Here is a 144,179-nt window from a genome sequence, read left to right as displayed (position 1 = left end):
TCAAACGTTTTCTAGCTTTCATCAATGAAATGATTCCAGAATTCACTCTGCATTTATCTCCATACACCATAAACGAATCTTTCCCAGGCGGGTTTACTTTGACTATTTTCTTCTTGCATAAAATTTCGGCATCGTTGGTGCTAAGCCAATCCATTCCCAATACGATGTCGAAACCATTAAGTTCGATAGGCTATAATTCCTTGTGGAACTTATTCCCATTCAGATCAATTAAGATGTTTTTCATGCGATAGCTAACAGGTACAAACTTGCCACTAGCAACTTCGACTAATAAGGCATTATCTAGTCTAACAACAGGCAAAGCTAGCTTTCTACCAAATCCATGCGATATAAAGGAGTAGTTGGCTCCAGAATCAAATAAAATTTAAGCAGGCAATTCGTTAACGAGAAAGGTACCTGAAGCGACATCAGCTTCATCTTTAGCAGCTTCCAGTGTCATCTGGAATGCTCTCGCCTTTGGCTTTGGCGGAATGTTGGGTCTAGCTGCCTCCTTCTTCTTCGGGCAGTCCCTTGACATATGTCCCTCCTCATTCTTAGCTGCACGAACAGCCGTTTTCAGAGTGGTTGCCATTTTGACTGTCGGACCAAAGTCGGCAGGCAATCCATTAGCAAACCTCTCAATCTTGGAGAGTTCCGTTGGCACTAGGTACGGAAATAACTTCATTTTCTCAGTGAATGTAGTAGCATAGTCATCTATGCTCATCCTACCCTTCTTCAAGTTTTGGAACTCATTGTTCAGATCAATCAGATCTATCTCTGAACAATACTGCACCTTTAACTGTTCCAAGAACTCCTCCTATGACATTTTCAGGGCTTCTCCTCGTGGCATAGCATCTGCCAACAACTTCCACCAACTTAAGACTCCAGTCTTCAGTTGTCTAACCGCAAAGACGGTCTTCTGTTTGTTGCTACAGTCGCAACTTTCAAATACCATCTCCATTTTGGAGATCCAATCCATTATCTCAACAGGCTTTGGGCTTCCAGAAAGACTTGGCGGTTTAGCGCCCAAGAAGTTCTTATATATTCGCCCATCCTTGTTGTTTCTCCTTTCTGGATTGTTCCTTCGTTCTCCTTGAGTCCCAACTTGACTCATCATGCGACTATTGTTCCCTTCCTCCGATTGCTCGGGAATCAGTTCAGGTTCCTCAATAGGATTGATAGGTTCATCCCTATTATCATGCAACATCCGTCGCATCTCCTCCCTTTGTTCGGCTAACATAGCTCGAATCATGGCTTGCACCGCAGCCATTGTTATTGGTTCTGGTGCTGCTGCTACAACAGGTACTTGCTCAATAACTGGCGGTTGATTCCTGTTTTCATCCGCGTTTCCAACGCCACTCCTTGTTCTCACCATTTTGATCTATACACCGAATAAGGTGAAATTAGATCCTTATTCACGATAGATATTCAAATCATCCTTCTTACTCCGAAACATTTACATGCTAGTTCTAATAACGTAGACGCACGTTTAGAATCCTACACACATAAGGTTTCTAGATCCGGTCGGCAACAGACCATAGATCCGAACAAATAATATCATATATGGCAACATATAACATTTAGCACATAAAGCATTCTAGGCAACTTTCCTAAAATAAACTAGTGCTCGTGTCTAAAATCCAACAGACACACATCTCAAAATTCCACTTAGCATTCTAAGTTTAAGTCTAGAAATCCTACAAATTCCTAGTTCGCTTAAACTAATGCTCTGATACCAACTGTGACATCCACAAAATCACGGCCAGAAAAGACCGATTTTCATTTATGATTTTAAATAATTTCAGAGTAAATCCTTTTGATTTGAAAGAGTTGCGGAATTTGTTCCCAAAACAAAACATGATAAAATAATATTTATCAAAGCATTTCAACAAGAGATGCATTTCATTATATAATCAAAACTCGGGATGTCATGTTCCGATACAGACCATAAAGCATAAACGATAACATTACAAGTCATTCAACAAATATATACATATACAGACTTGTAAACAAAACAACAAGATCTTCCATCCATCTTACTCCCTTGTGCCACTTCCTGTAATACAAATAAAACTAAGTGGGTCAGGCTTGGGAGCCTGGTGAGCATATAGGGTTTTCAACCCACAATAAATAAGTTATATTTAATTTCACCAACCAATCACTATCCCGATTACCCATTCCCGTTATCCTTACTTTACGTCCCTAAAACAACAACTATCTCAAGGGACCTAATCTAGGATTTTCATCGGGACGGACATCACTGCGAAGGGGTTTCCTCAACAATAGATATCCTAAAGGCAACCATGAGGGGGATAGAGTACACCGGTGAACACATCGTTCACAACACCTACAGGTTATGAACCTGCTAGCATTCCACTGGACTGTCTAGAAGGAGTCCGTGGTCGTTATCCATACTCCGCTGAATAACTAGATCAACAACAACAACAACATCGAGGCCTCTCATCTGTTTATAACACACCAACTATCTACCCATGTTCTACCCAACATATTAGTAGATAAGGATATATATTTTCATACATAGTTAATAACCTGTATATCATTTTCATTCAATATATATATTCCACGTACAGATGAGGCATACCACATAACACGTATTTCATAGAAAGCAATTCAGATCTATGAGATGGAATAAAGTGAATATCCATTGACGCATACAATCACAAAATATACACATAACAAGTATATCGCATAAAATACTTCATAGTTACTTGTTAGAAGGAAGTAACTGCACCCTCACACATATAAACCACAATTTACTTAATACACTCAAACCGCACTTGTATTATTATCGTGTTTATGAAAGGTAGTATACACTCACTTGATCAGAAGATGATCAGACAGCACTACGACTTGCAGAAGTAGTAATCCACAGCAGATCTGGAAGATCTCCACAAAAATCGAACTTCTCGCGGGCAGAGCTTCGACTTGGGAACCGCACTTCTCGGGATCTTCGGGATCTCGGGACTTGCCTCGGGGCTAGAGTATGATACCGGGGCTTCGGGGTATTTTTGGCACGCAAAACGATGCAAAACGGGAGAGAGAAGAGAAGAAATTGGCAAAATAACCGGCTGCCCTCGCATCCTATTTATAGGAGGCTGGAGCCTCGGAGTACGCGGGGCGTACTGGTCCGAGAAACGTCACTGCTTACGTATCCGAAGCCACTTGTTGCGATGTTGACACCTTCGGAGTACGCGGGGCATACTCGAGTACGCGGCGCGTACCTCGGATCAGATCGGTGACTCGCCTTCGGATAATGCTTCCGAATTAATGATTTAATTTAAATACAAAATAATTAATAAACTTCGGAAATTCATATCTTCTTCATACGAACTCCGTTTTCGACGTTCTTTATATCCACGGAAAGGTGAGACTACGCTCTACAACTTTCGTTTAGACTCCGTCGGCTAATTTTGACTTTATTTTTATTATTTATTTTTAATAGGCCGCGACAGAAAAACTTCGTTATAAATTCATAACTTCTTCGTTTGACGTCCGTTCTCGCCTAACTTTTTATCGCTTCGATACCAACAATGAGATCTTCGATTCTCATTTAGATTGTTTCGGCTAAAAACCGCTCGATCTCAAATCGAGTATTTCAGGCTGAATACCGCTAAGTCGAAACTTCGATAAATCATAACTTCCTCATACGAAGTCAGATTTGGGCGTTCTATATATATTCGGAAACCTCGTTTCAACTACTACAACATTAACCAAAGATATTAAGTTTATTTTACACTTAAATTTTGACGCTTATTTTTATTCTTAATTAATCAAACCACATAATTAATCAATTAAGCACAAAACACATAATACTCAAATAATACATTCTTATTATTTCAAAACGGGTTACAAAGGTTAACCTAGACTATTACATTGCTAAAAATGGCAAGCCCGGAAACACAGGCGTTACATCCAACAATCTTAATACTTTTGTACTGTTCTAGTGCGATACTGACTTCTGTATTTTATAGAGATGTATATATATACTTAGTTAAATATTTTAGTACTTAAAAGTATATATTCTTGGTCAGAGTGTTTTATTCCCGAAGTGTTTATAGTTCGTATATCTTTTATAGGTTGATATACTTGATTCACTATAAACAATGCTCTGATACCAATCTGTCACACCCCAAACCGATGATGGCGGAATACGTTCCGGGGTGGAGGACGTCATGTACAGTATCATCACAATTGCATAATAGTAAAAGCAAGAAAACAACAACCATTTCATTTACATAGTGAGTTTAATTACAAGCGTGTTCTGTAAAGTTTCAATAGACACCAAAAATATAACAAAAATAAGAGATGGATCTTGTATGCTCCATCTTCTCCAAAATGTTGCACCTGTAATTGTCTATCTTTGACCTGAGGATACAAGTTATTTTGAAAACGAGTATCAGCATAAAGCTGGTGAGTTCATAAGAATTTAGTGTGGTTGATGTATAAAATGTTTTAAAACTTATAGTATGAAAGCTGCAATTTATATTTATAAGTAATAGAAAAACCTAGAAAATCCTATATTTTCCAGAAAGTACATCGTAAGTGAAATTCCTCGAGTTGCGTGTAAGTATTATCCTTGAAAACCTTTTTATTGTAAAAGTATAGTAGTAAATCTCAAGTATGTAATGTAGATAAGGAAAAGTTATGCCTGTTGACAGTAGTAGTGGTGCAAACTTCTATTAGTAATAGATACTTACTTACTTCGGTATGTTAGCTTAGACTTTAGTCTTAGTGTATTAATGTGGATATACGTGTATTCCTTTATGTGACCAATAGTGTGAGAAATATAGAGACCGATGACCTTTCCGGTCATACGTAGTGTAGTGAAGTAGTGCCACCCCTGAGCCTGGTCGGCTTGAACTGTAGTTAACAGTCGGGATATAATAGTGTCTACCCCGTATAGATATATACATGTAGTGTCGCCTTCCTTCCGAAAAGCCCTGGTCACAAGGTGTAAGCGTGGAATAGTATCTTGTAGTGGGATAGTGTGTTATACTACGGATTAGTGTTTTCTCTTGTATTATAGATTAGTAGTCTTTTTTATAGTTCATAGTGTGTTATCTTATACATGTATCAACTTGTAATAATAATAGTTATCGTGAGTATAGTAGTAGAAGTAACGAGCAGTAGTCTTAACTATACCTATTATTGTTAACTTAGTGTGTATGGTTCCCGGCATTTGTATAACAAAGGTATGGAATAATATGAAGACTTTTATATCTGACACCAATATACATGATATATAATTAAGAAATCAACGACAGTTGGACGGATAACAAATACCCTAAGACCACATCAAACAAGAACAAGAAATAAGGCGAGCTCTCGGTCCTAGGTCCTTCAAGTCTTACTTATATAAATATATTAATGTAGATATATTTAATAAAAGTAATTTAAACATAGTTTGAAAATGATTTAAAAACAATTTAACTTTGTAAATGCATTTAATAAGTATTTAAAACCTTTATAAGTATTGAAAAATTCCTTCTTAATGGTAAGTTGTCAATCACATATGATTTGATAATAAAACTTGCATTATTGTACTTGTGTCCCCCACCCACTAAAAACATGTAAAAACAGTTGAAATGGTTCATTAAGGGGTATGAACTCACCTGAAATGAGTAAATCGGATGGATGTGTCGGATGAGCGTTTGGTGTCAAGTAAGGACTTGTACACCTTTTATGACCCTAGTAACATATGAGATATATGTTTTACAAGTAATTAGTGACTTAAACTCTTATTTAAACATATAGACATTCTAATGTGATTAAAGGTCTTATGGTTGAGTGTTAGAAGGTTAGTGGGTTGTAGGGAAGGAGTGTATGACCTCACCTTGGAGTTTACTCTCCTAAAACCCACTCTAAGTGAGTTCACGGTTGGGAGGCCACATCCCCCATGAGTTTACGGCCGTAAACTCATGGGAGGAGTGTTTTTGAATGATTTCAAGTTTCATGTGGATTTAGAAGTGGTTCTAAGGAATTATACAAGGCTATAGGGGTGTTTAAGGGTCTAAGAGTATACTCCCTTGGAGTTTACAAAACAAAGGCCACTCCTTGGGAGTTTACAGCTGTAAACCCTAGGGTTTATGGTAGTAAACTCTTGTACACCCCATTCCTTGATTTCCAGGCCTTTGGTTTAATTCTAACAAATTCTAGTAAAGGTTATAAGGCTTTTTAGGGGTTTAATGGGTGCTTTGGCATGATTTAGGGGAGTTTACAGTCTAAGCACATGCTTGGGCCATAAACTCTATTTTACCCCTCAAATGTATGTGTTTAAACGTTCCAAGTCCGAAATGGCAAGCCCCTAAGCCATATCTTAAGTCTAAGGGTGGTTTGGAAGTGTTTTTGGACTTGTTTTACATGGTTAGAGGGTGTTTACGGCCTAAGCATGTGCTTGGGCCGTAAACCCTCTTTTATGCCCTAAAAATTGTTGTTTTGAGGTTCAAACACTTCTAGGTTAAATCCACAACTACTTTCTAAGCTCAAATGAAGAATAATTGGGACTTTGGGCACCATTTTAGGTGTTTACAGCCTAAGGAGGTTCTTAGGCCGTGAACTCCTCTTTGATGGCCATTTTGTGTGATTTTTGAGCTATTGCAACAAGAAATGATATTTAGAACAAGTTAGGGTAGAAGATCTTACGTTTTGGAGGCGGAAACTTACGGTTTTGAGTCGAAAACGAGCTAGAGAGAGAGTAGAGAGAGAGAGAGAGAGAGAGTGGATCTAGAGTGGTAAAAAGCTTCTATGAAGTGTTCAAACTCCTTTATATATGTCTCGGGTGTTGCACCCGGTATACGACTACCCGATGCTAAAGCTTAACGAGGTTTAAACTTTTTAGCCGGGTTAAATGGTCGTAATAAAATAACTTTATCCCATTAAGTGGAAATGAATTTTACGATTTGTATCTATTTTTTTATGACAATAACCACATAAAATATAATTAAATAAATAAACATTTATTTATTTGACGACCCCAAATTAATGGAACTTTAAAAATGACATATTCCGTTAGCAGAAAAAGGTTTAATTTAACGGAACAAACTTTGGGTTGTCACAGCAAATGAATTGGCTTAAACACTCTTAGTTTTGTTGGTTTTAAACTTGAGAACTCTAGCAGTATAAGTGTTAATCCGATTTGATGAATATTAAGTGGAGACCTTAATATATGGCGGAGTTCAGTCATTTCAGTTAGCTTATCACTGTGTTCTCCTTTTGTATGTTTGGAACCCACTTCTTGAGTATTAATTTACTCAAACATCCACAGTCGGTCATACTCTTGGAAGTAAGTAGTGATTGAAGATTGTCATGAGTATTAGTGGATTGTCCATAATGATTAGGCAAAGCATAAATATTGCACTAAAACTCATGAGTACTTAAAAGAGACGTAAGTATTGAACTATCTCACACTTAGAGAATACTTCATGGATACAGTCACGAGTAATTCTAAGACGATAATATATTTTATTCTTCAAACCTAGATACATGCAAGATTTTGCTCTATCATTCTATTATGCATTGGTCTACTCCAATGTTATCTATAATGGGTAGAAATAAAGGGTATGTCCATATGTGACATGATGAAGTAGACAAAAACTATGTAGTTGACGTTTATTTGTTCCTTCTACCTTAACAAGAGAAGCGGTATCCATGGGCCCCTTGATGATTTGGTGTTGACATCTAAAGTTCTTATACAAGCCCTGACTGGAATTGATGTGTTCAATTTAGTAGTCAAATGCATTCGTCACAAATCTATATCGAGAAACATAATATTGAATTTTGATATTGACCATTGTCCATGTCTCGAGTTCATACAAATATCTAGAACAAACAAATAGTTGATCACTTATCTAAGGATTGAATCTTGATTAGATCAAGAATTTGGTAGTTGCATTGGATGGCTAACTCTCTATTGATTATTAGAGAAGTATTGGTCCTTGTATAGTTGATGACTTGTCCAAGTGGGACTGTTGAAAATAGTGTCAAAGGTTATTAACTATTGGTAATATTTCTAATAATAACAAGGTCGTTTTGGGTTGCCCTCAAGACCCAATTTGAGTAGAATAAATAAAAGAGAATTTAGTTTATTAATTATTATGGTTAATAATTAAATAGAAAATAATTTGAAACCATTTTGGGAATTAATTAAAGGGTTGAATATTTATTAATCGATAGTTGGTTAATCAGGAATGTTCCAGAACCCTTATAGAATTAGGGTTGGACGAAAATCATTACCTCCCGCATGGGAAAAGGACTGAATTTCGTTGTTGACCTCTTATCCCACATAGGAAGGAGTACTAAAAATAGGAAGGGATACAGGGCTATAAATAGGGCCTTAGGGATTCCATTCTTCCCTGCACCTTCACTTGATGTTTCACCAACCCTTCCCCCCACCCTATAGGGACGATTTCTAACCCTCTTAGGGTTTATGAAATTGACCCTTCTCCTAGCTAATCTTTGGTGTCATTTGGTGTGATACCATTAGATGGATTCTAGTTTGGGTCATTTCATCCACACAACTTCATGGAGGACAAGATCTTAAGCATGGAGATCAAGGGCTACGTAAGAGGTATATTTTTCTTCCTTATGTTTTATGTTTTCTTAGGCTAGCTATAATTAGTATGAACCCATAGATCCTAGGCTGCATGTACACTTAGGTATCTCATAGTTTGATTTTTTTGCTTCCTATTTTAAGTCTATTTGTTGCATAGAAAGTCCAAAACTTCCATGTTGTGGACATAAGACTTCCATGCCATGGGATCTTCTTTTATGCACGTTTTCTCCTCTTCTTTCTTCTTGATGCATGCTCCAACCTCCATGTTTCTAGATTTGTCCATTTTTAGTCATTTTCCTTGAAAATGTCTTTCTTTGGCTACAAAATGGATTTTAGATTAATTAAGCGCCAAATATTTTTGTAATTAATGAAAATAAAGATAAAATGTACTTAAATAATGCATAAATATATTTATAAATATATCAATATCGTTATCTCCTGTAGTTGGATCAATGAATATGTTTAGTATGATGTCATGATAAGTGGTTTATAATCCGGGGGCGATTGAGCAATCAATAGATATTGGGTGTTCGGGTTTTACGTCGATTTCAAAATTGAAGAATTGATTTCAAGCATATGAAAAAAATTGATTTCAAAGAATCGATTTTATAGAAAGATGGGACTTGAAAACCTGTTAATTAGGTCAAAACAAAAAAAAAATACCATTTTTGTAGGAGGAGCGAGGTAGGAGACCGAAAGGAACGATGTGGGAGGCTAAATGAAGATAGGGATGGCAAGTGAAATACAAGGGAAAATAAAAGAAATAAGATTTATGTCTTGGTCAGCCTTTTATGTTTGAAGGTCCCAGTCAGCTTTCCCATTAGCCATTCACTGACCGAGTAACAACATAAACCTCATTTTCAAATGGCCTAACTCGGATCGAGTTGGATAAAAGCTTTGACCAAACCCAGTCAGAGTCAAATCAAACAACCCCTTAGATGGAAAAAAAAAAGTTTTGAATAAAATATTGTATGCCTTCCACATAGCTTTCCTTTTCATCGGTGATGCTTTAGAGATTCATTTCCTTATGGGTACACGTAATCAAAGTTATTTATGAAACATAATGCATGTTGGATTCTATTGATTTTTGTGGTTCTTACTCCGGTCCTTGGACCGAGGTAATGCTATTATAGTAATGCACGGAAGAACAACATACTACATAAATATTAAGACATGTGTTTAACACATTGTCCTTAAAACAAATTTGTCATCAACGACACATTTATTTTCTAGTATAACCGAACTAAGTGTAGATGTTTCCTTTATAAAAGTGAGAAAATGTAAACTATAGAGAGAAGGAGAGATAAATCACTTGCATACTAATGTGCATAGATTACTCTTACCAGTTTTAAATTTATAACCTAACAAAGCTTAACTAACTAATGCATGTAGGCAGTGTACCTATTCGGGATATAGAATAGAAAGGTAAGTTGGTTGTCGATCATAGGGAATGATATTTAACTAATAAAATAAGTACTAGAAGTAAAATAAGAAAATGCAAGTAAAAGAGCGGGGGGGGGGGGGGGGGGGGGGTTTACTGATTTTGCAAGATCAACAACTAGCAATTAAACAACTAAAAATGTGAAAAGAAAATGATTTAAATTCAAATGTCCAACTTTCGTCAATTTCATATCCTTTTCCTTGATAATGTCTTTTTTTTGCTGCAAAATTCAATTTAACATTATAAGTACCAAATATCTGTGAATTTCACCAAAATAATTCCTAAATAAGTGTATAAATATGGATATATCAAAATACCCCACACTTTCCTTTTGCTTTCCCTCAATCAAAACTTATTTTAATACATCAGTAACTACACATCACCTCAATGCATGTATTTATGTCTAAAACCTAACTACTTCCCAAGTCCTAAATACTTACGATCCTCATACACGCTTCCACTTATTTTGAATAACATTCATTTTATACATCCATTTGAATCCATACCCAGAAAACTTTCTTAACCTCAAGGTAATTTTTGGTAAGTTCCCAAGAATACATATGGTAAAATAACCTACAAAGAAAAACTACAACTTTGAATAATACGCCTTTGACTTTTGGCAATTTTGCCTTATTCTTCACTTTCTTCAAGTTGAATCTTCAATATTTGAAACTTTTGAACTTTTCTTCATGATTCTTGATCCTCATACTTTGTAAGCTCTTATTCACTCAACAAACTTTTTCAAGTATTGTTTCTATTTTTTTCTTTTTTTCACAACTTGCTTTTTTCACTCAATATAAAAACCTAAAAAGAAAAACACATCCTTAAGCAGGGGAACTTTATCTCAACCCTTATTGGTTAAAGGTATTAGTCTAGAGTGAAATGACTACATAAGCTTTCCTGGATAAATTTCTGGTACACGATGCTAAACTTTTTATGTCCCTCAAATTACATAAGGTTGCATTTTTGTCTCAAGATTTCACTAAGACTGGGAAGCCACAAATACACTATAACATATTGGCCTAACTAAATCTTAGAGTTCGCATCTAATCATCCCGCATAACACTAGAAAACTAGTCAAAATGTAATAATATCAAAATTTTAAAAATGACTAGATTTATTTGACTATTTTTGCAAGCATATACAATTAATTTTTAATTTTCTATAATTTTTTAACTTTTATGCTTCAACATCCTTTTTCGACCCCCTAACCCACACTTATTTTATACAATGCCTTCATTGTATGCATAACACAATTAAAAGCACATAAAAAGCAATAAAAGGTAGAAAAAGGAACAGACCCTGTAGAGTAGTAATGGTGAGATCGAATCATATTGTGGTGGGAAAGCTTGAACATCTCTAATAGTAAGTTAGAAATTGGATTTCAGTTCTAGCTCATGATTAGGTCGAATAAATAAACCAAAGACTTTAACTTTGAAAAATTTGGTGCGAAAATCTTCAAAATAAGGCAATGAACTTTAATCACGATGTGAAAAAGTAACAGTCACGTTGTGAGGTTGAATGTGAGAAATGATGAATCCTGATCATCTAGTGCTTCACGAAATGAAAAAGGAGTGGTCATGATGTGAGAAAATCAGGTTCAAAATATGGAATCGCGTTGGAAGTAACATCACAACGTGAGATGTGAAAATCGGGCCTTCACAGAATGCCTTTTTGCGAAAATGCAATGTATGGATTTTCTTCTCTTCACTTCATAATGGCTTAAGACCCATTCTCGACCTTTTTTTCTATAATGTTCTCTCTTAAACTCTTCTTCACTCGATACTCACCCCATACTTATCAAAAGTTGTGGTCTTCAATTTCTTTAAACTCTCACGAGTTTTTCTAGATAGTTAAATAATTTTTGCGATCAACAAAAATAAATAGAAATCCTAAGGTTGAAACAAGGAAGTAAAAACAAACATTATTCAGTTACAAGTTTTGAACAAATTAAACATACCAAAATAAAACAAACCAAAATAAAAATAAATCTAACCAAATATAAAATTAAAAGGATAGTCATTCATTATCCTCATCACCATGTGCTCCGCTAGTCCCTGCTCCAAAAATTTTGGGTGCCCATAGTTCTTCCCAAGTAGGTATATAAGGCAATTGAGGCGGCATGTTGGGTGAGTGCTCCATGTGTAAATGTGAGTATATCACATCCATGGATTTTCGAATTTAGTTCACACCCCTATGAAGATTATCTAAATAAGTACCAACATGGTTTTGAAACGGGTCAGTTGGGACTCCACCCATGGGTATTTATGGAGGGGGATGGTGCTCTTCCTCCTTGTGTTCTCACTTTCTGTAACAATTGGTAAAAATTAGTCAGTGTTCAATGGTCAAAATACCATGAACCGCTATATATTAAGGATCAATTGTGTGTAATTTTATGTTTATAATGTATATTAAAGATTGTGTATTCATAATTACCTTTAGAACATCACAAACTACTCAACCAACCGTCTATCGTTAAGGACTGAAGCAAAAAATCATCAAAATTTAATCGTATTTGTGACATTAAAAATAATTTTTTGCATCGAGTATATCTAGGACTAGTTTATGATCAATTTGAAAAGATTATGCTCTCCTGATTCCGTGGATATAAAGAATGTCAAAAACGGAGATCGTATGAGGAAGTTACGACTCTATGAGGTTATAAAATCCGTATTTATCTAATTTTCCTTAAACAAACCTTGCACTACTTCATTTGGAATAGATACGAACCTTGTAAATTACTTTTAAGCACATTTTTGAACTCAGCCTACAATCTGTTATTTGATTTCATTTTTATGATATTTTTAATCTCGAGCAAAATCAGATTCGTAAAATCTGTCGAATCGGATCCAATTAATTGCAAAACTTTAAACGCCATTTCAAAGAGTTCTTTATATCAAAAATATAATTTCGTATAAATTTTTGAAATCGCAATGATCGGGAAAATAGGCAGGCATAATTAGAAACAAAATACATGTTAGAATCTATTAACACAAGAATCGAGAATAAGGAATTTCACCACAAAAGGACATTTCATTTGATTGATTTCCTAAAATATCTGCTAAAAGTCAACATAATATTTGCTTCAAAAGAAAGCTACATCTCCCAGTTTATCACTACACGTCTCTCTCTACTCTCACAATCCCTTTCTCACTTTCACTCGAATGGAAGGAACCTCCTTTCGAGGTTGTTTTTATGGACAAGAGGAGGCAGAAGAGTCCCTCATTCTCCCCCTTTTCCCATCGTACATCAGCAGACAAACACCCACCGTTCGAGCTTTGCTGTCGAACTAGAAAAGGAAACAACAAGGAGCTTCTGAAGCAACCCCTATCACCACCGTTGTAGGCAATCACAACCCTCTTCTTCCCTCTCCAACTTTTCTTGTCGAGTACAACCCCAAGCACCCCCTTTCGCTATTGTTGTTGTTTGCTTGCTTTCCTCAGATCTGTTGTCTCCTTCCCTTCACGGTCCACTATCAAAACTGAAGCAAGCAGTCGAGAAGCTACTTGAGCATTCCCTCGTTGCACCCATAAAGCCATCAGCAGCTCCTCTGCCTTTGTATCTCTTTTCTTTCTGCTTTCGTTCTTCTTTTTCCTTTTCTCGATAAATCGAACATCACCAGACCATTTTCCAGTCAACAAGGAACCGAAGTCCTTTCCCCCTCCCTTGTTCTATTGCAGCTTCCGATCGATCATCTTCTCTATCAGACGAAACTGATGCCCCATCGTCAGATATTCTATTCGTGTTTCTTTTTTTTCCTTTCCGGATCCGATGAAGACTGTGACATCCCCATTTTCACGGCTAGAAAAGACCGATTTGTGTATGCTTATTTAAAACCAGAGTATCCGTTTTGAAGAATAAGGTTGCGGAATTTGTTCCCAAAATATGATAAATGTATTATCAAAGCACTTCCGTAGAAATGTATTTTATTTATATTAAAATATTGGTATTTCATCCTCAATATAGAAACATAAGCATAACGAAATATTACCAGTCTTACAGTAATTAAACTAGTGGCTTAATACTCCTTGAATCTCTTAGCAGAATGTACCTTTCGTATAGATACCTGTGATACAATAGATTGAGTGGGTCATGTTGGGAAACCTGGTGAGTACGTAGGGATTTCAATCCCACAATGTGATAACAATGTATATCTCAAACCTGAAAATCCAACTATTATCATTAATATATATATATATATATATATATATATATATATATATATATATACACACACACATATACACATGTACATATATATCATATCTCTAAAACAATTTATCCCATCCCGTCAATTCCCACGTATAGATCCTATACAACGATCTTACAAGATCTAGCCTAAAGCATCATTATGAACAACAAACTGACGAAATTGCTTCAAAAATTCCCTGGTAGCAAACAAGGATCAATAAATACATCAAATAAGGGGAATGGAATAAGTTTTACCATGAACCTTTGTTCGTAAAAACAACAAGACAGTTAAGTCAGGGGTGGTTATCTATATAATTATGCCTAGCAGTGGTTTGACACCGTGAGGTATTTTACCCCCAGACTCACCCTATTCGGCAATACAGCATCAAACATACCTGGTAGTGGTGTATTACTAACACACTCTATTAGGCAGCCTATGAATTTCCCTCAATTACCTCGTGAAAGAAGACACTGACACACAAAGCTCATCAAAAGAAAAAGTATGGAGAAATACTAATAAAGTACTCTCATACGTTCCCGTACCCCGATGCACAAAAGTATCAAAAAAAAGAAATGATAATACTTTTGGCACATTATAGTACCCTGGTATGAGTAGGACTCATACCCTAGAACATAATAATACCTAGCACATGCCGCACCTAAGACACATAGCTTTGAAAAAGACCTGGTACATAGAAAGTACTTTTGTATGTAGTACATACTCCATCGATCATCACTTTCCTTGAACAGAGTTTCAATTCTCTATTCTGATCACACACGTACCCTTAATAAGATATTACCCAATATCCAAACGTATTTGAACTAAGCATCTCTTCTAAGTCTTATTTCATCACTAAGAAAGCCTACAATGCTTATAATCAACATTCAATACTAACTCTGTTTCGGCAACACTATCCTAATTTAGTGTAATATTTGATACAAAGTATTAAGTATTAATGTAAATTTATCTTCTCATTTATAATATTTCTATTATTATTATCATGTAAATACATCTTAACACATATAGAACAATGTCCGGTTCACATTATGTATATCACCAAATATACATACAACACATATTTCCAGATAATAAGCATTTAACTCACATATAAACTTTCAACGTATATTTTGTAACGCCCGCAAATCCGGGCTAGTCAAATTAGAGGCAATAGGGGTCAAAAACGGATTTTCGACGAAAGATTATTTAGAATAAATAATCTTAACCAAGTTGTAGTATATGTCAAGAGGTTTCCGTACATATAAAGAACGCCAAAATCCGAGTTATAACGAAGAAGTTATGACCCGTCGAAGTTTTGCGACAGAATCGGCACGGCACCAGGAAGCATATATAGTGAATTTACGATAGAGCAAGATTTAGCCCTAGCAATCTAAACGAAAGTCGTAGAATATGTTTAACTAAGAATATCGATAAAAAGAACGCCCAAATCTGACTTCGTATGAAGAAGTTATGATTTTTCGAAGTTTCGGACTAGCAGTGTACAGCCCGAAATTCGAATATTAGATCGAGCGGTTTTTAGCCGACACGACTTAAACGAGAATCAAAGATCCTGTTGAGAGTAGAGTAACGAGAAAAAGATGGGCGAAAACGGATGTCGGATGAAGAAGTTATGAAGATTCAACAGACCAATCGTGTCCCGGCCCGTTAATAATTTAAAATTTAAAATCGAGCCAAAATTAGCCAACAATGTCTAAACGAAAGTTGTAGAGTACGTTCCCACCTTCGCGTGGATATAAAGAACGTCGAAAACGGAGCTCGTATGCGAAAGTTATGATTTTTAGAAGTCGGGAGTGGAAATTGCGAAATCTGATGCGAGATGGATGACGTGGCTGCATCTGGGCCATCGCTTGTTGATCAAGGCTTCGCTTCGGATTGTGACACGCCACCCTCGTAGTACGCCTCGCATCCGAAGAGGTTACGCCCCGCATAGGTCCGATCTGATCCATCCGATGGGTGCAAGACAGCTGGGTCCGAGCTGGTGATCCTATCCGAGGAGTACGCCCAGCGTACCCTCGGTACGCCCAGCGTAAATCCGAGCTTCGATCCCTATAAATACCATGCGAATTCTTCCGGATTTTTCACACATTTCACTTCTCTCTCTAGCCCTTTTGGAGTCCCCTAAGCCCTAGTTAAACCCTTAGCACCCTAGGGAAGCCCCGAGGCTCCCGGAGTCCCGAGAAAAAGGAGTTTTTCGATTTCGAAACGCTGCTCCAATTAAGTCCCGGTTTTCGATAAAATTCTATGTAAGTGTGCTACGCTTACGCAATTTTTAATATAGCTTTCAAATAATTATAGGAATGTTATTAGTTCCTTAAAATAATTATTTGGGCTATTATTATGAGTTATATTGAGCGTTATTAACGCTTAATAATAGTCAGACTAATTAATTTGTCGCGGTTATCGTTAAACTAAACCCTAGTGGTATCGGTACTAGGTTTTATCGAAGGAATATCGTTTTGAGAGTATCGAAGCGCTGTCCGAGTGCTGAGTCACCACCTACTCAGGTGAGTGCATAGTTACTTTCAGCTTACACATAGATATGAAGTATTTTATATAAATTACGTGCTGTGTGTGTATATTATCTGTATACTTGCTATCTATGCTGGATAAACGTTTTATACATGTTTTCAATGATTTAAATTGTATATGTATTTTATATCTACAAAATGTGTTGGGTAAAACATGGGTAGATGTATTAGTTGCTGTGTGATAAAATGAAATAATGAGATGCCTCGTTGTAGCTGTTCTTGATGATCTAGTCATCTAGCGGAGTATAGATGACGACCACGGACTATTCTAGACAGTCCAGTGGAACACTAGCAGGCTCGCAACCTGTAGGTGTTTATTTGAACTGTGTGTTTATTCGAACTATGTGATTATTCGAACTGTGTGTTTATTCGAACTATGTGAACTTTGTGCTCACCAGATATACTCCATCCCAATGATAGTCCTTTGACTAGGTCCCTTGTGTTAGATGTTTTAGGGACGTAATGTGAGGATAACGGGAATGGGTAATTGGGTTGATTGTTTGATGTTTAAAAATAATAATTATATTATTGTGGGTTGAAAACCCTATGTGCTCACCAGGTTTCCCAACCTGACCCACTCAGTTTATTTATATCACATGTGTTGATATGAAGTCACAATACACTGAGAGATTTAAAGAGATGTAGATCACTAGTGTAAATAATTGTAAGTTCTGTTTATGCTTATGTTTCTATATTAACGATGACATCCCAAACGTTTTAAAATGAAATAAATACGTTTCTTCGAAAATGTTTTAATAATGTATTTACCATGTTTTTCTGGGAACAAATTCCGCAACATTTTTATGAAATGAAGTACTCTGATTTTTATAAAGCATAAACAAACCGGTCTTTTCTGGCCGTGATTTTGGGGATGTCACATATTTAATACTTTTATTAATAGTTTTACTAAAATCACGTTCATGAAATGGACTATGCACTCACTTATTAAAGTGACGACTTGAAATTTGGGCAGCGCTTCGCTTCTAGCAACTGTCTTTTCCTTTGACGTAACCTAGAATTATTATCGTTAAGTTTTAGTCTAATATTTATTGTGACTAATTATTATTTCAGATTCATCATCAGCTCAAATTCTACTTCAAGATCTATCAAGTAAGGAACAACCAGGTAGGATCATATCTGAGGTAGGGTCCACTTGGTATACGAAGTATACTGTTTGGAAATCCTACTTAAAACACCTCACTAAATCGCATCATAGACATCATCCCCGTAAGTAGATCAATCAGTATAACGAATTGGAATCACTGATAATTTTTTTTATATTTTCATAATAACGATAATGAACTTAAACATAAGTTATACTTAAAGTATGGTAAGCATAACTCACTTACAAAGGAGTTTAGTGAGGAACCGAGCTCTGTGCGGGCAGAACTATTGAGCCGCAAGCTCTTCTTCTTGGGGCTTTCCGGCGCTCTCGGGCTCGCTTCTAACACCTAGGAGGAGCTAGGGAAAGGCTTAGAGGGTTTGGGCGTGTTTGGGGGAGAATGGGTTAGAATGGTGTGAGAAATGAAGTGATTTGTGCCTCTATTTATAAGCTGTAATGTGGCCATACGTTGGACGTAATGTTGCCACATGTCATCATCTGGTGTCCAGCCGTAGGGAAGAAGCAGTGGCTCAGATCATGCCACATTTTGCTCGCTGGTTTAACCCAAAAATTAATTATCTTCTAAAATCCGTAACTTTTGCATACGAGCTCCGTTTTTGACGTTATTTTTATCCGCATGTAGGTATTGACAGGATCTATAACTTTCATTTAGACTCCGTTAGCTAATTTTGACTTTATTTTTAAAGTTATATTTTAACAGACTTAGATAGTTAAAGTCCGTTAAAAATTCATAAGTTTATCATCCGACGTCCCTTTTCGACTGTCTTTATATCGTTGTGCTCCTATTAATGAGATTTTAACCTCTCATTTAGGTTGTGTTGGCTAAAAATCGATTGATCTAATATTTGATTTCCGGGTTGTGCACTGCTGCACTAAATCTTAGAAAAATCATAACTTCCTCAAATAAATTCAGATTTGGATGTTCTTTCATGTACATTCTGGGTTTAACGTATACTATGACTTTTGCTTAGATTACTAAGGCTAAAAAGTAGCTTATCAAAAATTCACTTTTTACGATATGCGGTGTCGTGCCGGTTTTGTCGCAAAACTTCGACGGGTCATAACTTCTTCGTTATAAGTCGGATTTTAGTGTTTTGTATATGCGCGGAATCCTTGTGACATATACTATAACTTTGGTTAAGATTATTTTACTCTAAATCATCTTCTATCAAAAACTCATTTTTAACACTTATTGTCTTTAAATTTGTTAACCCGAATATGCAGGCGTTACAAAGACGATGAGTCTTCCACCTTTTTGTTTGTATGGTTTTGCCCAAAAACAAACTCTATATTTTTGTTCAAGATTAAAAACAACCCATTATTGTACTACTTGACTAGATCAACCCCTTATTTATTAAATGATCAAAAACAACCTCTCCTTTGATAAGTTATTACAAATCAGCCCCTCTTTTGTGTTAATGTGACTAAACAACCTTTATTTGTATATTTAAATCAAAACAACCCCTTTTGGTTTGTTAAATTACTAATCAGCCCTACATTTGTTTTACAAGATTTAAAATAAACTTTTTTTAATTAAATCATCACAAAGAACATCCCTTTAGTTTAAAATATTACAAAACGGTCTTGGGGGTTTGTCTTAACTCAAAAAGGTGTTGATTGCAGCTTTTCACGAAAAGCTTCACAAAAACGAACCTAGATCAAGATCACGCATCAAATGTGACTTTCTACGACCGCTCTTTTACGATTTTCATATTTGGGAGAGAACACATGCGTATCAATTAAATTTTATGATTTTCAAGTTGTATGCACAAGATAGCATCATACTTTATAATTGTTCAAAAAATTTTGAAATAACAATCTCAAATGTATAAATCATCAAGTAATCACATAAGGCGTAGTAGAATGTTATGAATGACATAGTTACACCTTGTTGTGATATATTAATTAATATTAATGAAAATCATAAGATTTTAAGTGGATTGCTATAAAGATACAAGTTTATTTGATGAATCATAAATTGTTAATCCTTGTCATATATATGTACAGATATGTTGAGAAAGCATGAAAAACCATTATACATATAACTAAATATGTTATTCTACATAATTATGGACAAAAGAAATGTATATTACCATAAACGGTTGATAAACGAAGATTGAACAATTACATAATAATTAATTGAAAATATACCAAAATCAGTTACTATTATTATACTCTTTGTCATTATGTAAAAATGATCCTAAAAATATTTTAATATGTTTTTATAATCATTTAATAAAAATATAAATCATTTTTACTTAATTGTGAAGTTATCATATATGATAGTATATGTGATTTTCAGATTTTAAAAGTCGTTACCTAATAAATTATGTATTGTATCAATTGTGCAACTTAATGAACATTATGTGAATTGTTGGTTTCACATTGGTTGAAACTTGGAAAATGTTATAAAAATAGTCGTTATGTTGTCCAATTTTCATCATATCAGACAATAGAAATTTGGAAATCCTTTATGTCTTAAAAATCTCAAATAGATAAGACTTCAATCGATAATTATGCCTAAACAACAAAAAATTATAAGTATTTGATAATCTTATAATGGAAAGGCTTAGACTAATTCTTAGGATCTAACACTCTCGGGTCTCTCTGCAGGAGCTACGTCTGTTTCCAAAGCCATATGAGTTAGGTTCGTTTCCCAAGCCATTTGAGCCATGTTGATGTATACATCAAGACTGCGTGTCTTGATAAAATCTCTTTGCATCATAATCGTTACTCTATATGGAATGAGGAATGACATGTATAGTATTCATTTTTATGGACTTATATAGTGTGAGAACCCGCCCACAATTGCTAGCTACAACTATCGCCTGATGAGACGAATGTGGCGTTGTCGTTCAATTTGTATTTACTCCACGACCTTGATAAAGCGTTGGTGTGGAACTTTTAGCATGCCCATGCTAGTGTTGTGTAACTTTTAGCACGTCTACTTTTTTGTGCTGGTATAGAGGTATCACAATTCGGTTATGAGCTCATTATAGATCCAATATTTATTTCGTTACCATATAGAATCAATAGTGAGTTTATTTGAGGTTTTTGTTCACTTATACTAGTTGAAAGAGGCTGTATGTAGTGGGATAGTTTGTGACTCAAAACAGTAAGTTTCAATACCATAAATTAATTCATATAACACTTAGTTAATATCACAACATGACCGAACACGGTTTATTAAGTTACATAAAACAAGTTATTTATATAAACCCCTTTGCTTTTGTACGAAAACACTATATTTATATGGGAGGAGTTTGCCCCACTGTTTAAGTATCGGTTCTAAAAATAAGTAAGATAACACTTAATAACATCTATGACACAACCTTACAAGTTTTTTAAACTCAAAATCTATGAGTTTACCTATAGACTAGAAAATTTCTTGCACAAAAATCCAAGAGTAAAGTTGGTTATTTTATTGTTTCAGAAAGAGTAACGTGTGCTATTTTTATATGATTTGGTATTTAAAATTTTTATATAAAATGCATTTTTGTCATGAGAAAAGTAAAAATTTGATATAAGTTTGATTTACTTATATATTCACCAAGTTTTGTACTTTCGGATTTGAACAAACGATATTTCTAAATGAGTCCAAATACACTTTTACAACTCGTGTATTTTTATACTCTTGATAGAAAAATACATATTTATGAAAGTTTGTTCACCAAATAAACTTTTATAAAACACTTTTATTTATAAAAGTAATTTGTATTAAAACCTATAGAACTCGCCACAATTTTTGTTGACATATCTTAATGCGTGTATTCTTTGGTTATGTAGCAGGCCATAAATGTTCGCACAAAAAACTTTCTGATATTTTTATTATATATTTGTAAACGTCATTTAGTTAGGTGTGTGTTGTGATTTAGCAATACTTATTGTCAATGTAATTTCTATTTCAATAATAATATAAGATTATATATGTACAGTTCAATGTATGTTCAATAACTATGATCACTTATTTACATTGCGTGCCTTGGTGTTTCCGTCGGCGGCCGGGGGTATGACATGTTCCTTTTTCCTCTTGGCCTTGGCTGCTCCACTTGCTCAATTGGTATTTCCTTGTTGCCATTTGGGGTTATTCCATAAATTCCCCATATGTTTACCACCACCCTCATTGACTCTAAGAAGTTCATGGTAAGATCGCTACCCGCAATGCATGTCAATGCACAAACCATACTTGGGATTAAATACACCATATGATTTCGCCAAGCGGGTCACAAAATGTCCTCCTGTAATTAGGCTTCCCGGTCTTGAATTAACTGCATTCTCCCCTAAAAATTTAGCAAGAAAGTAGGGGATATTGAAGAAAATTCTTGATGCCATGATGCTACATAGATAAAATAAACTGAGGCTAGTAACCTTATCGACATACTTCTTATGATTGATACGAAAAGTAACAATTCGGTGGATAAGGTTGTGAATTGGAGACCGAATCTGTCTCTTTTGAGATATCCCCAAGTTATAGTTATCATTTGTAATTGTTGACTAAAACCCATAGTTATTAACCCCATTGGAATAATCTATAGTCACAACCCATAAGAACATATCAAACGGTGACAAAGCTATATGTTGTTCGTATAAACTTATCATCCAAGCCAAATCAACCAAGCTACACTCCCAGTATTGACCTCCAAGCCAGAACATAAGTGCTTTTTCATATTAACGATATGTTGTATTTCCCTCAAAACACATTGTAGCAAAGAATTCGACACATAGCTCCTTATAGACTGGTTGTTTGATGGAAAATAAGTTTATCCAACCATTGCAAGTAATTTAAATGCCATTCCCAACATATAACTTTGTAAGGTATTGGTCGAGACTTTCTAAGTGTAACGTCTCGAAAATGGTAATGAAATTTTTTCATTCAAAATTCTATCAAATCTCATTAAATGTTTGAAATCAACACCAAGTCATAATATTCAAAACATTCGAGTACAATTATTTCAAATGCGGAAATCATAAGGGGAGGATGTTGTGCCATCATGTCGGGCCCTTCCCTTTTGAACCGAAAGTACCTGAAACCATAAACATAAACTATAAGCACAAAGCTTAGTGAGTTCCCCAAAATACCACATACCAATCATACATCTAGGCTTAACCTTGTAGTATAATCCAACCCAATAAACACATATGGGCCCCACACTGGGGTCTATTTCAATCCGAACAACAGGTATTGGCCCCGCTCTGGGGTCTATTTCAACCCGAACATACCATAGGGGGACCTGTCCTCGGTATATTTCAACCCAACATGCAATCACATATAAACCACATAGTAAATATCATTATGAGTAACACAATAATAGGTTGGCATTGGTGCCTTTTACCCATGGATACAATGAGAAAACTCATGTCACAGACAGATGAGTAAACTAAATAGCACGCCGCTCCGAGATCAACTCTACCAATCACCTTAAAAAATTCAGTGACACTAACTCAACATATAGATCAAAATACCTAAAGTACCCCTAGGTTAAATACGGGTCAACGTCAACTGAGTTAACTTAGTGAGTACGTTGGGCGTACTCCATATGTATGAGGGGTATACTGCATGGTAGACCAAAAATTGGGTAGCTGACGACGTATGCGCAACGTACCCCTTGGTACGCCCAAGGTACGTGGTTGCTCACCACATTAACCATTATATGCTTAATTCTTAAGCACTTGCATCCAAAATCCAGATCTAGACCCCAAAATATGTCCTTAACCATAAAGTTTCCAACTTTATGGTTTAGCATGGCTATTAATACCTTAGCTCCAAAAACCCTAGCTTCTTTACCCATTAAGACAATCTTGCTCATGCATAGAGAAAAAACAATTACCAAGAACACATTTTTACGACTTAAGATCTAGACACCCTCAAACCTCTAAAATGATAACTCACACATTTTGGAGTATCTCCTACTCAATCAAGTTTGGGACAAAAATGTGACAACTTTGAGATAAAATAGATCCATAAGAAATATAAATCAAGGTTGAAGCTTTTTACCTCCATAAGATGCAAAATGACGAGAAAATGTTTGATCTAAAGTCTATAGAGCAAAGCTACTTCCTTGATGATCTGCCTTCATAACCAAGAAAGCCCACAATTCACTCTGAAAGCACAAAATCTAAAAATAGATTAGGGATTGCAAGGAGGGTCGATTTGGAGATGGAGGCTGATAAAAGGAAGGGTTTTGGGACTATAACGGTGCTTATATAGTATAGAAACCCCTAACATTAGGGTTTGGTCCAAAATGTGTATGCCCTGCATACCAGTGTACACTCAGCATACAAGTACGGGGCCAGGTACGCCCAACTTACTCATGATGCACCCACAAGTACAAAAATGCCATCGAGGACCAATCTTGCAAACAAATCTCAACTCAAGGGTAAAAAGAGAATACCTGAGAAAATAGATGTTACAACTCTCCCCCACTTGAAATAGACTTCGTCCTCGAAGTCTGCTGCCGCGAATAAATCAGGGTAGTGCTCTAGCATCTCTGTATCCGGCTCCCATGTCCATTCGGAACCATTCCGATGTTTCCATTGGACCTTGACCAGTGGCACTTCTTTGTTACGCTAGGCCTTCATCTTCCATTTTAAGATCGTCATCGATTTCTCCATATAATTCAGGTGATCATCAATCTTAATATATTCCAGAGGAACAACTCTTGACTCATTGGCCACACACTTCCGAAGCTGAGACACATAGAAGGTGTTATGGATCTGGCTGAGATCATAAAACAAATCCATCTAGTATGCAGCCTTTCCCATCTAGGCCAAAATCCTGAAAGATCCAATGAATCGGGGGCCCAACTTGCCCCGCTTCCGAAATCGTATGAAACCTTTTTAAGGTGACACCTTCAAAAGCACCAAGTCACCTACTTGAAACTCAAGGTATGAACATCGCCGATCTGCATAACTCTTCTGTCGGCTTTGCACGACTCGCAAACTATCGTGCACCTACTGAATCAACTCAGTAGTCTTGAGTACAACCTCTGTAATCCCCATGACCCGATGCACGATCCCCCCCCCAACAAACTGGGGTCCTGCACCTTATTCCATACAACATCTCAAATGGCGGTCAGTTAATAGTAGCGTGATAGCTGTTGTTGTAGGAGAACTCCATCAGTGGAAGGTAGGTATCTGAACTCCCTCCAAAATCTAGCATACAAGCCCGAAGCATATCATCTGAATCATTCGCTCGCTTTCGCCATCAATCTTGGGATGGTATGCTATACTAAAATGTAGTTGAGTACTTAACTCTTTAAGAAATTTCCTCCAAAAATTGGAGGTGAAACGAACATCCCAGTCCGAAACCACCAAAATTGGCACCACGTGCCGAACTACCACGTCCCGGACATAGATGTCAGCTAACTTCTTTGTAGATATGCTCTCAGTAATCGATATGAAATGCACACTCTTGTTCAATCTATAAACAATGACCTAAATAGAATCAACACCACGTGTCGTCCTTGGCAACTTTGTGATGAAATCCATGGTAATCTTTTCCCACTTCCACATCGGGAATAGGTAAGGATTGCATCTTTCCATGGGGTCTTTGATGCTCAGCCTTAACTTTCTTGCAAGTTAGGCACCACTCAACAAACCAAGTTATATCCTTCTTCATACAAGGCCACCAATAGCTCAACCTCATACCCCTGTACATCTTCGTGGCCCCCCAAATGGATAGAAAACTTTGCCTTATGCACCTCATCCAGAAATTTCTGTCTCACCCCACCTGATTCCAGAACCCAAACTCTACCACACTGAGTCAAAAACCATCGACTGTCTCTGATGAATAAGGGAATATATCCCCTGATCCGCTCGGCCTTCCAATTCTTTTTTTTTTAATCCCTCTACTTGAGCGTTCTTGATAAAATCCAACAAAGGTGATGTAACAACCACCCTCATGAAGATATCTCTGATACATGAACTCACGACCTTGCGACTCAAAGCATCGGCTACCACATTGGCCTTCCCAGGGTGGTACAAGATCTCGCAATCATAATCTTTTACCACATCCAACCATCTCCGTTGTTGTATATTCAGATTAGGTTGGTCCAAGAGGTACCTCAAACTCTTGTGGTCGGTGTAGATAACACACTGAACCCCATATAGATAGCGTCTCCAAATCTTGAGGGAAAAAACAATGGCCCCCAACTCTACATCATGCGTAGGATAGTTCACCTCATGAGGCTTCAGCTGCCTTGAAGCGTAAGCAATCACGTGACCCCTATTCATAAGAACGGCTCCCAAACCTGAAATAGAGGCGTCACAATAAACCACAAAATCATCCAAACCCTCAGGAAGTGTGAGAATCCGGCCCCCACCAAAAATTCACATTTTTCTATGTCAAACGGGTCAAAGGCACTTCAATCTTGGAGAAATCTCTGATAAATTTATGAGAATACCCTGCGAGCCCTAAGAAACTTCGAATCTCAGATGTGGTCCTCTGAATCTCCCATCACATCATGGCCTCGATCTTGGCGGGGTCAACCCAGATACCCTTTTGGTTGACAATGTGTCCCAGGAACTGCACCTCGCACAACCATAACTCACATTTGGAGAATATGGCATAAAGCCTCTCCCTCACTAGGTCTCCAATACCTCTCGAAAATGTTCCTCGTGCTGCTCCTTGTTCTTGGAGTAGAAAAAAAATATCAACAATATATACAATCACCGGCCGATCCAGCATCGGCCTGCAGACTCGGTTCATGAGATCCATGAACGCTGCTGGTGCATTGGTGAGCCCAAATGGCTGTCTTCTACACATCTTCATCCATGACCCTCATATGTTGGTAGCCCAGTCGCAAATCAATCTTGGAAAATTAAGATGCACCCTAAAGCTGATTAAACAAATCATTAATCCTCGGAAGTGGGTAACGGTTCCTCACCGTTAGGTTATTCAACTCCAGGTAGTCAATGCACATTCTGTGTGAGCCTTCCTTCTTCTTTCCAGATGGAATTGATGCTCCTCACGGAGAGCTTCTTGGGAGAATAAAATCCTTGTCTAGCACTTCTTGAAGCTCAACCTGCCTCTCGAGAAGCATTCCTTGTAAGTCATTAGGAAACACATCGGGGAAATCCTGAACAATGGGCACCCCACTCAACTCTGTCGTGCCCTCAACTCTAGTGTCAACAACATAAGCTAGGAACCCAGAACAACCTTGCTGCATATATCTCCTAGCTCTCGCAACTGAACAAAGAGTCGGTCCATGAATAACTCTATCGTCTAGAATAACCAGTTCTCCCCCGCTTAGGGTTTGAACTCTCATCAACTACCGCTCTCAATCAATCATGGCACCATTGGGGCCCAACCATTCCATCCCGATGATAACCATCGATCCTCTCAAGGGAATCGACACTAAGTCAATATAGTATCTCTCACTAAACAGATTCAGGACACACCCGTGATGAATCCTCGAAGCACTCACAGTACGGTCATCCGCAATGTCAACCTCCAGAGGGAAATCAAGAGTCCCATGAACATCACAAATCTTCTTGATAAGGTCAAGAGATACAAAGGATTGGGTAGCACCCGAATTGAATAGGACATGGGCGGTCATACCATTGACCAAAATGGTCCCTATAAAAGATCAAAATAAACATAAGGATAAATAAGGAAAGCAATAAAAGATAGAGATAAGTCACATACCAATAACCGCATCTGGCGCTGCATGAACCTCATCGGTGGTCAGCTGAAACGCATTGCTCTTCAACACTGGAGCCTCTGCTTTGCCCTGACGGCCATCAGTAATCCTCAATGTCGCTAGCGTAGGCGCCGCCACTACTCCACCTAACAATCTCAGACAATAGGCCTTTTATGGTCGATGTGATTGCAATGAAAGAAAATCAAAGCACTCATGGGGAAATCCTTAGTCTTGTGGCCCGACTGGCCATAGCTAAAACATGTTGAACCCGATACTCGGCACGCCCTACCATGCGGCTTGCCGCACTTACCGCAGTGGCTACCACCATGCGACCCTCTTGAAAGATCTAGTATGCTCGGGAATCATATTAAAGTGATATTTCTAATTAGCATATGAAACTAATTGGTCACACAAACAATAACTTGATATAATTGATTATTTATTAGAAATTGATTCTAATTAATAAGTCATGCACAACATTTTGGACTAGATAAATCCTTTTGTCTTTTACCAAAAAGTTAAAGTTTATATTTTATAAATTTGGTTTATAAAATATAAATGTTTTTGTCTTCTTCCTTTTATTAGTTTTTTAAATTAAGAAGTCAAAAGAAGGGTATGGCTTTTAAGTTTGTTTATTCAAAAGTAATGGGCATGTCTTAAAGTATGGGGGAACACTTAGGTGTAGGTAAATGATGGACTCAAAGCATTGTGACTTTTAGGTAATGTTTTAACTTTAAGAAATGCTTCCATCTATTTATTTGTTACACTTGTTAAAAACATAAGTGGCATAAAGAATGCCCTCTCTCTCACTTTTGGTTCATGCACGAAGATTACATGGAAATTCTTATACTCTCTTGAAGTTCATATTGGTTATGAACTTTAAGCTTAAGAGTTAGGAGTTTTAGACTAGCATCTACATCAAGTTTGCTTCTTATTGGTATCTCTAAAGTTCATCATTCTTCATCAACTTTCAATACTCCCAAGATGATCCAAAGAAATACAAATGTTGTTATTTGTTCTTCTTCTTCGTTGGTTTTGTTTGTTTTCTTTCTAAAATTTGCAAGAAGATCTTTGGTGGGTTTAACTTGTTTATGTTATTCAAAATGATCAAGTCTTCCATTGCCAAATATCATGTTTTTGAAACTAATTTTTGACTAAAAAACTAACACCTTTGTCACACGAATCGGATGACTTAGACCTCTTAGCCTGGCCCACCACTGTCTGAACCTGCTCCAGCTTCCGCTTCTTCTGAATCTCCAACTCAATCTCTTGTTCATGTGCCTTTTCGATCATATCATGCAGGATCTTGCACCCCGAAAAACTCATGAAATCTTTGATATCCTCTCTCGGCATTTCATGATATCTTGTCTTCCTCATCTCCTCATCCACAACATACTTTAGGACCAACAAATCCCTCTCCTTGAATTTGGAAGTAATCTATGCCACAGTCTCAATCGTCTAGCGAAGGTCCTGGAACTACCTCACCAGCTGCTGCACCTCAATAGTTGGTGCAAAATCCCTCCGATATCTCTGGAAAAATCCTCTAATGTCATGATTGCCACTGTCGCTGACCCTGCTACTCGGCTAACCTCCTCCCACCAGTCTCGTGCTTGGTCCCTTAGCAGGCAGGATGCAAATCCCACTTTTTCCCCCTCAGGGAAAAAATCGTCCGCTGAGCATTCCCCATGTCAACGATCCAACGTTGACTAATGATGGGGTCCTTATCCCCAAAGAACTCAGGAGCTCCATAGGCTTTGAACTCCTGGAATGAGGGAGCTCGAGCTCCTATCTAACCACAACAATCTCAGCTTGAAAGGTCTTGAGTCTCTCATCCATCAGCTCCATAATCCCCTCTTTGATGGTGCCAAATAACATGGGGGTAGCATCCAAAATATCGCAAGTAACCTAAACTAGAACCAGAACCAGAGCCAAAATCTGTACCAGAACCGAAGCCAGAACCTGAACCAGAACCAGAGCCAGAATCTCCTCGAGTAATCATCACCATCCTCCAAACTGAAACACAACATATAAACAATCAACATAGGAATATAGGGGATTCCTCTACATAGGCCTCCTTAGATGTTCCAGGCATGCTCTTGTCTCAGGTACAAATCATGTGCTTCTAGTAATACGAGCCCAATACTATCTTTCACACCTACCTATACCTTCCTCGAGATCGGTCTTGATCCATCTAAGTCACCACACTAAAGTCATATACCAATCATATGCTATACAACATACATATCCTAAACTCTCCTAGGAAGCCTCAACTCTCACAACTCGCAATACCAAGAACCTCAATCAACATTGTTGGTTTCTTCTGCATGCAGGCTATACACAAAACAAGATCACAAAGACTGTCAAATGATGATTCTTCCCTAAGTCCACAACCAAACAAGGAATGGGAAATGAGGAAAAATCGATCATTCTAGGGCTATATAATCCTAATCGTATACAACTTTGAAAGCATACACTTAGCAATTAACTTAGCCGATATCAATTCCAAGTAATACATAGAATCAAGTTCTACTAGGCTATAAGGAATCATTCAAATAAAGAAATTCATGTTGGATAAGGTTTCTAAGTCCATAACTTTATTTGGTAGATACTTGACCCGACCCGGCATGGTCTATTTGGGTTGCACTTCACCCGAACTATTTATGGTTAAACCTTTGAGAATTGTATGTTTATGATTTGTTAATATATTATAAGTTATAATATATTAATATGAAATCATATTATTTAATTAGTATTGATCATAAATTAATTTAGAATTTATTTGGTGATAAAAAGGTGACTAATTAAATATGGGCTCTAGTATTTATATAAGTGTGGGCTAATACTCATTTGGAATGGGCTTGGCATGCATGGGAGTCCATGGATAGTCCATGAAGCTTTTAGTCCATGGATCCTTGGAAAGGAAGAGTCATGGGTATTAGGTTTTACATGGATGTAACCCTCATCCTCCACACTATATAAAGGAGGTTGTGATGCTTGAAATGGCACTAGTTGTGTGTGTAAAAAGTGGTTGCCGATTTCCATAATCAAGTATATACTCTCATAAGGTTTTTCCAAGTTTGTGGTGATTTGTGATTTCGATTTGAGGCATCCGCATTATTAGTGCTAGGCTCTCAAACTCCAAGGAATCAACTCACAATTAAAAGGTATGTAATTCTTCTAGCCATTATGTTTAATGTTCCCCATGCCATGCTAGATAGGTTATGAACCTTGGAAAAATCAAAGTTGCAAGTATTCATAGTAAAACATAGATCCAAGGTTTTAGGGTTGCATGAACACCTTAGGAGTGTTAGATTGCTCCAAACCCAACAAGTCAGGCGGTCCACAATAACCCAAATCGCGTCGACCTTAACCATCTTAGGCAACTTGGGGATGAAATTCATAGTGATATGTTCCCACTTCCACATGGGAACTTCCAATGGCTGCATCTTCCCATGCGGCCTCTGATGCTCAACCTTAACCATCTAACAGGTCAAGCACCTCTTTACCACACTTTCTCTCCATTCATACACGGTCACCAATAACTAAGCCTCAAATCCCTATACATCTTGGTGGATTCAGGGTGTATTGAAAACCTGGACTTGTGCGCTTCCTCCAGCACAGTCTTCCTAACCCCACCAAAGTCTAGCACCCAAACCCATCCATACCGGGTAAATAATCCCCAACTATCAGTGGCGAACCTGTCAGTTCACCCCTGAGTCTCTCTTGCTTCCAATTGTCCTTCTTGACTCTCTCAGCTTGAGCCTCCCTAACCAAATCAAGAAGCGGAGAAGCAAACCATATTCTCATACACAGACTCTATCACACCCCCAAAACCGGTGAACGGCGGAAACGTTCTGGGGTGGAGGACGTCATGTACAGTATCACAACAATGTAAAGTAGTAAACAAGCAACAACATCATCCATTGCATTAATAGTATAATTTCATACAACTGTGTTCTGTCAAGTTATAGAGACATCAAAAATTATATACATCAAAATAATAGAGGAGTCTTGAAAACGCTCCTTCTTCTCAAAATCCGGCACCTATACCTGTCTACTGGTGACCTAAGAATACAAGTTATTTTGAAAGCGAGTATCAACTTTAAAGCTAGTAAGATCATAAGTATATTATTGTCTGCGTTTGTATGAAATCATTTGTAAGATGTTTTGTAATGTATAAGTTCTGTTACGTTTTGTATTGTTTGTATTTGTTTGAACTCTCCGAGAATACCCTATGTTTTCTACTAAAAGTAGCCTTCTCCCAAGGCATCTAGTATCTGTGTGTGTGTCTCATGTAAGAGTGTGTATTTTCCCATCTCCGACTATCGTTAACTAAAAATATAGTTTTTTCATCACCGTGCATCGTGTGCATGATCACGAAGTGAATACAATGGGGAAATATTATAGTACTGTAGTGTTGTACTAAGTAACTCCTATTATACTAAATACCTTGAGCAATTGTAATCATTAAGGTAACATGTGATCGGCTTGTATCTTCCTACCGACTCAATAGTAAAACGACAATGTAAGATGTCGTAAAAATGACGTTTGGCACCCGTAGACTTGCAAGTCCCACTGTAGCGAGCAGGAAGGTGTAGGATAGTCAATCTAGTATAGATCTATACATAAACTCATACGCTCCCTAAGGAAGGAGATTTGGATACAAAAACAGTCATGGTAGGTAGTGCCATGCCCTGTTTAATGGCTCACATAACTGTGTTAATGTATATGTAATGTATATGAGTGCTAGTTGTATTGTGCGTTCTTTCTCTGTCTAGCCTGTATTTTTGTTTCTCGTCATAGTGTCTGTTGTTTGTTTCTCCTCACTCTGTTTCATGTTTGATTCTCATCATAGTATGTACTGACTCATGGATGAACTGACTCTTTGTATGTTTCATTGTTCTAGTAATAGTATCTTCCTAAACTACCCCTATGGTAGCTTACTAGTAAAGCATGAACATGACTGTATTCCCTTGCTACCCAAGATATACATATACATAATATATGACTAGGATTCAAACGACCTTCGGACAACTAACCTTGATACCCTAAGACCACATCAAACAAGAACAGGAAGCAGGGTAGACTAGCAGCCCCAAGTCCTTTCAATCCTACTTATATAACCATATTTATACAGATACACAGAATATAAGTTTAAAAGAGTTTAAGTAAAAGTATTCGGCCATTGAAGGAGTTTGTAAGACAATTTATGGTAAAACAGTTTGATAAATAGTTTGGAAAGTAAGAAAACCATTTGCTTGGTAGTCATTAATCACATGTGATTGATATATAATAACTATAATTGTTCAACTTGTATTCCCCCCCCCCCCACCCCCATAAAAGCCTTTAAAATCATTTCAAAGGTTAATTTAGGGGTATGAACTCACCTGTAGTGAGTGGTTCTGATGACAATGTTGGATCTGTTGCTAAGTATCAAGTGGTGACTTGAGTACACACGTGAATCCTATTTAGCATATATTGGCACATATATGAATATAATTAGTGTTATGAACAACTAATTAATGAATTGGAACCACCTTAGGGACTAGTAAGCACTTCTTTTGAAGTGTTACAACCATAAATGATTGTACGGAGGGTTAAAAGGTTATACAAGAGAGTGTATGGCCAAAATACACACTATATGTGTGTGTGCGGCCATGTGTGCGGCTAGGTGTGCTGCCAGCACATGTGTGCTGCCAGAAGCGCGTGTTGCCAGAAAACATGGTGTTCTTGGTGTTCTTGGTGAAAGATGTTACCTTTTCGGATGATACTTGAGAGGATTTTCGAGTCCTAGCTTTGCAAGAGTGTAAGAAATGATCAAAATGACCAAGTATAGTACTTATAGGAGGGTGTGTGCGGCTAGAGGTGTGTGTGGTTGGCCTGTGTGCGGCTGGATGGCCGCACACACTAGTGTGCGGACGCACACACTAGTTTTGGTGTGTTTGGCTCGTTTTTCCAATGCTACAACCAAACTAACCCATCCTCCGACACGTATCTTAATTATACTAAACTTGAAGCACTCTTTTAGACCCAAAACTTCATTATAACATAGCAAAAAGAAGCTAACTTTGATATAAAAGAAGAATGTAAGCTAGAAATTTCGAGTTGTCACATCATCCCCTCCTTAGAAGGAATTTCGTCCCGAAATTAGAATTTAAGCAAATAAGTAATTACAAGCAATTAAGTAAAAAAGATGAGGGTATTTCAATTTCATCTGATCCTCTTATTCCCAAGTGAATTCGGGTCCTCGCTTGGCGTTCCAACGAACCTTCACTATTGGGATACGACTTTGTTTCGTTTGCTTGACCTCTCGGTCCATGATCTCTACTGGTTCTTCCATGAAATTGAGGCTCTCATTGATCTCGATATAGTCGAGTGGGATTACAAGAGTCTTGTCGGACAAACACTTTTTCAAGTTTGATACGTAGAAGGTAGAATGTACGTTACTAAGTTCGTTTGGTAGTTTGAGTTTGTAAGCTACTGGGCCGATTCTAGCAAGAATCTCGAAAGGCCCAATGTACCTTAGATTTAGCTTCCCACGCTTTCCAAAGCGTATCAAGCCCTTCTAGGGTGAGACCTTCAATAGAACATGGTCGCCCACCTGGAATTCTAACGGTTTTCTACGTTTATCAGCGTAGCTTTTCTGTCGGTCTCTGGAGGCTTTCAATCATTCACGGATCTGAACGATCTTCTCCGTCGTTTCTCGTATGATCTCCGGACCTGTGAGAGTGCTTTCAGGAACTCGTCCTTTAGCTAACTGGGTATCACCCACCTCAGCCCAACACAGAGGGGATCTGCACTTGCGGCCATAGAGGGCCTCGAAGGGAGCAGCCTTTATGCTTGTGTGATAACTGTTGTTGTAGGAAAATTTGACATGGGGTAAATGAGTATCCCATGCTTTCCCAAAGTCGATCACACAGGCTTGCAACATATCTTCTAAGGTTTGAATAGTCCTCTCAATTTGTCCGTCTGTCTGCGGATGGTAGGCTGTACTCATGTCCAGCCTCGTTCCTAGGGAATTTTGTAGCGACTGCCAGAACCTAGAAGTGAACCTACTATCTCTGTCCGAGATAATGGATATGGGAACACCGTGCAGTCGTACTATCTCCCTAATGTAAGTTCTTGTAAGTTTCTCCATCTTGTCTGATTCTTTGATCGGAAGGAAGTGTGCATACTTGGTCAATCTGTCGACGATGACCCATATGGTATCAAGTCCACCCGTTGTCTTGGGCAACTTGGTAATGAAATCCATAGTGATCCGCTCCCACTTCCATTCTGGGATCTCCGGCTATTGTAGGAGGCCTGAGGGTTTCTGGTATTCGACCTTGACCTTGGCGCAAGTAAGGCATTTACTTACGAAGGTAACAATCTATGCTTTCATGTTAGACCACCAGTATAACTTTTTAAGATCCAGATACATCTTATCTAAACCTGGGTGGACGGAATAATGAGTGTTGTGCGCCTCGTTCATGACCAAGTCTCTGAAACCACCTAGTTTCGGGGTCCAGATCTGGTCCATGAAATAATAAGCTCCGCCACCCTTAACCTCCAAGTTCTTATCCATTCCTCTCAGGGATTCACTCGCCACGTTTTCAGGCTTCAAAGCGTCGAGTTGGGACGCCTGTATTTGTGTGGATAAGCGTGAATGGATAGTCATAGTCAATGATTTGACCCTACGACCATAATATTCTTTCCGACTTAGGACGTCAGCTACTACATTGGCCTTGCCGGGATGATAAAGAATTTCTCATTCGTAGTCACTGAGTAGCTCAACCCACCGTCGTTGTCTCATGTTGAGCTCCTTCTGGCCGAATATGTGTTGTAGGCTCTTGTGGTCTGTAAAGATTGTGCTCTTCGTACCGTACATGTAGTGTCTCCAGATCTTCAGAGCAAACACAACTGCTCCTAGTTCAAGATCATGGGTCATATAGTTGACCTCATGTGTCTTCAGCTATCTCGAGGCATAGGCAATGACCTTACCTCGCTGCATCAGAACATATCCGAGCCCTTGATTTGACGCATCGCAATAGACAACGACGTCTTCTATTCCTTCGGGAAGGGATAGTATTGGTGCGGTGCACAAGGCACGCTTGAGCGTTTGAAACGCTCTTTCCTGATTCTCTTCCCAGTCAAAGGCCACGCCCTTCTAGGTCAGTGTTGTAAGAGGTTTAGCTATGCGGGAGAAGTTCTGAATAAACCTGTGATAGTAGCCAGCTAGGCCTAGAAATTGACGAATTTTTGTAGGCATCTTCGGTGCTGACCAGCTCTCAATGGCTTTAATTTTGGAAGGGTCCACGTGTATTCCCTCTTTGCTAACCACGTTCCCTAAGAATTCGACTCGTCGAATCCAAAATTCGCATTTCGAGAACTTTGCGCAGAGCTTCTCCGAACGTAATGTTTCGAGGACTTGTCGCAAATGTTGACTATGCTCCTCCTTACGACGAGAGTAGATAAGTAGGTCATCGATGAAGACGATGACGAACTGATCTAAGTACGGACGACATACCCTATTCATTAAGTCCATGAATACTGCGGGCGTGTTTGTTAATCCGAACGGCATCACTACGAATCCGTAGTGCCCATAACGAGTCCGGAAGGCTGTCTTCGGAACATCCTCCCCTAGTACTCGTAGGTGATGGTGTCCGGATCTTAAGTCAATGTTTGAAAAGAAGTTCGCCCCTTGAAGTTGATCGAATAAATCGTCTATCCTTGGCAAAGGAAAACGATTCTTGATAGTCAGCTTGTTGAGCTCCATGTAGTCGATGCACATGCAAAACGATCCATCTTTCTTTTTGACGAACAAGACTGGAGCTCCCAAGGGTGAGAAGCTTGGTCTTATAAAGCCCTTGCTGAGCATTTCGTTAAGTAGATCAGACAGCTCTTGCATCTTTGCATGTGCTAGACGATAGGGCGTTTTGGCTACTGGGGTAGCCCCCGGAACTAAGTCGATTCAGAACTCGACTTGACGTTGCGGAGGTAATCCTGGGAGTTCTTCTGGAAAGATGTCGGGAAAGTCGCGTACTACTGGGATGCTCTGAAGGTCCTTCGTTTCTTGGCTTACATTGACCACATGAGCGAGGAAGGTTGTACATTCCTTTCGCAAGCATTTCTGAGCTTGAATGCTTGAGATTATACGAAGGTTTGTGTCGGGTTTGTCTCCATAAATTACTAATGTTTCGCCAGACAGAAGATTAAGGCGAACAACCTTTTCGTAACAAATGATATCGGCACGATGACGACTCAACCAATCCATGCCGATAATGACGTCGAAACTTTTAATTGAGACCGGCATGAGATCAATCAAAAATGAATGGCTATCTAAAGTTAGGGTACACCCTATGAATATGTTGCTAGTGCTTTCTGTCTTTCTATTTGCCATTTCTATAGTGAACGGTTCAATAAGTGCTCATAATTTTTGTTTAAGTAAATGAGCAAGTTTTTGTTTCACGAAACTCCTCTCCGCTCAACTATCAAATAGAATGCATGCATAAGAGTTATCGAGGAGGAACATACCAGTGACCACTGTGGGGTCGACAACCGCTTCCTCATGACCTATGGCCAGAACTCTTGCCGGTCCACCGGCAAACCCTGCCTTCGGGCAGTTTCTTTTGAAGTGGCCTACATCGCCACATCCGTAGCAAGTTTGGCCCACTCCATCGCCGGGGACTTGGGTGATTGGCCTCGCCGGAGCTTTGCAGAAACGGGCAGTGTGCCCCTTCCTGTTGCAGTTTACACACTGCATTTCCCGACAGGCTCCCACATGGTGGTAGTTATATTTGTTGTAGAGCAATAGACTTCCAGAATACTGCTTTATCCAAGTAGCAGCAGTGGCAGGTGCTGTCGCCGCATGTACTGCCACGACTTGCCTCTTCTTGGCAGCCTTATTCTTTTTCTTGTCATCCCAGAATTTCCGGTTGGACTCACCGGTTCTTGCAGGCTCTGAGATGGCCAGAGTAGTTGTTGTTGTTGCAGCCGGGGTACGAGCCCCATGGTCAATTAGCCACTGTGACAATCGCTTGGCACTATCACATGTAGCTGGATGTGAAGCCAATACATTTCCCTGGTATGGGGGCACCAGTCCCCATATGTATCTCTTGATCTTCTTTCCCGCTGAAGGAATCATGTTGGGACAGAGGGCCACCAGTTCACAGAACCTGGTGGTGTAGGCGACTACGTTGGAGCCCTTCATGGTTAGGCCCCATAGTTCTTCCTCCAGCTTTTGGATCTCGCCTCTCGGGCAGTACTCCTCTATTATGAGGTCTTTTAAAGATCCCCAGCCCATATCATTTGCCATTATTAGAGATAGTGACTTAACATGGCTATTCCACCATGTTAGGGCTTTAGTTTCGAAGGTGCAAGAAGCGTACTTCACCTTGCTATCCTGGGAACAAGAGCAGATTTTGAAAACTGATTCAGTTTTCTCGAACCATTGTGAGAGGGCAATGACTCTGCCCGTCCCATTGAAGGACAACGGTTTGCAGTTCGTGAAGTCCTTATAGGAGTACTCTCTCGAGCGCACTGGGGCTTCAACTTGAACAGACTGAACAGGGGTTCCTCCTCCAGTGGAACCTAATGAATGGTATTAAGCCATGGCTGTAGCCACAGCTGCAGCTACAGCAACATTCAAGGCCGTCGTGTCGAACTGAGGAGTAGGTGGTTGAGGAGGTGGTGTTTCGTTATTAGGGTTTCTCCTTGGATTTCTGCGAGGCGGCATCTTTGATCTATAAGTTTATGAAGATGCAAACATTGATAAGAATTTAACGGAAGATTTTATGAATATGACTCGTGGACTAACTCTACATAGCCCAACAATACGATTTAATGTAGGTCTAGAACTAATAGATGATGACATTTGGATAATAATTCCCATAAGATTAGGTATCTGTCAATATTACTGGAATTGTAGATGTAACAAGTTTGGGAAAAACGGCCAACATAAAGAGGCCTTACATCAACCATAATGGAAAATTTTGACAGACTACGACCTAATCAAGACCTATCGGGTCCATGATTTACAAGGATAGGAAATTAGCCTAAAGTTTTTACATAACTAGGTTATATCCAAAAGAAAAGTTAATAAGATTCTATCGGCGATGAGAACTAATAGAGTGAGTCCTCGAATCCGACAGAAGACGTTCGATGTCCCTTATACGCCTACCCGATCTTGCTTGTTGAGTTCGAAGTTCCCTGACTTCTGCTTGGGTTTCAGCAAGCTCCCTCTGAAGCATTGCTTTGCTGACCTAAGCCCTTTCCTGTGCAGACTCTAGTTGGCGAATGTGTACAGTGTTAACACCAATGTTGGCATCAATCTCCAAGATTCGATTGATAGATGATTGCCCCAGTATCGTGTTCTGAAACATCCTTCTAACCATGATGGGTAGAACTCTGTCAGCAGAGCCTCCATCAGTGAGGTTGTAGAAACTTCTATCTCCATTGTAGGGAATAGGTTGACCCTGTTCATGGCTCCAAGTATTCAAGTTGGTTGCCCACAGAGGTGTGGGTGCATGAAATGCAGGTCGGGGATTGTTATTCGGGGCTTGGCCTACTTGAGGTAGGTTGTTGACTTCCGGTTCCAAGTCAGAACCATCACAAAAGCCTTCAGCTTCATGATCATCCAAAGGAATCGGGTGATCATCTTCCGGTTCCTCTTCTAGCCATCCTGCATTGCCATGGCTGGGGAAGTACGGGTCTCCGGGGATATGGAATCCAGGCATTTAATCTATGCGAGAATAGGGATAAGGAAATAAGTAATAGACAAACTAACTCGATAATTATTAGATGAACTTTATCTGTTACTCCAATACTTGTTTAGTGCATACCATCTATATATACTCATGACAGGATAGCCCTTCGAATAAGTGAATTCTAACTTTAAGCCCACAATCAGGCAAGAACAGGAAGTAAAGAAAAGATTTACAGATTCTTAGGCTATGACATCCTAGGCAAATATACTCGTAATGTATCCACTAAGCAACTATTGACAAACAAATAAAGATCTTTAATTCTCAAATAAGTGATTATTGTAACACAAAATACTCCTATAGTATTTTAAGTTTAGTTTTCTGTTCTACTGTTCTCGTTATAGTAGTGTTGGTAAGTTTTTAGACTTGTTGCAACTTCACAACCATACTTAGGCACATGCTAATCACTCCTCGGATAATGTAGTTGATAAGGTTACATCTTCCCAGGGTTGACCATATGTCTCTAAGTCTACTTGTGCAGTCCAACAATCGTAATACTTTTGTGTTGTCCTAGTGACACTGATTTTAGTATGAATGCAAGCACGTATACTTAATTAAATATTTTATTATTAAAAGTATAAACTCTTTATCAGAGTATTTTAATCCCGCTTGTGTTTATAGTTCGTATATCTTTTATGGGTTGATACACTCGATTCACTATAAACAATGCTCTGATACCAATCTGTCACACCCCCAAAACCGGTGAACGGCGGAAACGTACTGCGGTGGAGGACGTCATGTACAGTATCACAACAATGTAAAGTAGTAAACAAGCAACAACATCATCCATTGCATTAATAGTATAATTTCATACAAGTGTGTTCTGTCAAGTTATATATACACCAAAAATTATATACATCAAAATAATAGAGGAGTCTTGAAAACGCTCCTTCTTCTCAAAATCCGGCACCTGTACCTGTCTACTGGTGACCTGAGAATACAAGTTATTTTGAAAGCGATTATCAGTTTTAAAGCTGGTGAGATCATAAGTATATTAGTTTCTGCGTTTGTATGAAATCATTTGTAAGATGTTTTGTAATGTATAAGTTCTGTTACGTTTTGTATTGTTTGTATTTGTTTGAACTCTCCTAGAAAACCTTATGTTTTCTACTAAAAGTATCCTTCTACCAAGGCATCTAGTATATGTGTGTGTGTGTCTCATGTAAGAGTGTGTATTTTCCCAACTCTGACTATCGTTAACCAAAAATATAGTTTTTGCATCACCGTGCATCGTGTGCATGATCACGAAGTGAATACAATGGGGAAATATTATAGTATTGTAGTGTTGTACTAAGTAACTACTATTGTACTAAATACCTTGAGCAATTGTAATTTTTAAGGTAACATGTGATCGGCCTGTATCTTGCTACCGACTCAATAGTAAAACGACAATGTAAGATGTCGTAAAAATGACGTTTGGCACCTGTAGACTTGCAAGTCCCACTGTAGCGAGCAGCAAGGTGTAGGATAGTCAATCCAATATAGATCTATACACAAACTCATACGCTCCCCAATGAAGGAGATTTGGATACAAAAACAGTCATGGCAGGTAGTGTCATGCCTTGTTTAATGGCTCACATAACTGTGTTAATGTATATGTATTGTATATAAGTGCTAGTTGTATTGTGTGTTCTTTCTCTGTCTAGCTTGTATGTTTGTTTCTCGTCATAGTGTCTATTGTTTGTTTCTCCTCACTCTGTTTCATGTTTGATTCTCATCATAGTATGTACTGACTCATGGATGAACTGACTCTTTGTATGTTTCATTGTTCTAGTAATAGTATCTTCCTAAACTACCCCTATGGTAGCTTACTAGTAAAGTATGAACATGACTTTATACCCTTGCTACCCAAGGGCATGGAATTGAATGAAGGAAATAACCATTTATATCTATATACATATACATAATATATAACTAGGATTCAAACGACCTTCGGACAACTAACCTTGATACCCTAAGGCCACATCAAACAAGAACAGGAAGCAGGGTAGACTAGCAGTCCTAAGTCCTTTCAATCCTACTTATATAACTATATTTATACAGATACACAGAATATAAGTTTAAAAGAGTTTAAGTAAAAGTATTCGACCATTGAAGGAGTTTGTAAGACAGTTTAAGGTAAAACAGTTTGATAAATATTTTGGAAAGTAAGAAAACCATTTGCTTGGTAGTCATTAATCACATGTGATTGATATAATAACTATAATTGTTCAACTTATATCCCCCCCCCCCCATAAAAGCATTTAAAATCATTTCAAAGGTTAATTTAGGGGTATGAACTCACCTGTAGTGAGTGGTTCTGATGACAATGTTGGATCTGTTGCTAAGTATCAAGTGGTGACTTGAGTACACACGTGAATCCTATTTAGCATATATTGGTACATATATGAATATAATTAGTGTTATGAACAACTAATTAACGAATTGGGACCACCTTAGGGACTATTAAGCACTTCTTTTGAAGTGTTACAACCATAAATGATTGTACGAAGGGTTAAAAGGCTATACAAGAGAGTGTATGGCCAAAATACACACTATATGTGTGTGTGTGGCCAGGTGTGCTGCCAGCACATGTGTGCGGCCATGTGTGCTGACAAAAGTGTTTGTTGCCAGAAAACATGTTGTTCTTGGTGTTCTGGGTGAAAGATGTTACCTTTCCGGATGATACTTGAGAGGATTTTCAAGTCCTAGCTTTGCAAGAGTGTAAGAAATGAACAAAATGACCAAGGATAGTACTTATAGGAGGGTGTGTACGGCTGGAGGTGTGTGTGGTTGGCCTGTGTAACACCGTAAATTTTAAAACAATTTTTTGCATTTTATACAAAACACAATTCATTCATTATTCATAAAAACATCATTGTTTGAAACTCAAATTCATAGCATATAAAAATCCCAAGATCTCATGACATAAAAATTCCGAGTGTGTACTGATCAGGCCGGCGCCTTCCCGCGATCCTCACTAGTACCTGAAACAAATAACACCAAACACTGTAAGCACAAAGCTTAGTGAGTTCCCCAAAATACCACATATAACACATATTAGCCACTCGAGGCTATAACTTTGTGGGTCCGTGGACCCTACTCTGTGAACCCTCTGGTTCTAACTCTGTGAACCTTCCAGTTCTAACTCTATAAACATGCACAGCATAAATCACATAGAAATAATGCAGTACGACACATAACATATAGCATACAAATACTCTGTCACATAACTCTGGTTACCTACTCAAGGTAAAGTATAGTGAGAAGACTCACCTCGCGTATCTCGGTAACTCGCAAATCCCTGAAATCACTAGTGCTCGATCTCTCGAGCTATAGTCCTCCTATAACACAAATACATCTCTAATTAACACTTTCCCACTAGGGTTGACTAACCCTATTAAGTCAACATCGGTCAACTCTGGTCAATGGTCAATGGTCAACCCAACTTGCCGAGTCTGGCGTGGACTCACCGAGTCCTTACGGGGACCCGATTCCTCTGAATCCCTTCCGACTCACCGAGTCACTCACCCAACTCGGTTACTCAACCCCTGGTTCGAAAACACAAAACAACCTGCTCCAACTCGTCGAGTCTGCCAATGGACTCGATGAGTGCATTCCATGCACAACCCCAAACGACCTTCTAAGGTCAGATCTATTCCACTAACTCATAGATCCAGTCTTTCCAATCTTATTTACCACGTAAAGTCTATGTCTTGGCGTTCATATCACCTTTATTGACTCATAAATGGTGTTTTAATCTCAAACACAAAGATCCCAACCCAAAACCTCCATAGACTCATATAAAGCTTGGACAAAGAGGCACTCTGGACCTCCAAGGGTCCAGATCCAGAACCTAACACGCTTAAGGGACCAAGGGAGCACTAGATCTAGTCACAAAAGGGCTCAATAAGCCCTAAATCAACATGAACATCACCTCAACAAGAAATGGTTCGAAAATAGTACCTCAAACGTGATGTCCTGGTCCTCAGATCTTCAGGAAGTTAACCCTCTTGCTTCCCCTTGGCTATAGCTTCCTTTCCCTTGCTAGACAACACCTCCAAGGTCAACAATGGCTCCTTCTCTCACTCCAAACACTCAAGATCACTAGGGTTTCGCTCTGGAGACTGGTGAGCACAAATGGCGGCCATAAGGCCCTTTAAATAGGCCCCAAACCCGAGAAATTAGGGTTTCATTAAACAGCGCGGACTCGCCGAGTCTTCCACAAAACTCAAAATAAAAAAATGAAGAAATATAATACCTGAAATTCCGGATGTTACAACTCTCCCCCACTTGAATCTAACTTCGCCCTCGAAGTCACATTCCTGAAATAGCTCCGGATGCTGCTTTCGCATCTCATGCTCTGGCTCCCAGGTCAACTCGAATCCCTTCCGATGTTGCCACTGAACCTATACCAGAGGCACCTCCTTGTTCCTCAGAACCTTGATCTTCCGATCCATAATCGCAATTAGTCTCTCCACGTAGTTCAGGCTCGCATCCACCTGAATGTCCTCTAACGGCACTACCGCTGACTCGTCGGCTATACACTTCCTCAACTGAGACACATGGAAGGTATTATGAATCCGCTCCAATTCCGCAAGTAGCTCCAAGCGATACGTTACCCTGCCCACCCTCACGATCACTCTGAACGGCCCAATATATCGGGGCCCTAGCTTGCCCCTCTTCCTGAATCGAATCACTCCTTTCCAAGGAGATACCTTCAGGAGAACATAATCACCGACCTGGAATTCGAGCTCGGATTGTCGTCTATCCGCATAACTCTTCTGGCGGCTCTGAGCGGTCAACAATCTCTGTCTGACCTGTTGTATCTGCTCTGTCGTCTGAAGCACAATCTCTGTGCTACCCATCACTCGTTGCCCCACCTCTCCCCAACAAATAGGAGTCCAACACCTCCTCCCATACAACAGCTCAAAGGGTGGCATACCAATGCTCGAATGATGGTAGTTGTTGTAAGAAAACTCTTCCAAGGGCAAATATGTGTCCCAACTCCCCCCGAAGTCCAACACACATGCCCGGAGCATGTACTCGAGCATCTGAATCATCCGCTCACTTTGTCCGTCAGTCTGGGGGTGATATGCGGTACTAAAATTCAGTCGAGTACCCAACTCCTCGTGAAACTTCTTCCAGAATCTGAAAGTGAGACGCACATATCGGTCTGAGATAATCGAGATCGGCACTCCATGCCGTGATACCACTTCCCTCACGTACATCTCTGCTAATTTCTCTATGGAAAAACTCTCACTGATAGCAAGGAAGTGGGCGCTCTTTGTCAACCTGTCCACAATCACCCAAATTGCATCGAATCCCCTAGTAGTCCTTGGAAATTTGGTGATAAAATCCATGGTAATCTGTTCCCACTTCCATTCAGGAACCTCCAACGGCTGCAACTTGCCATGCGGTCTCTGGTGCTCAGCCTTAACCCTACGGCAGGTTAAGCACCTTTCAACAAACCACGCAACATCCCTCTTCATACAGGGCCACCAATACTCTCTCCTAAGGTCGAAATACATCTTAGTGGCCCTAGGATGGATCGAGAATTTCGACCGATGAGCCTCTTCCATCAAAATGGTACGCGTCCCTCCCACGAACGGTACCCAAATACGACCCTAAAATGGCATAAGCCCCCGGCTGTCAGTAACAAACTCCGATACTATCCCGACAACTCACTCTCACTTTTGGTTCTCCGATCTCACGGCCTCAGCCTGTGCTCCACAAATGGTGTCCAACACCGAAGCCATCACGGTCAATCGCAAACATATATCTCACAATGGGGTGCTCTCCGCCCTGCAACTCAGTGCATCGGCTACGACATTAGCCTTGCCCGGATGGTACATGTCACACCCCCAAACCTGAACGGCGGAAACGTTCAGGGGCGGATGACTTCATGTGGTAATGTAACAAATGAATACATAGTAAAGAAAGCAATACAACCATCATATATAAAATTGAAAGTTTACATTTGTCAAAAGTTACATGTTCAAAACCAATTACAATATGATGCCAAAATATGAAATTAAACTGGCGTCGCAGTGTCCCTTCTTCAAAAGCATATTGTTACCTGTAATTACTGAATCCCTGGGACATACAAGTAATTTTGAAAGAGTAGATCAACATTTAAGCTGGTGAGTTTCATAAGTATTAAATGACAATGTTTGTATGAAATGAAATGTTTTGTCCTTGTTTGTTTGTTTCTAAAAAATCCTATATTTTCTACTAGTATAAAAGTAGCCTTCTCTCAAGACCAATGTTTGATTCTAAAAATGTATGTAAGTATAAAATTTCCAATACTTCTGAAAAACCCCGTAAATCAATGTGTTTTCAATACTCCATGTGAGTTTTATAACCATGCTATTGACTAGAAATGCCTATACACAACGTTCTTCAGGCGTTGGAATGTTCTGACGTTTGTCACCCCAAATGGTGGACTGTAGCTAACAGTCAGGGCGCAGGTTGTCAAGCCCATATAGATCTATACACAAACAACATGCTCCCCCTCCACGGGATTCTGGTATATAATACAGGACTTGAAATGCGTACTCGAACGTACGTGAAGTGAATGTCTCACAAAATTTAGTATAAAACTAATTTAGGTATGAAAATGTTCATTAGTTCTTGTATGTGAAAGTAAACTTCTCGAAATAGTGTTTCTAGTATGTAAAGGTTTGTAATGTTCTCGTAAAACTATACCTATTATAGTTTTCTAAAAGTGTGTCTCGTTTGTATAGTAATCCTTAGTAAGAATGCTCACTTGCTATGAAAAAGTTATAAGTTATATAGTACCAATATAAACATATATACATATATAACCACATTTTTCATTTCCAAGAATATGATGTTATCGTGATATATTTTGCATACAAAAGTTTCCCTATAATAGTTATAAATCACATATGATTTCCGTTGATAAAATGTATAATGAAACTTTATATATATAACACACGATAATAATCATGTGTTTTACTTGTATTCCCCCCTTAAAAGCATATAAAAGTATTTATAAAACATTTAAAAGTGTGAATTGTAAGGGTATGAACTCACTTGAAAGTTTGCAGAAAACGAGAGGAAAACCAGGCAGAATTTCTTCTCGGGAAACAGATTTTTCTCGGGAATCTCGGCAGTAAAAACGACCTTCAGGACTTGAGCAAAATGACCAGGGCTTCGCGTTAGCACGGGCACGGAAAACGAGGCAAGAACGCAAGAGAAATGAGAGAGAATAGGCCTTTTCTTCAGAACCCTCGCATCCCTTTTATAGGGGCTGGGAACTGCCTCGGTACGCGGGGCGTACGAGGGTACGTAGGGCGTACGCGTACGTCACACATGACCGAATCCTCGACTGCCTCAGACTTCGGATGGGACAGGGCTAGCTTCGCATAGACCGAGACATGGACGATCCGAGGCCTAGGCCTTGAGTACGCGGGGTGTACGAGCTTACGCAGGGGGTAACTTGGCCTTATCTGATGACTCCTCTTCGGATATTACCAAGAATTAATAATTAAATTTATATTTAATTTAATTAATAAAATTCTAAAATTCATATCTTCTTCATACGAATTCCGTTTTCAATGATCTTTATATCCACGCGTAGGTGAGACTACGCTCTACAACTTTCGTTTAGATTCCGTCGGCAAATTTCGAAATTATTTTTATTATTTATTTTTATAATGACGTGTTTAAGAGAATTTCGTTAGAAATTCATAACTTCTTTATCTGACGTCAGTTTTTGCCAGACTTTTTACCGCTGAAATACCATTGTCGAGACCTTCGATTCTCGTTTAGGTCATTCCGGCCAAAAGTCGCTCGATCTCCGATTCGAGTTTTTAGCTGTCTGTTGCTAAGCCAAACTTGGAAAAATCATAACTTCAATATACGAAGCCGGATTTGGGCATTCTTTTTACGTACGAACACGGTTTAATGACATCAAACATAGTAGGTAATTAAATAGAAACTTTTTGGACATTTTATTATCAAAGTTAATTTCATTAACTCAAAAGTGGTTACAATACTTGACTTTTTAGGTCATTACAAAGAGTTGAAATATCGGGTTGTGACATCATCCCCCCGTTAGAGGGAATTTCGTCCCGAAATTTAAAGCAGTAAAGATACTAGTGGATCAGAGAAAAAGATGAGGGTGCTTTTGTTTCATCTGATCTTCGCATTCCCATGTGAATTCAGGTCCCCGCTTGGCATTCCAGCGAACCTTCACGATGGGTATGCGACTCTGTTTCGTTTGTTTGACCTCTCGGTCCATGATTTCTACCGGTTCTTCCACAAAGTTGAGACTCTCGTTGATCTCGATCTCGTCGAGTGGAATAACAAGAGTCTCATCGGACAGACAATTTTTCAAGTTCGAGACATGGAAGGTTGGATGTATGTTACTAAGTTCACGCGGTAGGTTAAGTTTGTAAGCCACAGGGCCGATTCTGGCAAGAATCTCGAAAGGCCCTACGTATCTTGGATTTAGTTTCCCACGCTTTCCAAAGCGTATTAAACCCTTCCATGGTGAGACCTTCAATAAAACGTGGTCTCCTACCTGGAATTCCAAAGGTTTCCTCCTTTGGTCAGCGTAGCTTTTCTGTCGGTCTCTAGAGGCTTTCAATCGTTCACGAATTTGAACGGTCTTCTCTATCGTTTCTCGTATGATTTCCGGACCGGTGAGAGTGCTTTCAGGAACTCGTCCTTTAGCTAACTGGGTGTCGCCAACTTCAGTCCAGCACAGAGGGGACCTACACTTTTGACCATAGAGGGCTTCGAACGGAGCAGCCTTTATGCTTGTATGATAACTATTGTTGTATGAAAATTTGACAAGGGGTAAATGGATATCCCATGCCTTTCCAAAGTAGATCACACAGGCTCTCAACATATCTTCTAAAGTTTGTATCGTTCTCTCACTTTGCCCGTCTGTTTGTGGGTGGTAGGTTGTACTCATGTCTAGCCTAGTCCCCTGGGAACTTTGTAGTGACTGCCAGAATCTTGAAGTGAATCTACTATCTCTATCGGAGATAATGGATATCGGAACACCATGCAGTCGCACTACTTCCCTTATGTAAGTTCTTGTAATCTTTTCCATTTTGTCAGTCTCCTTGATGGGTAGGAAATGCGTGGATTTGGTCAATCTGTCGACGATGACCCATATGGTATCGAGTCCACCCGTCGTCTTGGGTAACTTGGTTATGAAGTACATAGTAATCCGTTCCCATTTCCATTCTGGTATCTTCGGTTGTTGTAGTAATCCTGACGGTTTCTGATACTCGACCTTAACCTTAGTGCAAGTAAGGCATTTACTTACAAAGGTAGCAATTTCTGCTTTCATGTTAGGCCACCAGTACAACTTCTTAAGATCCAGATACATTTTATCTGAACCTGGGTGAACGGAATACCTCGTGTTGTGTGCTTCAGTCATGACTACGTCTCTGAAACCACCCTATTTCGGTGTCCAGATTCGGTCCAAGAGATAATAAGCTCCGCCACCCTTGATTTCTAGATTCTTTTCCATTCCTCTCAAGGATTCACCCGCCACATTTTCAGGTTGCAAAGCTTCTATTTGTGCCTCCTTGATTTGTGTGGATAAGTGGGAATGGATAGTCATAGTCAGAGATTTGACCCTTCGACCGGTGTATTCTTTTCGACTGAGGGCGTCAGCTACCACGTTGGCCTTGCCAGAATGATAACGAATTTCACATTCGTAGTCATTTAGTAACTCAACCCATCGTCGTTGTCGCATGTTGAGTTCCTTCTGATCAAAAATGTGTTGAAGGCTCTTGTGATCGGTGAAAATAGTACTCTTTGTTCCGTATAAGTAGTGTCTCCAGATCTTCAGAGCAAATACCACGGCTCCTAACTCCAGATCGTGTGTCGTATAGTTCACTTCGTGTGTCTTAAGTTGTCGGGAGGCATAAGCAATAACTTTCCCTCTCTGCATAAGTACACAACCAAGTCCTTGGTTTGATGCATCGCAATACACTACGAAATCTTCTATCCCTTTGGGGAGGGATAGTATCGGTGCGGTGCACAAGGCCTGTTTCAGTGTTTGGAACGCCTTCTCTTGTTTCGTTTCCCAGTCAAAGGCCACACCTTTCTGGGTTAATGTAGTAAGAGGTTTTGCAATGCTAGAGAAGTTCTTTATGAATCTGCGATAGAAGCCAGCGAGACCTAGAAATTGACGAATTTATGTAGGTGTCTTTGTTGTCAACCAGTTCTCAATGGCCTTAATTTTGGAGGGGTCCACGTGTATCCCCTTCTTGCTAACAACATGGCCCAAAAATTCAAATCTTCGAATCCAAAATTCGCATTTAGAGAACTTCGCATAGAGCTTCTCCGATCGCAAGGTTTCGAAGACTTTTCGTAGGTGCTGACTATGCTCTTCCTTACTTCGGGAGTAGATAAGTATATCATCGATGAAGACGATGACGAAGTGATCCAAGTAAGGACGGCACACCTTATTCATTAGGTCCATGAATACTGCTGGAGCATTGGTTAATCTGAACGGCATTACGACAAACTCATAGTGTCCGTAACGGGTTCGGAAAGTTGTCTTGGGAATATCCTCCTCTAGTACTCGTAATTGGTGATATCCGGATCGTAGGTCTATCTTTGAGAAGTAGTTTGCTCCTTGAAGTTGATCAAATAGGTCGTCAATGCGGGGTAGAGGATAACGATTTTTGACAGTAAGTTTGTTCAGTTCTCTATAGTCAATGCACATACGGAACGATCCGTCTTTCTTCTTTACGAACAAGACCGGTGCTCCCCAAGGTGAGAAACATGGTCTAATAAATCCTTTTTGATGGAGTTCATTAAGCTGACTGGAAAGTTCTTGCATCTCTGCTGGTGCCAGACGATAAGGCGATTTCGCTACGGGGGTAGTCCCTGGAACTAAGTTGATTCTGAACTCGACTTGGCGTTGTGGTGGTAATCCCGGTAGTTCTTCTGGGAAGATATCGGGAAAGTCACGTACTTCTGGGATGTTCTTGATGTCTTTCTGTTCCTGACTTGTATCGACGATGTGAGCAAGGAATGCTTGACACTCCTTCCGTAAACACTTTCGAGCCTGGATGCACGAAATGATACGAAAGTTTGTACTTGATTTGTCGCCGTAAATCACTAATGCCTCGCCGTTAGGGAGATTAAGACGAATTGCTTTCTCAAAGCACATGATGTCGGTGTGAAGAAGACTTAACCAATCCATGCCGACTATGACATCGAAACTTTTAATTTGGACTGGCATGAGGTTGATTGGGAAAAAATGACTGTCTAAAGTTAATGTACAGCCCATGTATATGTAGTTAGTGTTTTTCGTTAAACCGTTTGCCATTTCTATAGTGAATGATTTTTCTAACTTGCTAGGTGTACGTTTAAGTAAGTGAATAAAGTTCTGACTCACGAAGCTTCTCTCCGCTCCACTATCGAATAGTATGCATGCATATGAATTATCGAGAAGGAACGTACCAGCAACTACAGTTGGATCAGCTACAGCTTCATCGTGGCCTATAGCCAAAACTCGTCCCACACCGCCGGTGCCTGCTGCCTTTGGGCAATTCCTCTTGTAGTGGCCCGCCTCGCCACAACCGTAGCAAGTCTGGCCTACACCAGCATTGGGAACTTGAGTGATCGGCTTTGCGGGATCCTTGCAGAAACGGACAGTGTGTCCCTTTCTGTTGCAGTTGGTGTTGGATTAATGTCTGAGGCTGCAACTATATTGGGCAAGTATTTGACCCGGTTGTGCATGGTCCTTTTGCGTTGCCTTCACCATAGCAACTTGATAGGATGATTTATTAAGAGAGAGTAAATATTATTATAAAGAATAATAATATTGTTAATATAAGTCAAAGAATTAATTAGAATTAATTTGATGACTTAAAGAGATTAATTAAATAAGAGGGTATAAACTGTCAATTGTTTGATAGTTAAACTTTAGACTGTAAATCCATATAGATATATGTTGGACGAATTCTAGAAGCTAAAGGATAGCTAAAATCGTCCAAGGAGTTATCTAAGGAATGGATTTGGATAGCCTTAAGAGAAGATTATCCAATAGGGTTTAGGTTGTAACCCTTAAGGAGTCTACAAGTATAAATAGACCCCAAGGCTGAGGGAATTCGGTACTTCACCTAAAGTAGAGAAGCTCTGGCCGAATTCCTCCCCTCTCCTCTCTCCCAAATCATCCTCCTTGCTATTTGGTGTTTGTAAGCCATTAGACGAGTGACAATTGTGACTCTAGAAGCTCCAAAACAACAAGATCAACAAGGAATTCAAAGGTACGGTTCTAGATCTGTTTCAATGTTGTTATTTAACCTAATTAGCTATTAGAGGTCTTGGGTTGAAAGCATGTTTAATTAGAAAGCCTAGATCCGAGCATTAGGGTTTTGCATGCGCACATAGGAAAGGTCTTATGGCTAAAACCCATCAGTGGTATCAAAGCCTTGCTTGGTTTTCATTAAATTGTTGCTTAATTATATGAAACAAACCTATAAAATTTGATTTTTTGGTTTCTGATTCATGGACTCGGCGAGTTCCAAAGTGGACTCGGCGAGTTGGCTTGACTCGGCGAGTCCCTTTGTGCACTCGGCGAGTCCAAGCGTCAGGAATGGCCAGATTCGGGATTTTTTCATAATTAACTTATGGAAACTTTCCTTAATCATATTAGATCAAACCTAATCCGATTTTTTGATATATATGACTATAATCTTGATCTAATTAAAGGTAATTATCAACTAATAAAATATCTAATTTCCTTATATGATAATTAATTAATTATTTTGATTATTTTGGTATTTATCTTAAAAAGAAATCTTGAATAAATCAAATATAGATAATTAGGAAATTAATTGTTAATTGTAATTATTTGTTATTTGATCCTCCATGTTTTAAATGTTTAAAACTTGTCCTCAAGTTTTGAAACTTATATTTGTGATTAAATGTTTAATTTAGACAACTTAAATTTCAAACCCTAGATTTTAAAAGTTTAAAATACAACCCTATACTAATATAATATTACTAGAATAGTATATATATATATATATATATATATATATATATATATATATATATATATATATATATATATATATATATATGTATGTATGTATAACTAAAATGCTAGTCTTACCGTTAGTAGGCGTCATTCACGAAGCCGATCTATAATGTGGGTATAAGGTTGCGGCCTATAAAATGGCGCTTAATGGGTGTACACTCACACCCACCGCTTGCTTGATCGGTGGAGGGTCATTAGCCGAACGGGTAGGATAGGGCAACCTCATTAAAAGTATAATAAGTAATACAAAGTAACTACACATTTTTTAAAAAATTTCCCAATCTTAGTTACTTTAGGAAAAGTGAATTGATGCAATCCCATGAAGTTACACTTTGCACCCTTGCTAAGAAGTTAGTGGAGCGTGTGTGGTTTACCGGCACACTAATTGGTTCTAAGCAAAGGTGACAAAGGGTGATTCATTGTTTATCATAGTTCGATGGAGCGTGCGTGGTTTACCGGCACATCGAATAGGTGATTGTTACAATGAAGGCACCATGTGAATTTGCATGGTAATTCACACCCTGTTAGGGTGCAAAGTCACTCTTGGATGTAGTGTTTTAGGCTTACTCTCTTGTATGTGTAAATGGGTTGAGTCTTTCCTATAAATAGGAAGTGAGTGACTCCCATTATAAAAAAAAAGGAATCATTTGGAGTGTTAGACTAGAGAGAGAAATTGTATACAAACCCATTTGTATAATCTTTCTAGATCTAATAAGAGCTTACAAAGATTTATTTACTCCTTGTGTTCTTGAATTTGTATGATGATTCACTAGATCTTTCTAATTCCGCACATGCCATCATAATCAACACCACTACAATTGGTATCAGAGCGGGTGTTCTTGATTTTCATCAAGAATTGATCCTTGATGGCTATTTTGATTTGGTGATTCTTATTGTTTATTGATCTTCGTGTTTAGAGAGTCTTTTTGTGTTCTAGAAGTCGAATTTTTCCTTGATTTGATTCATAATTCGACTTTCTCTCTCTAGAATACTTGTTTGTACCACTTTCTCTCACTAGAATTTAGTTCATATTCACTTTCTCTCTCTAGAGATCTACTTGATTTACACTTTCTCTCTCTAGAAAACTCAAGTTCATAACATTTGATTCAAAAGAAAAGAAGCAATTATGGAGCAATGGTTGGTTTGAAATGAAAGTTTTCTATACGTATACACTTCTTTTGAATGCATTCTTTATCAACTGACTGTTGGATCGCAAAGTGAAGATGCACTTATGTCAAATGGAGAAAGGGATAGAAAGGGAGATTTCATTGGTTATCCACTTTATCAAAACAAAGATTTGTTTGATCGATTGATTACAACATATCAAGAAAGACGAAGAAATAAGAGGAATGGTGAAGTCATAAAAGGAATTCCTCTTGCTAATTGTAAACCGGGAAGAAATAGACTTGAATATTACGCAAATTGTCGTGAAGCTCAACAACATGTTCTTGATGATGTTCACCATGTTCATGATGTTCAAGGAAAAGAAGTTCAAAACAATGGAGTTCAATGTGATGTTCTTGATGTTCAAGAAAAAGGAGTTCAAGTTGATTCTCAAGATGAAAAAGTTTTCTGCTCAATTGGAGTTCAAACCGATGATATTTTGTGTTCTTGTGATTTGTTTGAAGGAATGATTCCTTATCGGAAGCCGGTGATTCAAGAAATTCACAAATATCAAACTCCAAAAGATTTGATTCAAACTCAAAATGTTCATGTTGTTGAAAGTGGGTTTGTTCATGAAGTCAAGTCTTCAAGATGCAAAAAGATGAGAAAGAAAAAGAAGAAGAAGATGAATCGGAAGAATAAGCGGGTTTACTCACAAAAATCGTCATATGTTGTGAAGCCAAAATCCGTGAAGCAAATTTGGGTTCCAAAGCAACAATCTCCAAAGGTTGAATTGAATTTGAAGTCAAAACCCAAAAGTGTTGGTGATTCTTTTGACGATGTTCTTGGATCGTTGAAGAACACGAAGAACACGAAGAACATGAAGAACGAGTTGTACATCTCGCATGGTAGGTGGTACAATGTTCGATTTGGAGATTTTCTCATTCCGACAAAAGAACCAAGATCTTCCAAATTTGATTCGTTCGTTGAAAATGGATCTTGATTCACCAAAAAGGTATCACAAATTCTCAAATGGATTCCAAAACGTCCATGATTTTGATTCGTATTTTGCGTTTTTCATTTTTGATTGCCTTGATTCGTTGGATCTATTTCGTTTCAAACCCCATTGTTGATCCAATTATTTTAGTTTAGATCAAAACCAAATTCTCGTTTAATCTTGAATTATACTGTTCATCAAATTCGAGTATTATTCAAAACCCAATCCTAAACACTTGTTTAAATTCACTGTTCATAAATACAAATGTTGAGCCCAAATCAAAGTAAAAACCCAATTCAATTCAGATTTCATTATATACTGAGCCCAATGCTTTCTAATTTTACTGGTCAGATAATTCGATCCATTACTGTTCGTTCATTGATCATGGAGCCCAATCGTATATTTAGAAGATCTGAAAGAATTAAGATTCACTTGGAAATCTTGTTCGTCAATCGACTCATACACACGCATATCCCACTTGTACCTTAAACTCATCTGTTGTGATGGCTTGTGATTCTTGAACATCGTTGTCTTAATGGTTGTTAATCGGTTGATTAACTGAAAATCGAAATCGATTTCTTGATTTTAAGTCCCGATAGTAGTCATCGTACTAATTGACAAGTTTGTTCGGTGGATGCTAGTTGTTCGAGATGATTGATTTCAAAATCGGTTGAGATTAATTATCTCATTTGTTGAAATCGACAATCTTTTGATTTGATTTCAGTTCTAAAGTCGAATTTGATTTGGAGATTATCGTCTGATGAACAGAAAGCCAAACATGAACATAAGTCAAAATCGAATTCTTGGTTCTAGATCTGTGAATTTTTTATTTTTATTTTTGAGAACAGTTGAAGTCGATTTCGACTATTACCTGTAATCATTTGGTAACATTGGATTTGAGTGTTCAAAGTCAAAATCGAATCGAATAGGAAGATAGATTTGATAATCAGTGCTTGGGATCGAACGCTTTGAGGTTGAGCGTATCATGTTTGAAGTCACAATCGAAAGCTTTAATAATCGAATGTGAGGTGTTTGAAAGCTGATTTGTTGCTAGGTGGGTGTATCGCATCTAATTTCGATGGTATCATTTAGAATCAAGCCTTAATTCAAGATGATTGAAGTTTTAATTGATGTAGTTGCTTGGAGTTGCAATCGAATGTCTTGAGATTGAAGATCCTTTACTGGTAGTCGAAGGTTTGAAGGCTTGATTGTTGAGTAATGAAAGTTTGATTTTGAGAAATTGATTTGGGAGTTCAATCGGTGAACGATTTGTTTATGAATCGTTGAAATGTTGTTGTCGATGATTGATGATGAACATGTTTTGCTTTAAGAATGAAATACAGTTTAATAACAAACTGGAAAACGAAGTTCTTGATTTTGGATGTTGATAATCGGGTTTGAGATGATATCGATTTGTGATGTTGACGTCGTTTTTGATCGATTGTCAAGGATCAATGTTCGATTTTTTATTATTGGAGCCGATTTTCGAATGTGTGAAGACGATTTTGATCGATGCTAGTCTAATTTCGCATGTTTGAGAATCGCTTATTTGTGAAATCGAGTTCGCATATGGAGTCGATGATCTGTAAAAGAAAATTTTGATTTGGGTTAAACTGTGGAAAGCGAATCAGGGTATTTGTTGTTGTTGAATGAACGAATGAAGCCTTGGTTTTAGATCGATGATTTGGTTTCGCATGAACATTTGAATCTCCAATCGTAATTTGGGTTTCAGTTCGCATATGAAATAACCTGAATTCCCATATGGATTTTTTTGTTCGCATATGGGTTTGCATTTCATTCGCATCTGCCATGATTGTTCAATTCGCATTTGTGTGAATGAAGTTTGCATATGAGATCAAAACAATTATGTTCGCATCTGTGATATGGGATAAAGATGCGAAGTGTGCGAAGAGTTAAAAATGCGAAGAATTTTACGTGCGAAGTCTTTTACTTGATTTGGGGAAGAACACAAAGAGTTTCAGTTTGCACCCCTGATTTTTCCACGAAATGACAAAAGTAGCCCAACTTCGCAAGTTTGAAGAACATGCAGAAATTTTCAAAACGAGTACCTGCAGTTTCGCATTTTTGGCAACAAATACCCAACTTCACAAAATGGGTAATATAAGCTGAGAAATTGAAGAATTTACAGTTCTGGTCCCTGCAGTTTGTGCGAACTTACGCTTTATGCCCGGTTTCGCAAATGGGCTAGAGTTTCGCATATTTGACTGTTTTTGGCGCAACGGGTCCCTGCAAGTTTCAGAAAATGACAATATCTACCCGGATTTTGAAAAATCTTGCAACTTTCACTCAAAAAGTCAAAAAATTTCATAAATTGGAAATTTTTTGTGGCTTTTTCGTGATTGTTTTTCCGTGCAAGATTTTTGGTGATTCATTTTTGGTACACATCAAGGGGGAGTATTGTGAAGATTATTCCTCGGGCGCTTCTCATCCTTAGTGGGTTTTATTATCATTTTTTGATTATAAAAAGGGGGAAAATGATGGGTATTCGAAGCTTCTCGGGTTTTTCGAATATTCATTCGCGGATTTGAAGACCGGTGTTACTTCGAGGGGGAGTTTGGTCTTGATCGCGCTAGCTCGTTGGAGATTGAAGTCGGACATCCAATCCTAACTTTGAGGGGGAGAATGTTAGGGTGCAAAGTCACTCTTGGATGTAGTGTTTTAGGCTTACTCTCTTGTATTTGTAAATGGGTTGAGTCTTTCCTATAAATAGGAAGTGAGTGACTCCCATTATAAAAAAAAAAAAAGGAATCATTTGGAGTGTTAGACTAGAGAGAGAAATTGTATACAAACCCATTTGTATAATCTTTCTAGATCTAATAAGAGCTTACACAGATTTATTTACTCCTTGTGTTCTTGAATTTGTATGATAATTAATTAGATCTTTCTAATTCCGCACATGCCATCATAATCAACACCACTACACACCCGCTTTGTGATCCTCGGTATCCCAGTCACAAACATGAGGGGCATATCGAGATTTAAACATGCCATTGAATAGTTTCAATGAATCTCATCCGAACCTAGGAATTCTCAATACACTTAGGACTAATAGTTTAAGTTTTCGTGATGGAGAACTAGTGAATCGTCATTCACTTACCTTCAATTTATTTGCATGTTAGATTACGACATCCCTTTTCTAGTATGTAAATGTTATTGTTGGATCCTAGCCCTAATTTTTCTTATTGGGTGATAATTAGGAATTCTTATTCTAATCTATCTTCGTCCTTTCTATTTGTAGATGTCAAACACTAACAACGCTGCTGCTAGTTCTTTCACGTTGATGACCCTTTGCCAAAAGGTCACCTTCGATGGAACGAACTTTAGCGAATGGATAAGATACATTCGCACCATTGCTCGCTATGAGGATAAGGAGTATGTCCTCGATGAGAAGCTCAAGAAAATCAACCCCGAAATCGCTACGCCGGCTGAAATTACCGCTTTTGAAAATCATGAGCGAGATGCAACGAAGGTACATTGCATCATGATAGCCACCATGAACTCCGAACTCCAAAATTCCTACGAGGACATGTATCTGTACGAAATGCACCAAGACTTATTGGAGAGATACCACCAGAATGCGAGACAAGAGCATTATGAGATTTTCACCAACATGATTTCCGCTAAGATGGGTCATGGAGAATCTCTTACCATGACACCTGCAAAAGATGCAAAGGTATGTCGACCGCCTTCGCAAGTTAAATGTTGACTTTGGAGAAGACTTGGCGATCGACATGGTGCTTCACTCTTTGCCTCCGATGTACAATCAATTTAGGATGACCTACCACATGAACAAAGAGGAGGTCACCCTAAGCAAACTCCAAGGTCTCTTGAGGGTCGCTGAGAGCAACTTCAAAGACAAGTCTGTTCCACCAACTCCCAATCCGCCTGCTGCTCCTGTCTTGGCTATTCGTCAAGGGAAGGGAAAGAAGAGGAAGGCTTCATCTAAGAACCATCGCAAGGTTAAAGCCCGAGATGATGCCTCTTCTAGTGGGACCAAAGTTAATCCCACTAAGCCCTGCCCTAACCCGAAGGAGGCAGAATGCCACCACTGCCACAAGATAGGACATTGGAAGAGAAGCTGCTCAGAGTACCTGCAAGCCATCAAGGAAGGAAAGATCAAGCCATCTTTAGCAGGTATATACACAATTAAATCTAACGATTCTAATCATGCTATTTCTTGGGTTCTTGATACCGGTTGTGGTTACCACATTTGTTCTAATGTGCAGGGACTAAGAAGAAGTAGGGATGTGGAGCAAGGAAGGATCAATCTAATCATGGGGAACAGAAGATCGTCGCCTGTGACCAAGATTGGAGTGTATTCTTTAGTGCTTAGGAATAATTTATGTTTAGATTTGAAAAATTGTTGCTATTCGCCAGAAATGGCTAGAAACATCATTTCATTTCATGGTTTGTATAGACAATGTTTTAGATTTTCTTTTAATAATGAGAATGGTTCTATTTTGGCTTATCTAAATGGTGTCTTTTACTTTGAAGCTATAGCATGTAATGGAATTTATGAAACTGTTATGATTGTTGATAACTTAGGAAATGATGTTTTGAATATAGATTCTTCCACTAGTATGGATAAAGCATCCTCTTGGCACTGTCATCTTGGACATGTCAACAAGAAACGCATAGCCCAACTCCAAAAGGATGGAGTTTTGGAGTTATTCGGCCTTAGGGAAGATGACACATGCGAGTCTTGTTTACTTGGAAAGATGACTAAGTCACCCTTCACGAGTACGTGTGAAAGGGGTGAAGGTCTATTGGACTTAATACATACCGATGTATGTGGACCGTTTAGATCAACCACGAAGGATGGGAACCGCTTCTACGTGACTTTTACCGATGATTATAGTAGATATGGGTATATCTATCTAATCAAGCAAAAGTCAGAAACCTTTGAAAAGTTCAAAGAGTTCAAGAATGAAGTGGAGAATCAATTGGGCAGGAAAATCAAGATGCTTCGATCCGATCGAGGAGGAGAGTACCTAAGTCTTGAATTCCACGATTATCTCAAGGAGTGTGGAATAGTTTCGCAATTGACGCCTCCTAGAGAGTACCGCCCATATCCTTAACCGAATCCCTACTAAGAAGGTTGCCAAAACACCTCATGAGATGTGGACAGGGAAAGCTCCCTCGTTGGCACATATCAAAGTTTGGGGTTGCGAGGCTTTCGTAATACGAGATACTAACGACAAGCTCGAACCTCGAAGTGAGCGATGTATTTTCATCGGCTACCCGCAGACATCCTTTGGATATCTCTTCTATAGACCGAAGGACAATGTTGTCTTTGTTGCGAGGAGAGGAGTTTTCCGAGAGCGAGAACTCATAGGCCAAGGAGACAGTGGGAGGCAAATCGAGCTTGAAGAGATTCAAGAAACGATGGATGAAGGAACCTCTACCGCTGGCGCTCAACCCGAGGAGGAAACTCCGGTTGAACCGATTGACGAGTCCTTACCTCTTAGTCGTTCCGATAGAGTTAGAGTTCATCCCCAGTTTTATGGTTTTCATATTACTACCGAAGGGGACACATATATTAGTGATGGTACACTAGTAAACCTTGATGAACCTAATGGCTATAAGGAAGCCATGGCAGGCCCGGAGTCTGCGAAATGGAAAGAGGCAATGGATAACGAGATCCAATCCATGTATGATAACCAAGTTTGGAATTTGGTTGATTATGTGCCCGGACGTAAGACCGTTGGGTGCAAATGGATCTTCAAGAAGAAGACCGACGTGGATGGTAAAGTACACACATATAAAGCGCGATTGGTTGCGAAGGGCTTTACTCAAACTCCCGGAGTTGACTATGATGAGACCTTCTCACCAATTGCGAAGATTAAATCTATTAGAGTGATGCTAGCTATTGCCGCATTTTATGATTATGAGATTTGGCAAATGGATGTCAAGACCGCTTTCCTTAACGGAAAGTTGGCTGAGGATGTTTACATGGCTCAGCCAGAGGGGTTTGTGAATCCGAAGCATCCGAATAGAGTGTGTAAGCTTGAGAAGTCCATTTATGGACTTAAGCAAGAGTCTCGCAGATGGAATCTTTGCTTCAATGAGAAATTCAAAGAGTTTGGATTTGTACGAAGCGAAGACGAATCATGTGTATATGTCAAAGCCAGTGGGAGTATAGTAAGCTTCCTTGTTCTATATGTCGATGACATATTACTCATAGGAAACGACATCCCGACCCTGCAAGAGGTTAAATCCTGGCTCGGGAAGTGCTTTGCTATGAAGGACCTCGGAGAAGCTTCTTACATTTTGGGAATAAGGATAGTAAGAGAAAGAAGTAAGAGACTAATTGGACTTAGTCAGAATACTTACTTGGAGAAGGTACTAAAACGTTTTAGTATGGAAAACTCAAAGAAGGGAGAATTACTGATACAAAGTAATGCCAAATTGAGTAAGACTCAAAGTCCGAGTACTGAAGCTGAGATAGCAGAAATGAGCCGAGTACCATACGCTTCCGCAGTTGGCTCAATCATGTACGCTATGACTTGTACTCGCCCTGATGTAGCCTTCGCTTTGAGCATGGTTAGCAGATAACAAGGGAATCCTGGCAGAGCACATTGGATTGCGGTGAAAAATATCCTTAAGTACCTTCGGAGGACGAAGGAATGGTTCTTAGTCCTCGGAGGGAGTGATGACTTGAAGGTGCGAGGGTATAGTGACGCCAGTTTCCAAACCGACAGGGACAACTACCGTTCGCAGTTGGGCTGGGTCTTTACCCTAAATGGAGGAGCAGTGACATGGAAGAGTTCCAAGCAGGAAACTGTAGCTGATTCAACTTGCGAATCAGAGTACATTGCAGCGAGCGAAGCGTCGAAGGAGGCAATATGGCTAAAGAACTTCATCGGTGATCTTGGAGTTGTACCTGCCATAAAGGAGCCCATGGAGATTTTCTGTGATAACGAAGGAGCGGTTGCCTTGACCAAGGAACTGAGGGATCATGGTAGATCACAACATATCGATAGAAAATATCACTTCATCAGACATCGTGTAGAAGAAGGACAACTCATAGTGAAGAGGATATCATCAGAAGATAACCCAGCAGATCCGCTTACGAAGGGACTGAGTAGGGTTAAGCACTTGCAGCATGCTAGGAGTATTGGGCTAAAGGATGATATTAGCATAGATTAGATAGTATTAGAAACATGTAATAGATAAAGGTAATTAACATTTGATGATTAAATAAAGGAGTTTTATTTATGAGTAATGTTATTGTCTTATGTTAATTGTTTAACTATTGTTTCACTTTGCATGTTTTGACTTCCAGAATAATTGAGTTTATTAAGAATAATCGAATTGTTCAAATTGTCCACAATCGTTCATATGTTGGAAGTAGATATGAATGAAGATTGTCATGAATTGGTGTGTAGATTGTCTAAATGGTCTTAGACATAGCAAAGGGTTGCTGCAATGTTCATGAGTGCTTATGAACTGGTTTTGAGCATTGGAACAAACCCGCGCTTGCTGGAATCACCTTATGGAATATGATATAGAAGGGTGATCGCAAGACGATAATATCATATAGTCTTAAAACCTAGATATATGGTTTGTTATTTGTTAATTGATTGTACATTGATAATCCGAAAACGTATCAGTAACTCGGTGTTATAAAACGCATTGTTGTGTATAGTTAGTTAATGAATAAGTAAATGCATATAAGTCGAAGTTTATCTGTAACTTTTATCTAAGAAAGTAAAAGTGATATCTCGGTCACTCGATGATTTGATTTGACTTATGTGTCGGGCCCGGTCAGAACTGAATTGATGTGTTCGATTAAGTTCTATGTCAAATAAATCAGAGATCGAGAAACCTAAATGCTTGACTAACCATTCCATAGGATTGTCAGCATGATATCTAACAGAGGACTGTACGATCCCTTATCTAAAGGACAAGATTGATTAGATCAGAGTTTGACAGTGTCTCTGAGAGCTACAATTGCAAACTGAATTGTACTTGTGCATATAGTTACTAGACTTATCCAAGTGGGAGACTGTTGGACTAATGTCTAAGGCTGCAACTATATTGGGCAAGTATTTGACCCGGTTGTGCATGGTCCTTTTGGGTTGCCTTCACCATAGCAACTTGATAGGATGATTTATTAAGAGAGAGTAAATATTATTATATAGAATAATAATATTGTTAATATAAGTCATAGAATTAATTAGAATTAATTTGGTGACTTAAAGAGATTAATTAAATAAGAGGGTATAAACTGTCAATTGTTTGATAGTTAAACTTTAGACTGTAAATCCATATAGATATATGTTGGACGAATTCTAGAAGCTAAAGGATAGCTAAAATTGTCCAAGGAGTTATCTAAGGAATGGATTTGGATAGCCTTAAGAGAAGTTTATCCAATAGGGTTTAGGTTGTAACCCTTAAGGAGTCTACAAGTATAAATAGACCCCAAGGCTGAGGGAATTCGATACTTCACCTAAAGTAGAGAAGTTATGGCCGAATTCCTCCCCTCTCCTCTCTCCCAAATCATCCTCCTTGCTATTTGGTGTTTGTAAGCCATTAGAGGAGTGACAATTGTGACTCTAGAAGCTCCAAGACAACAAGGTCAACAAGGAATTCAAAGGTATGGTTCTAGATCTGTTTCAATATTGTTATTTAACCTAATTAGCTATTAGAAGTCTTGGATTCAAAGCATGTTTAATTAGAAGGCCTAGATCCGAGCATTAGGGTTTTGCATGCGCACATAGGAAAGTTCTTATGGCTAAAACCCATTAGTAGGCGCACTGCATTTCCCGACATGGTCCATGGTGGTGGTAAGTGCATTTAGTGCACTTTGGAAGGTTACCTACATAAGGCTTTGTTGGGTAGGTATTTGTAGGAACGGTAGTAGGTACAGTGGCAGCATTTACTAAAACTAGTTGTTTCTTTGCGGATTCTTGGGAAGACCCACCCTTCCCTTTATTCCATACTCTCTTCCTGTTGTTGTTGTTGTTGTTGTTGTTGTTTCCCTTCTGTGGTTCTGGTGCAGAAACGGTTGAGTTTTGATGACCTCCGTAGTCAACAAGAGATTGTGCCAGTTCCTTAGCACTTTCAAAGGTCTCAGGTTTGGAAGCTAACACGCTTGACCGTATTTGGGGCGTCAGTCCCCAGATGTACCTCTCTATTTTCTTGCTCTCGGGAGCAATCATATCTGGGCAAAGGATTGCCAGATCGCAAAATCGGTTGGTGTAGGTTGCTATGTCAGTACCAACCATTCCTAGAGTCCAGAGTTGGTTTTCAAGTTTTTGAATCTCTCCTCGTGGACCGTATTCTCTCATCAGCATGATTTTTAAGCTTTCCCAGCTTATGGAATTTGCCACTATCAGAGTAAGTACCTTAACATGGCCATTCCACCATGTCAGAGCTCTGTCAGTAAGTGTGAAGGTGGCAAACTTGACTTTGTTGTGTTCGGGACAGGAGCAGATTTCGAAGACGGACTCTGTCCTTTCAATCCACTGCCTCAATATCATCACACCACCGGTTCCATTAAACATCTGGGGTTTGGCATTCGTAAAGTCTTTATAGGTGCACACCCAGGGTTGTCCATGACTTTCTCCATGGTTGGAAGGAGGCGTGCCAATCCCCGAACCTGTAGAAATAGGGGTACTGATTTGCGACATGGCAGCCGCCACAGCTGTTGTGACTGCTTCTTGGAACATGGCAGCATCAAATTAAGGAGGTGGAGGTGGTGGTGGTATAGGTGCTTCCCCACCGTTGTTTCGTCTCGGGTTCCTACACGGAGGCATCCTTCAACTATAGGTTGAAAAGATAAAGATAAGAATTCCATGGCATAGAAAATGTATGTGTCTCATGAACTAGATTGCTATAGTTCAACATCAAATGATAGTATGAGTCTTAAAATAGAAGAATGAAAGTTATTTGTAAGACCGAAAATATGAAACAAACATTTGGTTTCTTGATGACTTTTCAAGGTTTGAACGAAATACTCAACGTAGTAATAATAGTGCCACTTATATTAATATAATAGTTGATACAACGATCATGAAAATTTGACCCCTATAAGGGTCTCCGGTTACAAAGTTCAAGAAATTTAAAGACTTTTAGCCGAGGTCCTAACTTATAACAAAATTTGAGATTTTGACAAGCACTACTTGCGACGTAGGTTGCGCTTGGAGCTTGACTCCGCATCCGATTGCTTTGACTCCATTAGACGCCTATCAAAGGCGGCTTGCTATTCCCTCAATTCGGCGACGGCTGCAATCATTTGCGCTTGGAATGCCTCAGTTTGGACTTGAGCATTGTCTTTGCATTTTATCCAGCCTACGGATGTCGGAAGTGTGAACCTGTACTTCCACGTTGACATCCCGAATCCGGCTAGCTTGAACTCCGGATTGATAGGACTGATTGGCAAGTTTGCCCACCATTACTGGGAGTGCCCGATCAGCCGAACCTCCTCCACGGACATCGTAGAAGTACCGGCACATGTCGTAGGGAGGGCATAGGTTTTGTTGTTGGCTCCAATGGTGGAGGTGACTTCCCCAGACGGGAGTCGGTCCTTGAAAGTTCCTTACGAAGACAGGAGGTTGTATGGGTGGTGGGTTGATCACTTCCGGCTCTGAGTCGGTACCGGAGTCATCATCCACTTCTATGGGTTCCTCGTCCTCCTCAGGATCATCTTCGACCCACTACTAGAAAAACAGCCGTTTACGACGTTCATTTCACGTCGTAAAATGCTCAGACGCACAAATGCGCGTCAAGGAAGGCCCTGTCATAAAGAGAGACGACGCGTTTTTACGCGTCGTCTATAGACGACACGCATTTACGACGCTCTTTTACGACACGCATTTACGACGCGCAATTATGACACGCAATGCGTATCAAGGAAGGCCGTGTCATAAAGGAAAATGACACGCATTTGCATGTCGTAACCTTACGACGGGCGTGTTTATGACACGCAATGCGTATCAAGGAAGCCCCTGTCATAAATGAAGATGACACGCATTTGCGTGTCATAAACTTCAGCAACCATTTACGATGTGCATATATGACGTGCTTTTATGATACTCTTTTACGCATAATACAAAAATATAGAAACAAATATATACCAAAACAATCAATTTCATCTAATAACATCATGTCAAAAATTTGTAATACATTGATATTAAAGGGATATGATTGTACATTGTTACTAAGAGGTTTTCCCTAACTATATAACCTAATCCTACATTGCTATAAAGGGGCACGTTCTTGTTTAAGTAACTCATCATTAAGTTGTCCTAAGAAGCTCTGAAACCCTTCATGTATCCAACCAATCATCATGTCTCTTAGCTTCAATATCAATCCCAACTCTTGATCAAGAACAACTTTTGTCCACCAAGAAACAGGTTACATGTGAGAGCCTGTAAGACACATGAAACAAATATATTACCAACTGAACTTTAAAAATATCTATCATAGTTATACATAGATATGTATATATTAAATATTTACATCTATGAATATAAGGGAAACTTGCATGAAAGACTAAAAGGTTAGTGAACAATGTGTAAAGATACCTATAAATCAGTTTCTCCAGGATATGAAATGAGTGTTCTAAGTGGTATTCGCACAATAATCTTGAGCAAGGCTTTTCCCTGAGTATGCTCTGCAGAAAATCTAAGCAATGCTTCCCTGGAACGTTGCATCAGAAGCAGTGTAACCTCATCAATGGAGTTTCTCATTTTCCTTCTTCTGCCAATACATGACCAATTATCAACAAAGGTGAATACAACTCCTCCATTGTTGTAGTTGGATCATTTATTCCACTTCCTTGAAAAGGTGCAAAGATTGTCATCGAAAAACAGCATAACCGGAAAAGTTAATATTGTTAGATGAATGATTTCATATAAAATTGGTAAATGAGTTTCAAAAGATTCTACATTTACCTTTCGGTTGAACGGATGATTATGTTGGAGCAGATACAGTAGAAGTTGCTGGATCAGAAGTAACACTCTCACTGCCAATCACTAGCTGAATTGGTACAGACCCTTCTTGTTGTTTCATTTTGATTTTCTTCTTCTCTTTCATTTTAAATAACTCCAACTACAACTATTAGCAAACCTCTACTCGGGTAGCCCTACTGGCTACAAGCCTTTCTTTAAGTTCTGCTATTTCAGGATTAAGTTAACCTAGGAGAACACGAGATTTTTATATCATTAAAGATATGATAACTTGAATCAAAGATGCTGAGAACCTGTATGATGTGGAAAAAAACAAATGTAGCACTTAGAAAGGAATAAATTGATAAATATGAATCAACGATTATACCTTCAATGCTCCTTCAGCATGGATAGATATTAACAACCTCCTCTCAGGTTTCTGCCAAAAGGAATATCATGAAAGAGATGTACACATTTTTGTATTAGTTAGAAAATTTATCTCAGAAGTTGAAGGTAAAAGAAAAAATGCCCTCAAAATTTTAAAGAAATGAAACTTACCACCAGACACGAGCAACACTGAAGATCCCCTTACCATCATAAACAACAACTCCATCTTTGTTTTCAATACCAAGAGCAGAAACTGCAGCAGCAAATGCTTCTTCAGATGGCAACATGTGTGGCAGCTGAATTAAAGGTTCCATATTTTCAGTTTTACTTCAAAAGAAAACATAGAAAGGATTGAATGATAAGTGTCTCACATAAGTAGTGCGATCAGATATCCCATATACATCAAAGAAAAGAGCACCATGAATGTATGCAACCTGTTAATACCATGTGTGAATAATATCAGCAAGTGATCATACAGGTGTTCGATAAAATGCCACATACAGAAGTTCAGAAAGAAAAAATATGCACTTGATACTCTTGAAGTGGATTTCTTTGTTCATCAGGTATGTACCAGGATGCATCCAGTACCTTCATATCAGGTTCACGAAGATTGGCATGAAGCCAGTCAAGAGTATATGTGGCATTCCTCTGCTATGGAACCTTGAGGATACTGCTTTAAACAACTTAGACAGACTTAAAATCACATCTTGCTCAAGCTCAAGATGAAAGTCTGTGATTCTAAAACAAAGAAAACTGTTAGTAGTTCATAAACAATTAAGGGTATTCATTTACATGTTTATAAAGTAGTGGTACCTATGGTTGAGAGCTCATAACAGAAATTCCAATGAAGGGTACGGAAACTAATAACCTTTCTTTGTAAAGAACACATATTTCTTGCTTTTGGTCATATTCTCTTTTATCGGTTAACCGTGGAGAACGTGAGATTTTTATATCATCAAATATATGATAACTGGAATCAATGATGCAGAGGACCTGTATGATAAGGAGCACTTAGAAAAAGAATAAAATGATAAATAGGAATGGTTGCATCTGAAATACAACAATTATACTTTCAATGCTCCTTCAGCATGGACAAATATTTGGTAGTTAAAACCATATGATGGTGATTCACCAAACAAAAGTCTACAATTCAAGGTATATGAAACATTACCAGTTCCATCCTTACCCATCTTACCACCTCCATCTTTACACAGCCAAAAGATGAAAGAAATTATTGTCTACACTCACTCGAGCATTTCATCAAACACCTCATGTGCACTTGATCAGTTCACCTTAAATTAAAATTGAAACTGATAGAAATCCCACCAACAAGTAGATAACATAATCTAGATCAATAAGGAAGATGTAAGTAAGGAAAAATAGTTTTGTTACTCTTGTTAGTGTGTGTCTTAAGCTGTTGAGAAGTAAAAAGAAGAAGAAAATCAAATGATAATTACCTTCTATTTTGTTCACAGAAGCTCTCTCTCTCTCTCTCTCTCTCTCTCTCTCTCTCTCTCTCTCTCTCTGTCTCTCGATCGAATTCCTACCACTTGCTTCACTGCTTCATATCAACATGAATAGCCAACATCATGATAGATTATATATAGTTAACCAACTAGTGTGTTTGTCGTTTTACCTGCAACAAAAGATGTGTGCCAAATCTATTAAGAACATATGTTTTTCCAAATCAGTGATCATCATTTCCAATCTTTCACCTGTAACTTTCTAGATGGGAGTATGTAGGACATATCAAAGTTCTAAAATAAGCTAAAAATACCTTTTTTAGTTTAATTTCAAAAGTACAACAAAATACCTAATCACCATTCTTGATCCCAAAATATGTTACAAAATGAAGGTCAGGAAACAGGTTCTTATTCTCAAAGCATAAGAAGAAGCCGATGATGTAAGCCAAAAATAAAAATAACTTTAAATGTATAAAAAATTAGAGTTCTTAAATTACCTCAAATAATCGTCCTCTTAAGTGATTTTGCTTTGTATTCTTCTCACCAAATATTAATTTAAGTATTCATCTCTCATGAAAATATAGTAGGGATCCAATAAGCAAAATGAGGTGAGCCAAGATAGATATACCCTGTAATTGCACAGACAAAAAATGAGAAAATTATCATTTTACCCTTTTTTCTAGAAGTGTTACTGAAAAATACTTTATTGTTAGTTTTCGGATTAGATCACATTAGTGATACCCATGGCAAGTTCAACGCCTATTAAGAATACCCACTTGAGTTTAGATCAAAGTAATGATGATCGTAAGAAATTGAGCTCAAATTATTGCTACCCATGTGAAATTGAGATCAATAACTGAAAGATATTGGTGGATTAATTTGAGACTTACAGTTCCTAAGGCCAGTGTTAACTTCGTGTATACGAGATCGAATGTTGTTGACGATACATGAACTCCAAAGAATGTTCCCCAATTGTGGAAATTGAATTTGATTGTAGTATTTGTAATCACCATTTCTGTAGCAACTCATTGCATCAATTCTAGCATTGACCATAAATTGACCAGAAAAAATACTCTACTAATAAGGCAAAAAAGGGGTATTAATACTAACCAGCCCACCTCACTCATCATCATCAAAACACCACAATTTACACCCATTTCTTGCATTCCATATTCAATAGTAATGACAAACACCTATATTCCTAGTGACAATACGGTTAGACAGAATTAGTGGATTGTTAATAGTGTTTAAAACAGTTTTATAAAAAATGAGTTATTGACATAAGATTTGGCGATTTAGGTAATAAAATACATGATAAATGATTTAGCTATGGAAATTAGTTATATACCTTAAGTAATGACCATCAACACTTGCAAGTATGACCGTTTTCCATCATTATTATCACCTTTACAACAAAAATAATACAAATCATCAAAGAACTGTTGTTCATGGATTCCAATAACATCCAACTACAAAACCCACAAAAGATATGAGGATCTAAAAAAGAAATATGTCTCAATGATGTAAACAATTTTTAGGAACTACTAAAGAGGAGTAAAAATATGTAAATGCTTTACCAAAAACTTAAGTGTGGAGATAGGATCGTTGATACTTATCTTGGTGGTGGACTGTGGCACGACCGACGACGTCATACAAATCAGCAACTCCTGTTGCTTTCGTCCAAGTGAGTCTCCAACGAACATCACCACCCTCGACTTCGTTCACTGTCGCCGCCCTCAACTAAATAAGCTATCAGAGGCAAGGGATTCGACCAAAATAGGGTGAGGACGCAGTCTCCGAGATGGTGACGCTGATGAGTCGCAATCGCCGATGAAGTGAGGCGAGCCTGATGAGGTCGCAGGCCGGTGAGATGAAGTGTTGCAGTCGTACTCTAGCTCGATCGTCTGGAGAATGTTGACATGAAAAAACCCTAGTTATCGTGTGGGGGGCTTTAGGGTTGTTTTGGGATGCTAAGGGTTTGGTTAGAGGTATCAGTAGAGGGAACAAGGGATACTGAGAGAGGATCGATCGAAAAGGGGTTTTAATTTTTTTGGACAAAATTTTTCTTACCAATTAACAAACCCAAAATGATTCTTAACAATTATATTGTCGGAAAGTAGGGTAGAAGGGAAGAGGAGAGGATGAGGAACACTATATCTCCGGCTGTAAGCATGAGGATTCGCAGAACCCTAATTACTAGCTCTGCGACGTTCGTCTTTGGGAGCACGTACAAAATCCCTAGTTGCTGGTCTCCATTTTGTGATCTTCAGGAATGAAAGCGAGTTTTTAAGAAAAAAATTATATAACAATTATATGAGTTGTCGAGGTTTATAGCAGAGATGGTATTGTGACTAGGGTTTGCTGAGAGAATGGAAGAAGAGAACGAAGGGAGATCTGAAGCGGGGTATTTAAAAATTTTAGAATTTCAAGAGGATCTCCTCAAGAATGCGCATTTTAAGTAGAAAACATAAAGCGACATTCACAGTGGACGCACGTTTTAAATAAAGTGCCCTCCGTGTTTTTGAGTTTTTTTACATGAGACGCTAATTTAAGGGCACACAATAATGCGTGATGTAAATCCTTAAATTTTTTGAAGAGATGACACTTTTTTAATGTTACTCTCTTTTGTGTAACATAAATCAATGAGCGTCGTGGTTTGCACGTCATTAAAGGGTCTTTTTCTTGTAGTGACCCATCCTCCGTTGCCTTGGTTGGGAAAGTAGGGGTCGCCGGGGTGGTGAAATCCAGCCATTTGACTGTACGAGAAATAGGATCATAAGAATTGAATAAAGTTGAAACATGCAAGGTTAAACATGTAAGTTAAACTACTTTATGTAGCAAATACTCCTATAGTATTTAAATTCTTGTGTTTGATCCTCATGATGTTTTTGGTAAGTTTTAACTTGTTGCTTACTACGAGCATTTCTCGATATACATTGGTCCGATCTTGGGCAAATATAGTTGATCACGCTATATTCGTCCCAAATCTGATTACATATATCGAGTCTTAATCGTAGTGTCAACTTGTCTAAATACTTGTTGTATAGTTAGATATCATGAAAATAATTTGTTGTATGCATGTATTTGTACTTAAATGAACTACAATTTAAGTTAAACATTACGCTGCTTAAGCGTAAAAAAAAAAAAGAAAATTGTTTTGTCAGAGAGTATTAGTCCCTTAAGCATTTATAGTTTGTATATCTTATGTGGTTCGATATACTTAGTTCACCATAAACATTGCTTTGATACCAATCTGTCACACCCCCAAACCTGAACGGCGGAAACGTTCGGGGGCTGATGACTTCATGTGGTAACGTAACAAATGAATACATAGTAAAGAAAGCAATAAAACCATCATATATATAATTGAAAGTTTACATTTGTCAAAAGTTACAAGTTCAAAACCAATTACAATATGATGCCAAAATATGAAATTAAATTGGCGCCGCAGCGTCCCTTCTTCAAAAGCATATTGTTACCTGTAATTACTGAATCCATGGGACATACAAGTAATTTTGAAAGAGTAGATCAGCATTTAAGCGGGTGAGTTTCATAAGTATTAAATGACAATGTTTGTATGAAATGAAATGTTTTGTCCTTGTTTGTTTGTTTCTAGAAAATCCTATATTTTCTACTAGTATAAAAGTAGCCTTCTCTCAAGACCAATGTTTGATTCTAAAAATGTATGTAAGTATAAAATTTCCAGTACTTCTGAAAAACCCAGTAAATCAATGTGTTTTCAATACTCCATGTGAGTTTTATAACCATGCTATTGACTAGAAATGCCTATACACAACATTCTTCAAGCGTTGGAATGTTCTGACGTTTGTCACCCCAAATGGTGGACTGTAGCTAACAGTCAGGGTGCGGGTTGTCAAGCCCGTATAGATCTATACACAAACAACATGCTCCCCCTCCAAGGGATTCTGGTATATAATACAGGACTTGAAATGTGTACTCGAACGTACGTGAAGTTAATGTCTCACAAAATTTAGTATAAAACTTATTTACGTATGAAAATGTTCATTAGTTCTTGTATGTGAAAGTAAACTTCTCGAAATAGTGTTTCTAGTATGTAAAAGTTCGTAATGTTCTCGTAAAACTATACCTATTATAGTTTTCTAAAACTGTGTCTCGTTTGTATAGTAATCCTTAGTAAGAATGCTCACTTGCTATGAAAAAGTTATAAGTTATATAGTACCAATATAAACATATATACATATATAACCACATTTTTCATTTCCAAGAATATGATGTTATCGTGATATATTTTGCATACAAAAGTTTCCCTATAATAGTTATAAATCACATATGATTTCCGTTGATAAAATGTATAATGAAACTTTATATATATAACACACGATAATAATCGTGTGTTTTACTTGTATTCCCCCCTTAAAAGCATATAGAAGTATTTATAAAACATTTAAAAGTGTGAATTATAAGGGTATGAACTCACTTGAAAGTTTGCAGAAAACGAGAGGAAAACCGGGCAGAATTTCTTCTCGGGAAACGGATTTTTCTCGGGATTCTCGGGAATCTCGGGAGTAAAAACGACCTTCAGGACTTGAGCAAAATGACCGTGGCTTCGGGTTAGCACGGGCACAGAAAACAAGGCAAGAACGCAAGAGAAATGAGAGAGAATGGGCCTTTTCTTTGGAACCCTCGCATCCCTTTTATAGGGGCTGGGAACCGCCTCGGTACGCAGGGCGTACGCGTACGTCATGCATGACCGAATCCTCGACTGCCTCGGACTTCGGATGGGACAGGGCTAGCTTTGCATAGACCAAGACGTGGACGATCCGAGGCCTAGGGCTTGAGTACGCGGGGCGTATGAGCTTACGCAGGGCGTAACTCGGCCTTATCTGATGACTCCTCTTTGGATATTACCAAGAATTAATAATTAAATTTATATTTAATTTAATTAATAAACTTCTAAAATTCATATCTTCTTCATACGAATTCCGTTTTCAATGATTTTTATATCCACGCGTAGGTGAGACTACACTCTACAACTTTCGTTTAGATTCCGTCGGCAAATTTCGAAATTATTTTTATTATTTATTTTTAAAATGAAGTGTTTAAGAGAATTTTGTTAGAAATTCATAACTTCTTTATCTGACGTCAGTTTTTGCCAGACTTTTTACCGCTGAAATACCATTGTCAAGACCTTCGATTCTCGTTTAGGTCATTCCGGCCAAAAGTCGCTCGATCTCCGATTCGAGTTTTTAGCTGGCTGTTGCTAAGCCGAACTTGGAAAAATCATAACTTCAATATACGAACCTGGATTTGGGCATTCTTTTTACGTACGAACACGGTTTAATGACATCAAACATAGTAGGTAATTAAATAGAAACTTTTTGGACATTTTATTATCAAAGTTAATTTCATTAACTCAAAAGTGGTTACAATACTTGACTTTTTAGGTCATTACAAAGAGTTGAAATATCGGGTTGTCACAGTACAGGATCTCACAATCATAATCCTTGACCACATCCAACCACCTCCTTTGCCGTGTATTTAGGTTAGGCTGATCCATCAAATACTTCAGGCTCTTATGGTCCGTGTATATCGTACACCGAACCCCATACAGATAGCGACGCCAAATTTTGAGGGTGAACACCACGGCCCCCAACTCTAGATCGTGGGTGGCATACCTCATCTCATAAAGCTTCAGCTGCCTCGATGCATATGATATCACATGCCCTCTCTGCATCAGCACCGCTCCCAACCCCAAGATCAACGCATCACAGTATACCACAAAGTCCTCCATTCCCACCGGGAGGGCTAACACCGGGGCTTCGCATAACCTTTGGCAAAGCATCTCAAAGGAGTTCTGCTGCTCGGGGCCCCATGAAAAAGCGACACCCTTCCGGGTCAACCTGGTGAGTGGCACTTCGATCTTAGAGAAATCCCTGATAAATCTCCGATAATAACCTGCCAACCCTAAGAAACTCCTGATCTTGGAGGGTGACCTCGGCACCTCCCAACTCATCACTACCTCAACTTTGGCCAGGTCAACCAATATCCCTTTCTGGTTAACGAGATGCCCTAGGAACTGGACCTCTCGCAACCAGAAATCACACTTGGAGAATTTGGCATAAAGCCTCTCCGATCTCAGAACTCCAAGGATCTCCCTCAAATGCTCCTCATGTTGCTCTCTAGATCTCGAATATACCAAAATGTCGTCGATGAATACAATCACCGACCGATCCAACATCAGCCTGCACACTCGGTTCATGAGATCCATGAACATTGCTGGGGCATTGGTGAGCCCGAAAGGCATCACCACAAACTCGTAATGCCCATAACGCGTCCTGAACGCAGTCTTCTAGATGTCCTCATCTCGCACCCTCACCTGATGATATCCAGACCTCAAATCGATCTTGGAGAACCAAGATGCTCCCTGTAACTGATCGAACAAATCGTCTACCCTCGGCAACAAGTAACGGTTCTTGACCGTCAGCTTGTTCAACTCCCGGTAATCAATGCACATCCGGTGTGAACCATCCTTCTTCTTGACAAAAAGGATAGGCGCTCCCCATGGCGAGCTGCTCGGCCGAATAAACCCCTTTCCCAGCAGCTCCTGAAGCTGCGAGGATAACTTTTGCATCTCTAGAGGTGCAAGGCGATAGGGCACCTTGGCGATAGGCGCGGCCCCTGGAACCAAATCGATCGGGAACTCAACACCGAAAATCTCGAATACGTACCCATAGATCACCTCCGTGGCATATATCACCCTCTCGTCAGCTATGGAAACTCTCAGAGGCCGACTCAACGCCTCACGACTAACACTGATATGCTGACTAAAAGCCAAAGATACAAAAGACCGACTCGCACCCGAGTCAAATAACACCAAGGTAGGTACAGAATTCACAAGAAAAGTACCTACACATAACATAATATAATCACAAAATCTCAACATCAAAATAAATATATGAAAGAATACATACCAGCCACGATATCGGGCGCTGCGTGAACCTCCTCCGCGGTCAACTGGAAAGCTTTCCCTCGTGCCCTCGGTGCCTCGGCCTTCACTGGCCGACTCTCGGTAGCTCTGATGGAAGTAGGGGCAGATCCCTGAGGTGCTCCCTGTGCTGATCCCCGCAACTGCGGACACTCTGCCTTCCAGTGTCTGGTCTGGTTGTAGTGAAAACATATTGCAAACCCCTTGGGGCAGTCCTTGGCCATATGCCCCTCCTTGCCACATTTGTAGCAAGACCCCGCTCTGCACACTCCATCGTGGCTCTTGCCGCACTTGCCACAAGTGCGGCCCCTCTGGCTCCATGATCTTGAATCGGCGGGCTTGGCCCGCTTGGCTACCGGCTGAGACTGTACTGGTCGCTGATCCCTCCCCTAAGACTCAGCCTCCTCCCTAGCCTGAGTCTCCAGCTCTATCTCCCTCTTCCGGGCATTCGCCTGAAGCTCGGCAAATGTCCGGTACGTCGAGTTCGCCACGAACTCACGTATATCCCTCCTCAGAATGCTCAAATATTGACTCATACGTTCCTGCTCGAAGGACACGTACTCTGGGCAGAACATTGCCCGCTCAAGAAACATCTTCATAATCACAATAACGGACTCAGTACCCTACTTGAGGGTCAAGAACTCCTGTGCCAAACGCTCCCTCTCCACCTGGGGAACGTACTCATCTCGGAACATGGCAGTGAACCTCTCCCAGGTCACTGCCGCAAGCTCAACAGGCGTATGGTGTGCCGTCACAAACTTCCACCAGTCCTTCGCTCCCAAGCGAAGCTGGTTCAGCGCGAACCGGACTCTCAAATGCTCAGGAGATGAGCAAGTAAAGAAACACCCCTCTATGTCTGAAATCCATCTCATAGCCGCAACCGGGTCCTGGGTCCCGTCAAACTCCGGCGGTTTTGTGTTGCTGAACTCTCGGAACAGCAACACATCACCACCCTGCGGCCTCGCAGCAGCAACAGCTGCGGTGGCCTCTGCAACAGCATCCTCAGAAAGAGCAGCATAACGCTCGTCAAAAGTCTCAATCAACGTGGTCTTAATAGACCCGAACATCTCTGGTATCTCTGCCCTGATGGCCGCAACCACCTCCTCATGGATGATCTGGCGGATCTCCTCATCACTAGCCCCACTGCTTTCTGGCATAAGACATGTCCTCACCATGATCTACCTCTGAAATACAACATACGATAAATTATAACCCATTCGAGCATACTCATACTCGGCAACTCATCCCTCCTTGATCCCTGGCATCCCGAAGATTCTTACTTGGACTGTATACCGCCCCGGTGTTTTCAGTAGTACGGGCCCAATACTACTGTCCGCACCGTATCAGTATACACCCCAAGTCCTCCTCTTCGGATCCCAAGTCCCAAGTACTCTATTATGCATAATCCACTCTCTAACAGATCTCTCATAAGCTCCTCGCTGCTACCTACTCACTCTGAAGCATCTCATAGCAGCTCACCTCTCCCTAGGCTAAGGCATCACAAATCAGACCACTCTAGTCCTAATAGGAGTACCTAGCCCACTCTAGCATGAGAATACATCATATCAATATCATAACATATAATATAAGGGTATCTTGGGAAATCACCGTTTGGCCGCTGACTGATCGTACACACGACTCTGCTCTGCATTTTTTTTTCCAAAAAAAATCTTTTACTCTTTTTTATTAAATTATTTCTCAAATCCTCAGTTTGAGTTCAAATACGCCCGAAGGTGTACTCAAATCCCTCAAACCAAGGCTCTGATACCAATTTGTAACACCGTAAATTTCAAAACAATTTTTCGCATTTTATACAAAACACAATTCATTCATTATTCATAAAAACATCATTGTTCGAAACTCAAATTCATAGCATATAAAAATCCCAAGATCTCATGACATAAAAATCCCGTGTGTGTACTGATCAGGCCGGCGCCTTCCCGCGATCCTCACTAGTACCTGAAAAAAATAACACCAAACATTGTAAGCACAAAGCTTAGTGAGTTCCCCAAAATACCACACATAACACATATTAGCCACTCGAGGCTATAACTCTATGGGTCCGTGGACCCTACTCTGTGAACCCTCTGGTTCTAACTCTGTGAACCTTCCGGTTCTAACTCTATAAACATGTACAACATAAATCACATAGAAATAATGCAGTACAACACATAACATATAGCATACAAATACTCTGTCACATAACTTTGGTTACCTACTCAAGGTAAAGTATAGTGAGAAGACTCACCTCGCGTATCTCGATAACTCGCAAATCCATGAAATCACTAGTGCTCGATCTCCCGAGCTATAGTCCTCCTATAACGCAAATACATCTCAACCCCTGGTTCGAGAACACGAAACAACCCGCTCCAACTCGTCGAGTCTGCCAATGGACTCGATGAGTGCATTCCATGCACAACCCCAAACGACCTTCTGAGGTCAGATATGTTCCACTAACTCATAGATCCAGTCTTTCCAAGCTGATTTACCACGTAAAGTCTATGTCTTGGCGTTCATATCACCTCTATTGACTCATAAATGGTGTTTTAACCTCAAACACAAAGATCCCAACCCAAAACCTCCATAGACTCATATAAATCTTGGACAAAGAGGCACTCTGGACCTCCAAGGGTCCAGATCCAGAACCTAACTCGCTTAAGGGACCAAGGGAGCACTAGATCTAGTCACAAAAGGGCTCAATAAGCCCTAAATCAACATGAACATCACCTCAACAAGAAATGGTTCGAAAATAGTACCTCAAATGTGATGTCATGGTCCTCAGATCTTCAGGAAGTTAACCCTCTTGCTTCCCCTTGGCTATAGCTTCCTTTCCCTTGCTAGACAACACCTCCAAGGTCAACAATGGCTCCTTCTCTCACTCCAAACGCTCAAGCTCACTAGGGTTTCGCTCTGGGGAATGGTGAGCACAAATGGCGGTCATAAGGCCCTTTAAATAGGCCCCAAACCCGAGAAATTAGGGTTTCATTAAACAGCACGGACTCGCCGAGTCCACCAATGCGACTCGTCGAGTCCGGTCATTAATCCGGGTGAGAAATCGCGTCTCTACTCGGCGAGTCTACGCACCAACACGCCGAGTCTTCCACAAAACTAAAAATAAAAAAAATGAATAAATATAATACCTAAAATTCCGGATGTTACAGCCTGTGTGCGGCTGGATGGCCGCACACACCAGTTTTGGTGTGTTTGGCTCGTTTTTCCAATGCTACAACCAAACTAGCCCATCCTCCGACACGTATCTAAATTATACTAAGATTTAAGCACTCTTTTAGACCCAAAACTTCATTATAACATAGCAAAACGAAGCTAACTTTGATATAAAAGAAGAATGTAAGCTAGAAATTTCGGGTTGTCACAGACTCTCAATAGATGAACTAGTCATCTTGCGACTCAATAGCATCAGAGACCACATTCGCTTTCCTGGGATGATACAGAATCTCGCAGTCATAATCCTTGGCCACGTTAATCCACCTATGCTCTCTAGTATTCAAATTTGGCTGATCCATGAGATATCACAAACTCTTATGAATCTGTGTAGATAGTACATCGGACCCCATACAAATAATGCCGCCAAATCTTGAGAGAAAACACCACTGCTCCCAATTCCAGATCATGAGTCGGATAGCGTACCTCATGCAGATTCAGCTACCGAGATGCATAAGCGATAAACCTCCCACATTGCATAAGTATCGCTCCTAGACCGGTGATGGATGAATCACAAAATACCACAAATTCCTCAACATCGATGCCTCACATAACTTCTGTCTTAGTGTCTCAAATGCAACCTGCTGCTCAGGTCCCCAACGAAAATCCACGCCCTTCCTCGTTAGACAAGTGAAGGGTACTATAATCTTGGAGAAGTCATGAATAAATCTTTGATAATAACTTGCTAATCCAAAGAAACTTCTGATCTCTGAAGCAGACCTTGGGACCTCCCACTGTATAACTGCCTTGATTTTAGTCGGATCAACCAAAATCCCATCTTGATTAACAAGGTGCCCCAAGAAATGGACCTCTCGTAACCAAAACTCACACTTCGAGCACTTGAAATATAGCTATTCTCGTCTCAAGACCCTAAGCAGCTCTCGAAGGTGCTCTTCGTGTTGCTCCCTAGTCTTGGAATACACCAAGATATCATCAATGAACACAATAACTGATCGATCGAGCATCGACCTGCACACCCGATTCATCAAATCCATAAATACCAAAGGCGCATTCGTCAGCCCAAATGGAATCACCACGAACTCGTAATGACCATAACGAGTCCGAAAGGCGGTCTTCTCCACATCCTTCTCTCTAACCCTCACCTAATGATACCCTGGCCTCAAATTAATCTTGGAGATCCAAGACGCACCCTGGAACTGAGCAAAGAGGTCATTAATCCGCGGAAGGGGATAACAGTTCATCACCATCAACTTGTTCAACTCCCGGTAATCAATGCACATCCGGTATGAACCATCCTTCTTCTTGACGAACAAAATCGGGGGTCCCCATGGAGAACTACTCGGTCTGATGAAATGTTTGTCTAACAGCTCTTGAAGCTAAGAGGACAACTCCTATATCTCAGGCGGTGCCAAATTGTACGATGCCTTGGCAATCAGAACCGCACATGGCACCATTTCAATCTCGAACTCAACCTGCCTCTTGGGAGGCACACCGAGTAACTCCTCCAGAAACACATCAACAAATTCCCTGACAACAGGCACATCCAAAACCGATGTCTGCTCCAAAACCCATGTATCAACCACATAGGCAAGATAACCCATATACCCATGTTGAATATACTGTCTATCCCTGGTTGCTAAACAAAACCCTTATCCAACCATGGTACCCTCTCCGTAGATGACCAGTTCTCCCCCACTTGGGATTCGAACCACTACTCGCTGCCCCTCATAGTGTATCATAGCACCAAACCTGCTCATCCAATCCATACTTACTATCACACATAAATCCCCCATGAGGATAGAAATCAAATCAATCGGATAAGGTACCCCAAAAATCTCCAAATATACAACCCTGATAAACCCTAGATGCAGAAACCCGGTGTTCGTTGGAGATAGAAACTGGCAACAGACACTCTAACTCTCCACTATGCATATTAAAGCCCCTACTGAACGTATGGAATACAAAAGATCGAGTCACACCTTAGTTAAAAAGGATAAGAGCAGGTAAAGAGTTTATTAGGAAGGTACCAGTAACGATGTATGGTGTTGCCCTGGCCTCCTCGACACCAAGTTGAAAAGCACGACCTTCACCCCTCGAGGGATCTGTCTTACCCTGGTGCCCATCGGTGATCCTCAAAGTGGCAGGCACCAGGACCTGTGTCGTCTTGGCAGCGAGCAATGGACAGTTTACCTTCACATGGAAAACCTGATCACAATGGTAGCAAATCCTAATGCTCGGTATTGGGGCCAGCTGACGACAATCCCTCCCAAAGTGCCCCTCCTTGTGACATTTGTGGCATCCAGTAGATAATCAGTAAGGACCCTCATAAACCTTGCCTCACTTCCCATAAGTGCGGCCCCACTGTTCTTGAGACCTCGAATCAGTGGGATTGAATCGCTTCACCGCAGGTAGCGACTGCATAGGGGCATGTCTCAGCTCCCTTGTTTGGAGCTCCATCTTAATTTCCCGCCTCCTCGTGGCCTCTTGTAACTCAATGAGTGAACCGTATCATTGGGTAGACACAAACTGGAAGATATCCGTATTGATCATGCTCACGTACCGGGTCATCTGATCCCGCTTAGAAGCAGCAAAATTAGGGCAGAAAAGAGTCCTCTCCATAAACATCTTGGTGATATCGGTCACCGTCTTCATCCCCATCCTCATATCTAAGTACTCCTGGGCTAATCTCTCTCTCTGTCTCTCTCTCTCAACCAAAGGGACGTATCTCGAGCGGAATATATCAAAAATCTACTCCCAAGATACAACACCTCTTTGTTTTGGAGTATATAAACCAGTGACTAGTCCCCACTAATCCTTCGCTCCAGAAATACCGCTCAACATTAGACAACCACCTCATGGCAATGATTGGATCCTGAACCCCATCAAAAACTATGGACTTTGTATTATCGAAGTCCTGGTACTAGAAGGATCTCCCCCTCCAATCCCTGCAGCAGCAAGAGTCGCGGTGCCTGCAACAGCTGCAACCTATGAAAATCCAGTGTATCGGTCATCAAAGAACTCCATCATGACGGTCTTGATAGACCCAAACAACTTCGGTATCTGCCCCCGGAATATAGAAACAACCTCAGCATGAATCATCTGCCTGACCTGATCCTTAGTCAACTCGGGCCTATCTTGTCCACTCACTCCTACTCTTGATCCGAATTCCCATGTGAACACCATACTGAAATAAACCAAAAACTATCATATAAAGCACAATTCATATAATAGGAGATATTATAAATAACAAAACCCTAGGGGTTGTGACCTCCCTGCTACGTGTACGGGTATTGTTGTCACAAAAGGTTAACATATTGTTTTACATATTGTATTTGTTCTTCGAGTTACACAATAGATACATAAGTAGAAAAGCTTCAAACTACAGCTAAAGGATCTTGCGTCAACGCCCCTTGTGACCTGCTTACTAGATCGCTGAGAATACAAGTCGTTTTGAAAAGCATCAACTAAAAAGTTGGTGAGTTCATAGGCATTTTTGTATAAAATCATTTACACTTGTTTAGAATCGTTCTCGTTGTACTTTCAGAAAAATCAGCTATTTTCTATAAAATCGTTTGAAGTCTTGCTTTGGAAATTATGAATATATGTGTGTATGACATTACTTTTGTTCATCATTATAAGGAGTGATTTTGAAAAGTAGTGTGATTTGTAAAAGCGATTTGTGTCCGAGAATAGTTCCTTTGAATAGCAACAATCAACTGTCTCATGAAAAATCCCTTATTTTCAAAAAGGAAATATGGTTGAAAATCCTGTTCCTTTTATCGAGTAAAATTCAGTGTGTGCTCTAGTTTATCATTATCGAAATCATAGGAAAATCGTTGTCCCCTGAAAATCCTATATTTTCTGCTATAAGATAATCGTAAGTTCTGGTTTATCGTTATTGAAATCGTAGAAAATCATTTTCTCTAGAAAATCCTATATTTTCTGTTATAAAATATTCGCAAGTTCTATTTATCGTTATTGAAAATCGTAGAAAATCATTTTCCATAGAGTCCTACGCTTTTTACTTTGTAAAATAGCAGTATTTCGACTCTATGCTTGTTAGGAGAAAGAATCATGGCAATTGTGGACATTCTACACGGTGAAAAGAAAGGACAGTCGACGCAACAAATGCGGACCATCACCTATCACGTATAGGACAGTCAACACAACGTGCCAAAATTTATTTATGAGGCTTTTCCTTACATAAATTTCTAGTTAATATAACATATTCTAGTGAGTTGTTATAACCATACTAACCATGACGAAGTGCCTGTTTTGGCGTTTCTCAGGCGCCCTCGGTTTGGAAAAGACATTTGTCACCCTAGACTGGCTTGTCTAGCTGTAGCGAATAGTGAAGGTGCGAGGTGTCAACCCCGTATAGATCTATACACAAATTCCCGCTCTCCCTCCAGGAGACTCTGGCTATAACTCCTTACAGGACTTAGACCTACACTAATATTTTTATATTTAGGTACTTTTGAGATTTGTCTGACTAGAATATTAACAACCTTTTGGACAATCATTAGAGATTCATTATTTGTTAGATAAATAATGAAAATCGTACTTATTGAATAGAAATATCATTCTCGTTCCATATCGTTGATTGTGCTCGTTAACTAGGTGCTTGTGTTCATTCATTTTCGTTTATTGGAAAATGAGTCATTTTAGTCAAAAGAAAAAAAGTGTCAAGTTATAATTTGTATAAATTTATAACTATCGCTTATGACACGCATTTTCTGTTTTATGACATATAGAACATTACTTGTGTTCTTGGAGGTTTTATGACAGCAATTTATGACATGCAAATATTTATGTCATAAAGGCTCCACTTGTATATTTTCTTGATGCAAACTTGTATGTTGAATATTTATAAAATACACCCTGATAGTTTGCAAAATAGTCACAAAGTTTCTATTTTTGAAAAATCACTAGAAATGGTGTCCACTTAGTAATATCCCTTTTATAACTTTTTATCTTTAGACATGAAAGCATAGATGACACACTCAATAGTTGGGAAGCTCTTTTGTTCAAAGTATCCTCTGTTCTTTGTGAAATTTAGAAATCCTTCATTCATGAGTATACTACTAAATAATAATTTAATAATATTTCACACACATACAAACATACGTATATATGTAATCATTTAAGAGTTTAGGCAAGATTTGACTTGTACTCTCCCCCAAAAACATTAAAACATGGAAAAAGGTGGGGTATGAAGCTCACCTTGAGTTGGTTAAGGAGTTGTTTGGAGTTATGAAGTGAAGATCTCAAGCTTTAAATCTTGGCTGAGATGAGGAACTTCCCTGGGAGGGATGCTTTCCAAAGGATGATCATCACATATTATTATGAATAAAATAATATGGATTCATCTTGAAATATAATAAAATATTAGATGAGTGGAAGAATTTACCTTAAAATTTCTCAGGAAGAAGTTGAGAAATTTCCTTTCAGGAAGATCCTTTTTTCTTGCTTGAAGATGAGTTTTTGAGAGAAAATAGGGAAAAGTAAGAGAGAAAGTGGAGTCTAAACTCCCTCACTGTCGTTGCTTTGGAGTACAAGGGAAAGGGAGGAATCATTGGTACATGGGTATCTGGTGGTCCATGCATGGATATTTGGTGGGTAAAGCATGGAGTACTGTGATTTGCATGGGAAATGAGGAATTTCATCAAATCACAAAGTCAATCCTTTTGTCCTTTTCTTGATTTAGGATAAGGTTTTCCTAAATCCCAACCATTTGTTTTTATGAAGAATATGCTTAAAATAATTAATTTTAGCATAAAATAGGGTCTAAGGGGGTTACGATAGGAAAAATACAAGTTTGGTGTAATTTCCGGCGTCAAAATGTCTTTAAATGGTGAAAAAGTCCGAAAACAATGAAAATCTGGAGTGGGGGTTGGTTCCTGCGAGGGTCCGAGATGCATAAGAAGGATTCCGGAGTCAGCTTCTAATTTCCGGAGTCATTTGGGTCAATTCTGAAGCTGTTGGGTAGTTTCCGAAGGCGCTGGACAAGTTCCGAAGCCAATGCTCACTTCCGGAGTCGGGTGCGAGATCAAGTAAGTCCGGACCGAGGATGCGAGGCGGCTAGATGTCCGAAGCAAGTCATGCGAAGCCTTCCGAGTTCAAACCTTCCGGAGCAGTGAGGATATCCGAAGCAAGGGAGTTCCGAAGGTGAGAGCCTTCCCGGTTCCTCAGAAGGTGTCCGGACTAAGAGGGTTCCGGACCAAGAGGAGTTCGGACCAAGAGGTTTAGGACCCGGAGGAGTCCGAACCAAGAGGTTCCGGTTGGGGTTTCCTCTTCCGGTTTTGAGCTGTTTTCAACTAAGGAATGTATTTAGGGAGATTTGAGAGAGATTTGAGATATGTGGAGATATTTGAGAGAGATTTCACATACTTGGAGAGATTTGGGAGAGACTAACTATTCTTGGAGAGATTTCGCAAACTTAGAGAGATTTGGGAGAGATTCACTTTTCTTGGAGAGATTTCGCATACTTAGGGAGATTTGGGAGAGATTCACTTTTCTTGGAGAGATTTGGGAGAGATTCACCATACTTGGAGAGATTTTGCATACTCAGAGAGATTTGGGAGAGATTCACTATTCTTCGAGGGATTTCGCATACTTAGAGAGATTTTGTAGAGATTCATTATTCTTGGAGAGATTAGGGAGATATTCACTATTCTAGGAGAGATTTTGCATACTTAGAGAGATTTGGGAGAGATTCACTATTCTTGGAGAGATTTCACATACTTAGAGAGATTTGGGAGAGATTTCACATACTTGGAGAGATTTGGGAGAGATTCACTATACTTCGAGAGATTTGGGAGAGATTTCACATACTTGGAGAGATTTGGGAGAGATTCACTATACTTGGGGAGATTTACATTCTAACACTAGATGGCTCCTTAGGAACTAATATTGAACACTTAGGACTGTTAGCACAATCTCACAATAGACTTTACTTATCTGAGGATGGAATTTCCTAGCCAAAAGTGCTAGTTGTGACAATTATGCTTCCGGTAGTACGGGCCCATACTACCTTCCATACTTACCCGTATTTTTCTCAAAAGATCATCACAGGGACCCTAACAACACACACTAGAATACACAAGCATCATATTCTCTCTTCCTAGAGAAAAGCTAGACATCCCTCAACCAACCTGATGACCCCACATAACTCATCCATGAAACCTCGACCAATCTTGCAACACTCATGTATACTAATCACACATAACACTAGATCCTATAGATAGGTGAATACCTGACTCTACCCTAATCCCTTCATCAAACAAGAACATGAAATAAGGCTAAACCAAACATTCTTAGGCTATAAAATCTTAGTTATTGTAACACCGTGAATTTCAAAATAATTTTTCACAAATATAAAAACAATTCTCATTTAATTTCATAAAACATTAAGACTAAAATCCTCAAATTCGTATCATACAAAATCCCAAGATCATATGTATATCAAAAATCCCATGCGTGTGTACGGATCAAGTCGGCGCCTTCCCACGGTCATCGCTAGTACCTGAAACAACAACACTAACACTGTAAGCACGAAGCTTAGTGAGTTCCCCAAAATACCACACATAAAACACATATTAGCCACTCGAGGCTATGACTCTATGGGTCCGTGCACCCAAACTCTGTGAACCCTCAGGTTCTAACTCTAGGAACCTTCCGGTTCCAACTCTGTAAACATGCACAGCATAAATCACATAGAAATAATGCAGTACAACACATAACATACATAGCATACAAATACTCTGTCACATAACTCTGGTTACCTACTCAGGGTAAAGTATAGTGAGAACACTCACCTTGCATATCTCGGTATCTCACGAATCCTGGAATCCCTCGTGCTCGATCCTCCGAGCTCTAATCCTCCTATAACATCATATGTCTCTAATTAACACTTTTTATCTCTAAGGTTGACTATCCATAAGAAGTCAACACAGGTCAACTCTGGTCAACGGTCAACGGTCAACTTTGACCGGACTCGGCGAGTGTACTAGGGCGACTCGGCGAGTCTAGACGTTTTCACCAACTCTCTAGGATTCCCTTTTTACACGTCGAGTACTCCCCCTGACTCCACGAGTTCACCTGGAAGAATTGCGGGGCCACCCCGACTCAACTCGCCGAGTCTCAAGAACAACTCGGCGAGTCCCAGTTCAACTCAGTCCACCTGTCAACCCTCCTTAACTCGCCCTGACTCAATGAGTCAACCCATGACTCGACTGGACCACTCACTGGACGATCTAAGGGCAATCTTCAAGCTACTCGCCGAGTCTGTTCGTCGGACTCGGCGAGTCCATGCCATGCAATCACTCAAACTTGCTTCTAAGGTCAGATCTGCTCCAATAATTTATAGATCTGGCCTTCCTAGACTGATTCATCACGTAAAGCCCCTATCTTGGTGTTCATAACACACCCCATGGCTCATAAATAGCATTTTTGACCTAAGGCATAAGGTTTCCAATCCAAAACCTCCATTGATTCACAAAAAGCTTGGGCAAAGGGACACTCTGGACCTCCAAGGGTCCAGATCTATGGTCTAAAACGCTTAAGGGACCAAGGGAGCACTACATCTAGCCACAAGAGGCCTCAATAAGCCCTAAATCAATGTAAACATCAACATAGAAGAGGATAGCTCGAAGATATTACCACAATAGCGATGCTCTGGACTCCAAACCCTCATAAAATGGCTCCTCTTGCTTTCCCCTTAGCTGATCCTCCCTTTCCCTTGCAAGATGACACCTCCAAGATCAATAATGGCCTCCTACCTTGCTCTAAACGCTCACACTCGATTAGGGTTTCACTCAAGGGACTGGTGAGCACAAATGACGACCATAAGGCCCTTTAAATAGGTCCCAAACCCGAGAAATTAAGGTTTCATTAAACAGCGCGGACTCGCCGAGTCCATACCTTGGACTCGCTGAGTCCAGGCGCGAACCCGCGTCCAGAATCGCGACCCTACTCGGCGAGTCTGAACTCCAACTCGCCGAGTCCCCTCACAAAACATCACAAATTGAATGCATAAAAGATACCTAGAAATCCGGGCTGTTACAACTCTCCCCCACTAGAACTAGACTTCGCCCTCGAAGTCTCGCTCTAAAAATAGCTCCGGATGCTGCTCACGCATCTCACGCTCCGGCTCCCAGGTCATCTCTGATCCCTTCCGATGTTGCCACTGAACCAACACCAAAGGTACCTCCATGTTCCTCAGAACCTTGATCTTCCGATCTTTGATGGCCACCGGCCTCTCGGCATAATTCAGGCTCACATCCACCTGAATATCCTCTAATGGAACCACTGCCGACTCATCGGCTATACACTTCCTCAGCTGCGACACATGAAAAGTGTCGTGAATCTGCCCCAACTCTGCTGGTAAATCCAAACGATAGGCTACCCGGCCTACCCTCGCAACCACACGGAATGGACCAATATATCGGGGCCCCAATTTGCCCCTCTTCCTGAATTGAATCACCCCTTTCCAAGGAGAGAACTTCAGGAGAACGAGATTGTCGACCTGAAACTCAAGCTCGGATCGACGTCTGTCCGCATAACTCTTCTGTCGGCTCTGGGCGGTCAATAACCTCTGTCTGACCTGTTGAATCTGCTCTGTCGTCTAAAGCATGATCTCTTTACTACCCATCACTCTCTGCCCAACCTCTCCCCAACAAATGGGGGTCCAACACCTCCTCCCATACAACAGCTCAAAGGGTGGCATACCAATGCTCGAATGATGGCTGTTGTTGTAGGAAAACTCTGCCAAGGGTAAATACACATCCCAGCTGCCCCTGAAATCCAACACACATGCCCGGAGCATGTCCTCAAGCGTCTGAATCGTCCGCTCACTCTGACCGTCTGTCTGGGGATGATATGCGGTACTAAAATGCAGTCTAGTACCCAACTCCTCGTGAAATTTCTTCCAGAATCTGGAAGTGAAACGCACATCACGGTCCGAAACAATCGAGATCGGCACCCCATGTCGAGATACCACTTCCCTCACATACACCTCTGCCAACTTTTCCGCTGAAGAACTCTCACTGATGACAAGGAAGTGAGCGCTCTTCGTCAACCTGTCCATAATCACCCAAATTGCATCAACTCCTCTGGCAGTCCTCGGCAATTTGGTGATGAAATCCATAGTGATCTGTTCCCATTTCCACTCGGGAACCTCTAATGGTTGCAACTTGCCATGCGGTCTCTGGTGCTCGGCCTTAACCCTGCGGCAGGTCAAGCACCTCTCAACAAACCATGCGACGTCCCTCTTCATACAGGGCCACCAATACTCTTTCCTCAAATCCAAATACATCTTCGTGGCCCCTGGATGGATCGAAAATTTCGACCGATGAGCCTCTTCCATCAAAGTAGTACGCGTACCGCCGACAAACGGTACCCAAATCCGACCCTGAAAAGTCATAAGCCCTCGACCATCCGTAACGAACTCCGAAACCAACCCAATGACCCGCTCCTTCTTCTGCATCTCCGGTTGCACAGCCTCGGCCTGTACCCCACGAATGGCATCCAGTACCGGAGCTATCACGGTCAATCTCAAACATACATCTCGCAGTGGAGTGCTCTCCACCCTGCGGCTCAACGCATCGGCTACCACATTAGCCTTGCCTGGGTGATACAGGATCTCACAATCATAATCTTTGACGACATCCAACCACCTCCTCTGCCGCATATTTAGGTTGGGCTGATCCATCAAGTACCTCAAACTCTTATGGTCCGTGTATATCCTACACCGAACCCCATACAAGTAGTGACGCCAAATCTTGAGGGCGAACACTACTGCCCCCAACTCTAGATCATGCATGGGATATCTCGTCTCATGAGGCTTCAACTGCCTCGATGCATATTCTATCACATGCCCTCTCTGCATCAGCACCACACCCAGCCCCAAAATCGATGCATCACAGTATACTACAAAATCCTCCATCCCTACCGGGAGAGCTAATATTGGGGCTTCGCACAACCTTTGGCGAAGTGTCTCAAAGGAGGTCTGCTGCTCGGGACCCCATGAGAAAGCAACACCCTTCCGGGTCAATCTGGTGAGTGGCACTGCGATCTTGGAGAAATCCTTGATAAATCTCCGATAATACCCTGCCAACCCAAGGAAACTCCTGATCTCAAAGAGTGACTTCGGCACCTCCCAACTCATCACCGCCTCAACCTTGGCCGGATCGACCAATATCCCTTCCTGATTAACAAGATGTCCTAGGAACTGGACCTCCCGCAACCAGAAATCACACTTGGAGAACTTTGCATAAAGCTTCTCCGATCTCAATACCCCAAGGACCTCCCTCAAATGCTCCTTATACTGCTCTCTAGATCTCGAATATACCAGAATATCATCGATAAATACAATCACCGACCGATCCAACATCGGCCTGCATACCCTGTTCATGAGATCCATGAACACAGTCGGGGCATTAGTGAGCCCAAAAGGCATCACCACAAACTCATAATGCCCATATCGCGTCCTGAACGCTGTCTTCTGGACGTCCTCATCCCGCACTCTCACCTGATGATATCCCGACCTCAAATCGATCTTGGAGAACCAAGATGCTCCCTGCAACAGATCGAATAAATCGTCGATCCTCGGTAACGGGTAACGGTTCTTGACCGTCAGCTTGTTCAACTCCCGGTAGTCAATGCACATCCGGTGTGAACCATCCTTCTTCTTGACGAACAAAATAGGTGCTCCCCACGGCGAGCTGCTCGGCCGAATAAATCCCTTCCCCAGCAACTCCTGGAGCTGCGACGATAACTCTTGCATCTCTGGAGGTGCAAGGCGATAAGGCACCTTAGCGATAGGCACGGCCCCCGGAATCAAATCAATACCAAACTCCACTTTCCTCACAAGAGGCACACCCGACAACTCCTCGGGAAAGACATCTGGAAACTCATGCACCACCGGTACCTCCTCAACTGAACTCAGTCTCTCGGAAGTCGCTCGCGTATCCATCACATACGCCACAAAACCCTTATAAAAAGCCGATCCCGAACGTGTACCCTCGCCGTTCACCGAAATAACTCCCCCACTAGGGTCTCGTATGGTCACCAACTGACACTCGCAGTCGATAACTGTGCCAAATCTGCTCAACCAGTCCATGCCCACAATGACACAGACATCACCCATCGCAATAGGAACCAGATCAATCGGGAACTCAACACCGAAAATCTCTAACACGCATCCTCGGAGAACCTCCGCGACATATATCACTCTCTCGTCAGCTATGGAAACTCTCAGAGGCCGACTCAACGCCTCACGACTAACACTGATATGCTGACTAAAGGACAAGGATACAAAATACCGACTCGCACCCGAGTCAAATAACACTAAAGCAGGTACAGAGTTCACAAGAAAAGTACCTACGCATAACATAATATAAGCATAATATCTCGACATCAAAATAAATACATGAAAGGAAACATACCAGCCACAACATCGGGCGCAGCGCGGACCTCCTCCGCAGTCAGCTGGAAGGCTCTCCCTCGAGCTCTCGGCGCCTCGGCCTTCACAGGCTGACTCTATGTAGCTCTGATGGCGGCAGGAGCAGATCCCTGAGATGCTCCGTGCAACTGCTGACACTCCGCCTTCCGGTGTCCGGTCTGGTTGCAGTGAAAACACACTGCAAACCCCTTGGGGCAGTCCTTGGCCATATGCCCCTCCTTACCACATTTGTAGCAAGATCCCGCTCGGCAAACTCCGTCATGACCCTTGCCGCACTTCCCGCAAGTGCGGCCCTTCTGGCTCCCTGGTTTGGGATCAGCGGGCTTGGCCCGCTTGGCTGCCGGCTGAGACTATGTCGGTCGCCGATCCCTCCCCTGAGACTCCGCCTCCTCCCTGGCCTGAGTCTCAATCTCAATCTCCCTCTTCCGGGCATTTGCCTGAAGCTCAGCAAATGTCCGGTACGAGGAGTTCGCAGCGAACTCCCGAATATCCCGCCTCAAAATGCTCAAGTAGCGGCTCATACGTGCTTGCTCAGTGGACACGTGCTCAGGGCAGAACATCGCCCTCTCATGGAACATCCTCGTGATCGCTGTAACTGACTCAGTACCCTGCTTGAGGGTCAGAAACTCCTAGGCCAAACGCTCCCTCTCCACCTGGGGAACGTACTCATCTCGAAACATGGCAGTGAACCTCTCCCAGGTCACTGCCGCAAGCTCAGCAGGCGTGAAATGCGCTGTCACAAACTTCCACCAGTCCTTCGCTCCCAAGCGAAGCTGGTTCAGCGCGAACCGAACCTTCAAATGCTCAGGAGATGAGAAAGTGAAGAAGCACCCCTCTATATCAGATATCCACCTCATAGCTGCCACCGGATCCTGTGTCCCATCAAACTCTGGTGGTTTTGTGTTGCTGAACTCGCGGAACAGCAACGCATCACCACATTGCGGCCTCGCAGCAGCAATCGCTGCGGTAGCCGCTGCAACAGCAGCCTCAGAAAGAGCGGCATAACGCTCGTCAAACGTCTCAATCAGTGTGGTCTTTATAGACCCAAACATCTCTGGTATCTGTGCCTTGATGGCCGCAACCACCTCCTCCTAGATGATTCGGCGGATCTCCTCATCACCGGTACCACTGCTCTCGGGCATCAAACGTGTCCTCACCATGATCTACCTCTGAAATACAACATACGATAAATTAGAACCCACACGAGCATACTCACACTCGTCAACTCTTTCCTCCTTGATTCTTGGTATTCCAAAGATTCTTACTTGGGTTGCACACCGCTCCGGTGCTTTCAGTAGTACGGGCCCAATACTACTATCCGCACCGCATCAGAATACACCCGAAGTCCTCCTCTTCGGATCCCAAATCCCAAGTACTCTATCATGCGTAGACCACTCTCTAATAAATCTCTCATAAGCCCCTCGCTGCTACCTACTCACTCTCAAGCATCTCATAGCAGCTCACCTCTCCCTAGGCTAAGGCATCACAAATCAGGCCACTCTAGTCCTAATAGCAATACCTAGCCTACTCTAGCATGTGGATACATCATATCAATATTAATATCACATAATATAAAGGTATTTTGGGAAATCACCGTTCGGGCGCGGACTGATCGTACACACATCTCTTGCTCTGCGTTTTTTCAAAATTCTTTTACTCTTTTTGGAAATAAATCTCAAATCCTCAGTTTGAGTTCAAATACGCCCGAAGGTGTACTCGAATCCCTCAAACCAAGGCTTTGATACCAACTTGTAACACCGTGAAATTCAAAATAATTTTTCGCAAATATAAAAACAATTCTCATTTAATTTCATAAAACATTAAGTTTAAAATCCCCAAATTCGTATCATACAAAATCCCAAGATCATATATATATCAAAAATCCCATGCGTGTGTACGGATCAAGTCGGCGCCTTCCCACGGTCATTGCTAGTACCTGAAACAACAACACTAACACTGTAAGCACGAAGCTTAGTGAGTTCCCCAAAATACCACACATAAAACACATATTAGCCACTCGAGGCTATGACTCTATGGGTCCGTGCACCCAAACTCTGTGAACCCTTAGGTTCTAACTCTAGGAACCTTCCGGTTCCAACTCTGTAAACATGCACAGCATAAATCACATAGAAATAATGCAGTACAACACATAACATACATAGAATACAAATACCCTATCACATAACTCTGGTTACCTACTCAGGGTAAAGTATAGTGAGAAGACTCACCTCGCGTATCTCGGTATCTCACGAATCCTGGAATCCCTCGTGCTCGATCCTCCGAGCTCTAATCCTCCTATAACATCATATGTCTCTAATTAACACTTTTTATCTCTAAGGTTGACTATCCCTAAGAAGTCAACACAGGTCAACGGTCAACGGTCAACGGTCAACAGTCAACGGTCAACTTTGACCGGACTCGGCGAGTGCACTAGGGCGACTCGGTGAGTCTAGACGTTTTCACCAACTCTCTAGGATTCCCTTTTTACACGTCGAGTACTCCCCCTGACTCGACGAGTTCAGCTGGAAGAATCGCGGGGCCACCCCGACTCAACTCGCCGAGTCTCAAGAACAACTCGGCGAGTCCCAGTTCAACTCAGTCCACCTGTCAACCCTCCTTAACTCGCCCTGACTCAATGAGTCAACCCATGACTCGACTGGACCACTCACTGGACGATCTAAGGGCAATCTTCAAGCTACTCGCCGAGTCTGTTCGTCGGACTCGGCGAGTCCATGCCATGCAATCACTCAAACTTGCTTCTAAGGTCAGATCTGCTCCAATAATTTATAGATCTGGCCTTCCTAGACTGATTCATCACGTAAAGCCCCTATCTTGGTGTTCATAACACACCCCATGGCTCATAAATAGCATTTTTGACCTAAGGCATAAGGTTTCCAATCCAAAACCTCCATTGATTCACAAAAAGCTTGGGCAAAGGGACACTCTGGACCTCCAAGGGTCCAAATCTATGGTCTAAAACGCTTAAGGGACCAAGGGAGCACTACATCTAGCCACAAGAGGCCTCAATAAGCCCTAAATCAATGTAAACATCAACATAGAAGAGGATAGCTCGAAGATATTACCACAATAGCGATGCTCTGGACTCCAAACCCTCAGAAAATGGCTCCTCTTGCTTTCCCCTTAGCTGATCCTCCCTTTCCCTTGCAAGATGACACCTCCAAGATCAATAATGGCCTCCTACCTTGCTCTAAACGCTCACACTCGATTAGGGTTTCACTCAAGGGACTGGTGAGCACAAATGACGACCATAAGGCCCTTTAAATAGGTCCCAAACCCGAGAAATTAGGGTTTCATTAAACAGCGCGGATTCGCCGAGTCCAGGCGCGAACCTGCGTCCAAAATCGCGACCCTACTCGGCGAGTCTGAGCTCCAACTCGCCGAGTCCCCTCACAAAACATCAAAAATTGAAAGCATAAAAGATACCTGGAAATCCGGGCTGTTACAGTTATGTACAAATATTATGCATACACTAAGAAACTATAATATGATGTCAATTTCATACCAGAAATAACCCTAGGCTATTAGGCATCATATGTCAAACAATTCTATCAAGCAATTCTTGAAGATCCTTAGCCAATCACTAGCATGTTTTTCTAACATAACATAACATCAAATAACATTGTGGGTAACTTGGGGTATACTTTCTTGCTGCAGCTAATCGTACACATCGCATCCTTCCTTGGTTACATTTGAAAACAATTTGGAAAACCAGTTAAAAAAAACTTTTACAGTTCCCTAGATTGATTCTGGACTCACACGATTGTTCATCCAATTCTCTCAAACCAAGGCTCCGATACCAACTTATACATCACAAAAATCACAACAAATTTAAACTTTTCAAAACAACCCATTTACTAAAACAAAGTGTTTACATAACCATTGTTACCAAAAACATTATTCAAAATCAGAGTCACCGAAAATCAACAACATAAAACCAAGTATGTGTACGGTCACGCCTTCTCCTTGTCGCGGTCCTCAAAAGTACCTAAAACGAAACTAAAACTATAAGTCAACGCTTACTAATTTCCCCCAAGGTACCACCACACAAACATAATAAATAACAACATGAAAATAGAGCCTTTGGCATGACTGGACCGCCTCGTCGGTCCTTCAAACTTTATGGACCACTCTCTGGGCCTTCAGCCTGACTGGTCCGCCTTGTGGGCCTTTAGTCTATCCGGACCGCCCTGGGAGTCTTGGCCTTTAGTCTTAGCTGGTCTGCCTCAAGCCAGTAACCATCATATATCAACATACACCATAATAATCAACAGCTACCAGATACAGGTAGTCATACAGATCTAACATATCACTACAACATAGCAACATCCTATATACTAGAATACAGATCTAGCAGATCACTACAAGATATCAACATCCTATATACCAGGATACAGATCTAACAAATCAAGACAACATATCAATATATAGTAAACCAGGATATCAATCCAATGGGTCGGCCTTGGTGCCTTCGACCCGTAAGTACAGTGAGGAAAACTTACCTCCCAATTTGCACACATTCTGAAAGAATCTCTGCTTCGAAAATCGGTACTACTCAACTCTTAGATATCATAACATTTTCCCTTTTAGAATAATAACCCTTCCCAAAGTATCCTTGGTGAAACTTGGTCAACGGTAAAAATGCAAGTCAACACCCAGTTGAGTCAACCCAATCGAGCCAACTCAGCCGAGTACGATGGGCGTACTCCTTTGTATGCGGGGCGTACATGTTGGTTGACCAGACAACAGGACTTTGGCCACGTACATGCACTGTACCACTTGGTACGCCTAATGTACATGCCTAGTTAGTCCTTTCCCCATTAAGAGCTTAATATACGAAAGTTTCACGTCCAAAGTCAGATCCAAGTCCCAAAAAACATTTTTAACGATAAATATTCCAACTTTATGGTCTTGCATGGCTAATAAGGTCTCAACATCGAAAACCTCAACCACTTAACCCATTAAGACCTCAAGACACATGCATGGAAGGAAATATATGATCAAGACTACATTTTTATGCTTATAAACACCTCAAAGTAACTGAATGGACAACATAAATGGATTGGAGTAGCTTATATTTCAAATACCCAAATAATGGGACCAAAAGGACACAAACTCCATGGCTAACTTAGATCTATGCATATAATCATCAAGTTCATAACTTATACCTCATAATGGATCTTGAAGGTAAGGTGTTCCTGGATATAGATGGTCTTAATCTTCCAAGATGATGCTTCTTTCTTCACTTAGCTTCAAAGGAACCAAAAACACACACCTTAGAGCTCAAAGGATCACACACAAAAGATTAGGGTTGCAAAGGACGAAATGAACGTTGGAGGCTGGAGGCTGGAGGGGGAATGAGGAATGAATAGTTAATGACGCTTATATATGGACCAAACCCTAAAAATTAGGGTTTGAGCATCTACCACCTATGCCTGGCGTACACGGTGTACGCGCAGCGTACTAGGGTCCGCCCCAATATGCCTAGCGTACACAACGTACGCCCAGCGTACTAACCTCTTGGCCAAAATTACAAAAATGCCATTGTGGGCCATTTTGCAAGCTTCCTCATACCCAAGGGCTAAAAATAAAAAAAAATAAAAAACTTTGTACTTAAGAGTGAATTTTGGAAATACCTCATGCCAAGATGTTACATTGTAGGAATATGAAGTCGATGGAAAAAAAGAGAAAAAAGGAAGGTCACGAACCAAGTAAGCAAGTCAGCAGATAGTGAAATACACACATGCACATATAGAATTAGATAGGAATAAAAGATTAAGGAGGAAGCACATATACAATATTTTCTTAATGAAAGCGATTGAAAGCTTGAAGTATTTTTATTTTCTGCAAAGGATTGTGAGATAAACAAATGTGTAAATGGAATACCACACATATATACCCATACAATTAGATAGAAATCTAAAGAGAGTCTGCAAGATAAACAATTCAAGGTCATGATATAATGGAATTTTATTTAACAAATTTCGTGAAGTTTATAATGAATTCCGAATTTTAAGCATTTTAAATGTATTGATGATATGGTTGGTTTTGAATTGCATTTAAAGCTTACCATATTCCAACCTTTCTGAATGTAAATTCAAAAAGTCAAATGAATTTGTGAAAATTAATTTAAAATAGGAGGATATGCAATACAGGAATAAAAAACTTTAAAATAACCAAGGGTATTGAAGTAATTTAACAATGAATTGAAAAGAAACTGTTGGAGTGACATGTCATCAAAATGAGTCTTCTATTAAGATAGGGTATTCTAAATCTAGTAATCAAATATGTAATCACAATTTCTTAAGAAAAAATCACAATTTTGAGAAATAGAGCCCTAAAATCGCACCTTAAGTTCCCAAAATACACAAATCATAAATAAAAGGGCATTTGAATGGAAGATTCATACCTTAAATTGGAATTTTTATGAATATGGGAAGAAATAAGAGGGTACAACTGAAAATCGAAGTATAAGGACCAACAATTGAGAGCATACGTTGTAATTGAAATTTTAGGTTTAGAAAATGAACTCTTTGTTGGGTTTTAGTTCAAAAATAGTTTCAAAAACTACAAAAAAAAATGGCAAACAGAAGACTTAAATTTTTTAAACAACATAAACATTTTATACCCACCAAGGATCTTCTTGTAAGTTATAGAAAGATTAAACACCAACCATAGAAATGATGAAGAAATAATAACCTTTGTTGTTCTTTGGGTCCTATTGGGAGGCTTGGAAGTTGATGAAGAAAATGGAACATTTGAGACACCAACAATGACTCAACTTGATGTAAATTCTAGTTCTTTGTATAAAACTCTTAACCTTTGAACCAAACCAGAGTATGGTTCAAAGAGAGCAAAATGCAAGTAATAGTTCTTCAATAATTCAAAGCAAAGAAGAGATAGAGAGATCCATAAGGTGTTCTCGGCAATTAGAAGAGAAGAAGCACCAAAAGAATGCAAGACTTTAGCTAATTAGAGCATGCACATGATCTAAAGGTCTATAACCACTAAGACCTTTACACAACCTTGTCCCCCATGCTTCTACATTTGATTAAACCAATTGGAAAACTGTAATGCCTGGTTCCTGGTATCCATTTAATTATAATTTATTCACTTTTATAGAGCTACTCGACAAGTTGGGAGCCCCAGACTCATCGAGTAGAAATGAGATTGGTCGCGGTATTTTATGTCACCTACTCGGCGAGTTGAGAAGCCTCGACTCAACGAGTAGGGCTGTCAGGATGAAACCCTAATTTCGGAATTTTTGACCTTATTTAAGCATCTTAATCCCCACTTTATGGCCTCATTTCTAGCCTCCAAGTCCCAAACCTTAATCTACGAAACCCTAGAGCCTTGTGTTAACTTGCGAGCCATTTTTAGTGAACTTTGTGTGATTTAAAGTTTGTAGAAGAAGAAGAAGAAGCTAGAGGATTCCAGGAGAAGATTGTAGATCCAGAAGCAACATCTCATCTTCTTCATTTTCTGGTAAGCAAGCCTCAACCTTACTTAGTAGCTTGTTAGATCTCCTTCTTATCATTTCATGGGGTTTTTGGTCCAAGAAGCTTAGTCCTTGGGATATGGACGTCCCAAGTGATCTACCTTTCAGATCTAGGGTCTAGAAGGGATTTCATGGCATAAAGGTGTAAACTTTATGACCATGGAAGCCCCATGCAAGCTTTAAGGTGTTATTATGGCTTTTTAAGCCCCAAAAGGCCATGCATGGACGGAAAGTTAGGAGCCTTACGTGTTTAAATGATGTATAAGGCCTAGATCTATGTTAGTATGCTTTAGTTTGGAGTATTATGGATTTTGGACCAAGATCTATGTCCTAGAGAACTAGGGTTTTAGCTAAACCCATTAAGATGGACTGATAACGAGTAAAGTTGGAAAATTTACCCTTAAAAGGGCATTTCCAATACGCGGATGAAGTACGGAATTTGGATCTGAAGAGTAGGGGCTTAATCCTTTAAGATGGCCCAAACAGACTGAGGAACTCAACGAGTCTAGAGAGGGACTTGACGAGTTGAGTCATTTTGTCTCAATTTTGTATAAGTAGGACTCGGCGAGTCTACAAATGGAATCGACCATTTGATTTGCCAAATCATGACTATGAGTAGCCAGGGAACTCGATGAGTCAGGAGGATGAGTCGACGAGTTGGATAGCGATTTCAGGGTTTTTGATTTATAGAACTCGGCAAGTTAGGTCAACCCAATACGTTGGCTTTGACCAAAATGTTGACTTTGACCAGGGGTAAAATGTTCATTTTACCCTAAGAAGGATTATCAGATTTTGACTAAGTGTTATTGTGATAATGATAGTTGGGGAGTCATTAGAGCAGCAGTCACAGATTCCTCACACGAGATTTCACATTTAGCTTACGAGGTGAGTTTTTCTCCGGTAGGAATGGGTCGAAGGCACCAAGGTCATCCCGTTTATGTATGATAGTATGTTCTGGATTAAGTTCCGATGTCGGGAGGGGCCTGATGTAGGTTTATATGTTTTTCCGGATTTCAATCTGATGTCGGGATGGTACCCGAAGAATGCTAGTATGCTTGATGTCTTTGTGATTCTTGCATGTGTATGTACTTGTATGTTTCTTGACTATTGTCTGATGCCGAGGTAGTTCTCGAGGAATGTTTGTATGTTTCTGGATTCCGGTCTGATGTCAGGCAGGGCCTGAGGAATGTGTATATGTCCATAGTTAAGTGGTTATGCTTATGTTATGTGTATTAATATTTATGATCATATGTATGCCGAGCTTTGCTCGATGTCGGGCGGGGCCCGATGCCAGATGCGGTCTGATGTCGGGCGGGGCCCGATGAAAGGCAGTGCCCGATGTAGCAGGGCGGGGTCCAATGTATGTGACATGCGATTATGTGATTATGTGTATGGTATGTGGTAGTTTAGGGAGACTCACTAAGCTTCGTGTGTACAATTTTTAGTTTTGGTTTTAGGTACTTCCGCTAGTAAGAGGAAGAGCTCGGGATGACTACATGGCACACACCACACCTTTTAGCCTGGGAGGATTCACTCTGATATTTTGGATTTGTGATACAATGTTTTGACATGTATTTTGATATATTACACTTACGGTTTATGAGATGATTGGATTACTATGGTTTTGTTATAAATAAAAATGAAATTTTTGGACGATATTTTTGGGATGTTTCAAAAACCATCCCTCTTTATCTCTATCTTAGTTTCAACCATCATGGAGAAAGAGAGAAGAAGAAGTTTATATTTTAAAAACTCAAAGTTTATAAGATATAAACTTTGTCTTTTTCTAAAAGACAAAAGGCTTACTTATTCCAAAATGTTGTACATGACTTATTAATTCATACATTATGAAATAATATGTTACTTGCTAATGAAAATTAATTATTCCCTAGAAATAAATAATTCCCAATTTTAATTATAAGAGTTTTATTGAATATTTATTAAAATCAATTTCTAATAAATAATCAATTATATCAAGTTATTCTTAGTGTGACCCATTAATATCATATGTTAATTAAAAATATCACTTTAATATGATTCTTGAGCATACTAGATCTTTCAATCTCCCACTTACGTAAGATTCATATTAGACTAATATAGATAGTGGTGAACATCTAGTAATATTTCACTGACCCTAACAACATACGCCTTTGTGCCATTCTATCAACGCCCAATTCCCAAAAAGCTCAAAGCTACAATTGGTATATAAGGTAAGTTTATCAGTTATCCCTGTACTACAAACATCATGTTGAACATGAGATACGGATCGTGATCAATCTTATTAGTTGTTCAACTTTTGGTAAGGTGCCTTAGATGTCTAACTGTCAACACATAAGAGAAACAAATCTAATCTTGACTACATAAGCCTCTTGCATAGTTCACACCATACCTAAAAATGGATTTTATAACTTCCCGGTCAAGGAACAACATTTGACCATATCAAAGCATAGAACTCCCTACACTTAAGTCACACTAGTATCTTAGGTGTTAAGGATACAAAGATAGTACATTTTAATCATGTATCATTCATGATAGAGATCCACGAGATGATCTTGATGCGGGTCAGTTCAATACTATTTCTTTGACAAGTACCTATGAAACTTGGTTACAACCACTTGCCTACTTTCATATAGTGAGAGTCAACGAATCCAAGTCATATTTGTCTTACTTTATAATTTCTCCCACAATTATAACCGACTATGAACCTTTAGAATAACAAAATTACTCATAGATTAAGCAGGTTAATATATAACACAAGTATTAATGTGATGACTATATCTCAATATATCATAACATTATCTAATAGTTGTTGTTATAATGTTCCAATATCCAAATACTAAATCCAAATCAATAACCCATTTCTATAGTAATAAAGTCTTATAGCTTAAATGTGACAATTCATACTTAGCTCAAAAGAATGACTTTATCAATGGATCTGACAAAATTTAATTTGTGTGATGTAACATCTCTCTCTGGCACGTATCACAATATTGTCCGCTTTGGGCCACTCGGCACGAGGACTTCCCAGGGGGTCACCCATCCTGGTACTACTCCCGCCCGAGCACGCTTAACTGCAGAGTTCTTATGGGATCTGCTGCCCTCACGGCTTTAAAACGCGTTGTGATAGGGAAGGTGTCCACACCCCTTATAAGGAATGCTTAGTTCTCCTTCCCAGCCGATGTGGGATCAGATCTAACCCACTTTCACCCCCCATTATAGGGTTCGACGCCCCCGTCGAACACATCGACCCGTAACCTGGCTCTGATACCATTTGTAACATCCCCCTCTGGCACGTATCACAATATTGTCCGCTTTGGGCCACTCGGCACGAAGACTTCCCAGGGGGTCACCCATCCTGGTACTACTCCCGCCCGAGCACGCTTAACTGCAGAGTTCTTATGGGATCTGCTGCCCTCACGGCTTTAAAACGCGTTGTGATAGGGAAGGTATCCACACCCCTTATAAGGGGTGTGGATACCTTCCCTATCACAACGCGTTTTAAAGCCGTGAGGGCAGCAGATCCCATAAGAACTCTGCAGTTAAGCGTGCTCGGGCGGGAGTAGTACCAGGATGGGTGACCCCCTGGGAAGTCTTCGTGCCGAGTGGCCCAAAGCGGACAATATTGTGATACGTGCCAGAGGGGGATGTTACAAATGGTATCAGAGCCAGGTTACGGGTCGATGTGTTCGACGGGGGCGTCGAACCCTATAATGGGGGGTGAAAGTGGGTTAGATCTGATCCCACATCGGCTGGGAAGGAGAACTAAGCATTCCTTATAAGGGGTGTGGACACCTTCCCTATCACAACGCGTTTTAAAGCCGTGAGGGCAGCAAATCCCATAAGAACTCTGCAGTTAAGCGTGCTCGGGCGGGAGTAGTACCAGGATGGGTGACCCCCTGGGAAGTCTTCGTGCCGAGTGGCCCAAAGCGGACAATATTGTGATACGTGCCAGAGGGGGATGTTACATGTGAATTTTGTGATACTTATTGTCTCCATACTTAACTTTACTCTAAGTATAGTTAAATATCTTGGAGAATATGATTGGTGTTCTTTCATGACATAGAGTCTCTTAGCTTGATTAAGTATATTCTCGAAGTCACAAAGATTTCTATATGATCCTTCAATGGCAAAAATCAACATAGTTTTTCAATGATCCCATTCATCCAATCATATTTGAATTCAACTTCTAAAGTAGTGTATTCTTATTTTATAGTAGATTGTGTCATTATATTTTGCTTAGACCTTATTCCAACAATACTTACCCTTCATTCCATAATGAAGTCAAAATACAAATATATTTCATAATTATTTATATTTGTTTAGAAATTAACATCTTGTGTAGCTCTTTCCATAAAGATCCTTTCTAAACTGATTGTCTCATATACATTCTCTTAGTTCTTCTAAATTACTCTTAGAATGCTCTCTTAGTCATCAGGATGAATTAACCATGTATTCAATTAGTATTCTATGACATGCTTACAGCATGATCAAATATTATGTCATATGCATAATATGGCGTAAATGATAAATTCATTTGCCAATCAAATAGAATATAAATCATTTCATCTAGTTCAAGCCTATGAGCTCTATACTTTTTAGGCTAACTCAAAGTGCTGCCATATTACAATGCCAAGAATTCTCCAAAAGAATCTTGTGTGTTGACCCCTTTCAAGATATTGTTAGAATGTGATTTCAAATGATTAAGTATGTCTCATTCATACAAGATTAGGAATTTCACTATGCTCCTAATAGTTCTTAGTAAACACACATGTTCTATTCATTTTGATATAAAACATACCTTGTAATTTTACATAAAGCGATAATTATAACATTGAGATGTTTGCTTTATATCCACAAGTGGATCTCAAGCTCTACACATTTTATTAGGATAACATGGATTAAGAAAACCTCCAGGCTAAGCTATATAGATACTTCTAGTAGATGTCTATTAAGAAAAACGGTCTTTCTTGAAATCTATTTACTATATCTCATATTAAGATTATGAATTTATAGTAAATAATATCCTTATTGATCTAATCATAGCTACTTGTGAAAAAGGTTTGATCACAGTCAATGTCATGAGTATGATGAGGACCATAGTCAATGAAATGAGTATGAGAAAATCCTATTACTAAAATTCTTGCTTTAAATGTGTATGATTATCCATGTAATTTATTCTTTCTAGAAGAATCATTTTCTCCTTCTAGCCTTGCTATAGGGATAAATTTTAATCAAGCTCATACTTGATTCGCATACATGGATTACATCTTGTTTTCATGACTCTAATCCATTTATTAGATTTGAGATCTAACATAGGTTCTTGGTATTTGATGGATTTTCCAGAAACCATCAATAAAATCTTATCAATGAGAGATTACACATCTCTCAATTCATAGATGATTTCTAGCACTAATGAGAACAATTTGTGTTTATGAATAGCTATTATTCAAGTTTAACAATCCTTGTTAAAGTCTAGTGCCAACCTTTATTACATAAGGTTATGGTTCTTGAGCTGCTTCAAGTTCCATGCACCTCCCACTTTCTTTGTCATTAGAAGCTTGCTTTTGAGAGAACAAAATATATCTGATGCACAGGGACAAGGTTTGAGAACTCAAACCTTGAGTGAACACTTAAGATCAATGTCTGCTTGCTAATAAATGTTCTAGTCAAACCTGGAAAGACCAGTTAAGTCTTAGTTAATATATTCAACAAATGATCAAGTCATAAATGAAGAATAAGAATAAATGATCAAGGTAAAGCTAATAAATGAAGAACAAGAAGAATGTTTGAAAGAAATTTGTAATAACTTAGTAAATGCCAAAAGTTGAGTGAATGATCCGTCACATAGTATTGCTTTGAAAGCTCCTTTAAATAGGAGTAAGTGAAACATAACACAAACCACTAAACATACATATGACTGGATAAAAGGAACAATTCTTACATTTTGATTGTCCAAGTTGAATAACATACTAAGTCCTATGAAATGTCTAATCATGCTACGAGACAAAAGTAATTAATGTAGAAAGAGACAAAACATCTTCTCCTGATCACCACACGTTCCGGACATGAAGTCCATTCCAGAAAGTCTTCACTCCTGAGCTTCTGATCAACTTCTCTCCAAGTCCGGACAGCTTCCGGACTGCTCTTCACTTCGGAACTTGGCACTGACTTCAGAATAATCACCTTGACTTAGGATTGCTAGAGGTTCACTTTTAGGTTCCAACAATCTCCCCCTAAGTGAACTTAGCAATCCATTCAATTATACTGCTTCTTCCTTGATGAAGGTGTAGGCTCGGAACAACCATTCTCTGAATTCAATGTACCAGGTCAGTTGACTTACAAACTTTTCTTTGATCTGTTCTGGAGCTTTACACTTTGATGCACAAGAAATGAACTTTCAAAGTGATTTGGTTGGGACTAAATGTTTGTCAAGGACATGGAAAAAGTCCTTCTTGTTTGTCTTCCTGGTAGTGTAGACAAACCCTAGAACCGGGTCATCGATTGGACCATCTTCAAGCAGTTTAGCTTCCGGAAGAACAAAGGTGATCTTCGCAATGAAGTCTTCAGTTCCGTAGAGATGAGCCAGCTCATAGTCGCATCGGCAAAATTATGCGACGTAATCCTTGAGGAAGCTTAGAGAAGCATGAAAAGCACCCATTCTGATATCGTTGTTTTGCATTCCTCGAAAGTGAGAAGCCAAAGTCAGAATTTCGTTCGGATTTATCGAGGGAAAATCCGCATCAGTGATGGTTCGGTAGGTTGGCTTGTTCCGGAAGACGTGAAATCGAAATAGTGGGCAGTTGAGTTCGAATTTCACTAGGATTTTCCTTGCAAATCCATGGACTTTGGTGATTCTTTTTCTAGTCCATACTTCTTTCAAAGGTTATGCACTCTTGGAGTAGAATGTTTCAAGCCTTTCTCGTTCCGTCCGGAAGATCACTTACGGATCATCATTAGGGTGAAGATGAGAAAACTTGATGTAGTATTTGTTGTATGGAGAGAGAGAGAGAGAGGAAGATCGAGTTGTTTAGAGTCGTTGGAGTGGACACCGTAATACATGAAAGGAACGATTTCATGATCACGGAGAATGCCTTCACAGCAAAGAGGAGATATCCCACACATCGGATCAGGATTGTCCTTGAGAGCTTGGATCCAGATGTTGTCCTCTAGTGCCTTGTTGATTTCCTCCTAAGACCATCCTTGTTTTTGCTTGAGAGGATGTCCGGAGTGAAAGGCATGTTATTCAGCAGTCATTGGCGTTTTGCCTTTGTCTCTTTTTAGTGCAGCCATGATGATCTGCATGTTTTCATCCACAACATATTCTGGAGTGGGGTTTGGAAGAGAATCGTCCGGAATGTCATCAGAGATCCGGAGTGGAGAACCCTGGTCTATGGTAGCAATTTTTGGAGCTGGAATAGGTGGGAGCATTGAATGAGTGGCTCGGAAGGCTTGAGTTGTGAAGAGTGATTTGGCTTTGGCCATTTCAATATCCCTTTGAAGAACGTCTGGTAAAGAGGATGGCCAAGAGACTGCGAACCATATCCTCTTCTCTTCCTCTGTCAACACCTTTTGGAATAGCTTCTTTGGAGCCTCGAGACCAAGAACTCCTTTGGTGACATACTTTTCTTCATCGTTGTTTTCTTCATCATCAGAGGAATTTCCTAGAAGTCCGGATACAATGTGGACTTCATCATCGGAATACAAGTCTTCATCTTGGAGTTGAAAAACCGAGGTAGGCTTCCATGTTTGGCTCGGACCTTCTACCCCTCTTGCATCGGTGGTTTTTGGAACCGGTACAAGTACTAAAGAGTCCTATAGATCTTCAAACTTGGAAAAGACTTTCTAAAGGCCCGTGTTGAGTTGATGAGTGATGGCATCGTAGGCTTCGAAATTGGGAGCCTGAGCAGCTAGATGATCAAACAGATGACCAAGAACAGCTAACATCTCATCAAACTTTCGATTCAGAACATCAACGATGTTCCAAGTGGATCGAAGTAGCTTGATGAGGACTTGTTGAATTATAAGGTCCATCTCATCCTTCTTCTTAATCTCCTTTTCCAGCCTTTGAATTTGTTTCTCATGACGAACATGGGTCTGCTTAATAAGATCATTGGTAGCAGATACCAGGTCATCATGGACCTTGATCATGATGGTGATTGTTTCCAGGTCATGCTCAACAGAGGCATCATACTTAGCCTCAACTTCCTCGATGGAATGCTTAAGCCGGAGAGAAATGATTTGATCCAACTGTGCTTATATTTCCGCAACTGAAGGTCCGGACTGTTGGGATAAGGACTGAAGAATAGCATCAAGCTTGGAATCCAGTTCAGAAACCTTTTGATCAATTTTGGTGTTAAGCTTTGTTACGGAAGATTCAATGGTGGAAACTTTCTTCATCATGTCCGACACATTCATTTGAATCTCTAAGAGAGCAAACAGATCGATGTAATCACCAGTTGAGGATCTGGTGTTGGATTTTGAATGCTGAGGCTTTTCTTTGTAAGGCTCGGGATTTGTAGAAGGACCTGGATGAGTGGCAGCATCATCACGAAGCTTGTGAGTTGATTCAGACTCATGCTGAGTAAAGGAGGAGGATCCGAAATCAAACGCAGATATTAAGGAGGAAGGCTTCAGGTGGAGTTGACCAGAAGACACCATAGGGGCATCAGCAACATGTGCAGCATCGGTTGTCAAGAATACTTCTTCTAAAATCTCATCTTCCGAAGCAAAGGGTTTGAAGCTTGAGGAGTAGGCTTTGGAGTTTCGCCGGATGTTAATTCCAGATCAACCAGCTCGTCAGTAGGAGAGACGTAGGGCAGGTTGCTTTGCATGGCCCTCTTCTTCATGGCAATGAGGGTTGATTCCACATGTGATCTGGTGACCTCTGGATGCCTTGAGTGAGCCATGTTCACATAATCTTCCTACAATGGATCATTAATACCTGGTTGTCATGTACCCTTTCCGGGTATCAGACCATATGGGGCATCCGAAGTGGGAGGGACAACTCTAGCTTCGGAATGCTTAGGGTCTGGAATAGGGGTTCCGAAGTGTGTGTATGTGTGTAGAAACAAGAGGGATATTAAAAGTGACTCGTAGGTGTGTTCCAGGGGGAAAGGAACTATGGCCAACACCGGCGTCACCTTTTTGGGAAGGTGAGGGTGGATTATGTGGAGACTCCCCGTGTGAGTGTGCTTGTGATGTTGAAACATTGAGGGGTACCCAGATGAGTGGGTAGGAGGGGTGTTCGGACGGCCAGAGTCAGCCTCAATGTCATGAGCATCTTCATTTGGAGAGGAAGAGCTGACTTTGGTTCTCTTTTGAGGCTTTGACTTAGTGGGGGAAGTTTTCCACTTGGCTTGGCCACTTCTGAAATACGCTCAATGGGGACATGGTCAGACTGTGTTGGGTTGAACACAGTCGAAGTCTCCAAATGTTTTTGCAGATTAGGAGATTCAGAAGGAATAATGTCCAACATATGTTGTGGAAACCTCCGGACAGGACCAAAAGCAGATTGGTCCGGAATTCTATAGGACTTAACAGTTTTGAAGGATATACATACCTCCAGAGGAATCGCAGCACAGGGAAGTGGTTCGGAAAGCTCTTTGAAGAGTTGTTGCAGAGTAGAGCCCAGAACCTAGGACTTGAGATTTCATTTTCCTTCTTTTTAATAGCAAACTTGCAGAAGTCTTTCCATAGTACCTCCGGAAGATCCACGGCTTGCTCAATGTATCCATACCTCCATGCTTTTTGGATAGTCCTCTAATGATCAGATGCATCGGCACGATCCAAAGTCCGGAAACGACTGATTTCTTGAAGTCTTTAGCCTTGTAGTCCTAATTGTACCCAATGTGATTCAAGAACATTTGGAATTCCTCAGTAGTTGGTTCTTGAACAGTGAAGCCCTGGGGGTTTTCTTGAACACCTATCGCCTTTAAGAAGGTGGATTTGTAAATTAGGACAATTTGATTGCCGATGATTTTGATTTCAAGAACACCGTCGTCCTCCTTCATTCTGGTAAAAGCTCTGTGAATGTGATGAAGTGGAAGAGGTGGTTCAGGAACTTTTGTGAGAGGAATGAAGATGGGATGGTTGGCGATGAAATCAATCATAACTATAATGGATTCATCGTAATCCATAGGGTTTAGCGAGAATAACTGTGTTGTGTCTATGAGAAAAGGTTCTGGAGATGTTGAAGACGATGATCCCTTTGAATGTTTCTTCTTCGCAATCGACTTCTTGGGAGTGGAAGTAGTTGGAGTAGTTTTATGTGGAGAAGATTGGGAAGCCATTGTTGCAGAAATATGAGAGCTTGAAGAGCACAATGAACACAGAGAGAATTTAAGGGTGTTAGAAGGTTTGGGCACGTAAAGAGGTAAAAGGGGTTATCGATGGGTATTTATAGGTAAGGGAAATGGGTTGGGTTAGGAATAGTAATGATGAGGATCCGAATTTGAAACGGGTTGCATTAAATGAATAACTGCTTTTGGGGGTTGAGTTGACCTGGGAAGGGAAAGGTTAGGTTGTTTTGTAGCTTGAAATGGAAAACCGTAAAGAGTGATTCGATGGATGCTTTATGGAGGCTTGCAATCGTGTCACAAAAATCCAGGAAGATAGGATAAGGATCCTCTTAAATGTAACCGTTGCAAAAAAAACGTTTCGCCTTATAAACCCTTAGAATTCTGAATGAGTGGTTCCGGACAGTGTATGATCCGGAGGATAAAGATTTGTGCTCTGACACATAGTTGTTTTGAAAAATGGTTCGAATGGGAAATAATCCAGAGAGAGTTTCGATTCCGAAGTCAAAAATTTAGTACGATTTAGGAAAAGGTTTGTGATTCCGGAGCAAAAATTTAGGAATAATGATTTTCAAGAATATCATGAGTTAATTTGAGAAAGTTTCTAGAACATGATGTGAAAAGCATTCCAGAGTGAGATTTGAGAAAACCTCCAAAGTGAATTTTGAAGTTCCGAAGTGCGGAATGCAATACCTTTCCGGAGTGGAATTTCGGGATGCCATTATGAAGTATATTCCGAGATGAAAATTCAATCACTATGACTATGTGAACTTTAAATAACAAATAATCAGGATGAATTGTACAGCTTAAAACCCAAGTGATGGTCAGAAATAAACACAAGTGAAATGATCCTATATGTATTCCGAGAGAAAGTAGTTCCGAAATGAAAAAAGTTTTTGAGATCAGAACTAATTTTCTTTCGAATACGTGTATCAAAGAGATCAAGTCTCTTGAAAGAATTGAGGATCTGGCATCATCATACCCATTTTGTTCAGAAAACAATTGAATTTAGTTTCGTATAATGCCTTAGTAAAGACATCAGCAATCTCATCGTTAGATGGAACAAAAATGAGTTCAATGTTACCATTTAGAACATGATCTTTTATGAAATGCTACCTTATATCAATGTGCTTAGTCATTAAGTGGTGAATTGGATTGTGGGAAATCGCAATGGCACTTTGAGAATCACAATAGATGGGAATGCGTTGAAAGCGGTAACCATAATCCAAGAGTTGAGATTTCATCAACAGAACCTAAGATGTACAACTGGCAGCAGCAATGTATTTGGCTTCGGCTGAAGAGAGTGCACCGCAGTTCTGTTTCTTGGATGACCAACTGACCAAACGATCACCTAAGAATTGACGGCCACCTGAAGTGCTTTTTCTATCAAGTTGAAGACCACCATAGTTTGAATCTGAATAGGCTTGAAGTAGGAAGCTCTCATTTGCTGGGTACCAGATTCCGAGACTCTTTGTACCTTTGAGGTATCGGAAAATTTGTTTCACAGCCAAGAGACGAGACATCTTTGGGTTGACTTGAAATCTGGCACACAAATTCTGCCAGTTCTTCTTGCATGACTATAATCCAGTCAGTATGCTCTAATGCTTCCTTGATGGATTTGGGTTCAAAAATGGATATAAATGCTAAGAAATGACATTCATTTTGGATAATTGTAGCAGAACAAGTCTATACACCAACATCAGGATTTTCGATTACTTGGTTCGGAGGATGATCCTTTGTCCAGACGTGTAACCTTGGGAGTTCTTGTGCAGCCATCGATCCGATATCAACAGTGGAATTGATTTGCTCCCCCCAAATGGTTTGAATGTGAGGATGATGCTCCCCTTAAACTTCCGAACCAGAGATATTAACATCATCTTCAGAAGGGAAATCAATGAAATTTTCATTTTCATCAATGTTAATAGGATTGGAGTCATCGAAATCAGCAGTTGCATCTTGGCAGGCATCCACATGTGATTCAAGAGAGGGATGAGCATTCTCCCTCTCAACCTGAGAGTGTTGAATGATTCGGAATCAAATGTAAAGAGGCTTGGGATTGGACCGGAGACGTTTTGCGAGACAGGGGTTCCGAAGGAGAGATTGGATTGGGAGTTGGCCTTGTTCGAGATTCTGAATAAGGGGCTATTTCGGAAGGTCCAAAGAGAGTTTCAAAGTCAACTTCAAGAATTTTGTGCGGGTTCGGACATCCTGGCGGAGGAGCATTGGACTCCATAATGTGAGTTGTAATATAGGTTGGGCCAGAATTCCGAACGAAGTTGTCATCGAATGTAACGTCAAAACTTTCTTCAATAACTCGAGTACGTCGATTGAGGACTCGGTAAGCCTTTGATTTTGAGGAATATCCAAGGAAAATAGCTTCGTCAACATTGGGTGGGAATTTAGTAAGGTGATCACGGTTATTCTTGATAAAGTATATGCATCCAAAAACATGAAGAAACGAGATTGTTCGCTTCTGTCCATTTGTGGCTTCATACGGTGTTTTGTTGAGGCGCCGATTGATGATACTTCTATTCTGAGTGAAGCATGCAGTGGAAACGGCTTCAGCCCAAAGATAAAGAGGAAGATTTGCAAAATTCAGCATTGATCGAGCAGCTTCAACTAGAGTTATATTTCTTCGTTCGACCACACCGTTTTGTTGAGTGTATGGAGCAAAAAAATTGTGGTCAATTCCCTTCTCGGCAAGGAAATTTTCAATGGTGGAGTTTGTGAATTCCGAACCATTCTCACTTCGGATTCGCCTTACCGGGAGTTTGATAAGAACTTCTATTCCTTTGATGAAATTTACAAGCTCGGAGGCTGTTTCCGACTTTAGCCTAAGGAAGAAAACCCAAGTGAACCTAGTGAAATCATCCACAATCACAAGAATGTACTTCTTGTGATGTAAACTTTCAACTGTTGATGGTCCACATAGATCAATGTGTAGAAGTTCTAAGGGCTCGGAGATTGATTTTTCAATGATGACTGGATGACCTTTCTATGACTGCTTACTACACTCACATGCAGCACATAAGTGATCATTTTCGAATTTGAGGAGTGGTAGACCTCTCACCATTTCGTCGGATACGAGATCATTCATGTACCGAAAGTTTAGATGAGCGAGCCTTCGGTGCCATAACCAACTGACGTCAGAAACAACTTTGGTGAGAAGGCAGAGTTGTGGTTTGCCGAATGAAGTTGATGTCGAGCGGGCACATGTTCTTGTTGCGAAGCGACTTGATTAATGTAACACTACTCAAAAAAGGTCAATAGACAATCACATGTGATTATGCCAATCATGTAATGTGATTATGTTAACCTAGTAATGTAGTAAGAGTGTTATGTAGTTCATGATAAATTCTAATACAAATATGAACTTTCTTTACGATACAATTCAAAGTATACGTCCATACGATTCCAAAAATATAGAGAACATCTGAATCTGACTTCTCATGAAGAAGTTATGATAAACCGAACACTATAAATCTCTATAATAAGAGGAATTTAAAATAGACTTATAATTAGCTATTAAAGTCTAAAAGATAGTTGTATTACTCGTAAATACCTACGTGTGCATATAAAGAACGTCAAAAACGGAGTTCGTATGCAAAAGTTATGGCCTTCCAAAGATTCAGCTTTTAGAAACCCTAATCTAACTAAACTCACGACGTGAACAAGGGTTTATTCACGACATGGGGAGTCATTTTGCCACATTTTGGAATCTAGAAGGTATGACGAGGCTGCGAGGGGATAGGATCCAAACTCACGACGTGAACAAGCTGTTTTTCACGACATGAGGAGTCACATGGCCACCTTCCGAAGCTAGGGACACAAATGGCAAGTCTACGGGGTGATCATACAAGACTCACGACGTGAGCCTTATGAAACTCACGACGTGAGAGTCCAAAATCCTTACTATAAATAGCAGGTCCGACTTCAGCCATTCTTACACCAAAACTTCTTCCCTTTATCTCCTTTGCTGAGGCCATTCTACATCTCGAGCCCCGACGATCTCGCACGCTGACCGTTTTGCTTAGATAACATAAAATCATGCTCCTAGGGTGAGTTTTACGGCCCCACTTTCTAATATTTCGTGGGAAAACGCATGCTAGTTATTGTATATATGTTATTATTATGTGTAGATGATAGTATATAGTTATGATAATCGAGATATGATTGTTCTAAATATAGCATTTTGAATACATTCAACTGTTATTAACTTATCAGTATGTCAATTTACTAATGTAGATCTTGAGTTATACTTAGGATTCTACATATATATTGTATGCGATATAATACCGAAGTAATATTCGAAAGTTCTAAATGTTAAGTTATATAGTATGTTGTTATTAATAGTTTTATGTCAAGATAAAACTAGATATGTTATATGTTGTTATTATTAGTTTTATGTCAAGATAAAACTAGATATGTTATATGTTGTTATTATTAGTTTTATGTCAAGATAAAACTAGATATGTTATATGTTGTTATTGTTAGTTTTATGTCAAGATAAAACTAGAAACGTTATATGTTGTTATTATTAGTTTTAGGTCAAGATAAAACCCGGTCTTTACTTCAAGATATAGCAGTTATACTGCCTAAATATTATGAAGTTAGGAGTAATGTTTAAAAGCATAGTCTGGTAACTTAAGGTTTTAGACATGAAGATACTTTTGTTGTTAGAGCTATAGGAAGCCGTCAAAGTCTACGTAAGTAATTGTATTCATCAACTAAGATTAGGGATCTTAGTGGAAATCCTCTGAACTGTAACCGTTAATCCCGTGTGAGCGAGGAAGTCGTGTATAATTAGTATACGGGCTGACCACCCCACTTGTGACTGTTAGCTACAGTCAACCAAAAACAAGTGATGACCTATCCTTTTATTTGTTATTATTCCGGCGTCGATGAAGCGTACGGTGTTGTTTCTCATGGTAAATCATGAGTGTGATTTCTCATGGTAAATCATGAGTGTATTCTATCAGAGGTATTATGTAATAGCAGCGGTTACAGGCTCATGGTAGCAAATTATTAGAAACATTATACCTTGTCGTATACAAGTATTAATGTTAAGTATAAGTTTTCCCCTACTTATACCTTAAGATTAAGAAATGTTTAGGTATAACACTTAATTGATAAGTATACTATTATACCTAACGTTTGAGAGTCAAAATGATACTTTCAAAGCTATACTTTTGAATGTGTAAAAATGTATTATTTTATGAAGTCAAAACCTGTGGACTCACCAACTTTATGTTGACGTATTTTAAAATGCATGTGTTTTCAGGAACTTGAAAAGTTGGTATGTATTCGAACAGGAGAAGTTTTACTATTATCTTTCTGTTTATTAAGAAGTATGGCATAGTCGGATATTATGTAATAAATACTAGGAAAACAATAATGTAACATTCAATCATCAATAAAGGTATGTATTTTCTTTAAGTACTGTTCAATGTATGTTATATAACTGTGATACGAAAAAATGACGTTACACTAGCCGGTGTTTCCACCGACGGTCGGGGTGTGACAGATTGGTATCAGAGCTATTAACTATAGTGAACTAGTACTTTCTTAGGAAAGCACGTCTATAGTTTAGGACTTACTCTATTAGGTTTAGGTATATCCCTTAGCCTATAAATAAAAAGTATTATTAATTATACTACTGAAGGACTACTTAGGGGAGCGGTGACAAGGATATACATGTCGTTTTGGGTTGCTGGATTTCAGAACGGCTATATGCTAAAATGATCCTGCCCTTTTGACAGTCCTGACTGGCCGGAGCCTTATCAGATAGACCTGAAGTAACAAACAATAGTAAAAGCGTGAATACAATAAATAAGAATATAGAGTCATATATAAAGACTCAGACCCGCGATGAGAATACACCTTAATACACGGAATGTTTTTGATCTCAAGGGTTTAGATCAAATATTCCAACTAAAGTTTATATGTGCATAGATCCTATCACAACTAGGTGTAGGTGCGCAACTACATTTTATTATGATTAGATTATATGAAATATTTAATTTCGGAGAAATATTTTATAGACTAAACTCTTCGAGATCCAAAATGTATAGGAATCCGACATGGCACATTCACGAGAATGGATAATCATCGAGGATACGGATGAAGAAGAGGAACTTTCATTCCTTATGATGTTAGGCGATCCTTACTATCTTGTAACTCCAACCACCTTTCATCCAATACCTTATGACGATGGAGCACCTTTACCCTCCAACGAATGGGAAGAGAGTAAACCAATGGAAGAAAGTGAATCAATGGAGGAGACAGAGTCGGTATCATCATCTCTACCACCACTGAACACTCTTTACCGTAAAGTTCTAGGAGAAGTAAATATGAAACGCACTGCATGTAAATCTATACCGATATGGAAAAAGCTTAAGAAGAGTCAGAAGGCAACATCTTTAGGAAGTCATAGAGTTCAAGATGAACCTGCACGGATCGCACAAACAGTTGATAAATGGGTGGCGAAAGAAAAAGCTGCCAAGATGTATGAGACTGGTCAGTCATCTCGACCAGATCTCCCACATTCTTCTGAAGATAACAATTTATCTCAATTGTTTGAGAAAAGTGTGAAAATTGAAGATAAGATGGAAATTGTCGAAGGTGGGCTACTCATCTCTCTGGAAGAGTGCGAAGGCTAGAAGGACAAAGGACACGAGATCAGGAATCAGTGATGGATGTCTATCATTGTATAAATTTTGCTTATAATGACTTGATTACTCACGATGCCACGATTGCAAAGTTAGAGCTCTACAATCAAACCTCAAGAAACGAAGAACGCACGAGAAGTCTTGAGCAGAGAGCTCAAGCACTTGAAGAGCAAGTGGTTAATGTCACTGATGTGATGGGTCATCACTTAGGTTTCTGGTAGATAAGCTACAACTAGTGGTTATGTAAATAGAGAAAATCAGACTAGTTAAGGTGAAAAGAGGAAAGTTTATAGCAAGGATGTAGAAAACCTTGCAAATTTTGCAATGTTTATAGAAACTTTTCTCTTATAAACCTAAATAAACTAATGTAACCATTGGTAATAATATGAAGCATACGTTATAGTAATCATTATGTTGTCTATTATGTTTTACGTTTTGAATAATAACTAGAGTATTTAGTACTCGTGTATTAAATGATCAACAAAACTCATAAAAATTCTTATTATTTATAATAAGAACTAAAAAAAAATGCCTAGAAGGAGTAATTGGCTAAACCCTAACCGACCATCAACACCACAACAACAACCACAACCACCGCCAGAAATAAACCCCTCAATAAGTACAGTGCAACTTGAAGAAATCATAGCTCAAAGAATTGATGCAGCTCTATCTAATGTCACAAGAGATGGAGTTATAAATGAAGGCCATGTAGGGACCGCTAGAACATGTACCTACAAAGATTTTATGAATTGTAGGCCAAAAATCTTTCATGGAAATGAAGGGGTAGTGAATTTGACAAGGTGGATAGAAAAGACAGAAACCATCTTTCAAATAAGCTTTTGTCCAGATGATCGTAAAGTACGATTTTCAGCATGTACTTTCGCTACCGCAACACTTACATGGGGGAATATCCATGTGAATACAATAGGAATTGATGCTACAAATTCCATGAAATGGGAGGAGCTAAAAATGATGCTAGTAGAGAAGTATTGTCCTAGGGAGGAAATACATAAACTGGAACAAGAACTGTGGACCCTAACCATGAAGGGTTCAGAGATAAAATCTTATACCGCTAGATTTAATGATCTTGTTGTAATGTGTCCAGCACTTGTGACCCCTAAATATAAAAAGATTGAGCGATATGTCTGGGGTTTAGCATCACAAATCAAAGGCATGGTGATCGCATCAAAGCCTACGACTTATGACAGCACCAAGAGGATAGCTCATCAGCTAACCCTCACAGAGATCCAAGGAACAGAAGTGGTCTCAAAGGCTGAGTCTCCCAAAGCTACAACAAACAAGCGCAAGTTTAATAAGAAGAATCCCAAACAATCATCTGAGAAAAGACAAGAAGTGGCAACCAATTACGCAGCCACAACAGCAATACCTACTCAACCAAAGTCTGCATGGTGCAACCACTGCAACCGTCATCACCCAGGTGACTATTTTGTTTGTATGAAATTCAAAAAGAAGGGGCATACTGCTAGTTACTGCAGGAGCACAACACCTATAACAGTCAATCAGCAAACAAATATTGGAACAGGTCGTGGTGAAGAAAGAAAGTGTTATGAGTGTGGAGAGATTGGACACATCAAGAAAGAATGTCCAAAGTTAAGGAGTCAAGGAGGCATAGAGCGTGGCAGGGCATTTGTGATCGGAAGTAGAGAGGCTATCCAGGACCCTTCAGTTGTATCTGGTACATTTCTCATAGATAATTTATACGCTAGCATACTCTTCGACTCTGGAGCAGATCGAAGTTTTATAACTCCGACATTTAGAAAATTGTTAGTCATAAGTCTAGCATATTAAAAGAAATCTATGAAGTAGAAATCACTAACGGTCAAACTGAGAAAACACATGAAATCCTAGAAAACTGTCTGTTAACTCTTAATAACTACCTTTTTCACGTCAACCTCATGCCAATGCCTATCGGTAGTTTTGATGTCATAATTGGCATGGATTGGTTATCTTCACACCGCGCTGAAATTCTATGTCATGAGAAAGCCATATGACTACCCTTACCAAACGGCGAAGCCCTAATTATCTATGGTGATAAGTCTGGGAAAAACCTCAAAGTCATCTCTTGTACCAAGACACAGAAATATCTACATAAGAAATGTAGCGTATTCTTAGCCCACATTGTAGATAAGAAAAGAAAGATAAAAGAAATCAAGGACATACCTCAAGTATGTGATTTCCCTGACGTATTTCCTGAAGACCTACCTAGAATACCTCCCTTCCGACAAGTCGAGTTTCGAATCGACTTAATTCCAGGAGCAGCACCAGTAGCGAAATCTCCTTATCGGTTGGCTCCATCCGAAATGCAAGAATTATCTAGTCAACTACAAGAACTTCTTGACAAAGGTTTTATCCGACCAAGTTTTTCACCTTGGGGAGCACCAATCTTGCTTGTCAAGAAGAAGAACGGATCCTTTCAAATGTGTATTGATTATCAGGAGCTGAACAAGCTAATGATCAAGAATCGTTATCCGCTTCCAAGAATTGATGATTTATTCGATCAACTGCAAGGATCTAGCTACTACTCAAAGAGAGATCTTTGATTAGGATACCATCAACTCAGATTACAATAAGACGACATTCCAAAAACAGCATTTAGAACTCGTTATGGTCATTATGAGCTCTTAGTTATGTCTTTTGGATTAGCCAATGCCCCAGCAGTGTTTATGGATCTCATGAATCGTGTTTGCAAACCATACTTGGATAAATTCGTGATCGTATTTATTGATTAAATACTGATATATTCACGAACCAAGGAAGAACATGTTCAACACCTGCAAATAATCTTGGAACTACTAAGAAAATAAAAGTTGTACGCTAAATTCTCCAAATGTGAATTTTGGATTAGAGAAGTACAATTTTTAGGTCATGTAGTTAGCAACGAAGAAATTCATGTTGACCCATCCAAAGTTGAAGCAATCAGCAACTGGGAAGCACCAAAGACGCCAACAGAGGTGCTTCAATTCCTAGGACTTGCTGGCTATTACCGCAGATTCATAGAGAATTTCTCCAAAATAACCAAGCCGCTTACAACACTAACCCAGAAGGATACGAAGTTCAACTGGGAAGACAAACAAGAAGCTAATTTTCAAAAACTGAAGCAAATTTTGTGTAGTGCACCAATCCTATGCCTTCCAGAGGGGACAGAAGATTTCGTCCTATACTGCGACGCATCAAATCAAGGATTGGGATGTGTGTTGATGCAAAGAGGAAAAGTTATCGCCTGTGGATCACGACAACTTAAGGTGCATGAGAATAATTACACTACCCATGATCTTGAATTGGGAGCTATAGTTGTTGCACTAAAAATCTGGAGACATTACCTATATGGTACTAAGTGTACTATTTTTACCGACCACAAGAGTCTCCAGCACATCTTCGACCAAAAAGATCTTAATATGAGACAACGAAGATGGATCGAATTGTTGAATGATTACGAATGTGAGATTCGTTATCATCCTGGAAAGGCAAACGTGGTAGCAGATGCCTTGAGCCGGAAAGAATATATTAAACCCCGTAGGGTACGAGCATTAACCATAACTATCCATTCTAACCTTGCCGCACAAATTAGAGAAGCTCAACTTGAGGCTCTAAAAGAAGATAACATCAAGAACGAAGCCTTGCGAGGAATGGAAAACCAACTTATACAAAAAGATGACGGAACGCGACACTTTATGAACCGAATTTGGACGCCTAAGTTCGGTGGAGTCAAGGACTTGGTCTTAGAAGAAGCCCACAAGTCCAGATATTCCGTGCATCCAGGTTCTGACAAAATGTACTTAGACATAAAAGTACATTATTGGTGGCCAAACATGAAGGCGGAAACTGCTACTTATGTGAGCAAATGTTTGACTTGTTCTAGAGTGAAGGCAGAACATCAAAAGCCTTCAGGTTTACTTCAACAACCGGAAATACCTGAATGGAAATGGGAGCAGATATCAATGGACTTCATCACTAAGTTACCTAAAACTCCTAGTGGGTTCGACACTATTTGGGTAATAGTCGATAGATTGACTAAGTCTGCCCATTTCTTACCAATTAAGGAGAACGACAAGATGGAGATGTTGACTAGAGTTTATCTTAAGGAAACTGTTAGATTGCATGGAGTTCCAAGTTCTATTATTTCTAACCGAGATAGTAGATTCACTTCACGATTTTGGCAATCTCTACAAAAATCCTTAGGAATACGTCTAGACTGATGGTCAGAGTAAGAGAACCATTTAGACTTTAGAAGATATGCTCCAAGCCTGTGTAATAGACTTTGGAAATGCATGGGATACTCATTTACCGTTAATTGAGTTTTCCTACAACAATAGTCATCACACCAGCATCAAGGCTGCACCGTTTGAGGCTCTTTATGGATGAAAATGTCGTTCCCCAGTATGTTGGGCAGAAGTTGAAGATACGCAGATGGCCAGAGAACATACAGGCGATACCTTACATACTAGACCAGAAATAATCCACGAGACAACTGAAAAGATCGTACAAATTAAGGATCGATTAAAGGTTGCACGTGATCGTCAAAAGAGTTATGCTGAAGGTCTCTCCTTGGAAAGGTGTAATTCGATTCGGTAAGCGAGGCAAACTAAACCCTCGGTATATAGGACCTTTTGAAATTCTAGCTAGAATTGGTTCTGTCGCATACCAACTCAAGTTGCCTCAAGAGCTAAGTAATGTACACGATGTTTTTCGCGTATCAAATCTCAAAATATGTCTATCCGATGACACTCTTGTGGTACCTCTCGACGAGATACAAGTCAATACCAAACTCATCTTTGTAGAAGAACCTGTCAAGATCATGGATCGAGAAGTCAAACGATTAAAGCAAAGTCGTATTCCCATAGTGAAAGTTCGATGGAACTCTTTGCGAGGACCTGAATTTACATGGGAACGTGAAGATCAGATGAAAGAAAAATACCCCCAAGTGTTTGAAAAAACCCTATCCACAAGATAAATTTTGGGACAAAATTGTTCTAACGGGGGGAGAATGTAACACTAGTCAAAATAGGTCCATAGTCAATCACATGTGATTATGCCATTCATGTAATGTGATTATGTTAACCTAGTAATGTGGTAAGAGTGTTATGTAGTTCATGATAAATTCTAATATAAATATGAACTTTCTTTATGATATAACTCAAAGTATACGTCCATACGATTCTAAAAATATAGAGAACGTCTGAATCTGACTTCGCATGAAGAAGTTATGATAAACCGAACACTATAAATTTCTATAATAAGAGGAATTTAAAATAGACTTATAATACCTACGTGTTCATATAAAGAGAGTTGTAGTACTCGTAAATACCTACGTGTTCATATAAAAAAAATCAAAAACGGAGTTCATATGCAAAAGTTATGGCCTTCCGAAGATTCAGCTTTCAAAAACCCTAATCTAACTAAAATCAAGACGTGAACAAGGGTTTATTCACGACGTGAGGAGTCATTTTGCCACATTTCGGAATCTAGAAAGTGTGACGAGGGTGCGAAGGGATAGGATCCAAACTCACGATGTGAACAAGGTGTTTTTCACGATGTGAGGAGTCACATGGCCACCTTCCGAAGCTAGGGACGCAAATGGCACGTCTACGGGGTGATCATGCAAGACTCACGACGTGAGCCTTATGAAACTCATGACGTGAGAGTCCAAAATCCTTACTATAAATAGCAGATCCAACTTCAGCCATTCTTACACCAAAACTTCTTCCCTTTCTCTCCTTTGTTGAGGCCATTCTGCATCCCCATCCCCGACGATCTCACACGCTGACCGTTTTGCTTAGATAATATAAAATCACACTACTAGGGTGAGTTTCACGGTCCCACTTTCTAATATTTCGGGGGAAAATGCATGCTAGTTATTGTATATATGTTATTATTATGTCTATATGATAGTATATAGTTATGATAATCGAGATATGATTGTTCTAAATATAACATTTTGAATACATACAACTATTATTAACTTATCAGTATGTTAATTTACTAATGTAGATCTTGAGTTATACTTAGGATTCTACATATATGTTGTATGCGATATAATACCGAAGCAATATTCAAAAGTTCTAAATGTTAAGTTATATAGTATGTTGTTATTAATATTTTTATGTCAAGATAAAACTAGATATGTTATATGTTGTTATTATTAGTTTTATGTCAAGATAAAACTAGATATGTTATATGTTGTTATTATTAGTTTTATGTCAAGACAAAACTAGATATGTTATATGTTGTTATTATTAGTTTTATGTCAAGATAAAACTAGATATGTTATATGTTGTTATTGTTAGTTTTATGTCAAGATAAAACTAGAAGCATTATATGTTGTTATTATTGGTTTTAGGTCAAGATAAAACTTGGTTTTTACTTCAAGATATAGCTGTTATACTACCTAAATATTATGAAGGTAGGAGTAATGTTTAAAAGCATAGTCTAGTAACTTAAGGTTTTAGAAATGAAGATGCTTTTGTTGTTAGAGCTATAGGAAGCCATCAAAGTCTACGTGAGTTATTATATTCATCAACTAAGATTGGGGATCTTAGCGGAAATCCTATGAACTGTAACCGTTAATCCCGTGTGAGCGAGGAAGTCGTGTATAATTAGTATACGGGTTGACCACCCCACTTTTGACTGTTAGCTACAGTCAACCAAAAACAAGTGATGACCTATCCTTTTATTTGTTATTATTCTGGCGTCGATGAAGCGTACGGTGTTGTTTCTCATGGTAAATCATGAGTGTGTTTGTTTCTCATGGTAAATCATGAGTGTATTCTATCAGAGGTATTATGTCATAGCAGCGGTTACAGGCTCATGGTAGCAAATTGTTAGAAACATTATACCTTGTCGTATACATGTATTAATGTTAAGTATAAGTTTTCCCCTACTTATACCTTAAGATTAAGAAATGTTTAGGTTTAACACTTACTTGATAAGTATACTATTATACCTAATGCTGGAGAGTCAAAATGATACTTTCAAAACTATACTTTTGAATGTGTAAAAATGTATTATTTTATGGAGTCAAAACCTGTGGACTCACCAACTTTATGTTGACGTATTTTAAAATGCATGTGTTTTGAGGAACTTGAAAAGCCGGTACGTATTCAAAAAGGAGAAGTTTTACTATTATCTTTCTGTTTATTAAGAAGTATGGCATAGTCGGATATTATGTAATAAATACTAGGAAAACAATAATGTAACTATCAATCATCAATAAAGGTATGTATTTTCTTTAAGTATTGTTCAATGTATGTTATATAACTGTGATACGAAAAATGACGTTACACTACCCGGTGTTTCCGCCGACAGCCGGGGTGTGACAATTAAACACTCTTTCTGGTCTTCAGTCATTACATAGTTGTGCTTTTTGCAAAATTCCACATGTCAATTTGATTCAGTGAGTTGAGCAACACTTATCAAATTATCTTTCAGATCAGCTACATAAGCCACATTTTAGATAGAGAAATTTCCATTGGTGAGAATTCCATAACCACGAATTTGGGAGTTGGAGTTGCTGCCATATGTCACGTAACCAACGTTTGGAGAAAGCTTTAGATCTCACAGAAAGTCTTTCTGTCTCGTCATGTGCATGGAGAAAGCACTATCGATATACCACATTCTTTTTTGCTCCGAAGCACAAAGTAACTACAAAATTAGTGAGTAATGGAGTTTCTAGGCTCCAGATTAGATTTTGGGACATAGGCAAGGGCTTTGGACTTTGATTTTGACTTAGGAACACCTTTGTGTTTCCTGGTGGTACGTTTTGAGTTCTTTAGAAAAATCATATAAAAATCATACGAAGTTGAAAACAGAATCCGTAAACTCTGAGAGTTTATAAAATTTGTCTAGTTTATTCATAATTTTTATTATGATTTTTAGAAGTCCCTAACTTGTGTGAAAATGTTCATATTCACAGACTAGTCCGAATTCGTTTCTAAAATGATAGGCAGTTTTGTAAAAATCGCCATAAATTGTAGAAAAATCGTATGGAGATGTGCAAGTATTCATTTTAAAGGTATGAACCTGATATATTTTCATATTAAAGAGTTTTGAAAACTATTAAGTCTAAGTTGGTCAAAACAGTCCGTGAATAGGACTCAACTATTCTGATGAAAGTTGTTGTTTGAATTTAGTTAAGTTTTTGGTGTATTAACTTGTATTCCCTCCCCCCCCCCCCCCCTAAAACTTGAAGAAACATGAAAATGTAGGGTTATGAACTCACCTTGAGTGATTTCCTTAGATGAATGCTGAAGAGAAAGGTTTCCAAGTCAAGAACACTTGGGATATGCTTGAAGGTTCGAAGATTCTAGGCACAAATATGACGATATTTGTGTAAGAGATTCATGATTTGAGTGAAGAAGTAGAGAGTATTCAAATGTAGGATGAAGATACTTACCAAAAATGGAGTAAATGCTCAAGAACAACCTTGAAATCTGGAGTTTAGAGAGAGAAAGTGAGAGAAAAATGAGTTTGCTCTTTGGTGAAGAGTAAGTAAGGTGGGAGGAGTGATAAGGATTTTCCCCAGATCTTTGATCAAGATAACTTGCTGGAAAAAGGGTGTGAGGGAACAAGGAAGAGACTAGGGATGATGGAATTGGTGACATAAAGCATGAATGGTGACATGGATTGAGTATGGGAGGTTGCTTGTGTCATAACTTTAAGGCAAAGTCAACACTCCACCTAAAAATCTTATCTAATAGATATTATTCTTAGACAAAGATTACTCTCAAATGTGTTTAAATTATGAATATTTAGGGTCTTATATGTCAAAATATGAGTTTGGGTGAAAATATCACGTTAAAATCATGAAAAACGGGCTTAAAACGCAAAAAGGATCGAAAACCGGGAGAAGGGTGCAAACCTGCGAGGGTTCCGGAGTGCTTAGGGGAGTTCCAAAGCTTCTTAGCAAAAATTTGGATTCAACTAGGGCATTTCGAAGCCATTTTCTCAATTTCGAAGGTCCGGGCCGGAGGGTTCCGAAGCCAGCTTGAATTTCCAAAGCGGGACTTGTTCTTCCAAGATGCGAGACTCTCCGGCGAAGCCTTCCTATCGCATGCGAGCCGGTCCGAAGCGAAGCATTCCGGAGCTACTTTCCGAAGTGAAGGAGTTCCGAAGCTGAGAGAGGATGTGAAATTGTCTGGTTCCGGACTAAGAGGGTTCCGGACCAAAAGGGTTTTCTCCTTTGGTTTTGGGTTGTTTTCGACTGAGGAAGGTACATAGAGAGATTTGGGAGAGATTTAACATGCTTGGAGAGATTTAGGAGATATTTCACATACTTGGAGAGATTTGGGAGAGATTTCACATGCTTGGAGAGATTTGGGAGAGATTTCACATACTTGGAGAGATTTAGATAAAATGGGAGAGATTGAGAGAGACTTTGTCGGGGGACTTTATTAATGTTCTTCTTCGTAGTTCAAAGACCGTAGACTTAGTTACATCCTATTTTGAGTGTTATACACCCCCAAAGGGCACGTATTAATGTTTTATTGAGTTGTTCCATCAGTTATACTGATTAGGGTTTAGATTTTCTGAAAACGTGAAGACTCAAAGTGATACTTTGCCTAAAGATAGTGTGTTGTACAATAGTAAACACGATGTAAACCCTAATACACAAGGGTTAATTGAGTTGACCGGTTTGACTTGTTGACTTGACCAGAAATTGACGGTTGTCACATATGAAACACAATTTTTGGTTTGTCCGATTTGGAACTCTGAGGTGGTTCCGGAGTAGAGTTTGGGTTAGTGATGTTTGGTTTGTAAGCGGGAGGATTTTCCGAAGTTGGTTTAGGTTTCAGAGCTGTGTGTAGTTGAGGATTGTTATGGTGAGGAGCATGGAATCGGTTTTAGTATGGTTTGTAAGAGGGATTGAAAGGACATTTGTATTTCATGTAGAGTAGAGCAAACTCCTGCTGGAACCGGAATTCAGTGTCCATAGCTTCGGAATCATCAGCAGTATAATTTTGTGTAGGTAAGATGGGTGCGGAAGATTGAACAGATGGAACAATGGGTTTGAAAGGATCTGAAGTAGACAAGTTCGGAATGGTTGGTTCGAAAGAACTGACAAGAGAAAGAGGACCTCCAGAGAGTTCCCTTATGGTTTGAGCAACATTAGACTCGTGTCGTTGAAGTTCATCAAACAGTTTATAGAGCTTTAACTTTTTCAATGAACCATTGCTTTGGAGACAAGATTTCACATTTCCCCATCCTTTGTCGAGACTGTTTATGAATTTGAGATTGTACTCCAAAGTGGTTCGGACAATCCCATGAGTAGTCATATTGTTGACCACGATTCGGTAACGGTTTGAGGCTGAGGCCACTGATTCACCAGGAGTGGTAGTGAAGGTATCAAAATCATTGACAACTGAGGTGAGGCGCTTGTCTTTCATATTTTCTGAACCTTCAATCAGGTCCTGAAGTGTGTCCCAAATCTCTTTGGCTTATTTGCATAATTTGATGTGCTCGAAGAGTGAAGGAGGAACACCAAACACCATTTCTGAGAAAGCAACTTGATCAACATGCAGCTTCTCAATATCATTTGCGGTTAGAGGAGTTAGACGAGTTTCATCTTGACCCATAAGCTGAGCAGCAGCATCTCTCATAACTATTCTCACAGGAACATGAGGACCTTCTTTGACGGATCTCCATATTTCTTCACCTTTATCTTTGGCCAGTAAAAATCTTTCCATTCTAACTTTCAAGTGATCATATTCTTCCACAACTAGTAATGGGGCACGTGTAGGGCCACCCACAATATTTGCGATTTGCATTGAAATCATTTGCTGAGGATTAGAAGCAGCCATTGAAGTTAAGATATCTTCAAGCTAAAGTGGTATATAGAAGAACTTTTATCCTTATCACAGAAATGGTTGAAATACCAAGGTAATTTCAAACCAACTATAATCTGATCTTATGGATTCAAAGGACAACCACTCAAGCTCTGATACCAATTGAGACAACAAAATAGATCCGATGCACAGGGACAAGGTTTGAGAACTCAAACCTTGAGTGAATGCTTAAGATCAATGTCTGCTTGCTAATAAATGTTCTAGTCAAGCCTGGAAAGATCAGTCAAGTCTTAGTTAATATATTCAACAAATGATCAAGTCATAAATGAAGAATAAGAATAAATGATCAAGGTAAAGCTAATAAATGAAGAACAAGAAGAATGTTTGAAAGAAATTTGTAATAACTTAGTAAATGCCAAAAGTTGAGTGAATGATCTGTCACATAGTATTGCTTTGAAAGCTCTTTTAAATAGGAGTAAGTGAAACATAATACAAACCACTAAACATACATATGACTGGATAAAAGGAACAACTCTTACATTCTGATTGTCCAAGTTGAATAACATACTAAGTCCTATGAAATGCCTAATCATGCTATGAGACAAAAGTAATTAATGTAGAAAGAGACAAAACATCTTCTCCGGATCACCACACATTCCGGACATGAAGTCCATTCCGGAATGTCTTCACTCCCGAGCTTCTAATCAACTTCTCTCCATGTCCGGATAGCTTCCGAACTGCTCTTCACTTCGGAACTTGGCACTGACTTTGGAATAATCACCTTGACTTAGGATTGCTAGAGGTTCAATTTTAGGTTCCAACAACTTTCTACTAACTTAGCTTTCACAAGAATAAAAAAAAATTATTCTTAGTGGGTATGCATATGATAATCTAAGCCACATTTAGAGTATTACACAAATATGTATTTAGTAGATTTTGGGTTTAGAAGCTTTAGTCCAACATCGACTTCAAATCCATAAAACATTAAGTAAGATGAGGATGGAGCCTTTCCATACTAAGTCGTATAAAGTGTTTAATCTACTTATTAGTTGGTGTTTTTACTCAAGGTACAATTAAGAGTGCTATATCTGTTATCCCAAGGAAATAAAAGGAGGATATTTCTACCGATTAGAAACTAAATCATACCAAGTAAGATTTAATTCATTCATTATTAAAATTAAGGTCTTAGATGGTTCTTACCGGTTTGTATCTCAACTCTTGAAACCTTCAACAAAGATTTCACAATTATGTTTTACCACGTAAAATATAATTAAAACTACTATAGTTGTTAATAAAGTTGATTTTGTATCTTGTGCTTAATCTCATACATTCATTAGAAAGGAAGTCATACACCAACGTGTATAGTTCCTTAATAATTATTTTCTCTACTACTTAGAGAAAATATCATTAGGAATCCTTTATATATAAATGATATTTACATATGTCAAATAAACTACATTATTTGCCTTCAAAGATCCCTTTCTTGAAGTTGGAATATGTGAATGTCATTTATATAATAAAGATAACAATGTCAAAGATGAGTGTGATTTAAAAACAAGTTTAAGTCAAAAGTGCTTATATATAGAACTTGATTTTATTTATAAAATGTTGATATTTACTTTATAATTCTATTAAGAGATCTAGTCTCATAAATAGAAGTTAATCATTTCAGAATATGAATATTATCGTTATGAAAAACGATTGAGTAAATTATCAAACATTTGAATAAAATAACCGAGACATAAATTTAGACATGCTAAATTAAAACATACATTGTTCCAAAAAAACAAGTATTGTTTTATATTACAAGTACTTTATGTTCTAAGCATAAATAATAAACTAAACTCCGAGAGTGTAGTTCCAACTTGGTTGTGCTCAGCTTCGTTACTCTTCAGTAAATATTTGCAAGCCATTTACAAATATTAGATTAACATTTAAGTGAAGGGTTTTGAGCATTCTAACACTCCTAAGGTGTACATGCAACCCTAGAAACCTTGGATCTATGTTTTACTAAGATACATGCAAATTTGATTTTTCCAAGGTTCTTAACCTAACTAGCATGGCATGGGGAACATGAAACGTAAAAGCTAGTAAAAGAACTTACCTTTCTTGTTGCTTGGATTCCTTATGAACTTTGTGAGCCTAGCACCCCAAATGTGATGCCTCAAGTGTTTTACACAAAACCACAACTCTTGGAATAACTTTGAGAGAAGTACACACATACTTAAAATCGGCTAGCCCTCTTGTTCTTCACATAGTACCGATTTTGGTAGCCCATGAGATCCTTTTATAGTTGTGTCACAAGTAGGGTTACACCATTTAACCCTAATTTACATGGATTTTCATTTCCTCCATGATCCAAGGGTTTTAACCTCCATGGACCATCCATGGAGCACCCTATGGGTTTTAGCCCAATTCAATAAACCATGGATCATTAGCCCACTATATCAGAATGGATGATTTACACAATCAACCCCATATATTTAACTAGTCTCTTTTTTATCACCAAATTAATTCCAAATTAATTCTTGATCAATACTAATTAAATAATATTATTAATATATTAGAATTTATAATATATAAATGAACCATAAGTGTCCTTTTCTCATTTTGTCTATCCAAGTGTCATGATGCCATGCAACCCAAATGGACCGTGCCAACCGAGTCAAGTACACACCAGAAATAGTTATGGACTTAGACACCTTATCCAACAGTCTCCCACTTGGATAAGTCTAATAACTATAACTGCAAGTATGACTTCAGGAACCGATCAGCAATCGTAGCTCTTTCCAAGTCTCGCGGAACTAAGATGATGTGCCATTTAAGATAAGTGATCATATAATCCTCTGCTCTCAAGATATCAGCTAGAGAAATACATGGAACAATGTCGTACTTATTGTCCAGCAGTTTGTTTCCCGATTTCCGATTTGTTTGACATAGAACTAAACTGAACACATCAATTTGATTCTGACCAGGCCTGGTACATAGGTCAAAACAAAATCATCGAAGGGCCCAGATATCGCTTCTAATCCTCCAAGGACTAAAAGGAACAGATAAACATCGACTCATATGCTTGTTCTACTACATGTTGAATCATACACAAAGGTACGTTTTATAACATCGAGTTACCAATGCATTTTCGTACAATCAATGTATAACCAAATCATAGTCAACAATTAATATCTCTAGGTTTGAAGACTTATATGATATTACCGTCTCACGGTCACTCGAGATAAATTCAATTGAAGTGATACAAGTGAGCGTCGGTTGAATCCAATACTCGAATCGCTATTCTAGGAGTACTCATGAACACTGCAGTCCCTTTGTCCCAGACAAACTGCAGACCCTTCATGACAGTCTTGCCTCATTACCTACTTCCAAAGTATGATTGACTGTGGATGGTTTGAATAATATGATATACCATAACATAATTATTCTAGAAGTCAAAACATGCAAAAATGAAATGATAGTAAACGATTGACAGAAGATAGCAACACTTTACTTATAAATAAACAATAACGTTTATTTATCATCAAATGTTAATTACACTTTACAAATTTCAAAAGTTATCTGACTGAGAGCGGAAATTATCCCGATCAGTCTGGAAGCTAGCATCACCATACCCTACTACTCTCAAGTCATCATTCCCACCAAGGGTAAGGACCCAGCCCTTAGTCCTCCGCTGGTAACTGAGAATGTTCTTTACCACAGTCCATTGAGCATTGCCAGGGTTCCCCTGATATCTGCTGACAATGCTCAAAGCAAAGGCCACATCAGGACGAGTACAAGTCATAGCATACATGATCATGCCTACAAAAAAAGCATACGGTACTCGACTCATCTCAGTTATCTCAGCCTCGGTACTCGGGCTCTGAGTCTTACTCAGTTTGGCATTGCTCTGGATCGGTAACTCTCCTTTCTTGGAATCCTGCATGCTGAACCTATTCAGCACCTTATCCAAGTAGGTACTCTGACTAAGTCCAATTAGTCTCTTACTCCTGTCTCTCAAAATCCTTATCCCTAGGATATAGGCAGCTTCTCCAAGGTACTTCATAGAGAAACACTTCCCAAGCCAGGACTTCACTTCCTGCAGAATTGGGATGTCATTTCCTATGAGTAGTATGTCATCCACATACAGTACCAACAAGCTAACTATACACCCACTAGCCTTGACATATACACACGACTCATCTTCGCTCCTCGAAAAACCAAACTCTTTGACTTTCTCATCGAAACAAAGATTCCATCTGCGAGGTGCTGTTTTCAATCCATAGATGGATTTCTCAAGCTTACACACTCCATTAGGGTACTCTGCGCTGACAAAACCCTCTGGATGACTCATGTAAACATCCTCAGCCAACTTTCCATTAAGGAAAGCGGTTTTGACATCTATTTGCCATATTTCATAGTCATGAAATACAGCAATGGCTAGCATAACCCTAATAGACTTAATCTTCGCTACTTGTGAAAAGGTCTCATCATAGTCAACTCCCAGAGTTTGAGAAATCCCTTTGCAAACAGTCGCGCCTTATAAGTGTGCACATTACCATCCATGTTGGTCTTCTTCTTGAAGATTCATTTGCACCCGACTATCTTACAACCTGGTACATTGTCAACCAAGTTCCAAACTTGATTGTCATACATGGACTGTATCTCACTGTCCTTACCCTCTTTCCATTTAGCAGACATGGGGCCTGACATGGCTTCCGTGCAGTTGTTAGGTTCATCCAAACATACAATTGTACTATCACTGATAAGTGTATCACCTTCCACAGTAATATGGAAACCATAGTAATGCTCAAGTGCATTCCTAACTCTCGTGGAACGCCTCAGAGGTACAGACTCGTCGGTTGGATCAACAGGAGTTTCCTCCTCAGGTTGATTGCTAGGGTTTGAGGTTCCCTCACCACTTTGTTGGATAAGGTGTCTGAGTCCATAACTATTTCTGGTATGTACTTGACCCGACCCGGCATGGTCCATTTGGGTTGCATGGCATCATGCAATTGAATAAACTAAATGAGAGAAATAATACTTATGGTTTATTAATATATTATAAGTTATAATATATTAATAATATTATTTAATTAGTTTTGATCAAGAATTAATTGAGTGATCAAAAGATAACTAATTAGATATATGGGTAGATTATGTAAATCTTCCATATCTTATATAGTGGGCTAAGAGGCTCCATGGATTGTCAAGTTGGGTTCCACCCATAGGATGCTCCATGGAGTTAACCCATGGATCAAGAAATGAAGAGTCATGTTACATTAGGGTTTACCTAATGCAACACACTCTATAAGCAATGTGTTTCACCCCAAAATCGGCTACACTAACTAGAAGAAGAGGGCTTGGCCGATGTTGCAAGTGTTAGAGTGTTCTCTCAAGTTTTTTCATTGCATTTGGTGTTGTGTGAAGCATTTGAGGCATCACACTTGAGGTGCTAGGCTCACAAGGTTTTAAGGAACACTTTCAACAACAAGGTATGTAGTTCTATCTTTCATTCAAAGAAAGTTGTTCCCCATGTATGCTAGATAGGAACATAACCTTGGAAATCAACTTTGCATGATAATTAGACAAACATAGATCCAAGGTTATTAGGCTTGCATGTCCACTTAGGAAGTGTTAGAATGCTCAAAACCCATCAGTGGTATCAGAGCCTAGGCTTGTTTGTTGATTATTTGTGCAAACTGCTTAAAAATTCGATTTTCTGCTTTCTGCTCGTATGAACTCGCCGAATCCATGGGGGAACTCGACGATTTCATGACCAAATGCAAGCTACTCGTCGAGTTTGTTCTTGCACTCGACGAATAGAGGCTGCAGTATTAAGAATTTTGACTTTTGTTGCTGGAAATGGACAAGAAACATTACCCTAAATTGTTTTGGTACTTGAAAACATGTTTTAGATGGTGTAATGTTTATGCTAATCCATTTACAATGACAATTATCAAAATAACAAGTTTTTAAGTGTAATTTTTGATTCTTGAAAGTGTTCATATTCATGTTCTTGTTCTTATGATGTTTAGATGATCATAGGAATTGTTTGTAACCTATGTGGTAGATTAATTCATGATCATTATGTGTTTTAATGGAGTCCATAACCTGTCCTCAAGTTATGGAAAACCAAAAGTCACTTTGTTAAAAGCCATTAAAAGAACACATGGGTTATAAAAAATGAAGAGTCTTCATTTTTAATACTCTATTAACTCATAAGTTACAAGAAATGAAAAGTTTTGAAAGTTTACAAAACTTGCCATCAAGTTTTGGAACAAGTAAAGTCTTGATTAAAACTTTAGTTCCAACCCTTAGAATTTTAAAAGTTAAAATTCAACCCTTATACTTTATAATATTATAAGTTAATATATATATATATATATATATATATATATATATATATATATATATATATATATGTGTGTGTGTGTGTGTGTGTGTATATATATATGTATAAGATAAAGTCGTCTTACCGCTAGTACGCTTCATTCACGAAGCCGGTCTATAAGGGGGGTATAAGGTTGTTGCCTATAAAATGGCAACTTAATGGGTGTCCACTCTCACCCACCGCTTCCTTGATCGGTGGAGGGTCGTTAGCCGAACGGGTAGGACAAGGACTTATAAATTCTCATTAAAAGTATGACGAATATATTAAAGTAACTAAATGCTTTTATTAAATTCTCAATCTTAGTTACTTTAGGAAAAATGTGAATAAGGTGCTAATCCATGAAATTACACTTTACACTTTGTTTCAGTCGCTAGTGGAGCGTGTGTGGTTAACCGGCACACAAACTTGAACTTAACAAGGTAGGTAAAAGGTGACTTAATGTTTATCATAGTATCGATGGAGCGTGTATGGTTAACCGGCACATCGATTGAGGGGTAATACTTTAAGGGTACCAAGTGATTTGCATGGTTACTTCACACCTCATTTTGTGATCCTCGGCATCCCAGTCACAAAACTTGGAGGGCACACTCAAGATTGAAACATTCCATTGAAAAGTTCAATGAATCTCAAAGAATCTAGGAATTTCTAAGAACCAATTAAAAACCTAATATCAATATTTCGTTTTTCATGGTGGAAATTGGTGAATCGTCATTCACCTACCTTTCAAATATGTTATTACTTAGATTACGGCATACCTCTTCTAAGTATAATATATTGTGATTGGTTCCTAGCCTTAATACTACATTTGGGTGTTTTATTAAGGACTATATCAATATCTAAACTAAACTTTTTCTTCTTTTCAGATGTGTGCAAACACTGCTGCTTCTGGCTCTAATCCTAATGGCTCCTTTTCTCTAATAAACTTGTGTGGGAAAGTCACTTTTGATGGGTCCAAATTTAATGAATGGATCAGAAACATCCGAATGATTACCCGCTACGAGGACAAAGAATATTTTCTCGATAAGGAGCTTAAGGAGATTGATGAAACAATTGCTACTCCTCAAGAGATCGCTGACTTTAGGGCACATGAAAGGGATGCCACCAAGGTGGCATGCATCATGATGGCTACTATGACAGCCGATCTCCAAAACTCCTACGAGGACTTCTACCCTTTTGAAATGCACCAAGATTTGATGGAAAGATACCATCAAAGTGCAAGACAAGAGAGGTATGAAATCATCTCCTCCACGATAACAACCCGAATGAAGGATGGTGAACCCATCACGGGCCACATGCAGAAAATGCAAAGATTTGTGGACCGGTTGCTGAAGCTCAATGTGAACTTCTCCGAGGAGCTTGCAATAGATATCATTTTGCACTCCTTACCATCGTGCTATGATCAATTCCGCATGAAATATCACATGAACAAGGAAGAGGTCACTATCAGCAAACTTCAAGACCCTTAAAGACCGTGGAAAGTGGTCTTAAGGGTAAGGCGGTTGTTACTACTCCTACTCCTACCAACTTCGCCCCCTGTCTTGGCAATCGGGAAAGGACGAGGGAAGAAGAGAAAGAGTTCTTCGAAGGGTACCAAGGCTAGGACCCTTGATGGCTCTTCTTCAAGTGGAACCAAGAAAGGTTTCGTCACTCCTTCTTCTGACCCAAAAGAGGCTGAATGCTTCTATTGCCATGAAAAGGCACATTGGAAGCGGAACTGCCCAAAGTACCAGCAAGATGTGAAGGATGGGAAAGTTAAACCCAACCATGCAGGTATTTACACTATCTTATCTAATAACTCACCCCATTCTAACTCATGGGTCCTTGATACCAGTTGTGGTATTCATATCTATTCTGATTTGCAGGGACTAAGAAGAAGTGAGAATGTGGAGCAAGGAAGAATAAACTTGATCATGGGAAACAGGAAAGCTTCACCTGTCACCAAGATTGGAGTTTATACTTTATCGCTAAGTAGTGGGTTTTAGTTTAGATTTGAATAAATGTTGTTATTTGCTAGAAATGGCAAGAAACATTATTTCCTTTCATGCATTGTATCTCGAGTGATCGTGAGACGGTAATATCACATAATTCTTCAAACCTAGAGATATGATTTGTTACTTATGAGTTGGTTATGCATTGATTGTACGTAAACGCATTGGTAACTCGATGTTATAAAACGTGCTTTTGTGTATAATTCAATGAGTAGTAGAACAAACATATGAGTCGAAGTTTATATGTTCCTTCTTGGATTAGAAGCTGATATATGGGCCCCTCGATGATTTTGTTTTGACCTATGTATCGGGCCCGGTCAGAACTAATTTGATGTGTTCAATTAAGTTCTTTGTCAAACAAATCAGAAATCGGGAAACAAACTGCTGGACAATAAGTAAGACATTGTTCCATGTATTTGTCCGGCTGATATCTAGAACAGAGGATTATGTGATCACTTATCTTAATTGGCGTATCAATATTTTCTCAGTTCCGAGAAACCTTGAAAGAGCTACGATTGCTGATCAGTTCCTGAAGTATTACAGTTATAGTTATTAGACTTATCCAAGTGGGAGACTGTTGGATAAGGTGTCTAAGTCCATAACTATTTCTGGTATGTACTTGACCCGACCCGGCATGGTCCATTTGGGTTGCATCGCATCATGCAATGGAATAAACTAAATGAGAGAAATAACACTTATGGTTTATTAATATATTATAAGTTCTAATATATTAATAATATTATTTAATTAGTTTTAATCAAGAATTAATTAAGTAATCAAAAGATAACTAATTAGATATATGGGTAGATTATGTAAATCTTTCATATCTTATATAGTGGGCTAAGAGGCTCCATGGATTGTAAAGTTGGGTTCCACCCATAGGATGCTCCATGGATGCTCCATGGAGTTAACCCATGGATCAAGAAATGAAGAGTCATGTTACATTAGGGTTTACCTAATGCAACACACTCTATAAGCAATGTGTTTCACCCCAAAATCGGCTACACTAACTAGAAGAAGAGGGCTTGGCCGATTTTGCAAGTGTTAGAGTGTTCTCTCAAGTTTTTTCATTGCATTTGGTGTTGTGTGAAGCATTTGAGGCATCACACTTGAGGTGCTAGGCTCACAAGGTTTTAAGGAACACTTTCAACAACAAGGTATGTAGTTCTATCTTTCATTCAAAGAAAATTGTTCCCCATGTATGCTAGATAGGAACATAACCTTGGAAATCAACTTTGCATGATAATTAGACAAACATATATCCAAGGTTATTAGGGTTGCATGTACACTTAGGAAGTGTTAGAATGCTCAAAACCCATCACACTTGACTCTTGAATTTCTTCAAGGTCAATTTGCCTCCCACTGTTTCCTTGGCTTATGAACTCTCTCTCTCTCTCTCAGGACTCCTCTCCTTGCTACAAATACCACATTATCACTGGGTCTATAGAAGAGGTAACCAAAGGATTTTTGTGGGTAGCCGATGAAAATACACTGCTCACTCTGAGGTTCGAGCTTATCGTGAGTCTCACGCCTAACGAAAGCCTCACAACCCCAAATCTTGATGTGGTCCAAATTGGGAAATTTCCCAGACCACATCTCGTGAGGTGTTTTGGCAACCTTTTAGGAAGGGACTAGATTAAGAATATGGGCGGTAGTCTCTAAGGCATACCCCCAAAATGAGATTGGTAGCGAAGCTCGACTCATCATGGAACGAACCATGTCCAACAAGGTTCGATTACGCCTCTCAGACACACCATTAAGTTGTGGTGTTCTGGGAGTTGTCAATTTTGAGACAATCCTACATTCCTTAAGAAAGTCAAGGAACTCTGTTCTAAGATACTCACCCTCTCGATCATATCGAAGCATCTTAATGTTCCTACCCAGATGATTCTCCACTTCTTGTTTAAACTCTTTGAACTTTTCAAAGGTTTCTGACTTATGCTTGATTAAGTAGACATAACCATATCTACTATAATCATCAATAAAAGTCATATAAAAGCGTTTAGCATCCCTTGTGTCAATTCTGAAGGGTCCACACACATCTGTGTGTATAAGATCCAACAAACCTTCACCCCTAGCACAAGTACCAGTGAAGGGTGACTTTGTCATTTTTCCAAGTAAACAAGACTCACAACTATCATCTGACTTCAAGTCAAATGACTCCAAGACTCCATCCTTTTGGAGTTGGTCTATGTGTTTCTTGTTAACGTGTCCAAGATGACAATGCCATAATGATGCTTTATCCAAGCTAGTGGAAGAATCAATACACAACACATTATTTCCTAGGTTATCCACAACCGACACAGTTTCACATACACCATCACAAGGTAATGCTTTAAAATAAAGAACATTATTATAGAAACCATTAATACCACCAACTTCATTATCAAATGAAAAAGTAAATCCTTGTTTGTACAAACCGTGAAAGGAAATAATATTTCTCACCATTTCAGACGAGTAACAACATTTATTCAAATCTAATGTTAACCCACTACTTAGCAACAAAGAATAAACTCCAATCCTGGTGATAGGTGAAGCTTTCCTATTCCCCATCATTAAGTTTATCTTCCCATGCTCCACATTCTCACTTCTTCTTAGTGCCTGCAAATCAGAACATATATGAACACCACAACATGTATCAAGGACCCAAGAATTAGAATAGGGTGAGTTATTAGACAATATAGAGTAAATACATGTACGGTTGGGTTTTACTTTCCCATCCTTAACATCTTGCAAGTACTTTGGGCAGCTTCGCTTCCAGTGCGCCTTTTCATTGCAATAGATGCATTCAGCCTTTTTAGGGTTGGAAGAAGGAGTGACAGAACCACCTTTGGTTCTACTTGAAGAGGAGCCATCAAGAGACTTTCCCTTGGTACCCTTCGAGGGGCTCTTCCTCTTCTTCCCTCTACCTTGCCCGATAGCCAGAACAGGGGTGGCGGTAGGAGTAAGCATCGTAACAATTGATTTACTTTTAAGACCACTTTCAGCGGTCTTCAAAAGTCCTTGAATTTTGCTGAGTGTGACCTCCTCCTTGTTCATATGATAGGTCATTCGGAATTGATCATAAAAAGAAGGTAAGGTGTAACACCTGATTCCCGATACGCATTTAATTTAAAGCATTTTTTTATTTTTCTCTGGGACTCGACGAGTTGGAGGCCCAACTCGTCGAGTAGGGTTGTGATCCGCGAGCATTTTAAGTGACCTACTCGACGAGTCAGGAGACTGACTCGGTGAGTAGGTGTTGTTTGAGTAAAACCCTAAATCCGAGGGTTTGCACCCTATTTAAACGACTTATTGCAGCCTCCATTGTCCCTTATGCTCCCACAACACCTCTTATCGAAACCCTAGCCGCTTTGAGTGATCTAAGGCCATTTTTGACGCTTTTGGGTGGTTGTGAAGCTTGGAAGGAAGGGGGAAGCTTGGGAAGTCGAGTTGGGACTTGTAGATCCAGAGATCTTATTTCATCTTCAGCTTAATCAAGGTAAATGCCCCCTGTTTTGGTCTTTCTTTTGGTTGTTCATCATTAGGGCTTAGATTTTGGGTGCATTTAGGGCTTTCTAAGCCATTTCCAGATTTGTGAAGTGATTCATGGAGTTCTACTTTTAGATTTGAGTTATTGGAGAGGTCTCATGGCATAAAGGTGCCAACTCTATGGCCATTAGAGCCCCATGCACATTGTAGAGCACCTTTTATGGATTTTTGAGCTAAAAACCCGATGCATGTGCACCAAGTTTGGAATTTTACGTATAAAATGGATGTTAGGAGGCCAGATCTATGGTTTTGATATGTTAAAACCCATTTAAATCGACTGCATATTAATGGTCAAGGATGGACTAACCGAGTTGTTCTTAGGACTCGACGAGTCGAGGCGTAATGACCACCAAATCCATTCTGCGAATAGACCAGTTGTTAGGGAGGGAAGTCCCATAGATGTTTAGACGCGAATAAGGACCTGAGAACCATGGGAATCGATGAGTGTATGAACAGACTCGGCGATTCTAAGGCAATCTCCCAACCTTTGAAGATGGACTTGACGAGTTGTTCTACAACTCGGCGAGTCATAGTCTGGACATGTTCTTAAGAGGGAGATGAACTCGCTGAGTTGAAGGAAGAACTCGGCGATTTGGATGAAGATAGTCATGATAGTTTGAAGGAAGAAGATCATGTCGAGTTCTTGCTAGACTCGACGAGCAGAGTCGAGATTGTATCGGATTAGTGGAGTGTGGACTCGGCGAGTTGGCGGGCCAACTCGGCGAGTCAGGTCAACTGGATGTTGACTTTGACCAAGGTTGACATTGCCTGGTTATGGTATTGACCCTGGTTAGGGTCATATGTTATGTTTGATGACTTGAGGATTGTTGTGTAGGGATTGAGGAGTCGAGGGGAGCCGACCTTCACGCCGGGGGCAGTTCAGACGCTACACGACATCGAGGTGAGTTACCTTCCAGTAGGGGTGGGTGTACGGCCACAATGTCGACCCACCAACAAGGATGTTTAGTAGGTAATTGTCTTTGTGATAATTATCTTGGTTTGGATATGTGACTTGGTCATAAGATATGCTTTCCTAATATGAACGTTGTGTCAGTGGTAGTGGTTGGGAATATTTTTTCCCTGGCATAGGTCGTTAGGACCAATGGGTAGGTCAGTACCCGATATGCCCGACTGTATGTTTATATATGGCCATTTTATGCTAGTGGTAGGGGTGAAATAGTCCCCAGTTATCGGTTGAATGATACCGATGGTAGTTACCGATTGAAAGGTGCCGATGATAGTTACCGGTTGAAAGATACCGATGGTAGTTACCAGTTGAAAGATACTGACGATATTATATGGTACTCGGTATGATGGGGGAACTCACTAAGCTTTGTGCTTACAAATTTCGGTTCGGGTTTCAGGTACCTCTTCGTCAAAGGGGAAGGAGCCGACGGTGTAGCAGCGCATCACACACATGATTTCAGCATGGATTTTTCTGGGATTGTACTCTAGTTTTATTACTTTCGATGATATGGTTTTTAGACACGTTGTTATGGTTTTTGTAAATTGATATAACATTGGAAATGTTTAGTAAATTATGTTATGAATAACTTAATTTAAAATGAAATTTTTGGACTCGATTTTTGGGATGTTACATAAGGAGTGCAGTATGATATCAATATCCAACTCCTCAAGGAAGTTTACATTTAACTTCAGCAGACGGTCCACAAACCTTTGCATTTTCTGCACGTGGCCCGTGATGGGTTCACCATCCTTCATTCAGGTTGTTATCATGGAGGAGACTATTTCATATCGCTCTTGACGAGCACTCTGATGATATATGTCCATCAAATCCTGGTGCATCTCAAAAGGATAAAAGTCCTCATAGGACTTTTGGAGCTCGGTTGTCATTGTGGCCAACATGATACATGCCACTTTGGTAGCATTTCTCTCATGTGCCCTAAAGTCAGCGATCTCCTCGGGAGTAGCATTAGACTCATGAAGATCCTTCAGCTCCTTGTCGAGGACATATTCATTGTCCTCATAGCGAGTGACCATCCTTATGTTCCTAATCCAATCATTGAAATTATTCCCATCAAAGATGACTCTCCCACAAAGGTACATGAGAAAGAAGGAGCCGGTAGGGTTTGAGCCAGAAGCAGCATTGTTGGAAGACATCTTAAAAGAAGAAAGACAAGTTTAGATTAGATATAAAGATAGTCCTTAATAAGACACCCAAATGTAATATTAAGGCTAGTACCCAACACAATATTTTATAACTTAGAAGAGGGATGTCGTAATCCGAGCTATAAAATATTTGAAGGTAGGTTAATGACAATTCACCAATTTACACCATGAAAACGAAATGTATTATTAGGTTTTAATTGGTTTTGAAACTCCTATATTCTTTTGATATTCATTGAACTTTTCAATGGCATGTTTCATTCTTGATTGTGCCCTTCAAGTTTTGTGACTGGGATGCCGAGGATCACAAAACAAGGTGTGAATAACCATGCAAATTACTTGGTACTCTTAATGTTTATCACCTAATCGATGTGCCGGTTAACCACATGCGCTACACCGATCTATGATAAACCTTAAGCCACCCTTTGCCAACCTTGTTAAATCCAAGTTAATGTGTCGGTTAACCACACACGCTCTACTAACAACTTAAGCCAGGTGCAAAGTGTAATTTCATGGGTTAGCACCAAATTCACATTTTCCTAAAGTAACTAAGAATGTGAATTTATAAAACATTTAGTTACTTTATAATCATTATACTTTTAATGAGAATTGAAGTCATTGTGTTACCCATTTGGCTAACGACCCTCCACCAGTCAAGGAAGCGGTGGGTGAGAGTGGACACCCATTAAGCTACCATTTTATAGGCAACAACCTTATAGCCCCCTTATAGACCGGCTTCGTGAATGAGGCCTACTAATGGTAAAATGACTTGTTCTTATATATATATATATATATATATATATATATATATATATATATATATATATATATTATTAACTTATAATATTATAAAGTATAAGGGTTGAATTTTAACTTTTTAAAATTCTAGAGGTTAGAAGTAAAGTTTTCTAAAGTGACTTTACATGTTCCAAAACTTGAGGGAAAGTTTTGTAACTATTCAAAACTTTTCAACTTCATAACTTATGAGTTAATGGTTTATTAAAATGAAGACTCTTCATTTTATGTAACCTATGTGTTCTTTAATGGACTTTAAAAGAAAGACTTTTGGTAATCCATAACTTTAGGAAAAATTATGGATTCCATTAAAAACATTTAGATCAAGAATTAAACTAACAAACAATTTGTAAATAATTCCTATGATCTACCAAACTCATAAGTGTATGAACATTCATATCAACAATTTCAAGAATCATAAAACCATATATAAAACTTGAAATTTTGATAATAACCATTGAAAATGGATTAGCATAATCATTACCACATCAAAAACAGGTTTTATAAGTCTAAAACAGTTTAGGGTAATGATTCTAGTCCATTTCCAGCAGCAAAACTCGAAAAACTGCACTCTTGGCCTCCTACTCGTCGAGTGCAAGAACCTAGTCGACGAGTATGATGAATATATGCATGGACTCGTCGAGTCCCCCCATGGACTAGGCGAGTTCACTTAGCAGAATGCAAAAATTTTGACTTTCTTTAACAATTTGCATCAAGTATCAAGAAAACAAGCGTAAGCTCTAATACCACTGAAGGGTTTTGAGCATTCTAACACTACTAAGGTGTAAATGCAACCCTAGAAACCTTGGATCTATGTTTTATTAAGATACATGCAAATTTGATTTTTTTCAAGGTTCTTAACCTAACTAGCATGGCATGGGGAACATGAAACATAAAAGCTAGTAGAAGAACTTACATTTCTTGTTACTTGGATTCCTTAAGAACTTTGTGAGCTTAGCACCCCAAATGTTATGCCTCAAGTGTTTCACACAACACCACAACTCTTAGAATAACTTTAAGAGAAGTACACACACACTTAAAATCATCTAGCCCTCTTGTTCTTCACACAGTCCCGATTTTGGTAGCCCATGGGGTCCTTTTATAGTTGTGTCACAAGTAGGGTTACACCATGTAAACCCTAATTGACATGGATTTTCATTTCCTCCATGATCCATGGGTTTTAACCTCCATGGAGCATCCTATGGGTTTTAGCCCAATTCAGTCAACCACGGATCATTAGCCCCCTATATCAAAATGGATGATTTACATAATCAACCCCATATATTTAACTAGTCTTTTTTTGATCACCAAATTAAATCTTGATCAATACTAATTAAATAATATTATTAATATATTAGAACTTATAATATATTAATAAATCATAAGTGTCCTTTTCTCATTTTGTCTAGCCAGGTGTCATGATGCCATGCAACCCAAATGGACCATGCCAACCTGGTCAACTACATACCAGAAATAGTTATGGACTTAGACACCTTATCCAACATTAAGTACCAAGTACTTAAGTGTTATATGAAAATTATTAGTTCTATTTGGTAGATACTAGAAGTATTAGGTGTTGTTTGTTTTTTGGAAAAAACCTCTTCAAACCTTTTATTGCTGCGCAGCGCAGCACGCGCGCAACACTTTTCATCTCGCAGATGTTTGTTTTTTAGAAGTCTTCTAATTCTAAAACCTCTGTGTGTGCTCTGTTTGGCGCATCACTTGTACTACCTCTTCCAACCTCTTCTTCTTCTTTTTTTATTGCTGAAATTTTGATTATGTGTTATTAAAATTTTATTTCACATTTTTTTTCGTTTTGTTTTTCGTTTATTCTTATTGAATTTATTTTTCGTTTTTTTATTTTCAATAATGATAATTTCTTGATGAAATATCATTATTTTTTACTAAAATATCTTTATTTTTTGTTGAAATATCATTCTTTTTTACTGAAATATCATTAATTTTTAGCGATATGTTATACAATATTAACTTTTACGTATTAAAAAGTTATTTTCGGTTTATAAAATTAGTTTATTTTAATTTTTTAATATCTGCAGCAGTATGCAGATGTTAAAAAAACAAACACGCTTCTTATTATAGTCTGCAGCCGTTTGGTCCACCTCTTCTACTGCAGAGGGTTGTAGAGGTGGTCCGCAGATTTTATGAATTTTTGCTTCAGAAAATCAAACAGCACCTTAGTCTCTTCCAGACTTTCTTTCCAAATAAGAGGAGTAAATACTCTTCCAGTGTCCAGTTTCTTCACAAAAGAAACGAGATCCATCTATGTGGGCTTTAGTAGATTTCTTGGGCGTAAAGGTGTTCAGTCCATAAAAGATGGGCCTCGTGGATCACACTAGGTGACTGTTTTAGTCTTATATTATTCCAATGTTTAAACTAGCTTTAAATAAAATATTATTTTATTTATTGGAATATTGCTTGACCTCTTATATCATCAGATATATGTTTAAATTATCCAAGACTTCCTAGAAGTCATGAATAACTATTCTTAGCTTGATGTTAGAAGCATATTTAGCATCACAGTGATGTCTTTACTACGTGTCATGTTCAGGTTTATTTCTCAAAGCAAATAGTTTAGGACTAGGACCTTTAAGTGTATACAATTTCATATCTCTCATGAGATTGTCTCTTAAGACATGAACCCATTCACTGAAGTAGTATCTATTGAATGTTATTGTTTCATTAAGTCATTAAATAAAATGACAATTCATGATAATGAGAATGGATTATTTAACTAAAAAATTTTAACAAAATTCATTTAGTATTTTCAATATTTAATCTTCAATAATTAATACCCTTTTAGTTTCCAAAAACAATAATTATCAAAGTCTAGGATCCAAGTTGCAAAACAAATAAATGGTTAGGAATCCTTTATCCCATCCATTTGAATTCAACATGATATATATCAATTATCAATTATATCTTACTATATAATTCCTAGATTTATGGGATCGGTAATAACAAATTTAAATAGACATGTTTGATATCATCTATGCATCAGAACTCTCTTGCTTAGGTATCCTTTATCACAAAAGATATCCGATCAAATCATCCAATTTGAAAAACTTGTGTAATCGGTCTATAACTTGGTTATAGAAATCGCGAACACACCTTGACCATCAAAAGATAACACTAGGCGGTTAGGTATCCTTTATCCCACTAGTGCATACAAGAGATGTGTAAGTGTTCTTTAAAATGATTGCATAGATTTGAGGTTTGTAAAAAGGGTCTTTTATATGTTTTATAATTCTAGTTTAAAAACATATGATATCATGGTTATTACATGCATATAATAAACTAT

General features: G+C 39.3%; 1 protein-coding gene across 1 annotated transcript; it reads left to right on the top strand.

The window, feature by feature from the left end:
* Nucleotides 1-115,766: 115,766 nt before the first annotated feature.
* LOC111911795 (uncharacterized) lies at nt 115,767-117,047 on the top strand. The gene has a single exon (XM_023907534.2). The coding sequence runs from the start codon at nt 115,767-115,769 to the stop codon at nt 117,045-117,047; it is 1,281 nt and encodes a 426-aa protein (XP_023763302.2).
* Nucleotides 117,048-144,179: the final 27,132 nt, after the last annotated feature.

This window comes from Lactuca sativa, chromosome 4 (assembly GCF_002870075.4).
Source record: "Lactuca sativa cultivar Salinas chromosome 4, Lsat_Salinas_v11, whole genome shotgun sequence".
Taxonomy (NCBI): Eukaryota; Viridiplantae; Streptophyta; class Magnoliopsida; order Asterales; family Asteraceae; genus Lactuca; species Lactuca sativa.
This window is presented reverse-complemented; position numbering and strand designations above follow the sequence as displayed.

Coding starts and splice junctions, on each gene's coding strand:
- LOC111911795 (XM_023907534.2), top strand. CDS start 115,767: ATGCCTAGAAGGAGTAATTGGCTAAACCCTAACCGACCATCAACACCA.